General features: G+C 45.1%; 1 protein-coding gene across 1 annotated transcript; it reads left to right on the forward strand.

The window, feature by feature from the left end:
- The first annotated feature begins 20,021 nt into the window (after window positions 1–20,021).
- HS3ST3A1 (heparan sulfate-glucosamine 3-sulfotransferase 3A1) lies at window positions 20,022–119,477 on the forward strand. The gene is made up of 2 exons (XM_047089989.1): window positions 20,022–20,620; window positions 118,856–119,477. The coding sequence occupies exons 1-2, from the start codon at window positions 20,022–20,024 to the stop codon at window positions 119,475–119,477; spliced, it is 1,221 nt and encodes a 406-aa protein (XP_046945945.1).
- Window positions 119,478–144,179: the final 24,702 nt, after the last annotated feature.

Consider the following 144,179-nt stretch of genomic DNA (forward strand, 5'->3'; position numbering starts at 1 on the left):
TAGGCTCTTTCCATAATTTGGCTATTGTTGAGAGTGCTGCTCTGAACATTGGGGTACAAGTGCCCCTATGCATCAGTACTCCTGTATCCCTTGGGTAGATTCCTAGCAGTGCTATTGCTGGGTCATAGGGTAGGTCTATTTTTAATTTTCTGAGGAACCTCCACACTGCTTTCCAGAGCGGCTGCACCAGTTTGCATTCCCACCAACAGTGCAAGAGGGTTCCCGTTTCTCCACATCCTCTCCAGCATCTATAGTCTCCTGATTTGTTCATTTTGGCCACTCTGACTGGCGTGAGGTGATACCTGAGTGTGGTTTTGATTTGTATTTCCCTGATAAGGAGCGACGCTGAACATCTTTTCATGTGCCTGTTGGCCATCTGGATGTCTTCTTTAGAGAAGTGTCTATTCATGTTTTCTGCCCATTTCTTCACTGGGTTATTTGTTTTTCGGGTGTGGAGTTTGGTGAGCTCTTTATAGATTTTAGATACTAGACCTTTGTCCGATATGTCATTTGCAAATATCTTTTCCCATTCCGTTGACATTTCAGTTTTAAATTTATTCCCTGGGGGAGAAAATACTATTTGGCATTGGTTAGTGTCAATTCAGTGACAGTTTGTTTCATTGATCCTTTTTTGGTCTTATTATGCCCCAAATTTCTATAATCTCATATTAAGTTTGATTAACAGCCCAATTTGAACTGGTTGACCCAATTGATCCTCCTTTTATTTTCTAAATGTTTTAAAGTTTATTTATTTACTTTTAGAGAGAGAGAGTGCAATGGAGGGGTAGGGAGAGAGAGAGAGATTCCCAAGCATGCTCCGCACTGTAGCTCAGAGCCTGATGTGAGGCTTGAATTCACAAACCATGAGATCATGACCTGAGACGAAATCAAGACTCAGCTGCTTAACTGACTGAGCCACCCAGCTCCGCCCGCCCCCCCACCCCAATGATCCTTCTTAAAACAAGTTCTTCCTCCACATTATCATTTTCCTCCAACCCTACTGGTTGTTTGTTCTCACATTTCTTTTCTGACCACCTCCCCCCCTTTTCCAGTCTTTATTGGGATGCACTATATGGAACGTCTAGCGTCTCAGAGCTTGGGTTTCTTCATTTTTTAATTTATGTTCTTCCCTTGGGCCATGATTGAACATACTTCCGTGGTTTTAAGTACATTCAACGAGCTGGTGGCTTCCATATTTATATGTTTGGTTCCAACTTCTCCATTGAGCTCCAGATTTGTATCTGTTTGACATCTCCATGTGGATGTCCAATGAGCGTCTCAAACTTCGCGAGACCGAAACTCTACTCTTGATTCCTGCTTCTAAGCCATTATCTAATCTGTGTTTCCCCATTTATGTAAGTGTAATAATCATTCTCTGAGTTGCTTGGGCCAAAGACCTAGAAGCCAGTCTTGATTCTTCTCTTTCCCTTATGCTCCACATCTAATCCATCAGCGGATCTCATTGACTCTACCTCCAAAGTGCATTTCAATATCTTATTAGTACCTTCACCAGTAACACCCAACTCCACAGAACATGATTTCTGTACTGGAAAACTGTGATCGTCTCCTCTTCGGTATTCTCGTGCTTTCTCTTGTCCCCTTAGACCTTGCTCACCATGCATCACTAGAGTAATCTTTTTTTTTTTTTCAACGTTTATTTATTTTTGGGACAGAGAGAGACAGAGCATGAACGGGGGAGAGGCAGAGAGAGAGGGAGACACAGAATCGGAAACAGGCTCCAGGCTCTGAGCCATCAGCCCAGAGCCTGCCGCGGGGCTCGAACTCACGGACCGCGAGATCGTGACCTGGCTGAAGTCGGACGCTTAACCGACTGCGCCACCCAGGCGCCCCTAGAGTAATCTTTCAGATATGAAAATAGTACTGTATTACTTTTACTGAAACTCCGTCAATGGTTTTCCTACCGCAACTAGAATGACCTCCATACTCTTTTTCCCTGTCTTGAGAGACGCTAAATGATCTAACCCATACCTCTTCGGTGTCGTAAGTGTTCAATGAATAAGTGGTTAGATAAATAAATAAATGAACAAATAAAGGCAACAGAATTTATGGTTCTAAGTGTGGGCTCTGGTATTAGATTACCTGTGGTCATATTTCAGATCCACTAACTAATAGTTATGGGATCTGTCAGATTTAACTCTCTAAGGACTGTTTTGATTTTAAGAGATAGAAAATCACCTCGGGGCACCTGGGTGGTTCAGTTGGCTAAGTGTCCGACTCTTGATTTCAGCTCAGGTCACGATCTCACGGTTCGTGAGTTTGAGTCCCGGGTTGGGCTCTGCGCTGGTAGTGTGGAGCCCGCTTGGGATTATCTGTCTCCCTCTCCCTCTGCCTCTGCCTCTCCCTCTCCCTCTCTCAAAAATAAATAAACATTAAAAAAAAAAGACAAAGAAAATCACCTCACCTAGCTGAAATCCAAAAAGAGAATGTATCAGCTTATTAAATCAGGAAATTCTAGGAGTTCTTTTGGCCTCAGGTATATTTGGTTATAGGTGCTCAGACTCTATCACTAAGAATTTGCCTCTTATTCTCCGTAAACCACCACAGGCACCTCGTGATTGTGTTCAAACTGAGGCAAACTCTATCCACAATGGGGCAAAGATATCTCTGTTTTCATTTCGTTATGTAGCTGAAGATCCCACAGGAAAGAACATTTATTATTTTCTGAGCGTTTTAGCAAAAGTCCCAAGAAAAGCTCTAATTGGGTCTGGGTCATTTGCTTAGTCCTCAATCAATGACTCTGGCCACGGAATGACTCATACCAGCTCATGTGCCCGCCCCCCCCCTCAAAGTCAGGGTGCACCCATGCTTCCTAAACCACGTGGGCTAAGGATAAGGGAGTACCAGTTCCCCAGAGACACGTTTTGGGTCCTTCACACCTAAAACAAAGCAAGAGTTCCTACCACATATGTGACACGTGGTAGGACTTAGGTAGGACACCTAACACAATGCCCAGCATATAGCCAGGAACCCATCAGATGCAAATAGCACACAGAAATGCTTTGGGATGTGGGCAAAGATCTACTGAGATAAGAAGTCATAACCCCCAAAACTTGTACCACTGAGCAAGAAAGAAGGAAAATGAATAAAATACGATCGTTGCCTGCTCAGGATTCTAGAACGCCACGACAAACACGCATCTGAGGAAAGAAGAAAGGAAATAATAAAGTTAGGAGCAAAAATCAATGAATCAGGTATGTGCAGCACAAGGGCCTTACATAAGAATTAGAATTATAAAGAGATGTCCTGTTTTTAAAAAATATCTTTAAAAAAAAATTTTTTTTTAACGTTTATTTATTTTTTGAGACAGAGAGAGATAGAGCATGAATGGGGGAGGGTCAGAGAGAGGGAGACACAGAATCTGAAACAGGCTCCAGGCTCCGAGCTGTCAGCACAGAGCCTGACGCGGGGCTCGAACTCACAGACCGCGAGATCGTGACCTGAGCCGAAGTCGGCCGCTTAACCGACTGAGCCACCCAGGCGCCCCAAAAAATATCTTTGAATACATACGCAATCTGAATGACTTGACAAACAGAATCGCTTTTAGCATGCTTATGTTTATTGCACAAATAGTATACAAATGAAGCATGAATAGATTATCACAAAAAGAAATCAAGCAATTAAAGATAGCAAGAAAAAGAATGCCTCTTTTTCACATTTCTTTGCTTGCGTTGTTTTTAAAAATAACCACTCAAGACTTGGGGATTCATTCTTTCCCCCCCATTGGTGCCTTTACATATGTATGTATTTGTGCCTTCTGTGTTATATGGAAAAATCCACATGTGAGTTAATATTATCCATACTGCTCCGAAACGTACTTTTTCGCTTAAGCAAATGAGTTGATGATAAATCTGGTGTTGACATATGGGTCTATCTCATCCAATTTTACAGCCTCAGAGTGCCCCTCAGGAAGGCTTGCCTTTTAAATTACTTAACCACTTCTCTGTTGATGGACATTTAGGATGTTAACAATTTTGTTATTACAAACAACATGGAAACTGAGCATCTCTGTGTATGCAGCTTTGGATACAAGTGCAAGTATTTATTTAGCATAAATTCCTGGAAGGATTTATCATTTCTATTTTGATAGATGGTGGCAACTTGCCTTCATAAAAGTCAACACCAATAAACTTTCCCTATAGCTGTTTTAGATTTTCTCTGTTCTGCTCATCTCGACAACATTTTCTATCACCGATGTTTTTACTCTGCTAATTGGATGAGGCCACCCCGTAATTCATTCCATGCATTTCCTCATTGATCAGAAGAGTCAAAAAGATAAATCTGCCCCCACAGTTTTATTCCCTCCTGATTTGGGAATATTAGTAAAAGTTCTCAGGATTATGTCCGTTCACTAGAACGGTCTCTGGGGGTTGAAAGGCAGCTATAGGGCAGAATCACGCCTTATCCCCCTGCCCTGCTCTGATTGAATCAGGATTCCTCTATCTTTCTTTCTTTTTTTAAAATTTAATTGATGAATTTTGAAATGCGGAAGAGGCATGTTGTTTCTTCATTTTTACTCATCTCTTTAGGTATTGGGAAAGAGACTTTCTGTGAAGACGTTTCCATTTTAAGGAAGAAATTGAGTTGCTTTTTTTCTATGAATGCAATATTCTCTTGATCCTTACCGGTGATCTTCATTTTGCTTTTCGAAAAGGGTTTTTAGAGTTGTCTCCTGTGTTAACCATTTTTCCTCCAATATTGTTTCTTCTTTTCTTTAAGTTTATTGATTTCTTTTGAGAGAGAGAGAGAGAGAGAGAGCGCGCGTGCGCGACCGAGCAGGAATGGGGGAGGAGCAGAGAGAGAGGGAGAGAGAGAATCCCAAGCAGGCTCTACACCATCAGCACAGAACCCAGCGCGGGGCTTCCAAAGACCAAACCGTAAGATCGTGACCTGAGCAGAAATCAAGAGTGGGACGCTTAACTGACTGAGCCATCCAGGCGCCCCTGTTTCTCCTTTGAGTGCAACTAGGTATCGATCTGTCTTGATGGCTCAAATCAGGTTAAACCAAATGTCATTACTGATACTTGCTGTGGTGTAACCTACAAAAAGGGCAGTTTCGTATCTGGCAAAGCTTTAAGAATCTCTTGTTTTTCCACCTCCGCTTTTCTCTGTAGTGTGGCCACTGACGGGGGGTTAGGCGCTGTCGCCAGGTGAGGTGGGCTGACCCCTGTGTGAACCGGAGCCTCTGAGGGTTTCCCACTGCTGGGCCACACAGCAAATGGCTGTGGGTGGGAGGGGAGGAGGGAGAGCTTTGAGCGTCATTTCTCATTTCATCATCCTCAGGAGTTGCCCTTCGCTTTTTGAGCCCACGTGTCGACCGTGACATTGGGACCACATGGGACCACTCTCATCTCTGAATCAGTGTCTCCTACAGTATTTTGGACAGCACTCGGCTCCATATAACTAATCTGTTTTTCTATTCTGCTTGCCTGCATTCTGCAACATTTCTGGTCTCCTTGTTACATTATCCCCCCCCCCCAACCCTTAAGGTAATTGATTCACTTGAGTGGGTGAAAACACGGATGGGTGTCCTCTTTGCCATCTGGACCTCATTTCTTGCGAATGACTTTAAGGAATCATTACTGATTCCAAAAAAGGCTAGAAGTTCTTAATATAACAACAGCGAAAAAATTTTTCATTGTCTCTATTAGGGCCCCAGATCTGAATTGCTGCGTGGATAATTTTGATATTACTCTCAAGAAATTGTTAACCCATCGGTTATGTTTATTCTTGGAGAGCCCTCAAAAGTACAGAAAGTTTTCATGTCATTTTAGAAAGCCAGCTTAATCATACTAAAACACCTGACAAAAATTGAACACAGCAAAAGGTGGCCTTTTAAATGACTGTAGATGTAAGCAAATAAAACCTTAGCAGAAAACATACAATAACAAAATAACATAATAACAATACCACATTACCAAAGAAGTGAATGTGAATGCATTAAAGTGCGTTAACGTGATTACCATAAAATAATGCATAAAGCATTAAAGTGATGCACTGTAAAATGTTACTAGATCACAAAAAAAAAACACCACAAATAAACAAAACCCCCCAAACCTCAAGTATCTAAGCATCTGTAAAAGGTCCTACACAAAATCCAAACCATTTAGGGGTGCCTGGGTGGCTCAGTCAGTTAAGGGGTTCATGATCTCAGGGTTTGTGAGTTTAAGCCCCACATCAGGCTCTCTGCTGTCAGCCTCTCTGTCCCCCTCTCTCTCAGCCCCTCCCCTGCTTGTGCACGTGCCTCTCCCTCTCTCTCTCTCTCCCTCTCAAAAACAAACATTAAAAAAACTAAAAAAAAATTTTTATCAACGAGAAATTAGGTAATTGTCTACTGAAACATTAAAAGTAATAGGTGTGGCCAGTAAAGGTGCCAGTTACTAAATATATATGGAAAAGTTCATAACCTGCTTAGATTCAGGGGGAAAAACCATGAAGATATCACGGGGGAAAGATTCATTCACAGAGCAATCATTTATCTAAATTGTTTAGGAACAACCACAGCAAAAAAAAAAAAAAAAAAAAGCAGGAATTGTACAAAGGCAATGAAAAATTTTCCCACGTCATACAATATAATAAGGCATTCCATGTTCTTTGAAGGGGTGATAATGTATTACATTATAAATATGTGAATTCCCTCCCCCGCAACAATCCATAAGAGTAATGAAAGTCCAATAAAAATGTACACAGCATGTTTTGAGGGTGACTGACCTAATAAGCCTAAAATCTGGGGGAGAATAACCATGTGAGAATAACCAAGACGTTTTGAAATGATAGCATTTGGAGTCTTTGAGTGAAAGCATGTAATAAATACTATGACGACAACGTGAGGTTCTCATGACAATGACAGATCGATGGACCAAAATAAGACGTCCCAAGAGAGATTCAAGTATGTATCAATTTAAATGCAAGATAAATGTGTGGATTCACATCAGCGAGAAAAGAATAGGTATTAAGAAAACTAGTTCATCATTTGGAAAGAAAAAAAGTTAGATGGTTCCTTCATTACAAACAGAGAAATGGATCAGGTAAGAAGCTCACTGGGAGGATCTCTTTCTTGGTCACTCTCCCTAGTCGTACTCTTGCTCCCTGTTTATAAAGGAGAACAAAGAGACCTAATCATATCCAAGCAAAGAAGGGGCCGTTCTTAAACTCACTAGATAACCGTGTTGAAAAACATTATTTTGTCCTGTGTAATGGGTCTTGAAAAGTCACATTCGTACGTAGCGATGTGAGTTATTCTAAGTCCTTTACAAGACTGCACCTGTGTCAGAGGTCAAGCTGTAAAAAGCATAGACGTGACCTTGGGCGTCCAGTGTTTCGTTAGTAAAAATAAGCAGTTTCTTTGCAGCCTCAGCTAATATTATTTCAACAGTTAAAGGGCAGAATGCTAAAGAGAAGAGACGATCAGATGGATAAAATGGTCCTCTACCCGCAGAGAAGTGACATTTGCAAAATCGGTCTGTTTCTCTCTCTCTCTCTCTCTTCCTCTCTCCACTGCCTCTCTTTCTTTCTCCTTCTCTCTCTTTTTCTCTATCTCTCCCCTTTCTTTTCTGGAAAGCCTGCAAGAATTATGGAGGCAATGGGGGATGTAAGAGAATCAAGTTTCGGTCTTTTCCAGGAAATGAGAATGATGAGAAGGAGCAGAAGCTTCCAGAGCAGAAATCTCCTGGGAGTTCTACCACCTGAGGACATTTCTGGGACACCTACAGGTATCAACAAGATACAGCAATGTGCTTCTGAGCTGCACAACTCAGGGCACGCTGCCTAGTCTTTGGGCCTCAACTTCTCCATCTGTCAAATAGGGGTTATAAAACCTACTCTCAGGGGTCCACGTGAGGATTGAGTGAAAGCCTGGTTGAAAGGCACTTAACGCTGGGTGGGAGCTCATCAGTGTTAGCTGTTATTATTAAACTAACCGCATTGACACATTTGTTGTGCTTTGAATTGTGTTCTCCCAAAAGGTATATGTTCGATTCCTAGTCCTTAATACCTGTGAATGTGAGCTCATTTAAAAATACGGTCTTCACGGCTGCAATGAACATTTACGTTAAAACGAAGTCATGCTGGATTAAGGTGGGCTCCCAGACTAATCACTGGCCTCCTGATAAGAAGAAACAGAGATGGACACACTGAGGGGATATGACCTTGGGATATGATAGAGACAGAAACTGGAGCTAAGCATCTACGCGCCAAGAAGCTCCAAGAATTAGTGCAACCACCAGAAGCCGGAAAGAGGCAAGGAAGGATCGATCCTTCCCTAGGGCTGACGGAGGGAGTATGGCTCTGCAGACACCTTGTTTCAGACTTTCAGTCTCCAGAACTACGAGAAAGTAATTTTCTGTTGTCTAAAACCACCCCGTTGGTGGTAAATCGTTATGGCGGCCTTGGAAAAATAATACAGCGTGGACTAACGAATCTTGCACTTTTAGGTGCTTAATGATATGACCGAGAAAACTATATTATTACGCAGAACATAATAGGCGGAACTAAAAAGAAAAATAAAAACCATCTACAGAAAGATGTGCCATCCATGGGTGTTTGAAGGCACGCCTTCTAGGTTCTCATGAGAAAACCAAGCCTAAGCGTCTATGCCTACGTCAGTCAGTGCCACAGACACAAAAATGTCTGGCTGCGAGATCGGGTGGGCAAAAAAGAACTCTCTTGCTTGCGCCTTTGAAAACTGAACTGCGTTTCCATTCAAATGCCCATCTTCCTAAGTGGTAGAGATGTGATCTCAGAACATTCTGGGTCATCTCAGGGGCACTCCCTGATCCTCTCCCCCCTGTACCCTTATCTAATCCCTCTGCTCCCACCCAATATCTCCCGGTTGGTCTTAGAGAGTGCCAAGACATAATAGGGAATCTGGGCTTTGGCCATTGTTACCCAGCCACGGGGCAAATGATGAGCTGCCCTTTTGCCCTACCCATCTTCCGTCACTAGTCCGTGCCTGTCACAGTTGTGTGTGTGTGTGTGTGTTTGTTTTTAAATTTATTTATTTATTTTTGAGAGAGACAGAGACAGCGTGAGCAGGGGAGGGACAGAGAGAGAATCCCAAGCGGGCTCTGAGCCATCAGCACAGAGCCCGATGTGGGGCTCGAACTCACAAAACCGTGAGATTGTGACCTGAGCTGAGATCGAGAGTCAGTCACTTATGGCCACCTGGGAGGCTCCATCACTTAAGCGTGGACTTCAGCTCAGGTCATGATCTCACGGGTCATGAGCTCGAGCCCCACGTTGGGCTCTGCGCTGACAGCTCGGAGCCTGGGGCCTGCTTCAGAATCTGTGTCTCCCTCTCTCTCTGCCCCTCCCCCACTCATGCTCTGTATCTCTCTATCTCTCAAGAACAAATAAACATTAAAAAAAAATTAAAACCAAAAGAAGAGTCAGATTCTGAACCCACTGAGCCACCCAGGCGCCCGTTTTTCTTTTTTTTTAAACAGTTGTGTTTTATGCCTTGTTCCAGATTGCCAGGCTTCTCCGGATGTCACTCCCTTATCTCGCCCCTGCTCCCTCTCCGTTATGTTCAGACCCTTCTCCATGCCTCCAGAGCTTTGAGGGGCCCCTAAAGAGGTGTTGTGGGTCCTTTGTGCTAAGGAGCACCACAGCCCTTCTTTTCTGCTCTCGGAGACTTGCCCCTTCCCTGAACCCTCCTTGGGGACTGAGGTACAAGCCTCCTTTGCTCTGAGATTCCCTCAGGCTTAGTCTACGTCTCTCCTCCAGCTCCTGACGAACACATGCCTTGGAGTAGAAGTGACAGGACATTGGCTTCTGCTCAGAAAGCATCAGCATATCACTCTTTCCCTTTCCCTCTGATTTATCCCCCTCTCTTACAACACAAAGAAAAAAAATTTAATCTCTCATAGAGGTGGGGACCCAAGGAAACTCCCCCAGAGTCCCCTTACGTTTCAGATTTATTATTTACATCCTACATCCTTTAAAGTTCACTTAAAAGATTAACGTAATTTTTATCTACTATGAAAAGTGTAGGATATATTTAAAATAAAAGAAAGTAGCTAAAGTACATTAAAACAAACAAACCAACCAACCAACCAACCTGTGGACTGTCTTCTATGTTCAGAAAAGAAGCAGAACAGGGGCACCTGGGTGGCTCAGTCGGTTGAGCGTCCGACTTTAGCTCAGGTCATGATCTCACGGCTCTTGAGTTCGAGCCCTGCGTCAGGCTCTGTGTTGACAGCTCAGAGCCTGGAGCCTGCTTCTGCGTCTCCCTTTCTCTCTGCCTCTCCCCCACTCAACACTCTGTCTCTCTCTCTCTCTCTCTCAAAAATAAATAAACATTAAAAAAAATTTAAAAAAAGCAGAACATGACCCTCGATGAATCGACTTTTCTCTCTCCTTTACTTATCTAAACAGGACCCGTTTTTCAACGAACAGTTGTTTCTTCTGATGTTCTTTTATTATCATTATTATTGTACCCAAGAGATTTTGAAAGCCGGGATGGTTAGTCTCCTGAAAAAAAAAAAAAAAGGTCTCCACACTTTTGCATGCTAATTCAGTTTTTGATAGGGTGTCTTTCAAAACCTGCACCCCTTCCTTTCATATGTGAAATAACTGACCCAGACCAGAGGCGGGAAGCATGAGGAAATCTTTATGCAATTATCAATCCTTCCAATGATTTTTGGCCAAATCAATAATTCATGAAAATTGCCATTTGTCAAGTCCTTAGTTAAAACCCTATCCCTTGGGGGCGGTGGGCCTCTGGGGAAATAACAGAACAAAGAAAACCCCAGATACTTGGTGACTTGTCCTCCACCTGGTCTCAGAGTAAACCAACCCCTTGCTGTATGCAGCTGAGGCCCCGGGACGTCCACAAAACACGTGTCCTCTGGGGTTCCTGACAATAACAAGTCCTGTACAGTTTAGGATTATGTTTCTTGACCCGTGTTCCTCAAAACAGTGACCGTTACTAGCTAGGGCACGGGTAAAGAGAGCCCGTGGTCCAAAAGGCTTGAAAACATCAGATCGAGCAAATTTCCTTTCTGTCTTCTTTACTGAAAAGTCGTCTCAGAGACTAGACTATGCTACTACTGAACAGGAATGCTCGAGACTTCTTACTATTGCCTTGCCCTAATTTTTATTTGTTTCCCAATCTGGAACAACCACCCCTCGCTCATCCCCATCTGCAAAAAATCGTACTCCTTCTTCAACAAGGTCTTTCTAAATTCCACTTACTTCGGAAATTCCTGGTCACCTCTCCATTGGATCTGAATTCTCAGTAACTCACAGCTCGATAATAATAAATTGTTCGCCATCAAGTCACTTGCGATCGAGGAAGCAATTTTTACCCTGGCGTGAGATTAGCGAGAACCATAGAGGATTTGGATCCTCTGCGGCCTCGTTTCAAGCCTGCCTCCACGTCTGGGGGGAACTGACTCGACACCAAGATGCTACCTTCAGTTCTGAATGGCACTTGACCCTCCTTCCATGTGGAGTGGGTCCCGACTTCTGCTATTCCTTCCTCTGTTGTATCGACTCTATCTAGTTCCTTGCTCTGGGAGATATTTTAGATTTTCTCTTCCTGTTTGTACCCTCTACTGACATTGCAGTTTGGGATTCTATGATTCTATGGCTGGCATCTAACTATAGCCTCTTTACCAGGTTGTCGGCTGCAAGCTTTTCTCACTTGTCCCGAATTCGGTTCTCAGCGTCTTCTTCTAAAATGCTACCTTTATTATGCCTGGGGCTGAGGACCAGAAATTGGGCATTTGCATTTGGGGTCTGAAGATCCTGGACCTCCTTGTTGCCTCTTTGTTTTTGTCTGTGTGGATTTATAAATAAGTCCAAGTCTGTGGGACCAGGTAGGTCTATACCCCAAGCAAGGATGTACCAACCTTCTATTCTCTTCATGTTGTGATTGAAGGAAGTTCTGAGAAGCAAAAGGTTTCCATTCATGAATGATAAAGCTTTTACAAACTGTATGGGAATGTTGCACATGTAGAATTCAAAGCAGCAGGTATATCTGTTGTGTAAGAGTCGTCAGTTGGATTTCAGGGGCTAACATTCTTATATGATGGTAAAAAAAATTAGCAATGTGTTAAACCTCTCATCAGGTAAATACAATTTATTTTATGTTTAAAAATTTTTTTAATGTTTATTTTTGAAAGAGAGAGAGAGAGAGAGCACAAGCAGGGGAGGGTCAGAGAGCGAGGGAGACACAGAATCTGAAACAGGCTCCAGGCTCCGAGCTGTCAGCACAGAGCCCGACACGGAGCTCAAACCCACGAACTGTGAGATCATGACCTGAGCCGAAGTCGGACGCTTAACTGATGAACCACCCAGGTGCCTCAATACAGAGATAACTTAAAATGTCAAAATGAGGGGCACCCCAGTGGCTCAGTCGGTTAAGCATCTGACTCTCGGTTTTGGCTCAGGTCATGATCTCACGGTTTCGTGAGTTCGAGCTCTGTGCCGGGCATCATGGAGCCTGCTTGGGATTCTCTCTCTCCCTCTTTCTCTGCTCCCACCCCGCTCACGCCATCTCCGTCTCTCTCAAAATAAATAAATAGACCTTAAAAATAAAATGTCGGAGTTAGTTTACTGTGTTTGGGCTACACTTTCTGGAGTCAGGCTAGGTAGGTGGTGAGCGGTTCAGGCCTGGCTGGTGGATGCGGGCAAAAGGGCAGGTACGATCAGTCAGGTGCATGGGGTAACACCTGGTCGGTCTCAATGGTGAGCACACCCCGTACAGGCTGGGGTCATTAATAACATCACTGGTGGGACGGTCTGGTCGGCTGGCAAGAGAGTCTGTGTGATGGGATACGAAACCGGATCTGATGACACAGAGACAGGCATGCTTTCCTAAAATCTCAAAGAACGTTGGAAAGAGCAGATTTTACTCCGCGGTGGAGATGAATCAGGGTCTCAGAGCAAGTTTTCTGGAATCGCTCTCTCTCCCTGGCTCACCTTCGTATTCCTGTGTTGACTTCAACCTCAGGCATGTTCCCCCTCAGTGAGGAAATGTAACCGCCTGGAAACCTAGGGCAAGGGCACGGATCGTCCAGCAGTCACCCCGCCCGGCAAAGCCCTGTCGTTGAAGGATTCTGCGTCTTGCTTATTTCCCCGAAGTCTGGAAAAGCAGATGCTACAGACTGGCAGATAGATTACTCTGACATCGAAAGCCAAAGGTGAGTTTAGCTGTACTGAGATTTCACGGCATGAGCGTAAGAAGGAGTTTTTGCCTAGAGGAAGCCTTGGGAGCTGTTTTTTGAAAAAAGGGCAGACAGACATTATAGACATCCATTGCAACAGCCACCCGTCTCTGGTCTGAATTGTCAACACTTGGGGCAGAAAGCACCTCTTCCCAGGACCCCACACAGGTCATAAGCACACTTCATCCTGGAGGCATTCAGCGCCGGTATGAGTGCCGTTGACAATGATCAAGGTGTTTCATCCCCAAAACGCTGTGCTGCCATCGGGCAGGAAGCTGTCACAAGGAATTGTACCCCTGCAGTGATTACCATGTGGACGTGTCTCCTAGCATTCATGAAGGAAGGGACAGCCTGTACGTCGAAAGTCTGGCCCACGGTAGATATTCCTTTGGTCCTTGCCTCCCGCCTTCTGATGAACAAGGGCTTTTTCGAGGCTGTTTCTGACCGAAGTTGATCTTTTTGGGTCTTCAGGAAAATTCCTAGATGCAAAATGTCTGATGCAGGTCTTGAGAGGGAGAGAGCTGATGGTAACAGAAGCGTTAGGTGAGAACATGAAGAAAAAAAGGAGAATGGCATCTTATCTGGTAACTTCGTTCTCAGGAACAGTGAGTCCCCTAAAGAAAAGACAGGGGTACGTGATTAAATAGAGACTAAAGCAATACAGGAGCCTAAGGCAAGTTCTGAGGCTACCAAAATCACACTCCGGCTTCTAGGAAACTTCCTTAAGTTCATCCATTAGGGGCGCCTGGGTGGCTCAGTCGGTTAAGCGGTTCAGTGTCTGACTTCGGCTCAGGTCATCATCTCACAGTTTGTGAGTTCGAGCCCCGCGCCGGGCTCTGTGCTGACAGCTTGGAGCCTGGAGCCTGCTTCCGGTTCTGTGCTCTGTGTCTCCCTCTCTTTCTCTGCCCCTCCCCTTCTCATGCTGTCTCTCAAAAAAGAAATAAACATTAAAAATAAGTTAGTTGATTAAGAGAAACACTTTCTTGGGGGCTAAAACAAGTATATAAATAAAGATTTGGTCACAGTTATGTACTCAACATTTATTGGCTGCCCGTTGTGACCGCCACACTGGGAATTTCCCCTGTGATCCAACCTATCAGGCTCCTGCCCCCATTCAATTCCTCAGGACCCATTTCAAAATCCACCCTCCCCGTAATTTCTAGCTGATTATTTATTGCCACAATGGTTCTGTGCTAACAGGAATCGGTCACTGAGCTGGAATCCCGCCCTCCAGTCTCGACGCTGCTGAGAAATCCTTCTCTTGGAGAAATCTTCCTTAAAAAGCCAAGCATTTGCCTGTTGATCTCCACAGATGTCCGATAAAAGTACAAACTCTCAAGAAAAATCACACGAGGCCCTCGGGATCTGGCTCCTGGCTTTCATCTCTGTCGTCATTTCTTGTGTTCCTTCTAGCTCCCCTCCAGTGACTTCCCCAGGCCAAGCCCATGCTTCATTCAGGCTGAAACACGAGCAGTTTACAACACACAGTGCCCTCTCTTGACTCGGCCTTTTTGTGAGGTGCTCTCTGACGGGAATGCCCAGGTCCCTTCTTCCCTGGGTCCCTTAGCTCGTCAACACGTCTTTACTGGACATCTCCTTGCACCAAGTGATATGCTAGATGTCCACGGGCACTACTGAGCGATGGCCTTGGGCTCTTTGGAGTGCTTATAGTCTAAGGGGGGGGGGCATAGCGTAAGCTCATACCTTTAGTGTTACAAACCCTCATAGAGTCTGTAAGGAAGATAGCTGGGGACTCCAGAGAATCTGTGCCAGGAGACTTGATCAAAATAGGGGTGGGGGAGGGACACAGAAGGCATCCTTAAGATGTGTTCCAGCTGATAGCTGAAGGGTGAAGGGGATGCGTATTATAGGTAGAGACACCAGGGATGCTGAGACAGGAAGGGGAACGCATAGCCAAGAACCGAAAATGAACCTGGTGAACGTGTAGCAAAATATCTGCTACTTCAGTAGAACACAATGCAAATTTGCATGCTAAAGAGTGTGTGCGGGTCTCGTCTCATTAAGATGATAAGCTCCTAAGGCTCATGTTTCCCCATTTGCAGGACAGACTCTGCTCTGCCAGATCCATTTTACCCTCTGTTCCAGCCCCAGGAGGAGGTGACTTTCATCTGTTGTATCAATGGGCTCCTGAACTCTCTGGCTTCCATGTTGGTGTGGCCAGTGGGGTTGGAAAGACCTGGAAGGAGGGCCGGGAGTGTAGGACGGACGGTAAAGGAATGGGGCAATGGAGCGCTATACGCATGTTCTCTGGGGTAAGGGAGGTAACACAGGTCCAGTGAAGCATGCAGGTTCTTTGAGCAGGACCATTTGTGGGTTCATACACATCAACTAGGCTCATTATTACAGATGTCCAAAGGATGCTCTCTGTATTCTCCACACTGCTAGAAAGTCTTAGTATTTTTAAAGAATTATCTAGCTCTATCATCTATCTGTCATCTATATTTACCTACCATCTATCTATTACCTATATATATATATATATATATATATATATATCTTTATCATCTATCTCATCTTTTTATCTGTCTCATATATACCTACGTCCACCTGTCTATATGTATTTATGTATACTTATGTATATAACATTATATATAGCTTATATATACTTATGTATATATATAGTACATATATACAAGTTATATATATATATAAGTTATATATATATATACTATGATTAGTATATATAAGCATATAGAACTATAAGCTATATATATACTACTATAAGTAGTATATATATACTATAAGTTATATATATATATACTACTTATATATATAACTTACATACACTTATGTATATAACATTATACAGAAATATATATAAATAATGTATAATATATATAAATAACTGGCCAGTATATTAATCATGGTCATTTCTGGGCCAAAAAAATTTGAAATTTTGGGTATGATTTGTTTTATTCTTTATGCTTTGTGTTTTTGCATTTTTTAAAGTTTCTTTTTTTTTTTTTAAATTTTTTTTTTAAATGTTTTTTATTTATTTTTGGGACAGAGAGAGACAGAGCATGAATGGGGGAGGGGCAGAGAGAGAGGGAGACACAGAATCGGAAACAGGCTCCAGGCTCCGAGCCATCAGCCCAGAGCCCGACGCGGGGCTCGACTCACGGACCGCGAGATCGTGACCCGGCTGAAGTCGGACGCTTAACCGACTGCGCCACCCAGGCGCCCCTTAAAGTTTCTTTTTATGTATTTTGAGAGAAAGAGAGAGGGAGAGAGCACATGCGGGGCAGGGGCAGAGAGAGAGGGAGAGAGAGAGAGAATCCCAAGTAGGCCCCGCACTGTCAGCACAGAGTCCCATGCCGGGCTCAAACTCATGAACTATGAGATCATGAGCCGAAATCAAGAATCGGACGCTTAACTGACCGGGCCACCCAGGCACCCCTGGGTGCTGCATTTTTAAAAATAGCTTAAATGATTGCTTTTGGGGCAGGTGGGAGAAAGTCATTCTTAAAGGGATTCCTCACCCTAAAATGTAAATCCACTGTGGGTGCCACGTGAGAGAAGGTAAGCAAGTGCCTGTACAGCAGAGTGAACGGGTTTTTGAGATCCAGGGCTGGGAAAGGTCTGAGGGTAAGACACCACACAAGGACGCCAGAGGAGGAGTGAGTGCCCACTAGGGAAAATGGAAGAAGCTGGAAGTCGCCAAACATCAACCTCATCTATGTCACTCCCCCTCCCCCACCAGTAGGAGACCAGATTCTATGACAGCAAACGCTTTTCCTGGCACAACCTGATCATTTTCAAGGAGTGGCTATGTGCTCTGCCATGGAAGGACAGGGGAAAGGGAGAAATAAGAAGAAATTGCAACTAAGTCCATTGTACTTGTTTTCATGGCCATTTTTTCTCTCTCAAAGAGTCCCGATAATGATTAGCTGCAATTGCTTTCCATTCTAACAAATGCATCTGAGTGGATCAAAGAAAAAGCATTTTCTAAGGAGTTGTGGAGTGGGACTCTCACAAATGTTATCCAGAAACTTTAATCAGGTTTCTGCATGTTTTTTCCTGATAAGACAAAATGCCACAGTCTTCCCTCCTGCTGTTTTGTCAAAGATCTTTCTTTCCCCGACTGTTTCCCTGAGCTATTCATTGCCTTAGGTGGTCTGGGTCCCAGCAATGAAGCTTGCTTCCTCTGTGAAGGGTTTCCTCCAAAGGACTTTTCCCTTCTAGATTTTTTAATTTCTAATGTACAGAGCCGCTGTAGGTATTGTGAATGATCCTGAAACTAGGTCTCCTAAGTAGGGGAGGTCTTCAATATCCACATAAAGAAAATACCTAACCTGTTGGAGCCAGAAGGGAATTTGGAGACCATCATTTCCCCAAGGAGGAAACCAAGGCCTGTTTGTCAGCATTTGTGAGACAGCATATGCTTTCAGACTAACTTTAAAATGGTGTTTGATTTTTTTAAATCCTCCCCCCGCCCCCCCCCCCCCCGCAAATCGGACTGAAACGTCTAGAGAAAAAGTTCAAAATATATTACAGCTCAAAATAGTATTAAAACTGAACTGGTTTGTCGATATCCAATTTTAGGACACAACGAGACCTCAGACCTTGGTGTTCATCCTTGTAAAAGTTCATTGCTTTAAGGCATCAGAAGCTAATAAGCTCTTGGCTCGTTTGTAGAATAGGTTGGGATTGGTACTTCTCAACACAAAAACGTGTCTCGCAAGCCACAAGTACCCCCCAAGCTCCACCCAAGCATAGAGTTAGAATCACTAGCTCTTCTTTGGAAGGTCGAGGCGGTCTTCGCTGACTTGCACTTCCAGGGTCAAATAGAGCACGCAGCGCAGGAAGGCAGGCAAGAGGAAGGCTGGAAAGTCCCAGCAGTGGGCAGCAGAATTCCCTGGAAGGCACAGGACGCCGAGCCTGCTGCGGGGCCAGGTTAGCGGGCCCAGAGAGCTGCCTCTGTAATTTACACGGGCTGGTGCCCAGCTGCCAGGCTACCGCCCACACTGCCGGGCGTCCCGCTGAGACCAGGAAGCTAGGAAATCAGCAACAAATCAGAATGGAATAAAAAAAAAAAAAACCCTACCTCATGCAGGTTCCACGGGCCACCTCCCTCCATTACACAGCAAGGTGATTTGTATCCCTTCCTGACCTACTCTCAGCGGAACGCGCGAAGAGGATATAGGGTCAGGGGAGGCAAGAGAAAGAGGAAACCGCTGTTTATGGAAGGCAATTGAACTCCTTTACCGAGACGCGTGCGCACACGCGAGCGCGCGCGCGCGCACACACACACACACGCACACGCAGCAATACAAACAACATAAAAAAAAATTCCTTCGTCAAAAGCTGGGCATATGGATTTGGAATCGGAGCTGTTTTTTTTTTTTGTTTTTTTTTTTATAAACCTCTTCATTTCTCTCCTTGATTCTACTGGCTCATTTCCCAAGAGGTGGTTCCTTTCTCGGTCCTGGGGAACTCTCGATCATCCTAGACGAACTCTCGATCATCCTAGACGAACACAAGCCAAAAACAACCAAAAGCAAAGCGAAATACCGCCCTCGGGAGAAAAGGCTTCGCTCGCCCTTGGCCCGCAGCGGACCAACTCCGTAGGTGCAAGTCAAGTAGGAGCTGCTGGGAGGAATTCGGGTCGCCCGAGACAAACGGGGGCGTGGCGAGCAGCGCGGTACGCGCAACTGAAGCCAACAAAACTTCCAGAGGGCCGGGGAGGTGGCAGGGGGCGGGGCGGGGTAGGGGAGAATGTAGGGACACAGGCGGGAGCGGGGACTCGGAGGAGGTCAGTGCTGCGTTGGGCTGAGCCGAGTCCGAGAGGTGGCTCGCCGGGTGGAAGTCAGGCCCCCGGGGATCCGGCCGGTCCTAGCTGTCAGTCAGACTCCCCCGGAGCCCCCAGCTCGCCGGAAAGGGGGCGAGGCTGCGGCGGTGCGGGGAGGGGAGGGAGGGCGGAGTGGGGAAGGGGCGTCGCCCCGATCGCCCCCGCCCTCTCCGATGTCATTGGGCCGACGCTGCGGGGTCCGCGCCACCTTTTCTCCATCCCACCCGGTCCGCCCGGCTGCGCTCGTCAGGCGGCTGGTGCGGCCCGGGACGTTGACGTCACCGCCAAGTTTGCTGCCCTCGGCGCCCCACGTGTGGCGGCGGCGGCGACCGCCCGGAGGCGGCGGGGGAGCGTCTGCGAGCGCTGTGGCCGCGGCCGCTGACAGGTCCTGCGCCGCCGGGCTCCGGCACGCCGCACCCAGGTGGGGACCGAGAGCAGTTTGGAGCAGCCGGGAGCGCACAGAAAGAGGCGCACGGCTTGGCGCGGGCCTCGGGCTCCCGCTCGGGCAGCGGGACTCGGCGGGACCTCGCAGCGGGGCGCTGAGGGCGCGCCCCGGCGGCCACGGTCACGAAGGAAGAGGCACTGTCGCACGCTGTCGTCTGCAGCGCACGGAGCCCTGCGGCCCTGGGGCCTGGAGTCTCTTCCCCGCGACCGAGCGAGGGATGCGCGATCGCTGAGCAGGGATCCAGGCCGGGAGGCCGCTCGGGGCCGGGGCTGAGACGCGCGCCTTCGCCGCCGCCAGGACTCCCCATTCCGGTCACTGTCGCAGAGCGCGTCCCCAAGGCTCAGGACTCGGGGGAGTCTGAGACGATGGTTTCTTAAGCACCGCACCACGTCCCCCTCCCGCCCCCTCGACCGGAGGCAGGGATCCCGCGCCGGGCGCCCGCGGCTACGTCTCCGCGGGGCAGCGCGCACGGCCGCAGAGACGCACGGGCGATGCGGGCCCCCCCGCACGAGGTCGCGGCCCCCGGCGGAGTCCCGGCCTAGCATGGCCCGCGCGCGGCCCGACGTCGCCTCCGGCTAGGATGGCCCCTCCGGGCCCGGCCGGCGCCCACCCCACCCCGGCCGAGCCGCTGTCCCGCAGCATCTTCCGGAAGTTCTTGCTGATGCTCTGCTCCCTGCTCACGTCCCTTTACGTCTTCTACTGTCTGGCCGAGCGCTGCCAGACCCTGGCGGGCCCCGTGGTGCGGCCGTCGGGCGGCGGCGAGGAGGCGGGGGCCCCGGGGCGCGGCGCCCTGGCCGGAGGCCCGAGGGAGCTGGCGGTGTGGCCCGCGGCGGCGCAGCGGAAGCGGCTCCTGCAGCGGCAGCAGCGGCGGAGGCGCCGGCCGCCCGCGCCACGCGACGACGGCGAGGAGGCGGCCTGGGAAGAGGAGCCCCCCGGCCTGGCCGGAGGTCCCGGCGGCTCCGGGGCCGGGAGCAGCGCGGCCGAGGCCCCGCCGGGGACCCTGGCCCTGCTCCTGGACGAGGGCAGCAAGCAGCTGCCGCAGGCCATCATCATCGGCGTGAAGAAGGGCGGCACGCGGGCGCTGCTCGAGTTCCTGCGCGTGCACCCCGACGTGCGCGCCGTGGGCGCCGAGCCCCACTTCTTCGACCGCAGCTACGACAAGGGCCTCGCCTGGTACCGGTGAGCTGGCTCCGGGTGCCGCCGGGGTGGGGGGTGGGGGGCAGCCTGGGCTTCGGGTGGGCGAGGTGGGGGGGACCCCCCTACTCACCTCCCTCCCCATTTTCTGCAGAAGGCAGAGGGTCATCAGTAATTCTTGGGTTCGGGGGTCTCGTTCCCCACCGTGCCTTCTGTTTGCAGGGAGGTAGGTGTTGAGGGGGGCGGTGGGAGGGACATTTTGGCCTTGATGACTTTTTCTTTAGTTTTTGGGATTTCCTTTCCCTCAAACAGCCAATCTTCCTCCTCTTTTTCTTCTGCTCTGCGAAAGTATCCCTGTTGTGGGCTAAAGGGGGGGGGTACTTCAGTTAGAAACCTGTTCATCAATTATTAGGCAACGTCGTTTACTCCATGCCTTTCCCAAGAAAGCGTGTTTTTATTTCTTCTCTGTCTGCCGAACAAACCCCCGTGGCTCACGCTTGGTCTTTGCCATCAGGCATTCATTTCCCTTGACCCTTTGCCAGATCACTGTCCTAGGTGGTAAGTAATCTGGAGACTTAGTAGAAGTGTCAAGAACCAGAAGCTAAGGCAGTCGGGAAATCTAGGTCTGTGTCCGGGCAGGAAAGGCTTCCTGGATAATAACTTTTGTTTGGAGTGAGGGATGAGTTTTGGAAAGTGTTTTCTGTATTTAAAGGGGAAAAAAAGTACCTTGTGTCTTGGGCCTGGCTGAAACTTTTCTAGAGATCTTCAAGCACTTCTCTTTACAAATGAGGTAGCCAATTTTTTTTTTTTTTTTTTAAGAAGAAAGACGGGTGGGGGGGTGGGGGGGGTGGGAATGACACTGGTCACATTGTGAACAACTCTCCTAATAAAGTTTAGGAAACAGGTCTGATTCAGATCTTAATCTTAAATTTGCCAGTCTTCTCAAATTTAGACCACCTTTAAACAGAATCAGCCAAACTCCAGTAAATCCAAGTGTCACCTGGATTTTGTTTGCCATAAAATATTGGCGTGTTCTTTTTTCTCGGAGAACAAGGAAAAATCGTGTGGCCAGAATTTTCATTTTTTAAAGTGTAATCTATTTCATTAAGTATGCATTCTTTTTGTTATTTTAAGTGAAACAACATTACAAAAGTTATGACACAATTCAGATATATTTCAAAAGTCCACTAAGTAAATAATTCATCTCCAAAACAAAAATGAACATGATGTGACAAGTTTATTTACTTGAGGGGTCATGCATACCCCTTGGATTGATTTCGGGAGCCGAATTTACAGTAATCCAACTCATGAGAAAACATTTGGTCTTAAAAGTCAAGTTCAAACATTAAACACTTTTAAAACAGTAACTTTCCATTTGTTGGAAAGAAAAACAAACAACCTTCCCTTAATATAGAATATATATCATTTAAAATCATCAGCCACTTAAAAAATCCCCTTGTGTTTCTGACATTTATGTTGTATCCTCTGGGAAGTTCTTATAAAAATGACCTGTTGAATCTGGAAACAACAGGTCCTTCTTTTTAGCACAAAGACTTCTCTGTTTTTTCCATCAAGGACACAAGAAAGAAGTGATTAAAGACCCCTAAAACTCTTATCTGTAGCAGTTTGCATTGAATCGGGCCTTGCACGGTGCTGTAAGTGAACACGTTTCAAGCCAACTTCGCAGAACGCCTAAGACAACTTTTGACTCTGAGGTGCCATTAAATATGGTGAAATATGTAGTCCTAAAAACTCTTTATTTTCGTATTGCCGTGTGGCCTTTGTTTCCACAAAGTAGGATGGTTTCTTCTTCCAGAAGTGAGTCAGTCCTTGAGGGCACAGTGTCTCTACAGACGCGGATCTTACTTTACGTGAATCTTTCTAAGCTCATGTAAGAGAAGGAAGGTTTCAAGGTAACTAGAAACACAAGTATTAACAAAAGAAAGAGCTGTAAGCTTTTAGGTCATTCTGTCTTTTGGAAACTAGATGCACGCTGTAAAGTAAATCTCTCCTTGGATTGTTTATTTCAGCAGAAGAGTGCTGTAAAGCAATTTACGGTGGTTACAAAAATACAGTAGACTTCATGGTTTGGTGAATTTAATTTTCTAAGTGTTGGAGTAATGTCTTTGTTTTACCATTCGCAATGGTGTTTTATTGGATGCATAAATTTAAGTTTAACTCAATTACGTATAAAAATCTTATTAAAAAAAAAAACCCCTCCACCTATGGAGCCAGGATCGTGCGATTAGTTAATGAAATTTTGCCACAGTTCTCTTTGATCTTGTCTCTGAACTTGCGAGTCTGATGTTCATGAGAAAGATTGAAGACAAATATATGTGTGTGTATATATATATATATATATATATATATATACATTCTCTTACGCAGAATGCTACTTACCTATATTAAGTGCATGTTACGGCTTTGTGTTTAGCTCATATTTACAGTTAGGGATTCGGTGAGACCTTCCGGAGTCAGCCCCAAATTTGTAATATGGGATTTCTATCACATACTTCTGTCTCCCCCCACCTCCCCACCTCTCTTCCTCCCCACACATGAACAGAAGGAAAACTCCAGTGTTTGCGCCCTGAAGTGAATTATGGAAGAAAAAAAAAAAAAACCCTGTCAGATATTTTTTAGATGCTCGTTGACATGGGACAATCTTGTAAACCCAGCCTTGTTTTTTTTGCCTGGTGAAATCTCTCAGTAGGCCATAATAGTTCGTTGTGGCAGCGCCCCCTACCGTCGTGACAGAAGGAGAAGTGTGTTCCTGTTAGGAAGTTGGAAAAAAACACCATGGACAATGAGTTTGAGAATTAAAACCACCCCAGCCAGGATATCTCGGTAAATTTCTCTCACTGAGAGAAAACATAAAGTACTTTGTAAATTGCATCCCGAGAATAGTATAATCTGTTTCTTCGTGGGAACAGATTTGTAGTGATGGCAAGAAAATGAAATTTTACTGCAAATCTCTAAAAAAAAGGCTTCAGTGGAGTGTTCTGGGGATGAAACTCCACCCTGATGGGGTTTAAAACAACATTCCGCATTACTTAATTTAGCAGACATGATATCAGGACAACAAATGTCTGTGGCTTACGTGTCATGGGAAAGCAATCCTTTGCAACGAACAGTCTGCGTTTCCATTATAGGGGTGGCGGGTTCGTAAATGAAAGTAGGGAACTGTTTTATTAGCTTTAAAACTTTGGGAGTTTAAGAGCAGGTGAGCTTGGAATGGAATAAAGAGGCCCCCCTCTCTCCCTGTGTATTTCTGCACCAACAAGATGCAGTGTGTGTGTGTGTGTGTGTGTGTGTGTGTGTGTGTAAGATAAGAGATACGTATTTATAAAGTATTTAAAGGATGTAGCGTTTAAAGGACTGCGAACGTACGTATACGTAACACTTCAGTTTCTGTTTGGACGTACCTAATCTCTTATAGCATAGTTCTTTCCTACGCTGTGATGTGTTTTTTTAGTAATACTGGATAATTTGAGTGAAGAAGAATATCACTAAAATATTGTACTCTTACAGGATCCAGGAAGATCAAAGATCACTCAGCTTGTAGTTTAGTAGAAATGAGTTCTTCCCCCCTCCCGTCCCCCACTCCCCACCACAGCTTCGTCAAAATTTCAAGTGTTCGGGCCTCTAATGATCAGTGCCTTGTTTTTCACGTCCCCTGAAGAGGCAGACAGAACAGAGGAACTTTCGGTTCCTATCAGGGGAAACCGGCATTTCTCAGCAGCTGGGAGCAGCTGCAGAGTACCTCCCTGTGCCATTTTCCCCCCTCCCGAGCCACACACCCCTTCTGCATGAAGGGGTGGAAATGAAATTCGAGCCAAGGGAGCTGCGAAGTCTGTGGCCACCCATGCAAGGTCATGTGGACTGAAGTCCAGAGAGGCTCTTCTGTCCTTAGATCGGAGTGAAGAGCGTCTTGATGATTGAGTCCAGGCATGAAAAACAACAGCAACAAAAAACACTTAGGTGGGGTAGCCCAGAACTGGAATACTTTGCAGGCGCGAATACTCGTTTAGAACAATGAGATTTATCACGTACGGATGCGTTTTGTGGATACATTCGATGTGGGATGCATAACTCCTCTTGGGTTGAAAACTCCTCCTTGATATGATCTGCTCTCCACTTAAAAAGAAAGCCCTGGGGCCAAAATATTTGTCTCTTCTACGTAAGTCTGTTGATCGGCCCGGGAAAGAATAGATGCCAGGTCTGTATTTTGGAGGGGTCATGGGAATAAAACAATAAGCCTGTGCAATTAACGACATCAGGGGCCGACCTTCCACAGACCAGATGCTCACATTGTGAGGAGACTGTCACAGAGTTGCTACAATATTAACAACGAAGGGCCTCACATCTCTAAGGGATGCATTCGAACAACTGTAAATCGCAGTTACCATCGGTCACATTGCCGGGCCCCGTTGGGAACTTCACACACATAACGCTTTCCCTTGGGGGAGGGGACATCCTCTTCCACCCAAGTAATGGTAACTTGGCTGATAGGGAGCGTCCTCTCTTGGTACGTTTCCCGGTGATGTCCGCCTCCACGCTTTTGGAAAATTGGTTTCTGCCGAGGGGATGAGTTAACAGTGGTGAAAACGAGGTTTATCATTAAATCTGTGCCTTTAATACGTAATGGGAGTCATATTGTAACTACGGGCATGTAGAAGGAACATCTTAAAATGTTTGATAGCATATTCGCTAACTGGACACAGTTGAACCCTCTCTGGGGGGGTGGGGGATAGTGATCCAGTTGGTAGATAAACTGATGTGAAACCAGAGCTTAGAAATTGAGGAAGTGCTGCATTCAGTGCCCTCTGAAAGCTCTTCCCAGTTGCTCGCCTCTGCTCCTGCGGTCGTGAGTACCATGGCCGTGACCGTTAACACGCGCCCTGTGATCACTTGAGGACCGCATTCCAAAAGTTCAGATTTGACCTGTTTCAGAACCCGTCAGATGACCGTGCGTGTCAGAAAAGAGGAAGCGTTCATTACGAGTGAAATTTAGTGCTTGCCGTTAGGCGCGGGACCCTCTTGCACAGCCGAAAAAGAAAATCAGTGGAGAGCAGCCCACGTTGAAGGTGACATCTGGTGCCACCTAGTGGGAGGGAGAGTCTGCAAGGGACCCAAGCCGCTGAACTTGGGGAGAAAAACCTCCCTTACCAGAGAGTAAAGTGCAGTCTTAATTAGGCAAAGGGGGGCGGGTCGCCTTTAGGTAGCATCTTACAGCAAGGATGGTCTGTTGGGCGTGGCTGAACAGTGTTTTTTTGCCTGTCTGCCTGAGCTCGCTCCTTTCAGGCAGGAGGTTGATCCTTTGGAGAGAAATCAAAGAGACTTGCCTTCACAATAAACCTGAGAAACAAGATATAAGTGATTAGGAGATTTATATTGGAAACGTGCATGAGTGAAACGGGATGCCTGGTGCCCCAGATTAGTTTGGTTAGTGTGTTTTTTTCCCCCTCCCTTTCTGTAAGCCAGCTTCAAATGAAAATACTTCCAGATGATTTTAGTTCAACAGCAGTGATGCAGGAGTATTATTCCTTCCCCTGAGCCGTCCAGGAACAGGCACCGCACAGAAGCCTGTTTCACCCCGATTCCACAGACACACCGTGAAGATCCTGCCCATGAGGGACAGTTGCACGGGAAGATGATTTCAGAGTCCCAACGGGAGAGCCCTTCCTGTGACTGCAGCCCAGTGCCTGGGGAGGATGGAAGCCGGGGGAGAGGGGTGGCGGTCAGGTGAAAGTAAGGCAGGGGGGAGGGGAAAAATAGGAACATTAGAGCAGAGAGATCGGCAGACCCCAAGTGTAGCCAGGTGATAATGTTAACACTGCCTTGTATCACGTGGAGATCACACACCCCCGGTATGTGGCAGCAAGGGGGGCACCTCACCTATGGGGGTATTCTTCCCCCATATCCCTAATCCCAGTCTAATGAGAAAACATTGGACCAACCCAAATGGCAGGGTAGCTACAAAGTAAATCCCTGACCACTGGTATTTTTTTAAAAATTTTTTTAACGTTTATTTATTATTGAGAGACAGAGAGACACAGACCGTGGGCAGAGGAGGGGCAGAGAGAGAGGGAGACACAGAATCCGAAGCAGGCTCCAGGCTCTGAGCTGTCAGCACAGAGCCCGACCTGGGACTCGAACTCGCGAACCGCGAGATCATGACCTGAGCCGCGAAGTTGGACACTTAAGTGGCTGAGCCACCCGGGTGCCCCAAAGGTATTCTTAAAAAAATAATCAAGATCATGGGGTGCCTGGAAGGCTCAGGCAGTTAAGCATGATGACTCTTGATTTCGGCTCAGGTCACGATCTCACGGTTTGTGGGTTCGAGCCCCATGTCGGGCTCTGTGCTGACCGTGCGGAGCCCGCTTGTGATTCTCTGTCTCCTTCTCTCTGCCCCTGCCCTGATCATGCTCTCTCTCTCTCTCTTTCTCAAAACAAATAAAGTCAAGATGGTGAAAACCAAAGACCGGTAAACTGTCACAGATCAGAGACTAATCACCAGTGAGTAAAAACAGTGCGGGACCTGATTAGATCCTGTTGGAGGAAGGACGTTGGTGGAAAAGCTGGTGAAATGGGTATTGCGCGTGTTTAGGTTTCATTCATGGAATTAGACGAAGATTAATTTCTAGTTTTGATCACCGTTGTAGAGTCATGTAAGATGATCACCTTGGGATCTGGGTGGAGGGGTATCTGAGGATTTGCGGTGCTATTATTTGGGAGCAGTTTTAACATCCCGAATTACTCTAAAACCAAAGGATGCCTGACAGCATCCAGGGATAAAGGCTTCTACTCCTTCGCACGCCAGCTCCCTTTTGTGCCTTCCTCCTTCTTTCCTTCCGAAGGCCCCCGGCACAGCCCTGCCAGCTTCTCCCCTGCACTGCCAGCACCTGTTGCTTCCAGACATGCTGATCTTTCTCTCGGCTTATTCCGTAGTAAAATTGGCTCACGGCTCCCCTCCTACTCTCTTGTCCCTGAAACAGACACAGAGACGGTTTTGTTTCTCTCTCTCTCTCTCTCTCTCTTTTTCTCTAATGGCTGGCACATGTAAAGTGAAGAAGGCGTGAAAAGTCACCCACCCTGACCGGATCCTCGTGCCGGAGAGCAGAAACTTTGATGTAAAGGACAAGGTTTTTGAGAACACAAAGAACTGAAGGAGGGGTCAGAGGAAAATCAGTCTGGGGCATCTGGGTTTCTTTTTTTTTTTTGCTACAATGTAGGAGGAGCGGTTGTGGCGGGTTAGAAAGCTGGTTGTGGGGTGGACCCATGGCACTGTGGCTCGTGGCTTGAGGTGACAGCACAGCCCCCATTTTCTTGACCAGCTTCCCTGTTCTATCTGCTTGCTTGACCTGGTGCTTTCTGCCTTTGATTTAGATAGTGGCTTTGGTTAGTGGCTTATGAGACCAGCCACTGGGAGCAAAACAGACGTGGAATGACCACAGAGTTCACGGACGAGGAAGGATCGGAGAAAATCCAACTTCTAGAGTGCTGGAGAACCCGGACCAGGGTGTCCTGGGTGGTTCTTCCTGCCGGGGCTGCTGAGTCTGGTGCCACTGTCCGTTTGGACTCCCGTGTCCAGCCCAGGTGACAGGCTGGCATCTTCCGCTTCTGTTTTTATTTTTTATTTTTTAAAAAAATTTTTTTTTTTCAACGTTTATTTTTATTTTTGGGACAGAGAGAGACAGAGCATGAACGGGGGAGGGGCAGAGAGAGAGGGAGACACAGAATCGGAAACAGGCTCCAGGTTCCGAGCCATCAGCCCAGAGCCTGATGCGGGGCTCGAACTCACGGACCGCGAGATCGTGACCTGGCTGAAGTCGGACGCTTAACCGACTGTGCCACCCAGGCGCCCTCCGCTTCTGTTTTTAAACACACAGTTGTGCGTCTGAGATTCTGGTTTGACACAGTAATGAAAATCTCCTTCGAAACGTTTCCTTTGATATTTTTAACGACTGTAAAAATAGTTTTATCCACGTTACGTTTTGACTTAAGCAAAACAAAACAGCCTCGACTGCATCTCAAGAACTTAGTGTTTCCTTTTAATCATCCCTCACTTATCTTTATTGGATCAGTTTTACGAGCCTGTTTTGTGCAAAGGACAGGCTACTCCTGCTGATGTAGATAAAATAATTGTTGTGGTTTAATTCCTTACTTGTTTGGCTTTTTTCCATCTCAGTTGCATATGCTTTTCTTTATGCATCTTGAACTTTGAAAAAAAATTTTTTAACGTGTATTCATTTTTTTTGAGAGACGGAAGCAGAGTGTGAGTCGGGGAGGGGCAGAGAGAGACAGACAGAGGCAGAGACAGAATCTGAAGCAGGCTCCGGGCTCTAAGCTGTCAGCACAGAGCCTGACGAGGGGCTCAAACTCACAAACTGAGAGATCATGACCTGAGCCGAAGTCGACTGCTTAACCGACTGAGCCACCCAGGTGCCCCATCTTGAAACTTTTTTTAAATTTTTTAAATAGCAAAATATTTGAACCCTGATGAAATATATCATTTTAGTCTCTCTGTCATTTATTTCTGCTCTGATCTTTGTTACTCTCTTTCTTCTACTAACTTTGGGCTTAGGTGGGTTTTTTCTAGTTCCTTGAGATGTCAAGTTAGGTTGCTCGTTTGAGAGCTTTCTTTTTTTTCCAGGGTAGTTAGGCGTTTGTGGCTATAAACGTCCCTCTTAAATCTGTTTCAGGAGCACGTTGTTCAATCTCCACATATTTGTGAGGTTACCAGTTTGCCTCTTGTTATTACCTGCTGGTTTCATGTGATTTGGTCGGTAAAGATACTTGATAGGGTTTCAGTCTTCCTAAATTTGTTGATACTTGTTCTGTGGAGCGGCAGGTGATCTGTCCTGGAGAATGTTCTACGTGTCCTAGAGATGAAATGTGTGTTTCTGGTGCTGTTGGGTAGAATGGTCTGCGTGTATCTGTGAGGTCCATCTGGTCTAAAGTGTCGCTCAAGTCAGTGTTTGTTCCCTCTGTGATTTTCTGTCTGGATGATTTATTGCTAAAAAAAATTTTCAAATATTTATTCACTTGTTGAGAGACAGTGTGAGAGGGGGGTAGGACAGAGAGAGAGAGGGAGACACAGAATCTGAAGCAGGCTCCAGGCTCCGAGCTCTCAGCACAGAGCCCGATGGGGGCTCCAGCTCACAAACCTCAAGATCATGACCTGAGCCGAGGTCGGACGCTTAACCGACCGAGCCACCCAGGCGCCCCATGGATGATCTATCATTTTAGACGAAAGGTAACCATAGCCACTTGGGGTGCGGCTTCACCCTGTTGCTGAATGGTCTGCTGTGTGTAGTCTGAATATTTTATTAATGTGGTGACTAATATTGGGGAGATCATGTCACTGTTTGCTTTTTAGAGATCAGGAAACAGAGACCGAGGAAAGGTGAAGTAACTTGCCCAAGGTCTTTTAGCCAAGTGAATGGTAGACCGGTGCTGGATCCGGGTCTGTCTTCCTCCCGCGTGTCACTGCTTTGCCACTGGGGTAATCTGTCACGTTCTCAAGATTGCTCTGTGTGGTTCCTGCTCAGACAGCAAGCCATCAGTGGCTCACAGCTTGTGGGTCAAGGCTGCTCCAAACTGGACGATGTAGGGGCACCTGGGTGGCTCGGGTGGTGAAGGGTCCGACTCTATTTCAGCTCAGGTCATGATCTCACGGTTCGTGAGTTTGAGCCCTGCATCGGGCTCTGTGCTGACGGTGCAGAGTCTGCGTGGGATACTCTCTCTCCCTCTCTCTCTGCCCCTACCTTTCTCTCTCTCTCTTTCAAAAAAATTAAAAAAAAAAAAAAAAAAGACTGGGCAATGTATCAGCATAGTTGAAAAAGTAAAATTTTAAGGGTAATTATATATCCTTGTGAGTGTTAGCCTGTATGGAATAACTTAAAACCACTTGTGTTTTTTCTCGGCTTCTCTTTCTCCCTCTCTCTTTTTAAAAAGTAATTTGATCACAGAACTCATCTTATTGAGCATATATGAAGTCCTGGGGGCGCCGGGGTGTTTCATTCGGTTAAGCATCCAACTCTTGATTTTGGCTCAGGTCACGATCTCACGGTTCACGAGTTCCAGCCCCGTGTTGGGTTCTGCGTTGACAGCTCAGAGCCTGGCACCTGCTTTGGATTCTGTGTCTCCTCTCTCTCTCTCTCGCTCTCTCTCTCAAAAGTAAACGTTAAAACAAAACAAAACAAAAAACGTCCTGGGCCATTCAGTGGATTTTTCTCCCCATCCACTAAAAACGACCAGTATCCTTGAAAACAACTCTTAACTATTACGTGGCCCCAATGAGCCAGTTTCCTCCTACGCTGCTGTGTGGGAAAGCCAAAATACTGTCGGAAACACAGTCAGAAGGCTTCTCCCTGCTCCTAGAAATTGGGGCCAGCCGAGCTGGTGGCTGTGCCCAGTTGCTGGCGTTACCAAGCGGTGCCTTGCTCTGTTTCCCTGCAGGCACCCCCCTCCCCCGGACGTGGCTGTGTCACTGCCGAAGCCCAGCTCTCTCACTCTTCTGTGCGTGCGTCTTTTGATTGACATTCCTTTTTTAATTCATTGAGGTATGCTCGTCCTCCCAGTCAGGGCACAGCCCAGTTGTTACCCCACATCACTGCCCTGTCCGTCTTCGTTATCATTGTTATCAATAACCGTCATCTAATTGCTTTCTTGGCAGCTGGTCGTTATCAGTCCCCAAGCCCTTTGCTGTAGTGGTCAGGTCATTCATTGCTGCGGAAGACATGGTTGCTGATTCACATTTCCATTGGTTCGAGCCAGATAGGATCATAAACTCTGAAGGATGCTGGCGTTCGATGGTATCCGAGAGATTAAGATGGTCTTTGGTTTATGGAGAAAGCGAGGTGCCTCGCTCAAGGTTCAGCTAAATAGGAACCCAGGGGTTCTAATTCCCAGGGTAGAATTCTGCAGAATAAAATTACAGACTCCAAATGATAAAAACTCCACTTGGGAAGTTTTGCAACAATGACAGAACATATTAAAAATACTCCAGAGAATGGAACAAGTCACAGATTTTTTTTTTTTTTTCCTCCTCCCAGAATGGGTGAATTAAAGCATCGAATTCACCTGAGTCAGCGGTCAGGACATCTTTAAATGTCTGCTTTTCATCTCAGATGTCTTCCCCCATATTTTGATGCATATGGATTAGGGGACCCAGCTAGCACGACTGGCCTATGGGTTCTCATCAGTAACTTGTGTTTCATGGACGTTGCCTGCTTGTAAAAGATTAGTGGGGGAAATCCAAGTACAGACAGGTAAAAGTTTGCTTTCTTTCTTTTCTTTTTTCTCTTCTCTTCTCTTCTCTTCTCTTCTCTTCTCTTCTCTAGTTTGCTTTTTCTCTCCAGAGTGCTCAGAGTAGGAAGTAATCAGTCAGATTATGGGAATAAAATTCCTTTTCCCTGTTTCAGCGTTTTTACTTGGAGTAGATCTTTCCTTTCAATAAGAAGTAACAGGGGCGCCTGGGTGGCGCAGTCGGTTAAGCGTCCGACTTCAGCCAGGTCACGATCTCGCGGTCCGTGAGTTCGAGCCCCGCGTCGGGCTCTGGGCTGATGGCTCAGAGCCTGGAGCCTGTTTCCGATCCTGTGTCTCCCTCTCTCTCTGCCCCTCCCCCGTTCATGCTCTGTCTCTCTCTGTCCCAAAAATAAATAAACGTTGAAAAAAAAAAATTTAAAAAGAAGTAACAAAAGTACCAAGCTGGGTAGAAGGACAGAGTCAAAAACGGTGTGTTTGGTGCTGTCATAAATCTGTATAGATTCTCACAAAGTTCAGGTGTTTATAAAGAGAGAACTGGATTAAGCCGTTAACTGAAGTGACGTCCATGGAGCTAAACATTGGGCTTCCTCACCTTTCCAGACCGAGGCCACGTTTGCTGTATTGATGGTTTGGAAAGCTCTGGCTGTAGGATGATGCTGCAGAGATGAAGTTACTTCGTTTCCCCAGCAAAGCTTTTCAGTAAACAAAATCTGGCGTCTGTTTTTTTGATTTTTTTTTTTTAATTTTTTTTTCAACGTTTATTTATTTTTGGGACAGAGAGAGACAGAGCATGAACGGGCGAGGGGCAGAGAGAGAGGGAGACACAGAACCGGAAACAGGCTCCAGGCTCCGAGCCATCAGCCCAGAGCCTGACGCGGGGCTCGAACTCCCGGACCGCGAGATCGTGACCTGGCTGAAGTCGGACGCTTAACCGACTGCGCCACCCAGGCGCCCCGATTTTTTTTTTTTTTTTTAATTTCCTGGCGGACTCTAATTATTCCTGTAGTTTCTTTCATCAAATGCTGTGGTTGCTTTTTTTTTTTTTTTTAAAGAAATAAAAGCTACTTGTTTTTCTTTCTAATGAGCTCTCACTCTTTCTTCTTAGTGTGGGAGGATTTGGGATTACAAAAGTATCTGTTAAAAAAGCCCTACCCCCAACCCAGCGGGTCTACTAGAATGCCCTGGGAGGGTTTAATGATGGAAACAAAACAAATTGGATCTGTTTTATATTTATCTTGGGGGGGAAGTCATGGGGAGCTAATGCCTGTGATGGGGTGGTGGAAATTCTTGGGATTTTCAGGTGCATTTGCCCTGTGGCAAAGGGTGGTGAGTTGGCGTTGAACTAAGCATTGAAGAAATTACTTCTCAGCTCTAGCTCATTGTTATTACCAAGTAAGAAAGTAGACTCATTATGGCCATGCCCTCGGATGTTTCAAAAGAATCTTGGACTCTTGATTAAAAAAAAAAAAAAAATACTGGGAAATAATTTAATCATAATGAAAAACCCGAAGCAATGCTAAAAACAAAATTCTGCGTGGGTGAAGCAACTCCGTCTCATCTGAAGGTGAAATGTAGCCTCTGGTCTGTGGTGAAGGCCAGAGTATATGTTAACAGTGGCCCCGACGTAAAAAAATAATTGAAAAATCCTGACGAGTGTGAACTGAAGTCCTGTTTGAAAAGTCCAAAAAGAATGTGTTTTTGGGGTTCCTCGAGAAACTAAATGGGAGTGTTCCAGGCTGCGGATTTATCATCTCTGTGTTTTTCAACCTTGTATCTCCAGGGCCAGAAGCTCTCCTTCTGCCTAAGACATTCTTTATTGGTTTATTTTATTTTTTTAAAATTTTTTTTTATTTTAATGTTTATTTATTTTTGACAGAGAGAGAGAGAGAGAGAGAGAGACACGGAGCATGAGCGGGGGAGGGGCAGAGAGAGAGGGAGACCCAGAATCGGAAGCAGGCTCCAGGCTCCAAGCTGTCAGCACAGAGCCCGACGCGGGGCTCGAACTCACAGACTGCGAGATCATGACCTGAGCTGAAGTTGGACGCTCAACCGACTGAGCCACCCAGGCGCCCCTCTTTATTGGTGTAAAGAAAAACTGACCCTTAGGCCAGAGGTCAGCCTTTCTGCCCCCCCCCCCCCCCGGAAAAGGCCAGGTAGTAAATATTTTAGGCTTTCTAGGCTCTCAGGTCTCAACTATTCAGTGCTGCTTCTCTAACAGAAAAGCAGCTTTAGCCAATATGTAAATGAATGGGCAGGGCCGTGTGCCAATAAAACTTTATTTAGCAAAATAGGCTTTTGGCCCCCTGGCTATGGATTGAAGACTTCTAGGGGAAGCTGAGGGCTTCAAACATGCCGATTTCCCTTTCTTTACTTATCTTGCTCTCAGGTGAGTACCCCCACCCAACATTCATTGCAGGCGTCTTCAACACATGATGTAGAAGTAACCTTGCACTTGAGATACGACTCAGATAGAGGACCTCCTTGTGGTTGTGTAACAGCAGAATAGTTCACCCCAGAACAGCATGGCAGCGACCTATGGGAACTTTTTGAAATCTGCGGATTTGTTCGGGATGGTGGCATTTCATGTCAAGGGGATTATACGCTCAACTACACGCATTCTATTTTGGAAGAGATTCCCTATGAAAACAAATCAGAGCAGCCTTTGGGCATCTTAATAATCCATTTTGAGGTTTCCTTGACTTTGTACTTGAGTGCGTGATTCGTTTATAGATTTTCCCTTGCACCTCCATTTTCTCTTTTGTGTTATGCCTGGGCATTCTATGAAGCATTTGAAAGGAGTCACGGGGGACACAGGAGGTCATACTTATCCCCTGATGGATCACCATTATGAGGAACAATCCCACTATGTGGTTTAATTCAACGTTGCCTTTGTAGAAGGGGGGTGAGACATCATGTTGGGAAGCAAGCACGGGGAAAGAGTTTTGAGGGCTGGTAAGTGGCATGTTTGAGGGGTTTTCTTCTAGATCAGCACTGTCCAATAGAAATATAATGGAAACCACATATGTCATTTTAAATTTCCTAGTGGCCACCTTATAAAAAGTAAGACCGAAGGGGCGAAATTAATTCCAATAACTATTTAGACTGAAAGCGGTACGTCTGCAATACAGTGATTTCAACAGATAATCAAAAACACATTCTTGAGGAGACGTTTTGCATTTTTCATGCAGCATCTTCCAAATCTACACGTTTTATGCTTGCAATGCATCTCCATTCTGACTAGCCACATGTCATACAGTTTGAATGGCCCCGTGAGGCCAGTGGCCACCATATTGGACGGCACAGCTCTGGAAGCCGGGCCGGGGTGGGGGGAGAGGGCAGTGAAGGCTTTCAGCAGAGGACTGATCCTACAGACCGCCTTTGGTTCTGCTGTGGACATCTAATCCCAGGTGGCATAAGAGGACTAGAACAGGTAGACCGAGCTGCGTGGCTGTCTCAGAGTCTAGAAGATGGATGAAGGAGGCTTGAACTGGAGCACAGCAGTGGGCGTGAGTAAGTGGGAGAAAGATTTGCTAGAAGTTTTGGTAGTAGGAATTACAAAACTTCCCGTGGTATTCTAGGCATGAGGGAGGCAGGAGAAATTGGAGAATCTTTGAAGATTGCTAGCTCAGGTTTATTTATCAATAACTGTGACTGTGGTAGGGAGCACGGAAACAACAGGTACCATCGAGAACAAACAACTTAGACGTGTTTTAGGCGTGAAATGGAAAGGGCTTTTGGGGTAAGCTGGAGCTCGTGAGTGAGGTCAGGCTTGGGAGCGCGTAAGGCATGATTGTTGAGATTTTGCCAGCTGTCACAAAGCTGAGACGTGACAATGTGTAGCAGGCACAAGGAAGGGGGAGAAGAGAGTGGGACCAGGAAAACACGTTTATATTTTTGCCCCAAAGGAATATAGTTTCTATAGTTTATGTCATGCATGTAGAAGTGTTTAGAGGGAACAGGACTCATGTTTATAATTTATTTTGGAACACGGTAAAAAAGAGAGGATGAATTGGATGGAGGGATGGATAGGTAATGTGGTAATACAAATATAGATTCTTTAAAAAATTTTTTTTTTAATCTTTATTTACTTTTGAGAGAGAGAGAGAGAGAGAGAGACAGAGCACAATCGGAGGAGGGGCAGAGAGAGAGGGAGACACAGAATCCAAAGAAGGCTCCAGGCTCTGAGCTGTCAGCACAGAGCCCCATGTAGGTAGAGCTTGAACTCGTGAACCGATCGTGACCTCAGTGGAAGTCAGACACTTAACCAACTGAACCATCCAGGCGCCCCTAGGTTCTTTTTTTAATTTAAATTCAATTTAGTTAACATACAGTGCAGTATTGGTTTCAGGAGTAGAATTTGGTGATTCATCATTTACAAGTAACACCCAAAGCTCATCCCAGCAGGTGCCCTCCTTAACGCCCATCACCCATTTAGCCCATCCCTCCCCCCAATACCCTGCCAGTACGCCTCAGTCTGTTCTCCATACTTAAGAGTCTCTTATGACTTTTAAGGAAAATACAGATTGAGCATTTAGCTCGTGGGCAAAGGGTGTTTTGTACAATTCCTTCCAGTTTTTGCTGTGTTGACAATTTTTATACTAAAATGTTGGCGGCACGGGGCGCCTGGGTGGCGCAGTCGGTTAAGCGTCCGACTTCAGCCAGGTCACGATCTCGCGGTCCGGGAGTTCGAGCCCCGCGTCAGGCTCTGGGCTGATGGCTCAGAGCCTGGAGCCTGTTTCCGATTCTGTGTCTCCCTCTCTCTCTGCCCCTCCCCCGTTCATGCTCTGTCTCTCTCTGTCCCAAAAATAAATAAACGTTGAAAAAAAAAATTAAAAAAAAAAATAAAATGTTGGCGGCAGAGGGGAAGAGTTTTAAGGTCAGTGTTATCAAATGTTGTATAAAAAAAGCAGGGGGCACCTGGGTGCCTCAGTCCATTAAATGTCCGACTTCGGCTCAGGTCATGATCTCACAGTTCGTGAGTTTGAGCCCCGCGTCGGGCTCTGTGCTGACAGCTCGGAGCCTGGAGCCTGTTTCGGATTCTGTGTCTCCCTCTCTGTCTCTCTGACCCTCCCCCGTTCATGCTCTGTCTCTCTCTATCAAAAATAAATAAAAACGTTAAAAAAAAATTAGAAAGACACAGGATTGTAAATGAACGTCCCCCGTGTGTCTGTCTCCTGCTTCTTGCCTGGACCGGGGTCAACCAGTGGGGTCTTCAAACATGCTTTATGACCGTTATAGTGGGTCATCCATGGAGATAAAACTGCCCCGTGTGAAAGGAGGGCTTAAAACGTGTTTAGTGGGCTTTTATCTGGGTTATTGCATTTGTACAACCTGCTTTCTGCACCGATGTGATTACTAATGTGCAGTGACTTGATGGAGAGTTTTTTTGTTGTTTTTTTTTTTTTTTTTTTTAATCAGAGGGCTTTAGCTAGGACTTTTTTTTTTTTTACTGGATGCTTAAGGCTTTCAGCATTAATTATCGAACACAAGTAGTGTCTGCTATGCCTATTTTCTTGAAAACTTTAACCAGTTTTCAAGGCAACGCTGCACCAGCCTATCCTAAATTCCCCTGCAAGTGTGCAAAGGAAAATTAACTTGCCTTAAGAGCGTTTATCTTTTGGGGCACTTGGAGGGGCTCAGTCGGTTGAGCATCCAACTTCACCTCGGGTCATGGATCTCTCGCGGTGCATGAGTTCAAGCCCCCCATCGGGCTCACTGCTGTCAGCTCAGAGCCCATCAGAGCCCACTTCAGATCCTCTGCCTCTCTCTCTCTCTCTCTCTCTGCCCCTCCCTGGTTGCACTCTCTCGATAATAAATAAACCTTAAAAAAAGAAGAGCATTTATCTTTTGAACACTCGCTTGGAAGTTCCATGAGAGAAGGCAGAAATTTAACTGCATTGTGTTTTCTTCTTCTGTCATCAGCACTGAATTTTTTTTTTTTTAAGTTTCAACCATAAAATATTCTTTCATCAGTGACCTCTCATTTCTTCACTATGAGCACCAAGGATCAGACATTCCTTATTCTGCTACTGATCCTTTCCTCTCTCCCTAGAGGGGAGAGGGTACAGAGCCCAGAGGAGAAAACGATGAAAAGAGCTAGGGGGCTCGAGTCGAAACAAAGACCTGCATGAAATCTTTACACGTCTAATATGCTGACTGAGATAAAGCCAGGCACCATATGTGGCCTCTGCATGTATGTGACAGAACATGACAGCGTTTCTTTGGATGTCCAGACACCCTGCATAATGACAGCAGAGGAGAACGTAGAGACCCAGAAGGGAAAATGAAAGAAAAAGCAGCACTGGACAGATGCTTCGGAGGGCCACCAGCCACCGGGCGAAGGGACCGCCACCAAGGGGAGCGGGATGTAAAAGCAGACACAGGCCTTGTGCATGGCCAACCTTGGCATTTCCAGCAGAAGCCTCTGGAGACGCTTTGGCGTCCTGAAGTTCTCAGCTGCAGAAATGTCGTTCCTGCCCCTCTGGGTCTGTGTCCCCGATCACACGCTTTTTCCTTGCAGCCATGGATTTCCAGTAAATTTCCCGAGACCTTCAATGTACTGCCTTTTCAGTTTCCACCATAATTTTTTCCCCTCGCTCTTTTTTGAAAAGAAACGTGTCCCCCTGTTTCTGGATGCCGAATGGCTGTGCTGTCTTTCGTAGGAATTTAAATCATCCGCTTCTACAAAAATTAGCAAATGGCAGAATCTCACGAACTGTGCGGTCTCTTTACACATTATCAGAGCGCGTGCCCGGGGTCACTCTATGTTGAGATGCTAGTTTAAAAAAGTAAGGCGTTCAGAAACATGGCTGGTATCTCAGATACTGTTTCTGATAATAGATGATTGATTTCTCAGGGGGAGGAAGCATGAAAATTGTTAATCAAATGATATATTGTGGGAGCAGTGCTCTGTAAGTGTAAAAGATGACTGTTAGAAAATGCTTAGAAATCCATGGGACGTTGAAGCTTCCGCGTGTAACCCCTTGATTGTGTAGCAAACTACGTCAAATGGGTAAATTATTGTTTGGCTCTGTTTTCACAAGCATGTTTCACCTGCATGTGTAAGAAAATCAAATAGGAAGGCCTGGCTGGCTCAGTCGCTTAAGCGTCTGACTTTTGAGTTCGGCTCAGGTCCCGATCGCACAGTTTGTGGGTTCGAGCCCCGCGTCTGGCTCTGCTCTGGAAGCACAGAGCCTGCTTGGGATTCTTTCACTCCCTCTGCCTCTCTCTCTCTGCCCCTCCCCTGCTCAAGCTCTTTCTCTCTCTCTCAAAATGAATAAACATTAAAAAGTTAAAAAAAAAAAATCAAATAAGTAATAGTTCATTTAGCCAACTCTATTAGTATATTGGCTTGAACATGTGAATTATGTATACCCGTTATCATAATATGCCAGCATCATTTGAAAGGTTTGGGTGAAATCATTGCCCTTCAAAACAGGAAGTTCTTAAAAATTGGAAAGTAATCAGATGTGTAAGCAATTTCAGTATATTGATCTGGACATCCGACTTCTATATGCTTATCAGAATTTTGTAGAATATGTTAGCTTAGTGGTGAAGGCTTGGGCAACATCATTTTCCTTGAAAACAGAAAGTTCTTTTTCTTCCTCCCCAAGGCCTCTAAAAATCTGAACTGTTGAACTCAGATCTGAGTAATGATGTACTATACTTTGCCAAATGAGTCGCTTCCCCTTTTATAACATCCATCAGAAAAAAAGGAAGTGTCCAGTCAGACAAACTGTTTCCCAGGAAAGGCCTTTTTGTGTATTTGCTGAAGTCAAGGTAATTTTAAAATCAGAGGAAAACTTGATATTGTTCTCCGGTGACATTCAGGAAGTGAGAAGGATTGAGTCTGTGGATTCTGTTCTGTCGGCACAGAGATGGTAAGACAGCAGTCGAAGGAAAGAAGTGTCTTCCATAATCAGAGGAAAGTAATTTGGACTATTTCACGGCATATGTTCATATAAAAATGACAGAGATAAGACATGTTTCACATGTTTGCGGTTGTTTAAGATGCTGCCCCAACAAAACACAAAATGTATTCTAAATGTTATTTTGGGGGCTTTTTTTTTGTTTGCAAAATGTGAAATATTTAGGCTCAGAATGGCGTGATTGGATTTACTGTTATTATATTCAGTTCCTGTTTGGAATTTATGGAGCCTGTACTAAATAGCCCTTTGGGACATGAACTCCTTTACTCTTCATCCAAAAATAAATACCTTGTTACATTAAGAGAAAAACAGCACCCTCTCATAAAATCTCATCATTAGCATTGGGAATGACCTCCGGGTCATCTAGTCCAATTCTTATCTGATAGACGGAAGTTTCTCAAAACAGCTTCATAGCTATTCTAATCATCAAGTAATGCTTTTGAGAGATGTCTCCAAAACACTGATCTAACACAACTTCTTTGCAGAGCGAACTATTAAGTCATCTGTTGCTGCTTTTGCCTGCTGGGTGCCAGGCAGACTCACATCTATTTATTCTTCGTTCGTGGGACTCGGTGTTCTGAGACCCTGCAGAGTGTGTAGACGAATGTGTTACAAATGTTTCATTAGCTCCTATTAAAGCTTATTTACTTGTTAGAAAGAGAATACAGTCAGTTCTGCGGTCAGGCTTGTTTTGAAAGCACGAATGTGTCCCAACGGAATTAATGCATTAAGACGCCGGTCAGTTAAGCATCTGACCATTTACAAAACAGGGGCACCTGGATGGCTTAGTAAACTAAGCGTCACTTCCCTGGGTGGCTCAGTCTGTAAAGCATCCTACTTTAGCTCAGGTCACAATCTCACGGGTTCGTGAGTGGAGCCCCACATCGGGCTCTCTGCCGTCAGCATGGAGCCTGCTTCAGGTCCTCTGTCCCCCTGTCCCTCTGCCCTTCCCGTGCTTGCGCGCTCTCTCTCAAAAATAAACATTAAAAAAAAACAAAACAAAAACCCAAAACCAACCACTGTGGAGTTGAGAAGCCCAGGATCTAGTCCTGGCTTTGACATTGATGAGTGAACTTAAACTTGACTTCCCTGTGGCCGAATTCCTTCTTCTGCAGAATTACATCAAACGAAGGGATTTCTGTTCCCTTGGCCTAAAACTGTGCTGTTCCGCATGCATTCTGTACTGTGCTGTATGAATATAGGCTGAGGAAAGCTTCTGGGCTTTTCTACCATGACCCATATTCTCAAGGTCCCATTCTTCCTTTCTTTTAGGAGGGGGCAGTGGGCTTTGTTCCCTAAAGGCTCTTCAGGGTGAAAGGCTGGGGGGGAAGACAGGCTTCCCTATGGAAGCAGCTGGGAAGCAAGCCCATGGACCCATGTTGGAGACAGAGCCCGTAATAGCTCAGAGGATCGCGTCTAATCCAGACTAGGCAGGATGGGGATGAAGATCCCTCAACTCCACTAAATGACAGCATGCTGGGTAGGCCATCCTACCAACCCCCCATGCCTGTTCTTGGAGGAATGGAATTTGGGAGGAGTGACACTCATCAGCTTAATGGCAAAGAAAAGAAGTAGAGTAGTTGCTTATTCTCAGAATAACCGATGGTGACCACGTCCCTTGATCTCACAGGCTGCAGAGGTCTTCATTAAAATGGGTGCTGTGCGCTCTTAATGGTTTTTGGACGCCCCCAACACTACTGTGGTGGTTTTGAAGACCGGGCCACAGATTCTTTGATGGTCCTTCCCTCAAGAGGTGGAGCTTAATCCTTCTCCTTTGAGTGTGGGCTGAGCCCAGTGACTGGCTTATGACAGCAAATTCAATATGGCCGAAGCGCTAGAATGCTGTTTCTCAGGGTTCATTTATTAAGAGATTGTGCTTTCCAGGTTGGGTGTGCCCTTTTTCTGGGATTACTTGACATGAGGAAGTCGGCTGCCATGTTTGGTAGAGAGGCCCGTAAGGTGAGGAACTGAAGCCTCCTGCCACAGCCACATTAGTGGCTTGAAAGTGGGTCCTTCACCATGGTCAAGCCTCCATGTGACTGCAGCCCCTGCTGACAACTCGACTGCAATCTTAAGAGATAACCCTGAGCCTGACAAGCTGTCTTGGACCTGTGAGAGGTAATCAATGTCTGCTGTTTTCAGTCACTAAGTTCTAGAGTTATCTGCTCCATGGCCGTTCCTAACACAACGTAGCACCATTTGTGAAGCTCTTCCTTCCCAAATCTAAGTGGGTGTTAGAATTTCCTAGAGACAGCCATGAAGGCACAGGTTCTTTTGATGAAAGACGTTGAAGAAGACACAAATAAGTGGGAAGATGGTCTATGTTCATGGATCAGAAGAACTGATATCGTTAAAATGTCTCTATTGCCCCAAGCAATCTACAGATTCAGTCCAACTCCTATCAGATATCAATGGCAATTTCCACAGAAATAGAAGAAAGTTCTAAAATGTGTATATAGCCATAAAAGGCCCTGTACCGTGGAAGCAATGTTGAGAAAGAAAAACAAAGCTGGAGGCATCATGCTGTCGGACTTCAAATGATATTACAAAGCTATAGGAATCAAAACAGTATGGTACTGGCATAAAAACAGACACCTCGATCAATGGCAGCATAGAGAGCCCAGAAATAAACCCATGCATAGATGGTCAATTAATTTATGACAGAGGAGCCAAGAAATCACAGTGTCCTCAATAAATGGTGATGGGAAAACTGGACCTCTCTCTTCTGCATTATACTAAAAGTAACTCACGATGGATTAAAGGCTCGAACGTAAGACCTGAAATCCTAAAATGCCTAGAAGAAGACATAGACAGTAGGCTCCTTGACATCAGTCTTAGAGATAATTTTGACAACCAAAAGCAAAGGCAATAAAACAAAAATAAATAATTGGGACTACACCAAACTAAAAAGCTTTTGCACAGCCGAGGAAACCATCAACAAAATGAACAGACCCACTGAATAAGGGAAGATATTTGGAAATCCTATGTGTGAGAAGTGGCTAGTATCCAAGATACATAAAGATCTCATAACAGCTCAGTAGCAAGAAAAACACACAATTTGATTAAAAAATGGGCAGAGGATCTGAATAAACATTCTTTGTAAAGAAGACCTATAGACGGCCATCAGGTATGTGGAAAATTGCCCAACATCACTCGTTGTCAGGGAAGTTATAAACTGAAACCACAATGAGCTGTCACCCCACACCTGTTAGAATGGTTGTTGTCAAAAACACAAGACATAACAAGTATTGGTGAGGATGTGGAAAAAAGAGAACCCTTGTGCATGGTTGGTAGGAATGTAATTTTGTGCAACCACCCTGGGAAACCATATGGAGGCTCTTTAAAGAGTTAAAGATAGAACCACCCTTATAATCCAGAGATCCCACTTCTGGGTATTTATCCAAAGAAAACAGAAACACCAATTTCAAGAGCTATATGTATCAGCCATTAAAAAAAAAAAAGTGACATCTCGTCATTTGTGACAACATCATGGATCTTGAGAGCAGAATGCTGAGTTGATGGAAGTCAGAAAACGATAAATACCGTATGGTCTCACCTCTGTGTAGAATCTACAAACAGAAAAAGAACCAAGATGATAAGATACAGAGAGCACACTGGTGGTGGCCAGAGGGCGGGGGTGGGCAGAATGGGTGAAGTTACAAACCTTAATTTATAGTAAGTCAGTCATGAGAACGTAGTATATACGGGGGGGAAGGGCTGAGAGAGAGGGAGAGAGAGAGCATCTCAAGCAGGCTCTGCACTGTCAGCACAGAACACGATGTCAGGCTTGAACTCACACGCTGTGAGATCATGACCTGAGCCGAAACCAAGAGTCGGACGGTCAACCGGGTGAGCTACCCAGGCGCCCCAGCTAAGAAAGAGAGTAAATCTTAACAGTTCTCATCGAGAGATAATTCTGTAACTCTGCTCGATGAAGGACGTTAACTAGATTTACAGCGGTGATCGTTTTGCCATACGTACAAATATCGAATCATCATGGAGTACAGCGGAAGCTAACACAATGTTGGATGTCAAATATATCTCCATAACCACAACCCCCCCCCGCCCCCACCCCAACACACACATACGGACTCCTGGCCCCAGCTCCTGAGAATCTGATTGAGGAGGCTTAGTGTGGGGCCTCAGACTTTGCATTTCTAACAAGTTCTTGTTTAAATGATGGTCAGGGACCGTCTGTTAAGCGCAAAGGCCTTTATCTCCTTCCTGGAAAACATTGCTGTGATCATTTCATTCACAGCAGAGCTTCTCCATGGCACCGTTCTGGGGAATTTTTCCAGCCTTCCTAATCTACCTGAGGCTTGCTATTCGGCATTGAAGCTGTGAATGAAGGTTAATACTCACAGTGAAGCCTTCTGCGGCTTCTCAACCTGCTGGTGTGTTGGTAGCCATTCCAATAATGAGTCAGCTTTCCCACTCACTCTTTACCAGTACAGTTTCTCTCTTATCTTGGCAGACTCTTTGCCAACCCTTGGCATGGTCTTGCGCTGTCTGGGAATCGCTTAGACAAATGCAAAAGGACTAAAATCTCGGAACACCCATAGAATAAGCCGTAAGCTACATGGAAGGGAGTTGAAGGGTGGGAATGGTTTTCCTACTTTTTGTCCTCCCAACACGAGTCACCTAATTAGGGGAGGGAGGGAGAGAGAGTGAGAGCGAGAGCGAGTGCAAGAACTCCCCAATTGGAGCTAGGAGTCCACTGGATCCGGACTCCTTTGTGCGCCTCTGTGGTTCCGTCTTTATCTAAGCAATGCGGTTCTGTTTACATTGTCTCATGAATTTGGCAAAGGGTGAAACCAGGATGAAGGCTGGGAATTGCATTCCTTTCTGACCTCAAGCCTCATTACCCGACTTTTTTGATACTTTCTACCCCTTCGTGCAGGAGTTTGCAGTTTGGTGGAGAAATCGGGAAAGCATCGCGGTAGAGGGTGGGAGGCGCAATGCCCCGTGAGGGGGAACAGGTGGCAAATATCAGAGAATTTCGAGCTAAGAGAGCAGGAGAGATCTTTGTGTGGCGGGGCATTGGAGTAAAGCCTCCTGGATCATTAAACATGGGTAGGGGGCACCTGGGTGGCTCAGTCGGTTGAGCATCTGACTTTGGCTCAGGTCACCATCTCACGGTTCATGAGTTCAAGCCCTGCGTCAGGCTCTCTCATGTCAGGTGCAGATCCCACTTCGAATCCAAATCTCCCTCTATCTCTGCCCCTCCCCAGTCATGCTCTTTCTCCCTCAAAAATAAATAAACTTTAACAAACGGATAGAAATTAAATACACAAGGAAACATCGGGGAAAATTCCAGGTAGGGGCAATGGCAAAGTGGGAAGGGGGATTATACTTGGGGGCTGTCGTAGTGGGGAAGGAAGAGAATTCATTTAACTGGGCGCGATGTTTTGGCGACAAAGGGGATTATGAGACAAGATGAGAAAGAAAAGTTAGAACCTCGTGGTGGGGGATCTTGAAAGTCCCTTGAAAAGTTTGGAATGGAAATTCTTTCCCACGGAAGTAGGGAAAGTTTCAGAGCAGGGTGATGACGGGTGCCCTTCAGTGTTTTCAGAAGACTGTTACGGCACTGAAGATAGATTGAATTAACTGAGGGGGTGCTGGGTGTGGGCTGGAGCATAGTGGGGGGTGAGAACTCCCACCAGGCCACCATTTCTGTCATTTGAGCGAGAGGCGGTGAAGAGACAGTCTCGTATCAGGAAGGCACCTTCAGGGGCCGAATCATCACATATGTCGGTGTCTGATTGGTTTGGGAGAATAACAAGGAATTAAAAGTGACCCTTGTTGGGGCTCCTGGGTGGCGTGGTCGGTTAAGCATCCGACTCTTGATCTCAGCTCAGGGCCCGATCTCCCAGTTCGTGGGTTCAAGCCTACATCGGGCTCCACGCTGATGGCGCGGAACCTGCTTGGGATTCTGTCTCTCCCTCTCTCTGCCCCTTCCCCGCTTGGGTTTTGTCTCTTAAAATAAGTAAATAAGCTTAAAGTGAGCGTTCTTAGATGTTCATCCTGATTGTATGGCAACAGGGGAAGGTAAGCGAGCATGGGTAAAAGGTTGTGGTTCTGGATTCTCAGAGAGGTCAGGAGGTGAGTTCCAGGCGGAACCGTCATCAGCCGGAGGAGTGACACTGCAAGGCCGACTTGGAGTGATGTTTTGGAGCACAGCACAGGGGACAAACCGGGGATGGATTGCACTTACAAGAGATGGGGAGCAGGAGGACTTGGAAGAAGCCTTCGTCGGGGCCATTGGGCCACAGAAGGGTATTTGAAATGCGACCAAGAGGGGTCAGATGAAATGAAGGGTCACTGCCATGCCGCGGAGGCCAGGACGGTGTTCATCTTCCGTGCAGACAGGCAGGAGGCTTGGAGAACCCAGAACGGTGAGAATCGAGTACGTTTGGCAGTTAGGAGGTCAGGGTGAGCAATCTGATGGGCATTCGATATCTTGGCTGAAATCCAGATGAAAGCGGGAAAACGCCAATGGAATGGGTTGTTCTGCTTCTCCAGGATCTCCTGAACTCCAGGCCCACACGTAAAAATCGCTTCCTGCCCACTGGGATTGAGCTATTAAATAAGCATGATCATAGGGTTGGAAAACGGGTCATCACTTTCCTGCAATTCAATACATAACCTTTTAACTTACTCTTTTCGTGTCTCCTGTATCCTTAATAGGATGGTTAGTTCCTTGAGTGTGCGTTTTGCTGAATTTTTAAAAAAAAAAAATTCCTGTGGTTTCTGGCCCAGTGCCCCACACCTGGTAGAAACTCAGACACTTAGCTCTTGAATTCCCCATCTCCTTGTTCTTGCAAAATAAGAGAGTGGGTCTGAATGTCAGGCAGGTGGAATGACCTTAGGCAGATGAGTGTCACCTCAATCGCCTCTGGGTAGCCCAGACTTTCCCCTCTAGGGAGCCCAGCCTTTATGGACAGAAGTTCAAGAACAACCACTTTAGCTGTGCACCCGGTGTCAACCACGGAATCAAATCAAATCCCTCCCGTCCCCTTGGCTGGCTCGTAGGTTGCGCTCAGCATCCCAGCTTCTTTAAAACCTCCACTTAAAGTTTCTAAACGTAGTGTTCTAGTCCCTCCCGATTAAGGTCCCACAAGAAGGAAGTCCAACTGTTCATCCCCTAGGAAGGAAAGTATACAGCAATGCTGCATGTTCTAGATCACAGAAGATTTGTCTTATGCTCCTGAACTTGCCGTGTGACGGCTTGATTTGGGACAAGTCGGTTCCCCTTTTTAGGACTCACTTTTGTCCTCCCCAAAATGGGTTCGGCTCAATGCTTTTTGATCATTTGGTCATCTCTAGAGAAGTGTTCCCAAGCAATTCGTGGAGGTAAGAAGGACGCGGTGAGGGGGCGAGGTGAACAAAGACGAGGAGACGTGGAAAAAAAGTCTAACCAGCAGCATTTTGTTACTTAGGAAAGCATTTTCTGGGGAGGCGGTCTCCCTTTAGTTTTCTTCTTTAAAATAGCATTTTCTTACAAAGAAAAATTTGATATGTAGCAAAGCGGAAAGAATTGTACAGGGCACGTGCATCCACTCACCTCCTACATTCTACTTAACATTTGACTGCACTTGTGTTGTCGCATACCTTTCCATCTCTTTATCCTCTGTCCAGTGTGAATTCTCTTCCATTTTCATAGCCCTCAGGGCATGAGGAATCTCCCGAGGCACCACAGGGCCATGGGAAGGGTAGGAAAAGTTGCCAGTTAACCTCTGAGACAAATTGGAGTTGGCCAATTGGTTACCAGCGCCATCTTGGATGTCCTGTGCGGGAGATTGTCATCCTTCAGTCTACAGAGGCCAGCATTTACTAAAGTAATGTGTCAACTGTATAACATAAAACACGAACATAAGGACACGGAGGCCTTTTTTTATGAAACACAAGATTTGTTGTTTTAAATGACTGAAGTTCATCAAAGCAGCCTTGCTATCACACAGAGTATGGGGGGGGCGGGGGCGGGGGGGAGAGGGATTTTTTTCTTCTCACAACTGTCCAGCTCACAAGAAAACTGGCTCAATTGCCTCTTGGTAGGCACATGCTGATTAGACTCGTCATCGGCACTTCTCAAGTCACCACCTGTCCTCCTCTCTCCCTGTAGTTCTGGCGGTGGCTCACCATTCACCACCCAGGAGTTTGTGTGGGCTGAAGTAGCAAATGTGAGCTCCCTGGGTCTGCAGTCAGCGAAGAAAAGCTTTAATAACCACAGACGCCTCCTGTGTCTCTGATACTGAGCAACGGACTGTCAAATGCCTGGATCTCAGTTTCCTTCTCTGTAAAATATGGCCAGGAATTTTTACCTTGCTCTAGTTTGAGGGTTGTTGTGATTGAAGAGAGAGAGAATGAGAGAAAGGGAAAGGAAGGAAGGAAGGAAGGAAAAAGGAAGAAAGAAAGGAGAAGAGATAGAAAGGGAGGAAGGAAGAAAAGGAGGGAGAAGGGAAGAAAGAAAGGAAGAGGAACTTTAGGAACCTAAAACTCCTATAAATACATGAAAAATTTCAACTATTGAAATAAAAATCATAAGGCAAAAAAAAGGACTAGAAGGAAATACATTAAGAGGCTAGCATGCTAGAATTATCGATGAGGGATTATTTCCTCTTCTTATTTCCAGAGTTATTTATCAGGTGATACTATCTTTATTATTTTTTTTTTTTTAAAATGCAGGGGCACCTGGGTGGCTCGGTCTGTTGAGTGTCCAACTTTGGCTCAGGTCATGATCTCAGTTTGTGAGTTCGAGCCCCACGTCGGGCTCTGTGCTGACAGCTCAGAGCCTGGAGCCTGCTTCGGATTCTGTGTCTGCCTCTCTCTCTGCCCCTCCCTGCTCATGCTGTGTCTTTCTCTGTCCCAGAAATAAAGAAAACATTTAAAAAAATGCATTAGGACTAAGCATCTTTTCTTACCATTTGGGGACAAAAGGCAAGACATGATCTCTGTAGTAGATAGCCAAAGAAGAAAATGACCAGTCATTTGGGAGAGAAATTGAAATATTATAGAGATGACCTTTCTTTGCCTAATACGAACACTGACTCCTGATTTATGCTTTCCATATCCTAAGAACATTCCTTTACTTGCACCCCTGCAAAGGGGAGAGGCCTGGGAACTCTCAAATGTGTTGAGAATATTTGAAAGTCAAAACTTCTAGCAGATTTTACCACTTTTGAGCTAGAAGACGACTTTGTGAGGTGGGGTTAGCTGTTGGTTAACCTGCTAACTGCTGTCTGTGCTACTTTCCAAGCTGGATTAGTGGTGACTCCCAGAATAGAATTTCCAGTCTACCCATCTAGGACACAGTTTATGTGAGCAGGAAGGTGGGAGGAGTGTGGAACGGCTACAGATCCATTTGAGATTTGTAGAGCACAGAATGTGAACCCCAGGAAGGTCACAGGGGAGGCATCATTGAGATTCTTCGGGTGTGCGATTCAGAAGTTCCCATTTTTACCCTTTTCCCCCTGCTCTCGTTTCCAAGGGATTGAATTTACATCAGAATTTGACTTCCAGTCTGGTCTTCCGCACTAAAGTTTTCAGAAGCCGATAGTTGTGAAAAATGAGAGCCTTAAAAACCGTTAATGGTTACATAGAGAGGTAGAGATTGCAGGAGCTGGCAAGGCACAGCTTGGGAACGCTAGCAGTGAATCATCTGATTCATTCTGGTATCATCTCGGGGCATCGGGCTTTGTGCCCCCGACGGCATTCCATAGCGGTCTCCACCGGAGGGCTCGTGTTGTCGCGGACGTCTGCTGTGTGAGGGCCCTGCATGTAGGTGCTGGGTGCTCGTTAGCCTCTCGGCTCCTGAGATGCTGTACAAATATAACCTCGTTATTAAAGCCTTTCATTATCTCAGAAACACTTCCAGCGAGGAGATGGATGGAGCTGGGGAGAGATGAGATCTCCTTCCTGCCTCCCTCCAACGATGAACAATAAACACATAGGAATGTTGCATAAAAATCTAACAACCACCACAGTAAAAACAAGTACACCCAGTCAAAGTTTAAAGAAAGGAAATCCTGCCAAAACAGTAAGGAGAGCCCGAGGCCGCAGGAACCCACAGAGGCAAAGCAGGAAAAAGGACCCGCAGGTGGAAAGGCTGGGGTTCTGGGATTTGGCCTGGGTTTGCCGGGAGATCCAGATTTTGCCCCCGACATAAAACCAAAATGCTTTGACAAACTCCGCGCTCTTTGACCTCATGGCTCGCCTCCCAGCTCAGAACAAAAAGTGCTGAGGAAGCTTTCCCTCTCTCTAGGATTTTGGACACAAGAAGAAATTTGCCCCCAGGGAATTCAAACCACGGCTATAGGAGTTGTATGTTTGCATGTGGTCTGAATTTATATTTCCTGTGAAGTGTGAGAAGTCCAAGCTGAGAAATGAACATAAGAACCTGCCTTGAACACCCCGTATCTTAGGCAGAAGAAAACCTGAAACTACCCTGGGTGATTTTCTTTGTTGTTCTTCTTCTTTTTCTTCTTCTTTTTTTTTTAATTTTTATTTATTTATTTTGAAAGAGAGAGAGAGCGGGGGAGGGGCAGAGAGAAAGGGAGAGAGAGAATCCCAAGCAGTTTCTGGGGCTGTCAGCACAGAGCCCGATGTGGGACTCAAAGCCGTGAAGCATGAGGTCACGATCGGAGCCAAAATCAAGAGGTGGATGCTCAACCGAGTCACCCGGGTGCCCCTGGGTGAATTTCGTAACTTGGTTCCCTTGCTTTTCACCACTTCCCCAGAATGAACAACCACGACTGAGGACAAGTGCACCATTACCAATGTCAGTTACTTCAGGACAGGCATCAACCACGAGGGAGGGGCTATTGGCCTTGTAAACCTCAAGAGAGACTTCATATAATACATCCCAAAGATACAGAAATGCTTATCTCAAATGAGTAAAGAAGTCAAATGAAATGTAAAATCCAGGATGAAGACTCATGCCCGCACAAAGAAGATTTGAAAAAGAACCAGAGAGAATGTGAAATAAAAAGTAGATTTGAGATTAGCAACTCTGTGGATGAGATAACCCTCGGAGTGAAACGGGAAAACGCAGTCATAAATAAAGGATCACCCTGATAAGTTTTCCAAACAGCAGAGCAAGAGAGCTGAAAAATAGGAATAACTAAAAGATTTGATAAAATTATCGAAGAGGTAATGAGATAGAAACTGAGATCAGGCAGTTTAGAGGCACAGAGAATAGACCACATAGGTCTAAGATCTGTTTAGTAAGACTTCCCTAGGACGGAGCAGGGAGAATGTGGACAGTGAACTAACTACACACAGGCTTTGAATGAAACCACTACTCGATGACGTGCTTTAGCAAGAAAGACTGACTCAGTGAAGAAAGCGTGGTGTAATTAAAGCAGTGTTGAGGCAAGGAATTGTTAAACTAGGAGGTCTAAATGAGCAATGAATATAAAATGAACAGAAGGAATAAAGAAGTGAAGTGGGGCGGGGAAGAGGGGACAGTGTCAAGGCATTTTAAAGTCTTTGGATGGCAAGAAGGATAGCGACATTAACTTTCAATGTTCTTAAGTCCTTTGTCATGCACAACATTTCACCTCAGCCGCTAAAAGAATAAAATGCAAGCTGGAGAGACTATAGAACAAAATACAAATAAATTTGTTCGATCCAAAAGAAGTTAAGGAAGGAGCAAAGAAACAGACCTAGCAGGCGGAAAGCACCCAATAAGGTGGTAGAAAACAAGTTCAGATGCGTAACTTATCAAAATAAACGTAAATGGATTAAACTCAAATATGGAAAGATTCTTGGATTGAGTGATTTCCTCAGAAAAATAAATCTCTGTCAAAAAGCACCTGGGTCTTTAGAGAAGATCCTTACGCCCTGCAAACTTTCTCAGTGCATTCCACTTCTGGTGTTTTCTACAGCAAGGGATAAAAATACATGTTGCAGTGCACGGGCGAATAAAATCAGCGTATAGAAAAAAAAAAAAAACAAACCAAAAACACATGAACACATGTCCTGAGGTGTTGCTGATGGAAGAACTGACTGCTTTTCTTGGATTAACATTAAAAACTTTCTAAAACCAATTCTAAACTCTTAAACTTCCTACAGAGCAGTGGTAAGGCAGCTTTTCGGTCAGTGGGACGGGTCCAAATGTTTCTTTGTGTAAAAGAAGATTGGATCATTCATTCGACAATAATTAATTAAGAAAAACCATAACCCTGGCCCCAGTGCTAACAGTTGCAATTTCGTGATTTTTACGTTGCCCTCCAACAGTTCATGAAAAAGCATTTAAAAAGTTCGGAAACGTAGACTCAGGAAAGGAAGGAGTGCCAGCCATGTTCTCTAGGGAGAAATGTCCACCGCCAGAAGGGGGGAGAATAACAGCCTTCAGTTCAGCATCATGGACATATGTCTTGAGGGAAGGACATTTCCTCATGTTCTGCTAGGCTAAAAACCCTCTGGACTCCATCCACTTACTGATTCCTTAGAGGCAGAGAGTGTCAGAGCTGGAAAGAACCTTCTGAATTTCCAACCCGTCAAGCCACTATCAAGGTGAAGAAAACTTTACACCTCCACCCCCCCCCCCCCAGCCCCCGCATGGGATCAGGGGAATGGCTGGACATCTGATACTTTCATAGTTTGCCCAAATTCCTATTACAAGATGAGGTACAAGGGGCTCCTGGGTGGCTCAGTCGGTTAAGCGTCTGACTTTGGCTCAGATCATGATCTCACAGTTCGCGGGTTCGAGCCCCGCGTTGGGCTCTGTACTGACAGCTCAGAGCCTGGACCCTGCTTCGGATTCTGTGTCTCCCTCTCTCTCTGCCCCTCCCTGGCTCACACTGTTGTCTCTCTCTCTCTGTCTGTCTCAAAAATAAAGAAACATTTAAAAATAAATGACGTACGAAAATCCTACTCGGGTTTCGCTGGCTCCAAGCCGACGCCAGGTCCTGTAACGAGGCTTAATGATTTAGTGAATCATGACATTGGTCTAACCAACACACAGATCCTTCAGTTTCCTGAAACAGCAGAGAACTCGCTGCCCTTTTCTGTGGCAGGCGCTGCCCTTGTCACCCCCCTGCTCAGAACACCCCTTGTAGTTTAATTTTACTCCCTTTTGGTACCACGGCCCCCCATGAAATGATGACCAATGACTCTGACCTGCCCCGGGATTCTGGTGGCATTGTTGGAGAGGTTCCTAACTGACTTTCTTCCTTTCCCAATGGGATCCATCCCTGGAGGAGGTAGGGTCTGGAAGGTTGAGGAAATCGGTTCTCTTCCTCCCACCTTGCATCTGGAGCGCGCTCAGAGCAGGTAACTATTTCCCACTTCTGAGCGCACCCCCGTTCACTGGGATCTTGCTTAGGGCCCCTTTACCTCTGATGCTGACCCCTTTTCTCCAACAAAATGAGCCCACAACAGCTGGCTGACTTAGCTTTTCAGGCTCTGTATCTGCGCCTGATACACAGTCTCCTTGCAGGCACCCGAAGTTAGACAAAAATCATCTTTTTATGAACTCAAATACTGTCCTGTCATAGTAAATATAAGATGGTTTACGGTCGCAGGGCACATCGATTGGCTTCATAAACCCTGACTCCGGGAGCTCAGCTGGGTGCCTTGATATTTGACTCTTTGGATGGAGTTTGGCCCAGTGGAAATGTTTGCCAGCCGTTTCCATCAATGTAGAAAAACAGGACTTACAGCCCATAAATTCTCTTGCCTGGCTGGGGGTGGGTGGGGGGGAGGGTTGGGGGAAGGGCCTGAAGACAGAGGATGTTAAAAGACTGCCATCAGGATAATGTTTCTTCGGTTTTTGAATCTGTCTTTCACGCTGGACATTTTTATAGGGCCATTCAATCCCAGGATGTAAGGGAGATCAGAGGGGGCGGGAGGGGGCCGCAATGTCAGGAATCGGATAGGGTTACCGGCCCGGCCCGCTGTTTGTCCGTGTGTGCCCCGGCTGCCTCCCTGGTGACAGGATGTGAGGTGTCCACAGAAGGGTCTGGGTGTCCCCACGTCTTGCGGAGTTGGCTGTCTCAGACTCCTCTCCTGGCCTGTCGCGGGAGCCCAGGAAACGGCACGTCGCAGGGCTTGCCTTCCCTGGAGCCGGGGCCCAGGTTCTAGAGAAGACAGTGTGGCAGTTGTGATGGGCAGAAGGGAAAGAAGGGACAGAGTCGCACTGCCCTGTGTTCTCATTTTTCGGTATTTTAGCACCAACGCCCGGCTTTGCTTGAGGATTGAACGGTCCTTAAGGGACATTTCGGTGCCTACCGATTTCTCCTGTCGCTGAGCATCCTGGCCCAGTGACCACCCTTCACTGCCAAGGGCTTAGCTGAGAAAGCCCCGCACGGACCAGCACACACCTCGTCCTGCCTTTGCTTTTGGTTCCTCCCTTCCCCACCCCTGCGATGTGGGACCTTCCCGCTGGCAGAATGCACAGCTCTTTTTTGGTGGGACCCAAAGACCTGCCGTGTCCACCCTGCTAAGAGAATTCCCCGGTGTCTCCAGCCTGGTGGGAGGTCTGCGGTCAGCGCCTTTAGGAACGGTTCTGGCCCGGCAGCATCTCGGGGCGAATGCTTGCGAGGAGATCAGCAGCAGGGGAGAGAAAAATGCAGGGTAGCATGATGTGCTGAGACCAGAGACGGTTGGAGGCGGACAGAAATGAACAGCTGCAGCCAGTGCCTGGGCTTCTGTTCCTTCAGGACGTTGGGTCCCCGAGCAGGCTACTTCTCAGAATCCCCTGGGGAGCTTGTAAATACTGATGCCTTGGCCCAGGGTAGTCTCCCAGGCATCTATGTGTCCTTTCAAAGGTCCCGGTTCTTTTTTTTTTTTTTTTTTTTTTAATTTTTTACTGTTTATTTATTTTTGAGAGAGACAGAGCGTGAGCAGGGGAGGGGCAGAGCGAGAGGGAGACACAGAATCCGAAGCAGGTTCTACGCTCTGAGCTGTTGGCACAGACCCTGACCCGGGGCCCGAACCCACAAACCGTGAGATCATGACCTGAACCGACATCGGACGCCTAACTGACGGAGCCCCCCAGGCGCCCCTCGAGATGGGTTCTAAAGGGCATGATGGATGGGCACCTCTGTGTAGACGGGTTATGAACAGAAATATGGGACATGGAGCAGTTTGCGCCTGGCCTGGGGTGACACTCCCGCACCCCCATCCCCAAAGGCTGTGCGTTTTAGGGTTTTGGGCTTTGCTGGACAAGACTGCTGGAATTTTAAGTCTGAATTTTACTGATGTTTCCTCAGCCAGTAAACTTGAGGCGTGCCTCTTTAATTTCTCAAACGTTGGTGACTTTGTCTTTAAAAACAAAAATTTTTTTTAAAAGTTTCCAAAGTACCAAGTATTGTAGTTCAACGTGAAGTTCTTCCCCGGGACTTGTACTGCAGGTGTACTTTGAGCAAAATAGAATTCGAGCATTTAATTACTTAGAGATATTCATCTATGGTATTGAGTTATGGAGCTGTCTCGTTTTGTCCTGAAAGAGGTCAGCTCACTAGCGTGGGCAGAAGACAGTGTCCAGACTAACGAAAACCCTATATTCTAAACCAAACATCCAGACACGTGTTATGACGAAAAAGCAGAAGTCTCTCCGGGTTAAGTATGCAGAGTGTGATCATGGTTTGGTTACCTAGGAGAATGTTTTCGTTCTGTTTTTTTTTTTTTTTTTAAGTTTATTTTTGCAAGCGAGAGAGGGAGACAGAGAATCCCAAGCTGTGTTGACAGCGCAGAGCCCGACGCGGGGCTTGAACTCGCAAACTGGGAGATCACGACTCCGCTGAATGAGCCACCTAGGCGCCCCAGAGAATGTTTCTGTTCTTTTTTTTTTTTATTTTTTTTTAAATTTTTTTTTTCAACGTTTATTTATTTTTGGGACAGAGAGAGACAGAGCATGAACGGGGGAGAGGCAGAGAGAGAAGGAGACACAGAATCAGAAACAGGCTCCAGGCTCTGAGCCATCAGCCCAGAGCCTGACGCGGGGCTCGAACTCACGGACCGCGAGATCGTGACCTGGCTGAAGTCGGACGCTCAACCGACTGCGCCACCCAGGCGCCCCTGAATGTTTCTGTTCTTAAGAGGTGTCCTCAGAAGTCTTTAGGGGGGAGATGTCACCAGGCTTCCAACCATCTCTGCTATGCCTCCGCGAAAAGAACAGATATTCCCACGCACGCCGAGGCCAGTGTGGCAGAACCAAAAAAAAAAAAAAATCAACAACAGTTGGTGATTCTGGGCGAGGAGTATTACAGACACTCGCTCTGACGACTCTCCTACAACTTTGAAAGTTTTCAAAATGAACATTTGGGGTCGATTCAAAAAGTTGGCATTCCAGTTCTAAAGCGACTCTTTGAAAAATGAATAGTGCTGATTGCACAGTCCCAGCAAAAATCTGTCCCGTCGATCAGTCAATCAGTATCTTGTCATATTGTTCAGGAGTCTCCTCTGTTACTTTAAGGATAGTACGTTCCTACGTTCCGGGCCGAGAATTCGAGGAAGACCGTGCTAGCCGCTGTCAGCTCTTCACTGAGGCTGTCTGTTCATGGTTGGCTAATTTTTGTGATTCTATAAGAGGAAGAATGCTGGAAAGATGATAAATCACTTAAACCTATATATATATACATACACATATATAATATAAATAATACATATATTGTGTGTGTGTATATATTGTGTGTATATATGTACGTGTATACACACACACATATATATGTGTGTACATATATACACATATACACATATATATACATATATGTGTATATATATATATATATATATATATATACAGCCTGGGGGGTGCTTTTTTAGGTTTGCATCAAGGTACTATAGGGGTGACAGGTTTTAACTCTTTATTTTTTAATTCTTAAAAAGTTTTTAAAATTTTTATTCGTTTTTGAGAGGCAGAGAGAGAGACAGAGTGCAAGCAGGGGTGGGACGGAGGGAGGAGACACAGAATCCGAATCAGGCTCCGGGCTCCGAGCTGTCGGCACAGAGCCCGACGCGGGGCTCGAACCCACAAACCGTGAGATCGTGACCTGAGCTGAGGTCAAATGCTTAACCGACTGAGCCACCCAGGAGACCCTAGAGGTTTTAACTCGTAACCATTCCTTAGGGCATCTTCCCTTTAACTCTTCCTTTTCCGCTTCAGTAATTTATTCATTTTTGCTTGGTCAGCTTTGCCTTGAGTTATACTTTTAAAAGCCGTTTGGTGCCACTTTGTTTTAATATATCTTTTCAGAGAAATGTATTCGTGCATTTTTTTAAAAATACATCTGCCAGTCTGATAGGATTACCTCACTTTCTTTCACTGATGTCACTGTAAGTGGTGCATTTAGCCGAGCGATCATCATTTTCTTATATGGACTATGATTTTTGCTAACTCTGTAAACGTAATCTGAATGGTATTCATTTTTCTTATCTGCTAATTATATTTAATATTTTTTGAAATGGAAAATGCATTTCTTTTATCATCAGAGCACAGAGAGAAGGTATCTATTTACTCTCCCTCTATAAAATGAACTAATATTCCTGGGGCGCCTGGGTGGCTCAGTCGGTTGAGCGTCCGACTTCGGCTCAGGTCACGATCTCACGGTCCGTGAGTTCGAGCCCCGCGTCGGGCTCTGTGCTGACCGCTCAGAGCCTGGAGCCTGTTTCAGATTCTGTGTCTCCCTCTCTCTCTGACCCTCCCCCATTCATGCTCTGTCTCTCTCTGTCTCAAAAATAAATAAACGTTAAAAAAAAAAATTAAAAAAAAATAAAATGAACTAATATTCCTGCTTTTACCTCTTAGCACATTTTTTTCTACCTGGTCCCATTTCTTTTGTTGTGGTGATGATAATATCCATAACTAATACTAATTGAGAGTTCGTATTTCCGGACTGTGGGATAAGAGATTTGTAGTCTTTGTTTTACAGATCTGTTATAATTACCCTATGAGGTGGCATTATTCACCTTTACAGAAAGGGAGAAAGAGGCATTGCAACTTCTTCTAGTCACACAGCCATTAAGGGCTCAAGTCAGGCTGTGAACCCTGTTCCGTATTATTCCTGAGCTCAAATCTTTAACTGTATTATACCACCTGGCATTTTATTGTTACTTTTCAATGCCGTTGCCATTTTTTCAAGAGCTGTTCCTGACACTGGCATTCTGTGTAAACATTTTTATGACAATGATATGGACTTTTGGGTTTCGCTTGTTTGATAAGCCTTTTATTCTCTGCTCTCTCCGTTATGCTTTTATTTAAAAAGACACATGTATTTCTTCAAGCATACACACGATACAGATAATCTTTTGGGTATTAGACTTGATACTTTGCTTCAGACTTAGATGGAGATGGACAGAGACATTTTTAAGAGACATAAACTTTGTAGTTAAATGTAGGCCTCTTGTACCTTCTCCCCTCCCTCCTTTCTTGAGGAAACCACACTCCTCAATCTGTTTTTGAGTCCTTTGCTTGCATATTTTGATACTTTTATTACTTACGTATACTGTAAATAACAGCTATTTTTTTATTTTAAAATTCGTATCACATATTTGGCATTTTGATTTTGATTAAAGGGCTGATTTCTGTCTTCGTTGTAGTGCTAGTTTTAAGTAATATTTTCAGCATTTCGCTATGAATCTTTGCACTTCAATTTTGTTCCTGTTTCTTTATTTTTGAGAGAGAAAGAAAGTGCAAGTGGGGGAGGGGCAGAGAGAGAGGAGAGAGTGAGAATCCCCAGGGGGCTCGGAGCTGTCAGCACAGAGCCCGATGCGGGGCTCAAACTCGCAAACTGTGAGATCATGACCTGAGCTGAAGTCGGACACTTACCCGACTGAGCCACCCAGACGCCCCTGAACATCAGTTTTTAAAAAAGTCTTCTCATAGTGAAGTCTTGGTGGAGTATAGCTTTCCTGAGTCACAGATCCTTCCTCCAGAAATTCTGCCTGATCGGAAGCCTGGTCTCCCGGCACTTTAATGTTGGGACACCAGTGCCTTGGACAACTTCTTTGTGTCTTGCTGTCTGGTAACTTACGGGATTCTGTCTTTGTTCTTAAAATTCAAAACATTTGCCGGGCCACATCCCACGATGGTCCCTTTTCGGTAAGTTTGCCTCGTCAGTGGTAAATCCCTTCTGCCTGCAGATTCCAGATTATGAGAGATTTTTCTGGAACATCGAGTCACCTGCATCCTCAGACTCTGTTCCCTTAGCTCTAATCTCTGTTCTCCTCCCTTCCTGTTCTGGTCTCCTGATAGCGTTTCTGAGCAGCCCAAAAGGACTTCAAGTTTGGCCTCCAGCGGTTAACTTGTCAGCGGGTTCGGTTTCTTTTACTGATGTCTTTGACCTGTCTGCTTTTCATTTCTGTCTCTCTATCCAGCAACTCCTTCTTTTTTCTTAAAAAAAAAGAGTTTATTCCTTTATTTTGAGAGAGGGAGAGAGAGCATGAGTGGGAGAGGGGCAGAGAGAGGGAGACACAGAATCCGAAGGAGGCTCCAAGCTCTGAGCTGTCAGCACGGAGCCCGACGCGGCGCTCGAACTCACGAACCTTGAGATCATGACCTGAGCTGAAGTCAGATATTCAACCCCCTCCAGCACCTCCTTCTTAGCCTGTTTTTAGTCTTCATGCTTCATGTCTGCTCTATTTTTAGAGTCCTTATTTCACTTTTGTGAGCATATGGGGTTTAATTCGGGTTTTGTTGTTCTGTGCTTTTTTTTTTTTTTTCCCTCTCCAAAACATACCTTTGTTGTCTCTTTCTATTTAGGGCTCTGTTCCTTTCCTTTAATTCTGTGGCTTCCCTTTCTAGAACTGATGTTGGTTGTTATCTGTTGACTCATACTTGAATGCTCAAGGTTTTATTCAGCCCTTTAATTTGCTCAAAAGGACAGGGTGGGCGAGTCACCTCCGATAAACAGGATGTCCAGTTAATGAAACACATTCTGATGAAGTGCTTTGGCAGCATCCGGGAGGGAAAAGAGGCCACAGGGCAGAGCACCCACCAAGAGAGCCTTTCTGGGCTGCCCCTCGGACCCCTGTTCACTCTTGCGGATCTGCTGGACAAGATGGCTTCCTTCTCCATGGGCGTCCCTTGCGAGTCTGTACATTTCGTCCGATTCACTGGGCTGAGCCCTGGCTTCGGGTAGATGATGTGACTGTGTCTGATACTCCTGTGTGGCTGCCTTTTCTTCCAGGGAGAATTTCTGCTGCCCTGAGGATTTTCTGCGGGGTGCAAGCACCAATGGGTTTCTGAGTGGTTCTTTGTGGATCCTAGGACTTCTCCCTGCTCTCTGACCTCTCCCCAAATCGAGGGGGATTCCAGATGTTTCCAGATGTTCTTCTAGGATATTCCCTGCTTACCGCTCGTCACAGCACACTGCTGTTTAGGAAAGATACCGGGTACCATAGCCCTATGACCATCCCTTGGCTTGATTCTGTCTGTGTCCCCTCCGCAGAAGGACCTGGGCACTGAACGCGACTTTCAGTGCTGGAGGGAGGTTTCCCACACTTTGATGTTCCTTTGGTCATTTTGCCTAAAATGGATGAAGGGTGTGAGAAGGAGGGGTGGTAACGAAGCCAGAGATATCTTTGACCTTCGTGATTTGTTCCTGTCATTTATACTTCAGACAAAAACCTCTCCAGGGATGCCTGGGCATTCATCTCTGGGTTCAAGGTCTTCTGCCGTAATATAATACAGTCATATACACATTTCACTCTTCACGCATCTGGAACGAACTTCTGTGTGTGGCCAGAGGTACAGATGGAACTTTATTTCTTACTTCAAATAGTTACGTGATCGTCCCACCTTTACTTTGTGTGTGTGTGTGGGGGGGGGGAGGTCGGGGGGGTGGGTCATGTCTTGTTTGGGTGTTAGGTCTTCTTTTTTTTTTTAAGTTTATTTATTGATTTTGAGAGAGACAGAGACAGTGTGAGTCGGGGAGGGGCAGAGACAGAGGGAGAGAGAGAATCCCAGGCAGGCTCTGCACCACCAGTACAGAACCCTATGCGGGGCTCAAACCCACGAACCATGAAATCATGGAGTGTCAGCCCCTTCCCAACCTTCTAGGTCATGAGCTCCCAGCTGACCATCGGTTTGAATCCCCTGCTCTGTTTCACTTGTGTTCTTTCTCTGCCACCAAGTTGAAATCTACCTAAGGGATTTGGGTTTAGTATGACACCTTTTTTTTTTTAATGTTTAATTTATTTTTGAGAGAGAGAGAGAGACAGTGCAAGCAGGGGAGGGGCAGAGAGAGAGGGAGACACAGAATCCGAAGCAGGTTCCAGGCTCTGAGCCATCAGCACAGAGCCCGATACGGGACTTGAACCCATGGACTGTGAGAATCACGTCCTGAGCCGAAGTCAGACGCTTCACCGACTAAACAAGGGTAGGGCTGGTGATGCTTTTCCATCCACTTCTTCTCATTCCCACACTGCAGGTAGCCCGTGGTCGGGTTTAGAAGGACAAGGATCTGGGGAAGGGGAGTGGCCGGACGGTGAGCTTCAGGCAGACAGAGGGCTCCACAGAGAGGCATGATGGTTCAGGCTGTACTCGGGGAGCCCTAGGTGTTCCAGATCAGCAGAAACGTGGGTCTCAAGCTGGGGAGGGGTGCGCGATCACGCCAGAGAGGCAGGTGGTCTGGGGCTCTACTGGGGGACAACTGTGAATTCCAGACTGAAAGGTTCCATCACGATTTGCTAAGCAGCCGGGTGCCACTGAATGGCTTCAAGTGACACCATCCTTGGGGGACTTAGGGAGGACAAAGTTGACAGCACCTGGACGTAGGATGGAACAGAAAGGGGGCCGTGTGCCTGCAGGGAGATAACTTAGGAGGATACTGCCATCGTTGCGTTTCGAGATTATAAGGCAGTAAGGAAGTTGGATGGATGGCCAGGGAGGTGGGATCTGTTTTAATCTCAGGGGTGGCACTTTTATCCCACGCTGGTGGGGTTGGAAAATCTGGATGCGCTTCTCCTCTTCTCGCTTGGAAAACGCAACTCTGGCTCCTCTTGCGAAGGAAGGCTGGACGTGCTTCTCGCTAGGTTGGCCTCATAGGTCTGGGACTTGACAGTTCCTAAGCCACCAGCGCTTAGCAAGGAGTGCGGGTCAAGGCTGAGAGCAAGTGTCCATCAGGGACCGCATCGCGGTGACATCAGCACCACACGGGACCTCGTGCTGTGCACTAGTCCGGGAGCGGTGATGTCTGGGACAACTTTGTGGATTTGCCATTTCCCCTGGTAAGCACTTGGATTTCCCACTTTTATTTTTAATAAGCTGGATACATTATACAGTGCTCATTCGCTACTAAAATTGCAACCAGTAGAGCAGCGACCCGGCAGTTTACTCTTTTGAGCGTTGTGGATTTCTCTGCTACTCGTCTGCCTTCGGCGGAAGGTTCTGAGCTCCCCAAACAGCTGGCTGGACAGTGCTGAGCCCCGTCCTGCCTGGAGCACAGGCTGGCCACTCAGCAGAAGCGCTCGGAAACCAGGCGAAACAAAGCAAAGCAAACTAACAAACAACCCCCCCCCCCCAAATAAACCTACAGTCAAATGGATATGATGTCTTGTTTACGAAGCAGGAAATCGCCAACTCTGGTTAATTCTCCAAGGGTGTGGTTTTTCCTTTTGAACCCTGATGTTTTCTCACAGTGCCCAGGGCCCATCCTTGGGGGTGATCATGTCAATGGCCTCATTCCTGTATCTTGCTGTCTACTTTTCCTTGAGATTCTTGCCTAGACTTTTCAAAGGAAACTAATCAGATTGTCCGTTGCTCTAAAGTACCTATCCGTAGGGGCGCCTGGGCGGTCAGTCAGTTGAGTGTATTACTCTTGGTTTCGGCTCAAGTCATGATCTTGTGGCTCAGGTCATGGGATTGAGCTCTGCATCGGGCTCTGCACGGGCAGCTTGGAGCCTGCTTGGGATTCTCTCCCTCTCTCTCTCTCTCTGCCCCTCCCTGCTCTCTTTCTCTCTGTCTCTCCCAAAATAAATATATAAAAACATTTAAAAAATCAAGTATCTATCTGTAAAGGGCATCAGCATCAGAGAAAGAAAATTCCCTCTGGATATCATTTTAAGGGAAGTTTGATAAAGATGTGGGTAGGTAGGCTATGAGCCTACAAACAGTTTTCAAAGACAGTACTTGAAAGAAGAAGGGTAGAAAGTTAGGGATCAAGAGCTTATTTTATTTTATTTTATTTTATTTTATTTTTGAGGAATCCATCCTATTTCATATGTTTAGAACTCTAGGAGCACTAAGAATGGAGTAATTTAACTGGCCAAGGCACCTCAGAAGAAAAGTCTTTATTTTTCTTTTAAGTTTATTTATTTATTTGGAGAGAGACCGAGAGCAAGTGGGGGAGGGGCAGAGAGAGGGAGGACAGAGGATCTGAAGCAGGCTCTGTGCTGACAGCAGAGAGAGCCTGATGTGGGACTCGGAACTCCCCAACTGGGAGATCATGACCTGAGCCAAAGTCGGATGCTCAACCGACTGAGCCACCCAGGCGCCCCAGAAGAAACGTCTTTAAGGCAGAGATTGCTCTGAATTGGAGCTTGATCTTGATTGGTGAGGCATCCTCATCTCAGAGATTTTTAGGGAGATGTGAACTACTGCTTAGAATTTTGGCCCACGGTGGGGGAGGTGGTTCAGAAAGTAGTCTGATCCGGACAGGACCCTGCACCAAGCACAGTAGACAGGTTATCAGTGGCGTCCACTTAGAGAGCACGGTATCGTTCTCACAGGGGGGTCTTCACTGGTGCTGGTGTAAAGCCGCCGGCCCGGTGATGGCTTCTGGTAGCTTCCGCATTAGCAGGTGCAGCGGCGGAGAACTGCTCCTTCCCGCAAGCAGGGGCTCTGCACGCACCGGGTCTGCGCAGGGGCTCTCGGCCATCCTGGCTGCACCTGTTGTAGGTGGGGAGCAGCGTGTGTCCTGTCCTGGGACTCGAAGGGCCCCCTCCTCACTCTCCTGTCCCACCTGTACTCTCCCTAACAGCAAGAAGCCGGAGGAATGGGCCCCCGCTGTATGACTCTGCGTTAAAAACAGTCTAATCGCTCCTTAACAGGGCTCTGGATTTGGTATGTGCCTTTGGGCCTCTAGAAAAATCTAGGCTTATTCTGTAGACTCTGCTCCATGGGAATTTAAAAAAACAACAACAACAAAAACACGAATTTAAGTTAAACGTGATTACGGAAAGGGCAGGAACCCTTAGACCCTGGGAACCGGAAGTCCAAATGACACTGAAAGGCCACTTTCTGTGGCAGTCGATTGCAGTTCTCCTCCCTGCTCAAGGGGAAGGATTATGTGTGAGTCAGGAACCACCACGGAGAGAAGTAGTTGACTGGGTTTACTCAAGGTTCAAATGATTTGCTTGCTGTGGAAAAGGTAAGCCGTGGGAAGCCCTTCACCCCCCCTCTGCTGTTGGAATAACCTCAAGTACAATGACTGGTGACGAGGCTGGATGAGGAAAAGTTTTCTCTGTACCTTTCTTAGTCTTCAAAAGTCGCCCAGACCCGCCTCGAATGTTCCTAACCGATGCGCCACTGAAAAATCAACAAAGGTAGATTTTAACACTCTCCCTCGAGCCCCTCGGCAGGGAGACGTAGTTCTGGAGAAACATACATTTCAGTACAGATGGGAACTTCTTCCATATTTACAAACAGAGGTGACAGGGCTGAAGCCAGACACCTAAGAGGAGGCAGAAGGAGCCCCCTCCCGCAGGGCACGCACAGATCCACGTTTGACGTTGCCCTTGAGAACGCTTTCTTGGGGAAGCTATATTGATCAGTGCTGCAGTCGTTATTTCGCCCTGTCATACCTGGCACTTAGGTTATAAGCACTGTGGTCAGCCGAGGGAAAATTAAAGTGTTCGAGAAGCAAATACAGCAATTGCCAGTCAGACAGCCATAAACTCAGGTCTAAATCAAATCAGTAAGTGCCCATCAATTGAGATCTTTTTGCTTGGGGATTAGAAGGAGAAGGCAGACAGGATTCTTGACTTTTCACAAAGCATGTCGCTGAGTTGGACAGAGTAGACTCAGACCCGGAATGTTCAGTAGTAATTCTTGGGTTACATAAGGTACGGAAGCCATAAAAGAGAACAAGGAAATGACACAAGACAAGTAGATCGTTATGATGAAGTCTCGTGGAGGAGACGCTTGGACCTTCACCGAGGGGGGTTTGGTCGGATGAAGACGGTAAAGAAAAAAGAGCTAAGGAATGGAAGCCGTTCAAGTACCACGTAAAGATGGAAGAAAATGCAATTTATTCAAAAGAATGTTTTAGAAAATTCCTTTTTTCTCCCCCCAGAGAACGAGAGATCTATTTAAGCAGGAAGAACGGTTTGGACCTTAGAGGGAAGGACTCTGGCTTAGTAGTTTAGCATTATCTGGTGCCCTTAGAACAGGACAGTTTAACCTGCTGCTGTGTGTCCGGTCGAAACTTCTGTCAGTTTGGGAAACATGGCGACTGGAGCAAATAAATGACGATCCTGACTTTCTTTAAAATGTTGATAGTTTGTGCATGGTGGATATTTTTAGCACCGGTTTTGATTTTTTTTTTTTTAAATATCGCATTAGGGGGCACCTGGCTAGCTCAGTTGCTGGAGGAGGGTTGTGAATTCAAGCCCCACATTGGGTGTGAAGTCCCTCTCTCTCCCTCCCTCTCTTTCTCTCTCTCTCTCTCCTCTCTCAAAAATAAATAAACATTAAAACAATTTTTAAATGTAGTATACCTGGTAGGTTACTAATAAATAGGTTCAAGTATCAAATAAACTTCTAAATGTTTGTTGTACCCTTTAGCAGATTCATAATGCATGATAACATTTTAAAGCTCTGACAATAAATGAAACAAGCTTGTTTTCATTTAACCTTATGTTCCCCCAAATATATAGGACCGTGGACATTCTCATAGAATGTCTGTCAATATCCTGTGGGCATTTTGGGAAATGGTGTGTCTAGAGGAAAGGAAAGTTTTCAGATAATCAATAGGAAATGAATAAAAGGTCCTCCGAGAATCATTGACCATTAACAGCCCAGTTATATTTATGGGCAAGAATTTATGTTCAAGCATGTGGCTGGTTCGGTCGGTAGAGCGTATTGATTCTTGATCCTGAGGTCACGGGTTTGAGCCCCACGTTGGATGGAGATTATGTAAAAAAATAAAAATAAAATCTTTTTTTTTAAAGGATTTGTTGGGACTTAACGGTAGGCAGATTTTGTGACTTTTTGCAGTAAGTTTCCTAGAGGCTAGAATGGAAAAAGACCTGGCAAGAGAGTTCCAGCTATGACAACTGTAAATAGTGAAGTCTTTGTGGTGGTTGAGGGGATTTGTGTATGGTAGTGTTGATGAGTTCAACTACAGGGTCCCAATAGAGTGAGGAACGGTGCAGTTGGTTCATGGGGGAGGGATCAGTGTCAGGTCAATTTCCCTGAGGTCAGGGGATTGTCGAGTGGTGGTGAGCAAACAGAATATGGCAAGAGAAAATATCCCCATAAGAGGCATCTGAGAGCTCAGAGACTGATTGGTGCTGTACCATTAACTAAGCTTGTGCCTTTGTTGATGGGTGGCAGGTGTGGAATGGAAGCTATCAGCGAAGTCTTAGAAGATGGTAGAACCAATGTCAAGGTGATGAATGGTTCCATTAACCTGAATACTATCTAGGATGTTAAGAAACATGGTGGTTATAGGCTACGGATTGAAAATATGCATCCCCCTCAAGTTCATATGTGATGATATTTGGAGGTGGGGCCTTTGGAACGTGATTAGGTTTAGACGAGGCCATGATGGGCGAACACCCAGGTTGGCATTAGTGTCCTTATGAGAAGAGGAAGACGGAACCCTCTCTCCCTGTGCCACATGAGGACCTGGTAAGAAGGTGGATATCTGCAAATCAGGAAGAAGAGCTCTCACTCAGCACGAGGCCTGCCAGCGCCTTGATTTTGGACCTTCCAGCCTCCAGCACTGTGAGAAATAAAAGTCTGTTGCCTAGGCCGCCTAGTCTGTAGACTTTTGTTAACAGCAGCCCGACACTGGATGATACATAAAAGCAGTACAGCTGCGAAGTCATTTAAAGACCGTGGAAATGACTGTCGGAAAGCATCAGAGTATGAACATGAGACGTGGACTTGTTAGTGTAATCAAATAATGGGGACTTGAAAAGGCACGACATATAGTGTTAGATGCTGAGGGGAGAAATGGAGATTTTTCATGGTACGTGTATTTTCATCCACTTAACACCTATTTACTGAACATCTACTGGATGGCAGGGTGCTGTGAAAGGTTGGTCTCGTAGAGAATCGGTCTAAAAGGATTGGTAGAAGTTAAGTAGAGAAATACATATGCATAATCCCACCCTCAGGCAGCCTCCGAAATGGCAAGAGATTGGAGTTAAGGATTCAGCTGATACTTTCTGAGTTACTGTGTTAGATGCCCTGGGTGACGCAGACACGAGGAGGACAGCGTATCCCTTCCGTGGAAGAGAGGACTTCTCCATGATCTCGCGGGAGATGCAATTCCGCCTCAGATCCGGGATCAACCGTATTCCGTGTCCCAAGCCCACTTGGGTCATTTCAGAGATCACAGGACTACCTCCTCCAGGGCCAGTGGACTGTTCTGGAAACTATAAAACCTCCTCCCTGCAGAGAGGTGCTTAGTTCCCAAGCATAGGTAGGGAGAAGGGAGAAAAGGTTTCTCAGATGGTGAAGGCAAACCAATGGAAGAGAAAATTCGAGACGTGAAAGCTCCGCCATGAGGACAAGCAGAGCCTAGGACGAGTTATTCGGGGCGGCGCTCTCTGTGGAGCGCGCGGAGCAATCGATGTCTCCATTCGTTGTGCACGGTCCCCTCGCACGCTGCTTTCATTATTTGAACACTATCTGCTGTCATTAAGATATAAACGCTATTTAGGTGTATCTGCATTGGCAGTTTCATTCTGTCTGGGTAAGGCTCGGTGTTTATTCATGGGGATCTTGGGGAATTGTCAGGCACCAGCCCGGAGATAAAGGCGAGGCGCCTGAAGAATGCTAATCCTCTTCAGCTCGCCACTTGACAAACCCACACGCCACTTATTACCCAACTGATCGTTTCGATCATTAACAACACATACATCAGCCTCCTTCGCCCGAGAGTGCCGCACGCATCCGTCTTCCCGTAAGCAGTCTTGTGACAAGGGTGCCGAGAATTGATGTTCCGGGGGCATCGCCCAGTGTGGGTCAGCCATGGGATGCGGCAGGCCGGCCACCCCGTCAGCGTCACCGCGTCATTAATCAGATGGGGACAATAACCCACGGAATGGGCACCACGTTCGTAAACAATAGCCAATCAGGGTGCCTTTGTGTTGCCCTGGGCAGCGGCTGCCTGGCTGTTTTGGAGGAGGCCGCTCTCCAGATCCCCGTGGAAAACGTGACTCTGCTCGTCCCATCACTGCCCGTTGGTAATAATTAACTCTTCTTCCAAGGAGTGGGGGCCCGGGGAGAGGACCCAGGGCTGTGGAGGGTGCCATCTGCCCCTCATGGGTCACCTGAGTCAGAGCCTCCCAGCATCACTTCACAGCAGCACGAGCCAAACAGAGCAAATAAAGAGGAGGGGGCCAGGCCAGATGTTGCAAAGGATGAGCGGGAGCAGGGGGACACAGAAGTGCTCCCAGGCAGAGAGCCACTGCCCTGGAAAGGAGAGGCAGGACAGACGGCGTTGCCCACGATTGAGAGGTCGTCCTAGTCTGGTTCTAGACCCTTCTGATGAAGGACGGGTGGTTTCTGCATCCACAGCTGGTTTGGGGTGATCTCTCACCCATTTCGGGGAAGAAGCCCCCGTCCGATTTCACCGAGGCTTTTTGTTGTTCTGAAGGACCAATGATTTTCAGAGTTTGGCTTTTAAGGAGTCTCGGCGATTACCTTTTTCTTTATTTCTTCATTTTGGATAATTTTCTTAAAGTTTTAGTTTTATTTTGAGAGGGAGAGAGAGAGAGAGAGAGAGAGAGCAGGGGAGGGGCAGAGAGAGGGGAGAGACAGAAGACCCACGTGGGGCTCAGACGCACGGACTGTGAGATCATGGCCTGAGCCAAAATCGAGTCAGACGCGTAACCGACAGCCACTGGGGGCCCCGAAATCCTCTTTTTAATAATTGAGCCAAAATCTTTTTTTTAAGTTTATTTGTTTATTTTTTTGAGAGAGAACGAGCTGAGGAGGGGCAGAGAGAGAGGAGGGGTCACAGGATCCAAAGCGGGCTCTGTGCTGACAGCAGAGAACCTGACTCGGGGCTTGAACTCACGAACCATGAGATCATGACCTGAGCTGAAGCCAGATGCTTAATTGACTGAGCCACCCAGGTGCCCTGAGCCAAAAATCTTTATCTTTGTCGTTTCCCGCCTATTCTAGATTTCCTCCTAGGTACACGTGGAAAAAATCTGATTCTGGTAGCCCGCCAGAGGTTTAAAGACAGACATAGGAGTCTGGAATTTTCTTTCCTTCAGGCTAATTTCAGGTATGGAGGTATGTGGTGGTGTCTCTGTCTTCTACGGCTGCCATAACAAAGTACCAGAGACTGGGTGATTTAAACCACAGAGATTTGTTGTCTCACAGTCTGGAGGCTAGAAGTCCAAGGTCAAGATGTTAGCCGGGCTGGTTTCTCCTGACGCCTCTCTCCTTGCCTTCTTGTGTCCTCACATGGCCTTGCCTTTGTGCACATGCGCCCTGGTGTCTCTCTCTCTCTCTCTCTCTTTTTTTAATATATATATTTTTAATGTTTATTTATTTTTGAGAGACAGAGAAAGACAGAGTGAGCAGGGGAGTGGCAGAGAGAGACCCAGACACAAAATCCGAAGCGGGCCCCAGGCTCTGAGCCGTCAGGACAGAGCCCTACGTGGGGCTTGAACCCACAAACCATGAGATCATGAACGGAGCCAAGGTTGGACGCTTAACCGACTGAGCCACCGAGGCACCCCTCTCTCTCTCTTCTTATTAGAAGAGTCTCTAAGTCTTATTAGATGAAAGCTCACCCCTAGGACCTCACTTAGCTGTAAACACGTCCTTAAAGGCCCTATCTCTGAATATAGTCGCGTTGGGGGTTGAGGGTTCAACACATGAATTTGGGTGGGGGGGGGGGCATGACTCAGTCCATAAAGGTACAGTTAAGTCAAGGCATCCGTTTCTTCAGTCTGTGTTGTCACCTGTACAGGAAACGGAAAGCCAGCACCATTCACAGGTGGAGAAGGCCCCGAGGTGCATCTCTGTTATTTGAGTAGATTTGACTGGCCTTCAGGGGCTGTGTCCACTGTGTGCATTCTGTGTCGGTAGCCAACAGATGGCTATCTGGCCATGGCACTCAAAAACTCAAGCTAGATCAGCATTGAGGATGATCAAACCCATCGCAAGGTCACACCCAAGGCAAGGGGTACGATTCCACGAAGGAGAGAGAGCTCTCCAGGAACCCGAGTCTCTCAGAGCAGCACAGGATGTAAAATTGGAAGGCTCCCCCCGCCCCTCTCAAATCTCAAAGACCCTGGACTCAGATCTTGTTTTCTTACAGTCTGTTTTTGGGAAGGTGGTGAGGGTAATTACAGAAACTGACCCTTCCATTCCCAACGTGTATCCCAAGAGTGAGTGAGACAGTGATGAATTACCCGCGATGAGGTTAGAATAATTTAATAAGAAAAAAGGTGGAAATGGGGCCTTTAATTCCTAACCTTTTGAGCTGTGGCTAAAATCCATTAATAGAACATGCATTAGGAAGCCCAAAGTCAGATTACTCAGCATCACCGACCAGTGAATCACTCTGGCACTGGGGTCAAAATTAACATCCGAAAATTCTTTAAAACTTTAGGGCTGAGATTTCTTTTTTTCCTGGCTTGACTTCTTCTGTAGTCTTTTTAGCCAGGGAGATAGAAATGTTTGGCATCCATTCAAAGCTCATTCAAACCACAGGGTAGAACTATAAAGGTGGCCTTTGGGATATGTAGGGTCAGTCTGAATAGTTTCTATCATAGTTTTCAGGAAAAAAAAATTCTTTTACAACATCAGTAGGGAGAATTCTATCGCAGTATATAAGTAGACTTAGCAGGACTTACAAATCCACATGTGTTCCCTTAAGCAGTAGTTTTCAGATATTTGATGACCTTGGAAGTCTTGGTTCAAATGAAATTTTACACTGAAGTGAAATGAAACATAATTGATAGATACAAGGAAAGTGGATTTGTTTAGATCGGGATATGGGGTCTCAGAGACCCCAGTGTTCCTGTTTCACCCTTTTGGGTAACCCTTAAATGCCAGATCTTCGAAGACGATAGATTGAATTCTTGTTCTCTTAGAGATTATTACTCTACAGTGAATGTCTCCCAGTGAACCACAGAACATGTGTGAACGACAGTCGATCATTAAATAGTAAGTCACACCTCTCCTTAAGTTTTGCAAAAATATTTAGAAAGCGATGCGGTCTTCCAACATAAACGCAGAAACGAAAGGAGGTGAATTTTCCTCACAGCGGGAACATTTAAAACTCGGACTGTTTAAAACAAACTGCTCAAAAAAAAGGGGGGGTTTGAACATGGAGGAGACCTTGTATATTGACATCAAATGAGATCATTACATAAAACTATTTTTTGTAACATCTAGAACGTTTTGCAAGAGTAAGTGTTGATGGCGATGTTTCCCTCCTTTCCTTTAACTGGAACTTTAATATTCCTTTGATGTTTAGCCCCTGACCCCCTTAAATGGAGCTCAGAAAAGGGGGAAATATCTTGCCCAGGGTCAAGCAGCTAGTCAGTGACGCAGGGGACGCTAGAACATAGATTGTTGCTTGAGGACGTTTTGATCAAGTCACAAAAGCCTACTGGTCAGAGGCCAGTCAGAAAGGACAATACTTTCTCTCATATAAAAAGTGTGTTTCATCTCTACCTGAGATGAATCCCAAGGAACTGTTTGTTGTTGGTACACAAAAGACAAGGCCATCAGACTGGACCTGTAAGTCTGAAGCCTGTTCATGGAGGGCACGGAAGCTGACTGACCTAAGCCCAAACTGGGGAGCACAGGGGCACCCTCGTTCTCTTTATAGCTCTTTAGTGATACATGTTGGAAAATGTAGAGTGGACTTTCATCTTATGTGGTTGCTGGTGAGTTTCTAAAATCAGCATAAAAGGCAAAGATCCTACAAAATCAAAATTATCTCTGAGAATCCTTTGGACTCATTTTTTAAAAACATTTTGTTCATCGTCAGGAGACAGAAAGAGACGGAGTGTGAGCGGGGTGGGGGCAGAGAGAGAGAGAGGGAGACACGGAATCCGAAGCAGGCTCTAGGCTCTGAGCTGTCAGCACAGAGCCTGACGCGGGGCTCGGACTTACGAACTGTGAGATCGTGACCTGAGCTGAAGTCGGACACCTAACCGACTGAGCCACCCAGGCATCACCCCACCCTTTTTAAACGTCCTTTCGACTCTTAGGAGCTCGAAGACCTATCATCTGTTATTTGTGTCTCTGAAAATTTGGCTGAGATGTTCCTTTTCCTGTGATGTTGGAAGCCAGGGTCTCTTTTGGACGGAACAAGGTGGCATAAATATATTATGCGTTTTGTTCTCTGTGACCTTGATTGGTTGAGTATGTGGATGGGTTTGCACATGATCTGATTCCACCATACAGATGTCCTACTTTAGCCACAGGTTGACTCCTGGTGATGGAACTACCTTGTGACTTAAATAAATTTGAAACTAGGACATAATAACAAATACAAGGAGAAAAGTGTTCTTGGGCGGTGTTTCTAACCTGTGGAGTGAAATTATGGAGAATCACCATGACCCCACCCCCACCCCCAAACCTGGCCGTTAGTATCCTCCTGTGAAGTAGGGTCTGGATTTAGAAGAACACTGACAATAGTTGTGGGATTAGTCCAACAATGGCAATCCACATTTGGGCATTCCACGTCTCCCATCAAGAGGTAGAATCCGGTTATTTCCTCCCCCTTGGATCTGGGTTGGTCTGTGACTTGCAGAGGCTGGTAGAATGAGGCAGAAGCAATGCTGGGTCAGTTCTAGGCTTGACCATGTGGAGGCATGACGGCTTCTGTTGAGCCTTGGAGTGCTGAGCCACCATCTCAGAGGCCGGCCACCCCACGGGGGAGAGAGGTCAGCCAGCCCCCAGGTCTTTTGGCCTCCCAGCTGAGCACCTAGATACATGAGGGTAGCCATCTTGGTCATTCTGGCCCCCGCTGAGCTCCGGGACGAGTGAAGGTGAGTGGGTACGACTGACATCACACGGAATGGAAGAACCACTTAGTCGAGCCCTTCCTAAAATACGGAAGCATGAACACATGAATGCTTTGTATAGTTTTAAGCATTAAGTTTTGAGTATGTTGCAAAACAGCAGTAGGTGATGGAGAGGGTTGGCCGGGAGATTTCTAATGGGTTTTGTTTCGTAGCCGCTTCGCTCCTCTCTCTCTTTCTTCCAAATAGACTCTTCTTCCAATTCCTGTTGCAAAGGGACCCGGTGACAGGTGGCACACAGTTACTTTCTAAAGGATTCAAATCCTCAGGGAGAAGGAGTCAGCGATAAGGGTCCGAAATGGGAAAACTAGACACTTGCAGGGTAAGGAAGGGTAAATGAATTTCTAGGAAAACAAAGGGCCACCATGAAAATGTCAAGAAACAACCTCAGCGGCTTGCAGGATGGTAAATCCAGCTCTCCTGGGTGACTCAGTGGGCCTTCTGAATGGCTGGGAGTAAGTCCATCATAGAGTCATTTCAGTCAACTAGAAAAGAAGTTTTTCCGGGGGGGGGGGGGGAAGGTGGAAACACCATCTGTAAACACAAAAGGATGATTTTCGCAGGCAGTACCCACAGGGAGCTTGGTTCCGTGAAACACAGTTGCTAGATGTCTGAAGATTAAGTAGCGAGACATGTCATTTCTGTGGGATAGAGAAACACTATAAAATCACCGTGTCACTTAAAATACACAAACGTAGCACTTTATAGGCCAAATAGATAATTCTTGACAGAAAACGCCTTTTAAGACCTTGGCAGGGAGAAGCAGTGTCTCAAGAATGTTTATCGTGTTAGTCGAAAACCTCCGTTACATTCAGCCCTGTTGTCACCTAAGGAAACACCAAAGCCCAGACTTTCGCTTTCCTGGAATATCGATGGCATGAAGTGGAGGCTGATGAAATAAATAATTGTCATCACGTTTGGTACCTTGGAATGACCTTCTACCTGTACAGTATAGGAAAATGCTTTCCCCCTGCCTGCCCTTTTCATCCCTATCCTGTGCATGAGGTATGTCTCCCCTCAGTTGATAAGCATCTGGTGGAAATTTTCGAAGATTTTTTCGAGGGGCACGAGTTTGTCTTTAAGACTTGAAAGAAAATGGAAGAGAAGGATTCAATTACTCCTATGAGAAATGAACGTCCTACCCAAGGTTTGGCCACTGCTCGAATGCTTGTTTTAAAACTGAATTATAGGCGTAATACATTTGCCAGAGACACGGGCATTAATTTTTCCCAACCCATTCAAGACTGGGAGGACAGAACAGGAGGGCGCAGAGAGAAAATAAGATAATCAGAGTTTCACGTTGATTTATTCATCCTTGTGCAAAGTTAAGGGGCACGTGAGGGATACTGTTCCAGACCCCGCAGAAGGAAGGACGCTGGGGCAGCCTGCCAAACAGAAAGTCTCATTGTTGTTCTTAGATGATCTGAGATTGCTTTGTTTCTCTAGCTGCTTTATAAAAATACATATGCATAAAATACGTCCCCATGACACAGAAGGAGTGAGCGGGGGCCGGGCTGTTTATCCGGGAAACGACTGTGTTCCTAACCTGCCTGTCTGTCGGCTCATTCCTTTCATAAAGATAAAGTGGGTCGGTGCAGCGCCGAGCTGAGGCTGTCATTCCTGTGTGTTTGAATCGGGCCTTGCAAGAGAGATCGGCGCACGGCCCGCCCTGGGCCAGACGGATGGGCTGTGGGCGAAAAGTCGATGCCGCACGGAAGTCTGTGTATGCGACCCGTCTGTCTCGCGGACCTGACGTCGATCGCTCAGTATGGGTGGGAGAGAAGCACTCCTCCAGGAATCCGTGGATTCTTCCATCCATCAGCGATCAGGCTTATCGTGTGGGAGGCAGAGCTCACAGTGCAAGTGTAGGGCTCCTGGTTACAGGGCTGAATATCGTGGCTTTGACAGTGGGACACAGAACACGGGCTGAAGCTCTCCGAAGCGTGGCTCCTGGGAGATCACATTGGTGTCATGCCTCGAAAGCCCATCCTGGCTCTAGGACTTTGTGACCAGAAGCTTCTCGTCTGGAGTCGTCAGTTTCCATTGTATGAAAAGAAACCGATCGGGGCTGGGGACGGTATTGGAACATTGGTGAAGGCGGTCGGCCGTATTGTTAAGTTGGATCTTCTCTCCGTCAGAGAATCCAGATCTTCATTCCAAAGAACCTCCCTGGCATGCCGTTCTTCAAACCATGTATCTGATGTATCTGTGCAAAGAGACGTATCTGTGGACCCTCTTGGGTCCCCAGGAGGTGGGGAACAGAGAGTGCGTGGCTATTGTCTCGTGAGGCAAAGGAGAACTTAGTTGAAAAACAAAAGAGCCAGGGGTGCCCGAGTGGCTCGGTTGGTTAAGCGCCCTGCTTTTGATTTCGGTTCAGGTCATGATCTCACGGTTGGTGAGATCGAGCCCCGCATCAGGCTCTGCGCTGACAGCACGGAGCCTTCTTGGGATTCTCTCTCTCTCTCTTTTTCTCCCTCTGTCCCTCCCCCACTCTCGCTTGCTCTGTCTCTCTTTCAAAAATAAATAAGTAAACATTTAAAATTAAAAAAAATTTTTTTAATGTTAATTTCTGAGACAGAGAGAGAGCACGAGTCGGGGAGGGTCAGAGAGAGAGGGAGACACAGAATCCGAAGCAGGCGCCAGGCTCTTGAGCTGTCAGCACAGAGCCCGACGGGCTCGAACTCACAAACCTCGAGATCATGACCTGAGCCCAAGTCGGTCGCTCAACCGACTGAGCCACCCAGGTGCCCCTAAAAAAATTTTTTTTAAAGAACATGTCTTCTCATATCCATAAAATAAAATCAAGTCTATTCAGTTACCTTAAAAACTACTCCTCGCCTTTCTTCTAAGGCAACGTAAACCACTTTTTGCCCCCCAAAAAATTAAAAAAATAATAACATAAGCTCATTTATCTTAGAATTGGCTTTGCAGGCAATGTTGGCAGGTCTATCTGTTTGAAAAGAGACCTTGAAACCCTAGTGCCTTCTTTAAAGCTTAGGTCTTGAGGCTGACCCTCGGGGAGATGATAGATGAGATTCGGATGGAGCGTCACGTTTTTCTTGCTCTTGCCATAAAAGGATCATGAAACGTGAACGTAGAGACTTGGCCTGTGACTTCTGAGAAACATCACTCTCTGTCCAGCAGCTGCAAAGTGAGTGACTTTCTGTGGTCCTCCGGGTCACTTAGGAAAGGTTCTGGAGTCGCCACAAAAGACATGCTGATTTTCCAGTTTCTGGTCTTGAAGAGAGAATCTAATACAATTCTGCAGATCTGTTTTCTCTCCCCCCTCACCCCTCTCTTGCCCCAGAGAACAGTGGGTCACTAGATCCCCCTCATTAGCATAAAGATAGCAATTTGACATCAGCTGGCTGTTTTGTAGGAACACATGTGTTTCCGACCTATGGATGTTTTCCTTCTTTTGGAAGAGAGGAAGCCCCAGTTGGGAGGAGCCCGAGTCCTGCAGTACCTGGGGTCCACTTTTACAGGGTTTTAATTTCTTTTTTTCTCTTCAACCGCCTAATAAATAAAGTTGACCTCTGTTACTCCCCGGTTTCTATTTGTGAATTCGCCCACTTGTTACAATTTGTTTGCAGCCCCCTGATTAACACCTGCGGTGCTTTGGTGGCCATTTTTGGACATGCTCAGAGCAACAAGATACTTCAGTCACCCTGGACGTGTGTTCCGAGTTGAAGTCAAACAGAGCAGTGCTTTCTTTGCCTTCTTGTTTTACGTCTCAGATTGTCAAGAAGTGTCCTTTTCGTGGTCTGTAGGATGCCATGTTTTTTTATATTCTTTGTGTTTCTTTAGTGCCCCCCCCCAAGATACTGCCAAAGTGCTGCCTTGTGTTTCTAAGTAAAGGAAGGCTGTGATGTTCCCCGTGGAGAAAATACGTGTGTTAGATAAGCCTTGTTCAGGCAAGAGTTACAGTGCAGTTGGCTGTGAGCTCGAGGTTAATGCATCAGTAGTCTCTATTAAATAAGGAGGTTTTAAACAGAAACACATAGAAAAACAAGATTTTGTATTAATTTGTTGACAGCAGTGTCACCAGAGGCTCATGGGAAGCTAACCCTACATTTCCCCTGAGATTCATCGGTTCGGTATTCACTAATTCAGCATTCCCGGGACTTTATGGACCGTAACGACCTCAGATAATGAGAACAGACTTTAGAGGTGTGGAGAGCCCACCCTGTTCAAGAGCCCTGAAGTGAAATAGAATGTATCCTGTTCTCAAGAAGTGTGTTTAAAGGCAGTAGTAACCATTTTGAGCATTACTCACTCCAAGCACCTGAATACAGTACCTGCCTTAACTTATCTCAGTGATAACGTTAAGTTGGGCATTAAACTATTTATAGGAACAAAGACTCAAGTTGGCACAGCTACTAATGGAATAGCTAGGATTTGGACCTGATTCGATTCATGGGCTCTCCCAATTCATTGTCCCATGCTCTTCTGTCTAGCTAGCAAAGGAAAAGGCCACTCACCTGCTGTCACTCTTGGACCTAGAAAAAGAAGGGACCAAAATGGGTATTTCTGGTTGGTTTTCGTAAAAAACACCCCCAAGTTCGTCCTAATTTCTCTCTCCGGGCTGCTTTGGGATACCTGTAAAGCTGTTCTGAGAGAAGCTTTTCTAGAATTTACCACCCTTCATTTGTCCCTTTTCTTCTGATTGGTTGCAATACATATAAGACAAGAATTTTAAACAAGAAAAGAACTTTATACGCTAGTCTGTGATCCTTGATCATAGTAAATAGCATTTAATGTTTTTTGTTCATTTGTTTTGGTTATTGCTGTCTCATCTGATCAATTTACAGGTCACATCTAAAGCATTAGGGAGTTGTTTTTATGAAAGTAACATCTGTTTATTGGGATACAGATTCTTCCTATTATTTATTATTTTGAATTAACCGATTTGCAATGGATGTCACCAACCTCAAAGGACAGATACAGGGGGATTTCCTGTGGACTTAATAAAAAGTTTAGTAGTTTTTCAGATTATGACTTTTTTTTTTTTCTTGTTCTTACTGTTGTCGTCTTTCCTTGAAAAGTCAGGGGACTCTCTTTAAAGTAGGGTCTGTGTTTCAGACCTTTCCCCTCCAAACAGGACTTAGGACAGTGACAACTTCTCAATGTTCCTCAAAGGTTGCTGTAAGGACAGAGTGGAATCATTTATAAAAATCACCTTCAGTGGGTCCTAGAGCTGGACTCCTTAAATGCTTGTTCCTTTTCTATTCCCCTTAGTTAAAAAAAAATGTTTATTTATTTATTTTGAGAGAGAGCTTGCGAGCACAGGGGAAGGGCAGAGAGACCTTAGTCAGCAGTTTATTTCTCTTTAGCATTTATAAAGTCATTTACAAGGCTAGTGTATAAATCAGAAAGCCTAACTTGTACAGCTATTACCACACATAATAACTTTGTACGTGTAGATTTCTCTATAGTTTACAGAGCCCCCTTCTCACTCTCAGACATATTTCATTCAATTTAATCCTTACAGCATCCCTGAGAAAAGGACAGAACAGATGCCATTGTCTTTTTTAAGGTAAGATGGTGAGGCCGGGGTCTACAGAGGATGAGGTTATTCGGGATAAGAGCGAAGATATCACTGAAAATAACTTGATAGAATTCTTCCATTTTCAAGAATTCTTCCATTTTCGTTATGAGTCCAAGTACATATGTCACCAAATTGTTTACCAGCTGCAGATGCTTCTTGGAAATCACCAGAACCGGACTGCAGAATGCTACTGTTCGATGTTCTTATCTTGCACCGCCCAGATGTCCCACATTTCACACTTTTATTGGAGGATGCGAGAGAAAATGGTTGCCTTTTTGCATCTTGGGTATCCTTTCTCCGGATACCGGAGAATTTCTTAACCCTCTTCTAAACTCTGAACATCCAGATCCCTTTTCTTTGTGGGTCTCTCCTTCACTTTCCTTCTCAATCTTTTTTTAACGCTTATGTAGTTTCTGAGAGAGACAGAGTGTGAACAGGGGAGGGGCAGAGAGAGAGGGAGACACAGAATCCGAAGCAGGCTCCAGGCCCCGAGCTGTCGGCACGGAGCCCGACGCGGGGCTCGAACCCACAAACCGCGAGATCATGACCTGAGCTGAAGTCGGATCCTCAAGTGACTGAGCCACCCGGGCGCCCCATACTTTTCCACGTTCTTTCTGACACCTCGGGCTTTGGGTTCTCCTGGAAAGCTCAGTTTGCCCATCTCCTGGTCTCCATTTCTTTGGTCCCAGGTGTTCAGCTTCCTTCTTCTGGAACTTCCTTCTGGCCCCTGACAGCCTGAGGACCATTCATTGGCCCGCTTGAAATCTGAACTTCCCAGGGGCCCATTCCTGGTCTCGCCTGGTCCCTCTGCTGACTAGGAGAACCTGCCCATGGCCTTCTCCCGGTTCCGTGACAAGCAGGTCTTCTGTAAATGAACGCATGTGCAGGGATCGCTCGTGAGTGCAAGCGAGAGCCCTCTGCCTGCGTCTGCGGGAGACCACGTTCCCTACCCCGGGCTTCACAGTGGTCGCCGGAGAAGTCGCTCACTGGTGAACTGCGTCCATGGCGTCTCCACTTGGGCGGGGGCCGTTTCGGCTGGTCTGCCTCCCTGTGCCTGCAAAGAGGCTTGATTCGGAACTCTTAATTACAGCCGCTCATTCAGGCCTGGCCTTCTGATCATTCGTCTTTTAAGTGTTCAGCTTCTGAATCCCATTTGGTTCCCTGTCCCCCCTCCTGGCCCTCCCCACCTCCCCTTGATGTGGCCAGAATAGTTAACTCAGACAATTAGTAAATGCTGAATCATTGAGTCAGTGAATAGAGCGAGGGTCTGTGTGAGATATACAACTTCCTGAGCGGGTTTAATGGAAGTCTAAAGAGATTTTTCACAGATTCATGGGTTTTCAAAGGAGAAATTTGCATATTAATAAGAAGCTGTTCAGACTGATTCGCTTAATGTGTTTGGAGTAAGTATAATTAAATGTCAAGGGAGATAGATCATGAAGTAATGAAGCTGAAGCCAATTTATCAAAAATAAGGTCTAGGGAGAGACATTTCAAATAATAAACAGTTCTCTAACCTTCCTTTTTAAGGTGATTTGCTTAGTCTGGGCCAAGATTTACATGTTTTCTGAGGCTCGTGCAAACAAAGATTCTGGGAACGGGGTGGGGGGTGGGGAAGGAGAATGGACATTTTTCCTATTCAAGTTCATAACATTCAAGGAGGTCTCTCCTGTCCGAAACACTTTTAAAAGGGACAAAACCTGTTTAGTTTTGCTCTCTCAGATATTGAGATGTGGTTAGGATCAGCACCCCCCGCCCCCATTCTACCCCCATGCACACAGCTGCCATTTGCAAAATCCTGCTCCTAGGACCAGAAACGACATTGGTGGAGGGTGGCTGGTCACTCAGGAATCGCACCTATAGCAAAAACTGATGGAGTGTTGAAAACCAACGCTGGGTTCTGGGTTTTGAATCCTGAGCTATTTACTCACGAGCTATTTACTAAGGAGCTGGCCATTCCTTGAACAAACTCAACCCAAGCTTTGCTTTGAATTCACTTAGGAAAGAAGTCATGATGCAGTTACACAGGCATCTTTGTATGCTTTACTCCCTAAGTGTTTGATTGAATTAATCAAGACATTCAGGCTCGTGAAGTAGACGGAGTCTCTTGAACTCTGCACGACACTAAAGTGACCTCAGGAGAAGTTGCTTAACAGGGCCAAATGGAAATAAATTCTAGTGTTTGATGCTGTTTCTCAGAGTGGGGAAGCCAGGGGATTCATTCCTGGGCAGACTGGGGTGAGCAGGACCCTCACTGAGGTCTCCAGGAAAGAGAGAGGAGGATTTGAGTCAATGCTGTAAAACCACTGTGTGGAAGGAAGAGAGGAAATGCCTCCCTCCTACCCTCTTGTTACAGTGACAACATGGAAAGCCACGTTTCAAAACAGAGATAGGAAAATTAATAAATAATAAAAATAAAAACAGAGATAGGGACGCCTGGGTGGCTCAGTGGGTTAAGCGTCCGGCTTCGGCTCAGGTCGTGATCTCACAGTTCATGGATTCAAGCCTAGTGTCGGGCTCCGTGCTGACAGCTCGGAGCCTGGAGCCTGCTTCGAATTCTGTGTCTGCCTCTCTCTGCCCCTCCCCCGCTGTGCGCTCTCTCTCTCTCTCTCTCTCTCTCTCTCTCTCTCTCTCTCAAAAATAAATAAACATTAAATAAAATAAAACCTCAGAGATTACAAAGTGTTTCCGCTTGCGATGACTGTGGGTTGTACTGACTGGGGCCAGTGGGAGGGTTAGGAAGATGCCCTGATACAGGGATCTAAGCTTTTTGAAGTATCGTTTAATTTTGGATGGTGACAGATTCCCCCATGTTCCACAGAGCGAACTGAGGATCTGTTTTGTCCTACATCTGAACAGATCGTGGCACATGGTGTTGTTTTTTAAAAGTTAGTGAATGTGACCCACTGCCTTTGGACTCTGCCCATCGTGGGTTTAAGTCCCAACACCCTTTGTGATCCCTTGGGTGACTTTGGACAAGTCGCTTAGCCTCTGGAAAAGTAGAAATCATAATGTCTGCCTTGTTTGGCTTTGGTCAGGAGTAGAGATGTGTATGTGAACTACCTTACTGTGATCATTGTGGTTGTATCCTTTCTCCCATGACCCCATGAAGCCATCATTTTTGGACCCATCCTTTGTGAGCATCCTTCACACTTTGAGTGACTAAACTTTGAGTGCCTAGTCCAATGACTAGAGACATTGGACCCTCTACTCTCTACTTATTTTCAAAGTTAAAATAAAAATAATAGTGTAGGTGGAATTGTGTATATGCAACCAAGAGAATTCCTTGGGAACTTTGTTTTCTATCTCTTCGGAGATTAAAAGAAAAGCATTTCTTTCCTGGCGATCTAGCCTCTCGTCGCGTCTCTTTTCCTAATGACTAATGTATGTTCCTCTGCGTGTGTGTGTATGTGTGTGTGTAGATGGATAGAGTACAGTTGTGGTTTTAAATGTTTGTGCCACTGGGACTCAGTCTTAAAATTAAGAACAAAAACAAACACCGTGTTGCCAACTCTTACTGTATAATAGAATACGTGCTAGTTGATTGAGGGAGGGGTGTGCCAGGAACCCACCGGCTTACCCTCTCGCTTGGTCAGGTCTCCCTAAACCCTTTCCAGGGGACCTCTAGGGCTGTATTCAGCCTGGTTTGAATGCATAACTCACCGGCTCACATTTTCTCTAGCATGTGTTGGTCATATTTGTCATCTTGGTTTTAGTAATGTGCAGTTTTTATCCCATCACTTCAACTTGAAACGAACACAAGAGTATCGTGCTGCCGTCATAAATGTTCCTTCATTTCACACAGCGGGAAATTCTTTCCGTAGATGGTTATTCGGCGACTCAGCAAAACGTAGGCCTGGAACTTCTCATTCATACCTTCCAAGTGTGCTTCCCGGCTGTTAAGCGTTTCTTTTTCGACCACAGGAACAGTACGTCGAATATTCCCCAGTCCCGCCATTCACTGGACCTTCCACGTCATGACCAGTTGGAAGGACTGTCCTCGTATCTCGCTGGAGACAAATCTCTTTAACTTCATCCTTGAGTCCAGAGGCAAGTTCAAGAAAATAAGTTCAGTTCTGGAGCACCTGGGTGGCTCAGTCAGTTAAGCGTCTGACTCTTGATTTCAGCTCAGGTCATGATCCCACGGTTCATGAGTTCAAGCCCCGCATCAGGCTCTGAGCTGACAGTGTGGGGCCTGCTTGGGATTCTCTCTCTCTCCTTCTCTGTCTGCCCCTCTCCAATTTGTGCTGTCTCCCCCCCCCTCTCAAAATAAACAAATAAACTTTAAGAAAAAGAATAAGTTCAGTTCTTTTATTTACTGCTAGCCCATTTTGATACGAAATGCTTTTGAAATCCTCAAAGTCAGCTTGCAAAATGTATTCCTTATAATGTTACTTCTATAGTGTTTTATGGTATCATGAAGGAAGGAGGATTTATGGTCAAATATGAATGGGAAATGAATTCTTTCTGGGGTAGATTTTTTTGATAGTGGACTTTTAATAGTTGTATGTGTAAGGTTCACTGTGACCAACCAAATGGGATTTGTCGTCGGCACTGTTTTCCAAGGACAGTGACGGCACAAGAGCATTTGTCACGAACATCTGTCGGGAGGGACGGTGTGTTCCTTGGAACACAGTTTGGGAAAGGCTACTTTTTTTTTTTTAATTAAAGCAAAAATTGTGATTGATAAAATGAAAACTTGTGAGGATAGACGAACTTCGTTGTTAGACTTTGATTGTGGCCTTTGGGAGGTTAACTGAGGACCCATATAGGCAGGTCCTTTTCTTCTCCTAAATAAGTAGACCGAGAGGAATGTTGACTGTCAGTTTCGTTCCTGAAAACATGGGCCTAGAGTCTGAATTTTACATGATAGGTTGGTGTTATGATATGATTGATTTTTTTTTTGTACCATGGGACAAGCAGTTTATTTTCTCCCTAACAAATAACAGGTGCTATTGGTTCAAGGAAACCACCTACATAGAGATAAAATATCTTTCTCTAGGGCTGTCAAAAGTACTATGCTATGGAATTTTCCATATTTTATTGCTTTGGGTGCCTCGTTATTCTCCCAGGGTTACCATTTCCCTATATCAGAAGTCTACAAACCAATAGGACTGTGTATATATATAAGGCATTTGTGACAGCTGTATATCTTGGACCCCATATTTTCCAGCTTTATCTCCCTGCCCGCCCCCACCACTGCATATACTTCATTCCCAGGCACTATCCATTGTCCCACATCCACAGCTATTACGTCCTTGTTCCTTTGTGCGCGTGTCCATCCCCGTGATCGAGATGCCTGTTTTCTTTATTCTGTCCATCCAACCCTCACTCATTCTTTTTATTTTCAAAAATTTTTTTTAAAAATTTTAATGTTTATTATTTTTGGAGAGAGACACAGAAGGGGGAGGGGCAGAGAGAGAGGAAGACACAGAATCGGAAGCGGGCTCCAGGCTCTGAGCTGTCAGCACAGAGCTGGACGTGGGGCTCCAGCTCACAGACCGTGAGATCATGACCTGAGTTGGATGCTTAACCGACCGAGCCACCCAGGCATCCCCCCTCCACCAACTCATCCTTCAAAGATACATTCACATGCCACTTTCTTCACGACTTGGCTGGCCCCAGTGTGGTTCCGGTGGCCGGACTTCCTTTCCGGAGCTGTAGGCCACTTCGTTTGTAATTCATGCTTTGTCACCATTTGAACTCTCCAGAAAGCAGATCCTTAGAAGGGGTTAGGAGTATAAATGATGTCTTGGAGATAGCCACCTGCACAGGAACAGGGAAGTAAGCTGGATTGGACAGAGCCAACGTAGAGTAAAGATTGCTCGTCGAAGAAGGTCCCAATTCCCGCAGACGGGGCTCAGCTCCTGTGCCACTGAGATTGACCCCATGGAAGGACTCCCAACAGCTGGAAGCTGTCAGCTGGTGGCACTTCCCACAGCTGGGCTACGATACGAGTCCTTTTCGTGAAGAAGGATCAGAGTAGCTCATCTCGTGTCTTCTCTCTTTTTGCTGCCTCTCGGACTTTTTATTCCATGACCCACATACCCAGCGTGTGAGAACTCGAAGGGGCTTTCGTTATCATGCAGGTGAGCCTCCACGTTTTACAGACAAGGACACGGCACCATTTTTCACCCGCACTGGATTATGACTTCCTTCCTTATATGGTCCATACTGACTTGAGTCCCAAATCAGAATCTAGTGGGTCAGTCTAGCTGTTTTCATTCCAATGACATCTGTGTATCCATTGATCTGTACCCAGCAAGCACTCTCTTCCTGGGGGCCAAAAGATACTGTATCCATCCTGTTGATGGGTTTTGGGTAGAAAATGAGGCAAATATTAGTGATATCTATAATAGGCTATAATAGTTCAATGACACATCAAAAAAACCCAGCCCTGACACTTTAAACAGTAGGCTTTTATGACTTGCAGTCCCCAAACAATTATGGATAATGAAGGGACCTGGAACCCAACAACAGCAGATCAGCTGCGGCCATAGTTGGGAATTGGAACAGATTTTTGTTTGTAGAAGGAGGAAAATCAATAAGCAGAATGGGTCTGAATCACAGCAGAGTGTCTGTTTTCCTTTCTGTTTATCCATCGCTCTTTCTAGAAACCGTAGCGGCTCCAAGGCTTAGATGCACTTTTTCAAAGCTCTGCTGTCTTTTCACTGGCTCTCGGTGCTCTTTGAGGGCGTGGTGCTGGGGCGGGGGGGGGGGGGGCTCCACTCTCCCACAGGGGTCTGCCCCCCTCTACTGGTGACCAGTAATGCCTTAATTACCCAACCCAAAGCAGGTGATGTCTGTCTTCTTGGTCCTGAGGGCTCTTGATGGCTCAACTCCCTAAAAGGGAACACTTTCCACATCAATAATTAAACAGAGCAATTAGGGGAATTTAAAAAGTATAATTAGACAGAATCAACTCTGGGTCCCTTGAGCATTCTATGTCTTTTTCTTTTTCATGCCCCATTCCCTCCCTCCCCTTCTCCTAAAGTGTCATTTTGTGGACATAGGACGCCTCTATTCTGTCTGTCTGTGTTTTTAAAGCCCAGGCAGAAGAGGGGGGGAAAAATCAACTGAAAGGGATAAACGTAAGGAGCGGGAGCTTGAGTGCAGACGCAGACTGCCGGGTTCCAGTTGTTGGGATTTGGTATTTTCTCCTGGCCGGCCGCAGCTCTTGGGGCTGAGGCGTGGAAAGGGGGCAGGGTGTTTCAGGCTGGCACATCCAGATGTGCAGGAAGTCTCTGGAAATGGGGCTCCTTATCCCCAGAATAGTGACGCGCTTGTCTCAATGGGGCCGCATTTACTACAGAAATTCCCTCAGGGGGCGCCTGGGTGGCTCAGTCGGTGAAGCATCCGACTTTGGCTCAGGTCATGATCTCATGGTTCGGAAGTTCGAGCCCCGTGTCGGGCTCTGTGCTGACAGCTCGGAGCCTGGAGCCTGCTTCCGATTCTGTGTCTCCCTGCCTCTCTGCTCCTCTCTCTCTTTCTCTCTCTCTCTCAAAAATAAACATTAAAAAAAAATCACAGGCCAAACCAGAGAATATGGTAGAATGGTGGTAATATGCTAGTATGAATGCAAGTTTCCCCTTCTCCCAAATCCCCAATGAAATGGCCAAAGAAATAATAGTAATGAGGAACAAACAGTATCCGTAATGAAACAAAAGCAAGGCGCCGTCAATCTACCAAAAAATTTGTAAACCTCTCTAAGATACAACGCAGGGGAATTTGGATTAGGGAAAGGGCAGGCAGGCCAGGAGCCAGGGAAGAGAACAGAACGACCCACTTGGAAGCCTGTACCCTCAGATACTGGGACCTTGGGGAGAGTAGGCTGTAGTGCAGTGACCCAAGGGCAGACACAAGTGTACCGTGGGGAGACCCCAAGGGCCCAGGTTGATGGGGCAGCGTTCACACCTGCAGACAATTAGGTGGGTCCTGCCACCCTGATCCCACCCCCTCCAGCGGCAGGTGGGGGCTCAGCACAGTTCATGCCTGGTGTCCCCTCCCTGGACCCAGCAGCTTCTGTGCTCACACCCCTCCTTCTCCATATATATATGTGACTTAAAAAAATTTTTTTCTAACGTTTATCTTTGAGAATCAGAGACAGAGCGTGAGCAGGGGAGGAACAGAGAAGAGAGGGAGACACAGAATTCGAAGCAGGTTCCAGGCTCTGAGCTGACAGCACAGAGCCCGATGCGGGGCTTGAACACACGGACCGCGAGATCATGACCTGAGCCAAAGTCGGATGCTCAACCGACTGAGCCACCCAGGCGCCCCATTTGACTTTTAATTAGACCAAGTAAAGCCCAGATCATAAGGTAACATTTCTCTTTCCCCTTCCTCTGGCCCTGGCAGATTTCAGCAGGAACTCAGAAAAACAAAAGCCATCCCTGTCCTAACTGTGAACAAATACGGATTCACCTCTGGCATCCTGTAAGGGCAACAGCAAGGGCACATGATCAAACATAAGGCTTAGTCCTTTCAGAGAATATAACTGACTGGAAGAATCCCCCAGGATCTAGAGTTTCAGTGTGAAATAAGAGAAAACTTGGAAAAATCTCTCATTCATTTCCCAACAAGATTTAAGTTTTCAGTTCAAAAGGCTAACCAAATACCATGCAGAAGTAATGAACACGGCCCTCCATGTATCCTGATTCCACAGAGAAAAGTTTCTCAAAGGATGAAGGGGGAAAAACAAAAAATCTTAATCATCTAGATGACAAGCACAGGTTCCCCTAAAAGAAGAAAAATGATGTTTCCCTGAGACGTCTTTCTCAAAATATCGTCTTTCAAAAAGCAGTAGCCTGATACTACAGACTTTTGAGGGAGAAAAAGACATGGTTAATGTAAAGACAGTTTACGATAAAAACGAGTTAACTGGATGGAGTTCTATAGTAGAAAAGGGAATTAGTAGGGGTGCCTGGGTGGCTCAGTCGGTTAAGCATCTCACTACAGCTCAGGTCATGATCTCATGGTTCATGAGTTCGAGCCCCATGTCGGGCTCTGAGCTGACAGCTCAGAGCCTGGAGCCTGCTTGGGATTCTGCGTGTCCCTCTCTCTCGGCCCCTCCCCTGCTCAATCGCGCTCTGTTTCTCAAAAATGAGTCAACGTTAACAATTTTAAAAAGAAAAGGGAGTTAGTAATCTGTGATCACTCTTGTTTTCAAGAGATTTAAAAAAACAATATGGAGTAGTGTTTACAAATAGAAGAAGGGCCAAAGCTGACTTAGGTGTGTGGGCATGTGCATGCCCACACACACGTGGACACACATACGCATGTGCACACACACACACACACACACACACTCAAAGGAAAAAAAGAAAGGAAATTAAGCTAGCTCGCATGACAGAATTGGCATCAATATGAAATTCAAAATCAGACACTTAAAATGAGATCTACTGTTAATAATCAAGATGGGGCACCCGGGTGGCTCAGTCTGTTAAGCGTCGGACTTCAGCTCAGGTCATGATCTCATGGTCTGTGAGTTCGAGCCCCGTGTCAGGCTCTGTGCCGACAGCTCAGAGCCTGGAGCCGGCTTCAGATTCCGTGTCTCCCTCTCTCTCTCCCCTCCCCCACTCGTGCTTTCCTTCTCTCTCTCTCTCTCAAAAATAAAGGTTAAAAAATTTTTTTAAACAATAATCAAGAGTACAACCTGTAGCTTAATTTTCGTGAACCTTTATGTACCAGATGGCTTAACCATGTAGCGCCAAGATATATGAAAGCTGTTAGAAATGCAAATACATTTTATGTTTTGTGGGTTTTTTTTTTACTTTTTATTTTGAAATAATTATAGATTTGCAGGATTGCAAATAAGTGGACAGAAAGTTCCTGTGTACCCTTCACCCACTTCCCTCAATAGAAACATCTTGTGTCACTATAGTACAATATCCTAACCAGGAAATTAGCACTGATATAATTCACAGAACAAGCAGAAATTGCATAAAATATCACAATAGCAGTAAAATATTCCAACACATCCATTTGAATCTTTGCCAGAGCAGTTGGGAAAGTATGCATAAAAAACATGGGAGTCTCCAAAATACACTTAAAAAAATAAGGATCAGAAGGCTACCTAATCCTACAAACAGAAAACAGGTGGTCTTTTCAAAAGTCTGTGAAACATTTACAGAAATGTTTATATACTCGGCCATAAAAAGCATAGTAAGTTCCCTGAAAGTTTAAATAATATGAAACTCACACTTTGACCACAAGTAAAAAATAATAATAACAAGGACGAATGAAAGTCATGACAAGATTAAAACCTCTTTTCTTTAAATCCTTGAATTCAAGAGGAAATCAAATCTTCGGTTACAGGTCAGTTCGAGAAAAGCCAGATGATCAACTAAATAGCTGTCATGCCTCTGTAGTCAGTGACGTAAGTGGAATGAATTCACGTTTGTATGTTTTAATATCACTCTAGAAAAGAATGGAAATGAGCCGGTCAATGTCGAAATCCAAAAACTAAGAAAGAAGAAAAATAGAGTAAAACGATGAGAATAGTTATGGCCAGAAATATCGAAGACCATGGAAAACACACACCGTATAACTTTAAGATCATGAACTTGAAACAGACTAGAAATACATTCTCTATCAGAAAGGTACCCATCACCAAAACTGTCTGCAGAAAGCAGAGAGGACATCAGCTGTTGAAAGAGAATCCAAATTAAATTGAAAACGACTGAAGAAGAGCAGGCAAAACTAAGGGAGAGAAAACTGTCAGGCGTTTCTCCCTATAAAACTAACCCACATCTCTTATCTGAAGCCTAAGAGACCCTGCCCCACCACAGGGGCAGGAGAGGAGCGAGAGAGAGAGAGAATCCCAAGGAGGCTCCACACTGTCAGCTCAGAGCCCAATGTGGGGCTTGAACCCATGAGCCATGAGATCATGACCTAAACCAAAACCAAGAGTCGGATGCTTGACGGTCGAGCCACCCAGGCTCTCCCAGGACCACTTTTTAAAGATCCACCCACTGGTTTTGTTCCCCACCAACACCACCCTCTTCCTTTGCTGTCTTTTCTTTCTGATTTTACCCCAAGTCCAGGCTTTGTCGTTACCAATTGTTAAATCGTTTGTCTCAAGGAACCCATCCTTTTCCTTCTCAAGAAAATAATGGGACTGGCCTCATTCTTGGCCTTTTTCTTATTATTTCACCCACTTTCTATACAACTACATGACCAGATCTTGAAATCACTTTTTTCCCCCAGAAAGGATCGCACGTAAGAAGAGAATGGACAAAACTTGGCTTGATCTTTTTGCTTGATCCCAGAGTCTTACATGCTGGACCCTTGAGATCGAGTTCCTCCGCTATCCTTTATGAACTTCCTGGCTGGTATAACTTCTCCCTTTTGATATTCCTTCTGCCTCTGATTCCTATCTTCCCCCATTTATTTCATTTCCAAACACTCAGCATTTATAGCTCATTCCAGATATCCATTTCAGCTTAAAAACTCGCTCTACCAATACCTACAAAATCGCACTTCAATGTTCTGTGGTAATATGGCACAAACCAGGAGCGTCCTCTTCTGAACTCACTTTGTGTGTGTGTGTGTGTGTGTGTGTGTGTGTGTGTGTGTACATGAGTGGCCTATGAAACTTGAAATAGCTTTGGTGTTGTTAAACATTATTTGACCATTATATTCTTGTTCTAATTTTTATGGATTTGTGTCGGATGGTCTTAACTGAGCAAATACCGTTTCTTGTACGACTCCAATATTCACCAACGAACTCTGTGTGATCTGTCCACAAAGTGAGATGTTCACAGACATTATTTAATAGATTATATCCTGAAATAGACGATAAATCTTCACATGGCAAGATCTGGCTTCACACATTGTCCTTCAGCACAGAGTAAAGACTCACTAATTTGCTAGATGACCCGTGATGTTCTGTTTTGGTAGTTTTGTGTATCTACGGTACAGATATATTACCATAATTGCCTTAACTTGATAGAAGACAAAATTTCATTAATTTTGGTAGAAAACTATATTAAATTAAAAACAACCCCAAAAAGCATGCCATAAATCGCTGAGAAAAAAATTAGACATTTCTAAGTGGGAAATTTAGCAGTAACACAGATAAATACTTTTTTGAAAGTTGATGTACTCTATCAGTATTATTCATACTTTTAAAATTCACATTATTTATATGCATAATCATACAAGTAAACAAGTGTGAAATATATGTTCATGAAAGAATACTTTCCTTTAGTTGATTCTGATAATTTCTATCCTATCTTATTTTATTCAATTCTTTTTAAAAATTTTCTTAATGTTTATTTTAGAGAGAAAGAAGGAGAGAACGAGCGGGGGAGGGGCAGAGAGGGAGAGAGAGAGAATCCCAAGCAGGCTCTGCATTGTCAGCACAGAGCCCGATGCGGGGCTCGAACTCATGAACTGCGAGGTTGTGACCTGAGCGGAAGTCTGACGCTCAACTGGCTGAGCCACCCAGTCGCCCCTATTTTATTCTATTTTTTTAATGTAGGTGACAATCTTGTAAAGCACTGACTCTGAATAAGGGGTGATTTTGCTTCCCAGGTGACGTTGGGCCATGTCTGGAGACATGTGTGGTTGTTGTCATGCTCTGGGGGCGGGGGGAGCGTGTTACTGGCATCTGGTGGGTGGGGATCGGGGACGCTGCTCAAACCCCACGTTCCACGGGACAGCTCCACAACAAAGAATTATCCATCCTAAAGTGTCAGTAGCGTTGAGGTTGAGAAACCCTGATCGAAAACCCACCAATCTAGAAACACCTCTATGCTCGCGTTTCCAAGAGAGGGGGAACGTCGCCTGTAATAATAATATGCCAGGGGTCTTTCCAGAGGGATAATAACAACTTTTGTCTTCATGGGGACCCCACAAAGCAGACCCGTTTTGCCTTATTCGAGCGCCCGGTGTATGCTCTTCTTTGAGTTTACGTCAACTTGTGAGACTTAGGTCTTCAAAGTACGGGGCACTTTGAGGTTAAAACGTTAATGAGTGTGTCTCCAAGTGTCCATGAAAGCTGATTCAGCGCTCAGGGCAATTAGCAGTGTTGGGTCAGAACTAATGAGCTCTGGGTGGAGTGGTTGGTATTTGAGCTTAGTGGGGCATGAACACCCAGCAGCGGTCCACTTTTTCCTGACCTGCTTGCGCCTCTGTTTCTTCAAAACCCAGTAGTGAGAAAATTGCTGACATGGCAGTTTACTCCCCATCAGGCTAATTACTTCTTTTCCCAAGATCAAGACTAGAGTTTGGAAAGGGCTGGAGACATCTGGAAGCAGAGAACATCCTGACTGCTGGGGCGGGGACGCTGAGGCGGTTTTGTACCCTTCGGAAGAAATGGGCGTTTAGCAAAGAATCGGAAGGCGAGACGCCATGCGAGGCGGAGGGACTTTTAACGTGATCTGGAGAACAACGTGGCCAAGAAGCAGGTTGTGGGTACAACTCAGTAATGTGGGTTTGGGGACTGTGCCACCACAGACAGCTGCTGCTGGGGAGGAGGAAGGGACGGCAGTGGCCCTGGGGACGTTCATCAGAGCTCGCGTGAGCCACTGAGAATCTGGGAGGAAGCATACGAAGTTGCTTTTATTTAAAAGGGTTGTGGGGCTACCCGGGTGGCTCAGTCGGTTGAGCATCCAACTTCAGCCTAAGTCATGATCTTGCCGTTCGGGAGTTCGAGCCCCGCGTCGGGCTCTGTGCTGGTGGCTCCGAGCCTGGAGTCTGCTTCGGAGTCTTGTGTCTTCCTCTCTCTCTGCCCCTTCCCCACTCATGCTCTGTCTCTGTCTCTCTCTCTCAAAAATAAATAAACATTAAAAATTTTTTTTTAGACTAGAAAATAAAAGGTTTGAGGCTGTCTCTGCAAGCTCTCAACAAACTCAACATGTAGGGATGTTATTCTAGTTTTTCTGGGAATAAGCGATTTATCTGAGTGGAAATGTTTTGCACATTATTTAGCATTTTTAGCTCTACAGATTGCTATGGGTTGCTTCTACAGACATGCACTGGTTGGGGAATGTTGGAGAGGCTGTTCTGACATGGAGGGCAGGGTCCTGGATTTTTGTCCCTATTTGATTCGTATGATGTTGAACAAATTATTTTATGTCTCTTAGGTAGGCACTTGTAAATAAACATTTATATTTACATTTAAATGTAAGTGTATGGTTGGTCTGGTATGATTCATAAAGGTGTGTTTTCCCTTGACTGTACGATGGATTTAAGAGGACTGGGTAATCATGGAACTTCCCTGACTCTAGCCGATCTTTTCTATCTCCCCAAGTGGACATTTGGAAAGTAAAGCATACCAGAAAGGGACATTAATAACGAGTCAAGGAGCGCCCGGGTGGCTCAGTCGGTTGAGCCTCCCACTCTTGATTTTGGCTCAGGTCATGATCCCAAGGATCCTGGGACTGAGCCCCATGTCGGGCTCCATGCTAAGTGTGGAGCCTGTCCCCCTTCCCCCCACTCTCTCTCTCTCTCTCTGCCCCTCCCCCCACTCATACTTCCTAATAATAATAATAATAAAGTGAAAATCTTTTGGTTATAAGAGATAGGGAGAGGGTCCATAGCAATAGTTCATCAGTTCATTATTGATCCTTTGCCAGACTTCTCACTATTTTTAATGTGGAAGTAGGGAGATGATGGCAAATGGTTGAATTTGATTTTCATAACAGGAGAATTTTGGCTATTTCCATTAAATGGATGAGGACACATAGACAAAGAGAAATTTTGATATTGTGGGTCATCCACCTATGAGGAAATGGGACCAAATACCTCCTACCTCTCAGTTCTGTGCTTCTCACCAAGGGATGCTTCCCTGATATTTTGGGTTTCTACAGTTATTTTAAATGCCCTGCAGGCTGTTAACAGCACTTGTTGAAGCTTAATGTGGGGAGGGCAGTCCAACCAAATCAATAGTACTTTGTAATTACTGTCTTTTTTCTAGACTTGGTGAAGGTTAAGCATTAACCGCATCTTCTCCTGGATGGTTGGTATGAATGAGTGAAATAACTGTACGCATCAGTATCCAGCCACCTGATCTCATTTTATTTTAATCACCTAGTCCACAAACTAGATCAACCTCAAGGGGTTTAAGAGATCAGGTGGCTGTCCCTGGGGCTAGAAATACACACACCACCGCCATCGTCGTCATCATCCTCATCATCGCCAATCTAAGTACTTTTCAGAGTATTTGCTCATTGGTACATCGTTTCAGGTAGCTTGAACAGTTTCCGTCATGGCTTCTATCATTCAGAGTAGACACCATGATTATCTCAGTGACCACCCCACCCCCCGCAGGAACCCCTTGCATCTTTACAGAAGAAAAATGGGCTAAAAAAAGAGCGGTTACGTGGCTCATTCACCGATGTTCTATTAGTGTCCAGACCAGAACAAAAGCTGGCTGTTCTAACACTTTTGCACATAGAGTCGGTGCTGTAACCATTTCGACTTACCCTTCAGGCGGCAGGCAGCTGCCAGAATCGGGATCTATTTTCTTATCTACTCTATTTTTGACATTTAAAGAACGGGGTAGAGAAGGACAACGAATCAAATCAGAAGCAGCAACCCCGTTTCTTAGAGAGTACAGCAATGCTTTCAGTGTTTGACCGCCCATTCCATTCCCTGGAGGTAACCACTATTAATAGTCGGGTGTGCATCTGTCCAGATATTTGGTAAGCCTGTGTTACATACAAATACAGCGTATTAGTTATCTATGGCTGAAATAATATTCCATGGCATTACCACAAAACCTCAGAGACATACAGTTCTTTATTTTACAAGGCTGCTGGGTTCCACGCTTGGTTTGCGATCTGAGCCAGCCTTGTTCATGTGTCTGTGGTCAGCCGTGATTCAGCCAGATGGCTCTCTGATCTTGTCTGGGTCTGCTCACATGTCTGGGAATCAGCTGGCTGAAGGCTGATCTAGGGTGGTCTTTGCTCAGATAACTTGGGTGACTCAACTCTGTCCTCCTTGTCTGTCATCCTCCAGAAGCCTGGTCCAGACATGTCCTCACAGTAGTGGCCATGTGCAAGAGCACGAGTGGGATAGACAAGAGGCTTTTCAAGCCTCTCCTTGAAATAACTATACCCTTGCTAATGTCCACCGGCCAGAGCAAGTCAGGTGACTGAACTCAGTACCAAGGAACAGGAAAAGAGATTCCACTCAGGATTCAAAAAAGCTGCAAAATCCATGGCAAAAGGCAAGGATGGAGACTGGTGCAAAAAATCCAGCCATCAGCACTATCCACCTAATGATCACTGAACGTCTCGTAACACACAAGCATTGTTTTTTTTTATATTGTAGGCTTTTAAAAATATGAGAGAACATCCTATCACTTCATGGCTTACGCTAGTTTGAAGACCTTACTTAACTTCAAACAGATTTGAAAAGATCTTAATTTGAAAAGATGTAATTCGATCTCTTTGACACTGAAAATATTCCATTATAGGAGCGTACCAGAAGTTTTTATCCGGTCTCTTCATGATGGACATTTAAGTCGTTTCCTGTTTTGGAGACCATTTTGACAGTGCTATAGTGTGCACCTGATTGCATAAATGCTTGTGTATTTATACTGGTATTTCTGGAAACTGAACCTGTATATTCAGGACTTAGGGATCCGTCGCACTTTATCCTCCCGAAAGACTGAGCCACTGTCTCTTTAACACTTCTGTGTTTTCAAACGCTATTTCTTCTGGAATGCTCATGCTTCTCTGATTTGACTTTGATAAACACTAGCAAAATCCACGGTAAAGAGAATGTACACAATTGAAGATGGGCTCCCAGCCTCCGTATCACGCTCACTCTGCAATAACCTCAAGTTCCCAGCGTGTGCCATTGACGTGTTCTGGAAGCTACTTAGAGCTCAGTTGTCATCAGCACTCTGGTCTCCACCCAAGCACCACTGTATTTGTGAAGCTTCTCCACAGTCCTTAAGCAGGTCAGGCGCTCCTTCTCCAAACATAATGAACACTCCCATCCTGGTACTTCTCCCACTGAAATACATTTGTTGTTACGCCTTTCTCTTTGAGAGGAGGATCATTGCCCTTTTGTCCGTGAAGTTCCATGTTCCAGTAGGGTCCTTGGCTAAAGGAGGCAGTCACTAAATGTTTGCTGAATAAAAATCATGGGGCGCTTGGGTGGCTCAGTCATTTGAGCCTCTGATTCTTGGTTTTGGCTCAAGTCATGATTTTACAGGTTCATGAGTTCGATTCCTGTGTCGGGCTCTATGCTGACGGCCTGGATCCCGCTTAGGATTCTCTCTGTCTCTCTCTCTCTCTCTCTCTGCCCCTCTTGCACACTCTCTGTCTCTCTCTCTCTCAAAATAAATGAATAAACAAGAAAAATCTTAATGCTTGTAAGATGCAGATGTAAGATACACTTGTAATGTTTTGACCATATAAGAGTAATTCAGTAAATATTTATTCGCTCATTCGTTCAAACATACTTGTTGAATTTGTACAGTGAGTTAGATATGTTTGAAATGAGAGAATGGGGAGAGAACAGGCATGTGCCTTCTTGAAATGGAATGGTGTTTTTTAGAGAGTGATGAAATTTCAGTCTTTTTGCCCAGAAAAATTCACATATGCTCACCCTCACATTTTTACATACACGCACATGGGCTCACTACCTCTCGATTCTTACTCTCAGAACTTAGGTTAAAAACTTACTGCCTTCAGTTCGTAGGAGCATGGCCCCATGTCAGACTTGACTACACCAGAGGCAGATCTGGGTACTTGAGGTTAGATCATCATTATGACCGACTTGCCCATCCGTCATAGTTCTTAATTCTTACCTCGTAACAAGTGTGCAAGTGGCCAGAGTATGGTCTGTCATATCCATATCTTAATCTATATTTTATTTTATTTTTCTTAATCTATATTTTAGATATCTAGTCTACCCCTAAAATATTTTTGACACTCATGTATTCTTGTAGGCTATTGATAATGAGATAGATGCAAATGGAAACATCTGTCACAAATATGCCGTGTGACCTGTTTGACATTACATAACCATAATTCTGTGTAAACAAAGGTATGTTCAATTTGTTGGAAGAAAGAGTTTCAACGAAAATTGCCACGTAGGACATAGGACTTCTGCATCTTAATAAACATTTTAAGGTATATTTAGATAAAATGAAAAGTCAATAACCCATTCAAAATAGTAGCAAAAATAAAAGCTATTTAGGAATAATGGCAACAAGAAATACACACAACCTGCCTATAAAAAACTTCACTGGTTGGGGCGCCTGGGTGGCGCAGTCGGTTAAGCGTCCGACTTCAGCCAGGTCACGATCTCGCGGTCCGGGAGTTCGAGCCCCGCGTCGGGCTCTGGGCTGATGGCTCGGAGCCTGGAGCCTGTTTCCGATTCTGTGTCTCCCTCTCTCTCTGCCCCTCCCCCGTTCATGCTCTGTCTCTCTCTGTCCCAAAAATAAATAAACGTTGAAAAAAAAATTAAAAAAAAAAAAAACTTCACTGGTTACTTGTGACCAAAGAGTTCATAAACATGGCACCAAAAGCATAATCCAGGAAGTAAATGGATAAATTGAACTTCATCAATATTAAAACTTTTGCTCAGCCAAAGACACTGCTAAAAGAAAGACAGGTACCATGTAGTATCACTTTTATGAGGACCTAAAAAGAAAAGTCAAAGTGAAACAGAGAACAGAAAAGTGGTTACCAGGGGTGCCTGGGTGGCTCAGTTGGTTAAGTGTCCAACTTTGGCTCAGGTCATGACCTTGCACTTCATGAGTTTGAGTCCCACACCGGGCTCTGTGCTGACAGCTCAGAGCCTGGAGCTTGCTTTGGATTCTAGGTCTCCCTCTCTCTCTGCCCCTTCTTCCCTAAAACTAAACATGAAGAACAAAAAAAACTGGGGTGCCTGGGTGGCTCAGTTGGTTAAGTGTCCAACTTCGGCTCAGGTCATGATCTCACAGCTCGTGAGTTCGAGCCCCACCTCGGGCTCTGGGCTGACAGCTCGGAGCCTGGAACCTGCTTCAGATTCTGTGTCTCCCTCTCTGTCTTCCCCTCCTCCTCTCATACTCTGTCTCTCCCTCTCTCTCAAAAATAAATAGACCATTAAAATCAGATTTAAAACAAAAAGAAACGTGGTTACTGAAGGCTTGGGGTTGGGGAGGTAGGGACAGGCTGGTAAAAGGGCACAAACTCTCATTTACAAGATGAGTAAACCCTGAGGATCTAACATAAAACATGACTGTAGTTGGGAACACAGTTGCATAATTGAAATTTGCTAAGGGAGTAGCATTTAAATGTTCTCCCCCCCAAATAAAAAAGAATGGAAAAAAAAAAGTTCAAAATTTAATCATCACAAAATAGTCAAGCAGTCATGAAAAAAAAAATGAGAAGACCAACCACAGACTGGGAAAACATTTCAGAATCCCGTATCTAAACAAGGACGTCTAGGTAGAATTTATAAAGAATTTTACAGGGCGCCTGGCCAGCACAGTCTGCAGAGTATGTGGTCCTTGATCTTGGGGTCCTGAGTTGGAGCCCCAAGTTGCCAGTAGAGTTTACTTAAAAAATAAATAAATGTACAGCTTAAAATTTTTTTAAAAGAATATGTAAAGAACTTTCAAAACTCAGAAGTAAAAAAACATAAATAAACAACCCAATTTAAAAAATGGGCCAAAAACTTCAACAGACATTTCCCCAAAGAGGCAGTTGAGCAAATGAAAAGATGTTCACTCTCATTAGCCGTTAGGAAAATGTAAATGAAAACCACGATGAGATACCACTGCATAACTGTTAGAAAGACCAAACACACACACACACACACACACACACACACACCAAAGAAACAAAACAAAAACAAAACACAACCTTCACAGAGTATCAAGTGTTGACAAGGGCTGAAACAATTGGAATTCTCATACATTGCTTTGGAAATGTGAATAGGATTGCTACTCTTTCAAATAATTTGGCAGGGCGCATGGGTGGCTCAGTAGGTTGAGTGGCTGTCTCCTGATTCTGGCTCAGGTCGTGATCCCAGGGCTGTGGGATCAAAGCCCCACATCGGGTTCCGCACTAAGCATGTAGCCTGCTTAGGATTCTCTCTCTCTCTCTCTCTCTCTCTCTGTCTCTGTTGCCCACACTCTCTCTTTCTCTCTCTCTCTATAAAATAAAAAAAATAATAATTTGGCAGTTTCTTGGGAAGTTAAATATATAACTTATTGAACGACCCGGAAACCAGACAACTTGCTAGTTATCTGAGAGAGAAAAAAAAATCGGTTCACACAAACCTACACCAGATGGTTTATAGCAGTTCTATTCATGATGGCTGAAAACTGGACCCGACGCGACTGTCCTCAACATGTGAATGAATAAGAAAAAAGCTGTGGTATGTCCATACAGTAGAATACTACTCAACATTGAAAAAGAACAAGCTCTTGATGCATGCAGCCGCTTGAATGGATCTCAGAGGCACTATGCTGACTGAAAGAAGCCAGGCTCAAAAGGTTATATGACAAAAATTTCCATTTATCTGATATTCTCAGAAAGTCAAAATTACAGTGATGGAAAGCAGATCAACATTTGCTGGGGGTTAGGGATGAAGGAGAGGGTAAGACTACCAAGCGAGAGCACAACATCAGAGTGATAGATGTGTTTTATACGCTGACTTGAGGTCGTGGTCACACGAATCTAGATACCTATCGAATTTCATAGAACCGTGCTCCCAAAAAAAGCCAGTTTTGCCGTGTGTTCATTTAAATACGAAATAAAAGAAAAGTTTTATTAGGAACATAAAAGAAAATCTGTATGAATGAAAGCCATCTCATCTCTGTAGATTGACGGATTCGATACAGCGAGCTGTCATTTCTTCCTAAATTGGTCCGTGCATGTAATGGTGTTGTTGGTGCCAGTGGAAGTGAAGAGGGGAAGAGGAGTTGATGCACATATTTTATAATTCCTTCTTTTGGAAGAAAACCCATTTAATACATAAAATAAAAAGAAAACATTTTCAAGAATAGAAGACAGAAGCCATGTATTTTAGATTTAAGACATATCCTGAAGTTATAATAATTTCAAAAGTGTCCTCCTAGTGCCAACATAAACATAGAATAGCAGAACTTAACGCACACGACAGTGACATGGGATTTCAAATATGGAGTGTCAGTCCTGGATGAAAAGTCAGTTATCTGTCATTTAAAAAAAATTAGAATTCAATCTCAGCAGTCACTGAAAATGAATTTCAGAATAAAGTTAAAATCAGGGATGAATGTCTATTTCATGTTAGCAGCAGCACAACCCTATGTAGAAAACATCATCAAAGAAAAACAAGGGTCATAAAGAAAAGACCTGGAAGATGTAAAGACGTTTAAAAGTTTTTGTAAATACCAGGGCTCCTGGGTGGCTCAGTCGGTTAAGGGTCCGACTTTGACTCAGGTCATGATCTCACAGTCTGTGAGTTCGAGCCCCGCGTCGGGCTCTGTGCTGACAGCTCGGAGCCTGGAGCCTGCTTCGGATTCTGTGTCTCCCTCCCTCTCTGTCCCTCCCCTGCTCCTGCTCTGTTCTCTCTATCTTAAAAATAAACAAACAGGGGCGCCTGGGTGGCGCAGTCGGTTAAGCGTCCGACTTCAGCCAGGTCACGATCTCGCGGTCCGTGAGTTCGAGCCCCGCGTCAGGCTCTGGGCTGATGGCTCAGAGCCTGGAGCCTGTTTCCGATTCTGTGTCTCCCTCTCTCTCTGCCCCTCCCCTGTTCATGCTCTGTCTCTCTCTGTCCCACAAATAAAATAAACGTTGGAAAAAAAAATTAAAAAAAAAATAAATAAATAAACATTTAAAAAAATTAAAAATTTCTGTAAATACCAGGGCGCCTGGGTGGCTCAGTGGGTTAAGCACCAACTCCTGATTTTGGCTCAAGTCATGATCTCCTGGTTGACAGGCTGTGTGCTGATGGCAAGGAGCCTGCTTGGGATTCTCTCTCTCTCTCTCTCTCTCTCTCTCTCTCTCTGTGCCCCTCCCCCCTCAAATTAAATAAATACTAAAAAATTGTAAATACCATAAACAAAGAGATTAAAAATGACAAATCAGAACATTTGCTACATATATACAAAAACATGTAAGTGTATATAAACATATACATAAAAATGTATAAGTATTGTCAATATAAGGAAAATGCTTAAAATCTAAGGAAGAAAGCATCCCAGCAAAAGAAATACATAACCAGGAAATGTCTTAAAAAAATCATATAACTAATAAACATCTGGGAAAATGCTCACTAGTTTAAAATGTAAGTATTAAAATATTGAAACATCATTTTCCTATGTTTATCAGCAGTAATTGTGCAATGCCAAAATGCATAGTATTAATTAGGCCATGAAAAACATGTACCTTAATCTACTGAAGTGGAAATAAGATATTCAAAAAATACATTAAAATTCAAGGACAAAGTGTAAATACCTTTATAGAAGACAAGTTTGCAACACGATTTAAAAACTTTCAAAACATACCTACCTTGGGCACCTGGGTGGCTCAGTCGGTTGAGTGTCCAACTCTTGACTTTGGCTCAGGTCATGATCCCAGGGTCATAGTATGGAGCCCTACATCGGGCTCCCGGGCTCCAAGCTGAGTGTGGAGTCTATTTGAGACTCTCTCTCTCTCTCTCTCTCTTTCTGCCCCTCTCCCTTGCTTGCACACTCGCTCGCTCTCTCAAAAAAAGAAATAAAAATAAATAACAAAGAAAATACACATGCTTTCTTTTCCAGGTCAAGAAAATAATAAAACATTAGAATCTTTACCTATGGAAACAACCTAAGTGTCCAACGATAAGGGATTCAGCAAACACTTCATGGTGATTCGTACAATGGGATACTGCACAGTCATTTAAAATGAAGTCGATGTGTAGTTCGACCCAGGAGTGATGTTTTCTGTTTATCTCTAGTGCTTTTAAAAGCAATGTAGAACGGCATATGCACAAAATAATTTCATTTTACAAATCAGTTATGAAGAAATGCATAGTCTAGACAGATATATTTTAAAATGCTGCATCTGAGTGATGGGTGGTGGGTACTTCTCCTTTTTAGGATTGTATGCTTCTCTGATTTTTCTCCTATTTCTATGGTGTAGCTTTTTGACATGTGCAACTTTTATTTCATTTTTTATATTAAAAATATACTCGTGGCTTTAAACGTAAAGCATCCTTCCTCCAACCTCCTGCCTATTGTGATCCTTCCCACCCCAGCCCGGTGTTTCCCTGTGGCCCCCTTCCCAAGGGTCTGTCTATGAATAGGGGTTCCAGATTTCTGTCAGTGTTGCCAGAATTCTATGCCCTAAGGTCTGTCACAGTTCTGTTGGTCGGAAGCCGGAAGATCTCCTTCTCTTTACTGGCATTTGTCTGGTGTAAGAGACCAAAGAAAACAAAACCCTCCACGTGTTCCAAAATTCCTTGAAAGAGTCCTATCACTCACTCATGGAAAGGTGTTTTGGACCCAGAACTCTGTAGAACATTCCTTGGAATATTAGTAGGTGGAAATCGCAATAATTATTAAAAATCTATAGGTCTGATCTGCCAATGTTCTGGAGACAAAAGACAACGTACCCCTTCCGTTGTCTTTGTTTCTTATTTGTTAAACTTCAGACTTCAATAGTTACTACTGTATTGTTCTCCCTTTTCCACTATTGACCTGCTATTCTAATTAGTAAAGATTTCAGAGTAGGGGCGCCTCGGTGGCTCAGTCGCTGAAGCACCTGAGTCTTGGTTTTGGCTCAGTTCGTGAGTTCAAGCCCCGCATCAGGCTCTGTGTTGACAGCAGGGGGACCTGCTTGGGATTCTCTCTCTCTCCCTCTCTCTCTGCCCCTCCCCTGCTTGTGCTCTCTCTCTCTCTCTCTCTCAAAATAAATAAATAAAACTTAAAAACGTTAAAACAATGTACATTTGGAATGCAGGTGTTTTCTGGATGGTCTCACCCTAGATCCTGTGACTTTTTCTTCCCCTGTGCAATCACTCAAATATTGTGAGAGCATGTCTGTGACATCTCTCATTTGGAAAGTCCAGCTCCTGAGGGCCCTTGGGCTTGATTGGAACCAGAGCCTCCTTTGTGTGCCTGCTTGTTTTTTAGGATGACATTTCTAAGCCCCGTGACTTCCCTCAGCCCCGACATCCACGCCGTCCGGTCCCTGAACACAAACGCAAGTGGAGGTCCCGTATCCCATTGGTCTGAATGGTTAAAAAGTCCTAAATCAAGCTAATAAACTGTTAAATGACATATATTCTCTTCTCCTCTATTTAGGGATATTCCTTCCTAACAATGGAACAGAAAAGTATGTTGAAATCTATTGTTTTTTGTTTTTTGTTTTTTACATGTCTGAAAGTATTGGTCAAATGCCAGAGATAACTAGATGTCATTCTGTTGCTTAGCTGGGTATTCTGTTGATGGGTCAGCAAAGCTTAGACGAGTCGTAAAATTAGGACACACACAAATCACGAGCTAGTCTATACTTCGGCAGTATCTTCCCGTTTTTTATGCTTAATTTCAGGCAGATGCTAATTCTGTTATAATTTTGTCCTATTGACAAAAACTATCCAAAGCAGGGATTGGAAAAGGTGTTTTTCTGAAAGGGCCAAGATAGTATTTTATTTTATTTTAAATGTTTTACATTTATTTATTTTGGAGAGACAGAGGCAGAGTGTGAGCAGGGGAGGGGCTGAGAGAGAGAGAGAGAGAGAGAGAGAGGGACACACAGAATCGGAAGCAGGCTCCAGGCTCTGAGCTGTCAGCGCAGAGCCCGACGCGGGGCTCAAACTCACAAGCCGTGAGATCGTGACCTGAGCCGAAGTCGGACGCTTAACCGACTGAGCCACCCAGGCGCCCCGATGTTTTGTTTTTAATTTACACCCAAGTTAGTTACCTTACAGTGCAATAATGATTTCAGGAGTTAGAATCCATTGGTTCATCCCCTATGCGTAACACCCAGTGCTCATCCCAACAAACGTCTTCCTTAACGCTTCATTTTTAAAAATGGGGATTGCACATTATGAAACATTTTCACAAAATTAGAACCGTTCCGAAGCCTGGCTTTCAGCATCCACCGGGCTGCCCAGGCAAAGACTTCCGTGTCCTGCTTTGCCTGTTTCCCCTGGACCCTACGTATTCACGAGGTTTTGAGTAGCACCATTCGCTTTGTGATGCGGAATGTCCCTCCACCTCCCAGTGCACCTGTTGTGAGCACAGGGCTGGCCTGTGAGCACCTCTGGGGCCGTGAATTGGAAGAAGAGGTGAAGCCAGGAAATGCACGCTCAGCATCACTAGCCGAGCTGGTGCAACTGCTACTTTCGCACCCAGTAGGTACTGCGTGCTCTCTGATCAGCACTATTCGATAAGCGACTTGTCTCTTCTCGCCGCGAACTGCTTCCCTCCCTCAGACCTTCCCGGAACCAGATCTGTGTCCATTTTCGTGTCCGCGTCAGCAGAAGCCCAGACCCGTGTCAGTTGTCGGCATTCAGCCGTTTGCTTTAAAGCCACGGGGGGAGACTTGTGGAAGCTACTTCTGGGACCTGAGTAGCGTTAGTCGTGAGAGTGGATGTCTATGGTAATAGGTTGTGTCAATAGGCTAATAAATGTGTGCAGCGAGGACTTTCTGAATTTGGGGCGAGGGGAGGGCTCTGAGCAGGGCTGTTTCTTGTCGAAGGGCACCGCTGATGCCGTTCCCTGGGGTCCCTGGAGGAGTGATGATGGCTTTCCCCTTCAGAATGGCATGTGGGACAGCCACATCGACCGACTGTGTCTAATGGACACTCGTTGATGGCTTTCCCAAAGTTTATTTTGTCTGCGTGCTTCGTTTCAAGATGATGTCATGACTTTGGAGGTTTTCTTTATAGCATATGGGTGGCATTCTGTGCGTGGGACAGACTGTGTATCCTTTTCTACTGTTCAAAACCAAAAGCTGGTGGCGGGGGTCACCTGCTGGCAATTTTAGTAAGAACCTCCAGGCAGTCCTAATCCCCCAGATCATGCAAAACCGCAGCGTCGCTTTTCCTGTTGGAAACTTAAAAGACACATTGAGAGGCGCCTGGGTGGCTCAGTTGGTTAAGTGTCCAACTTTGGCTCAGGTCATGATCTCGCGGTTCATGAGTTCGAGCCCCACGTCGGGCTCTGTGCTGACAGCTCGGAGCCTGCAGCCTGCTTCAGATTCTGTGTCTGGCTCTCCCTGCCCCTCCCCTGCTTGTGCTCTGTCTCTGTCCCTGAAATAAATAAACTTTAAAAAAAAAAATTGAAGAGAGACACATTGACTTAGCACCTACTCTGCATCCGGAAAGAAGCAAACATTGCACAAATGTAACAATGGACCTTCCTTCTGGTTTCTCTGCATCCTGCCCTCCGCACCTCTCTCTTACCTTTCCCACTGTCCTTAGATTGTCCATTTCCAGGCAAGGAAAACACGTTTCTTATCTCCAGCAGCACATATGCAAAGAGCTGATAATTCCAGGCTATGAGAGAGCTCTACATCGAAGCAGCTGTCCACAGTAGCACACAGCTGATAGCACAGCTCTCAAACGGATCATTTATAAAACTCCTGTCAAGGCCAAGACAAGCCTTGATGGGGCTTTGTGGGGGCAGCCGCCACAGAGCCGGGAGACGTGCCCACCCTCGGCCCCCACTTCGGTTAGCAACCCCATACTCCCCTTCTAGATGGTTGTTCTCCTAACACCGGGTAAACTACCAGATAGGACCAAGAAAAACCAATTCTTGTAATCAGGGCTCACGTTCAATGTCACTTTCTGCCTCAGAAGCACTGTAAGGGAATTTTCCCTCTACGGGGGGGATTTTATCTTCCAGGGACTTGAAACGTAAAGGTGGTCGAGCCCTGTGCGTAGGGTATTTCTAGGATTAGAGAAGAATGTCCTATTACAGAAAGAGAGGGAACCGGAGGGGCTCAGTGGACCAGAGTCTAAGCTAAGCTTTGTCTCCCTTCAGCTGACTTCTCAGACCTTTCTGCGCCTGAAATGACGGGGCTGGGTCAGCGGGAGTTCTGAGATCCTTCCTATTCTAATACTCAGCACTGGCCTTTTCTAGAACATTCTTGACTTCTTTGTTCTCACTTTCTCCATCTCTTCTTTGTCTCCCTATAAGCAGTCTCCTTCTCTTCCAACCTCCCTCTTTCTCTCTCTCTCTCTCTCTCTCTCTCTCACACACACATACACATACTTCTAAGGGTCTATAAATAACAACCTTGAGATCCTCACTAATTTAATTATACTTTACCTTTGCTATTTATAGTCCTTTATTGTAACTAAATGTAGAATCATTCTTTAAGACTTGTTTCTACTCTGATTTTATTTTATTTCATTTTATGTTTATTTTTGAGAGAGACAGAGACAGAGCACGAGCAGAGGAAGGGGAGAGAGGGAGGGAGACACAGAATCCAAAGCGGGCTCCAGGCCCCGAGCTGTCAGCACAGAGCCTGATGTGAGGCTCTCAGAGCCTGATGACCCAGGAACCGTGAGATCGTGACCTGAGCCGAAGTCGGATGCTCAATGGACTGATCCCCGCAGGTCACGTGACCCTGGATATTCTTCGATATCTTCATACAACATTGGGACAAGTGTGTCAGTTCCCAAGAGCCAGACGCCTTTTAAGAACAGAATTGGGGACCCATGGATACAGAGTTAAAAATGATATTTTAAATCTTACAAATGCCTAAATTCCCCAGTGAAGTAAACTTGGAAGGAGAAAATCAGGGGGTTGAGGCAACGAGCCTTGTAAAAAAACTGGTCTATTTCTGCATTTCCTAAGAGTCGATGAATAAGATAATTTGTGTCATTGCTTGGGAAACCCATGGTCCTACACAGACAGAAAGGATTAGTGCTTGAATTTATGATCTAGGATGACTCCGGCTCCTTCCCTTTCAGGATTATCCTCCTCTCTGACCTGGATACAGATGTATTTTCTGCCATTTCATGAAGCCTTCCCCCCCGCCCGCTCCAGTTATCAACCAAGAAGCATTGAATTTTCTCTCTTCCCCTGGAGTGCTAAGGAACATAATGTGTATTTTGTTTGCTTGGTTTTAATTTTTTTAATATTTATTTTTTTTTTTAGAGAGAGAGAGAGAGCAAGCATGAGCGGGGCAGGAGCGGAGAGAGAGGACAGAGGATCCCAAGCAGGCTCCCTGCTGACAGCACAGAACCTGGTGTGGGGCTTGAACTCACAAACCTGTGAGTTGACCTGTGTCAAACTCACTGAGCCACCCAGGTGCCCCTGTTTGGTCGTTTTTTTTTTTGTTTTGTTTTGTTTATTTATTTTTGAAGGAGAGAGAGAGACAGAGCATGAGTGGGGGAGGGGCAGAGAGAAAGAGAGAGAGAGAGACAGAATCAGAAGCAGGTTCCAGGCTCCGAGCTGTCAGCACAGAGCCCGACTCGGGGCTCGAACTCATGAGCTGTGAGATCACGACCTGAGCCGAAGTCGGACGCACAACCGACTGACTCACGCAGGTGCCCCAGTCGGTTCTTTTAAATGAGCTTTCTCCCTTTGTCATCAAGCCTGGGGAGAGGGAAGAACCCTTTCTCTTTTTTTACTTGGTCGTTCACAGTTTTAGAAGGAATCTGCTATCAGTGGCCCTAGGAAGTATGCCAGGTTTTTAGCATTGATGTTGACGTACCTTGACCACGGTTTGGTTACTAGAATCGCACATTTAGGGGCGCCTGGGGTGGCTCAGTCGGTTGAGCGTCCGACTTCGGCTCAGGTCATGATCTCACAGTCCGTGAGTTCAAGCCCCGCGTCGGGCTCTGTGCTGACAGCTCAGAGCCTGCAGCCTGCTTTCAGATTCTGTCTCTCTGTCTCTCTCTCTCTCTCCCTCCCCCTCCCCTGCTCATGGTCTGTCTCTCCCCAAAAATAAATAAACATTAAAAAAAAAAAAACAAGAATCCTATATCTTGATTCGGTCAGTGTGGGAGCCGCTTCAAAAACATAAGTCTTCCTCTCCCACAGAAGCCAACTCAAACAACAGCTAAAGGGAGTTTTATTTCCAGCCTTACAAGTCACGTTTGGAGGGGGGTCCGACATCACAGCAGCAGGAAAAGAAATACTGATGTGTTGGGACCTTGGCCCGAGGGATGGCGGGCTGACAGCGCTGGGAGCTTTCCTGCTCCAGGCTCACGGCATCGGGGACCCCTGGGAACCACCTTCACGCCAAGGCCATGCAAAGAGCATGTGTTTCCTAGAATTTTCTGCTACCAGAGGCTTCCAAAAGCAGACACACTGGTTGTACAGAGTAAGAAAATGCGTGGTGAGCGTGAGCGCCAGGGCCAGATTTATTGACTCCTCAAGGTAAATCACCTGTGTGTTACAGCTCAGGGACTTTCCTTTACGAAGAAAGCCTTTGGAAACCACGTTGTAGCTCTTCCTGCCTGTTTGCAAGATTCCAAGCAGAAACATTTTCGCGGTGTGATGAGTAGGGAAGAAACGTCAGGCATGCTGATACGTTTGCAAGATTCCAAGCAGAAACATTTTCGCGGTGTGATGAGTAGGGAAGAAACGTCAGGCATGCTGATACGTTTTGACAGAATATCGAAGGTGGCCAGTTACGGCAACCGTAAGAGTCCTGCTAAGGCTGCTGGCATGCCTGGGGAGGTTCAAAGGTTTTCGTGTTCTGTCTCTTTTCACTCATCACCGTGTGTCTTTGGACAAGTCCCATTCCCTCTCTGAACCGATCTCCAACTGGTAAATGATACCAACAATTCTAGCTTTTCGTTGCTGTCGTGAGATGCGAGAAATACACGTCAGATCGGGGTCTGCCTACGGTAAATGCTTAGTAAGTGTTCATTGGCTTCTGTCTTCAGATACCTCCTTCTGAATTTTTGGCTGCCCTGTGTCTGTTATTTTTCACAAAGCCCTATCCGTGAAACTTCGTCTCCTAGCCGGTCTAGCAGTGACCTCTTGTTTTGATGTCGAGGCCCAGAGAACTGATGTGATTCGCTCAAGGTCGCACATTTCAGGAACAGCAAAATCAAGATGGATTCGCTTTCCTAGTCCCAGTTTTGAGTTTCCTGTAAAACTGTGTTGTCCTCGTGGAGGTAGGTGATCCATCCGGGCCATATTTTATTGTAAAATCAATAATGCTTTGTCCTCATTAGAATTCTTAGGCAGAAATCCTAACCTTTAAAAATTAGCCTCAACTCTACTGAAAGAAAAACACATTCTTTTCCTTTTTGGGGGAAAAGGGAGCCCACTTCTTTTTTCAAAATAACTTTTTTTGGCGGGGGGGGGGGTGTTGATTTGTTTCAGTAAATTTCCTGGCATTTTCCATGTGTAAGCCTTTGGGATCTTCTTTGAAAACTGCTTTGTTCCCATCGTAATTCAGCTTTTCAGCCTCATCAAAAGACCTCTTCCTTTCCTGCATAAGCCTCCCCCCAACCCCACCCCCCTGCAGTCCAGGTCTTTAGCTCATGTTAGCAGAGCCTCCTACCCCAGCTAACCACCTACTTTGTTTCTTCGTCCATCTCAGCGTGCAGATACATTTCTTCATCTGCATTCAGTTCAGAGTTCGGGGCTCCCAGGGTCTTCACAGATACCCTCTGGGCAGGTGTCTCACGATCCCACGTTCTCCACCTGTCGGATTTGCCCATCCAAGCCATCTTCAGTGTATTCTCATCCCGTTCCTTCTGTCTGCTGACTTCCTCTTATTCGATGCAGTGGACATGACCTTGCACTAGGCATTGGGGCACCCATCCGTCACCTTCCGTACTGCCTATGGGAACTTGTGTCTGCCACTTAGGCTCTCTGAATCTCAGCCTGCTCGTCAGAAAAACTGGGGAGCACGATGCCTGTCTTATCCCTCCTGGATCCGGGTAAAGCTTAAAGCAATTGCTAAACTTTTTGCAAACATAATGCATTCTTTATCATCTCTGTACCCCTGTTGACGCTCTAGAGACACGTCCGCTGTGATGCCTGATGCTGTGAACACTGCTGTGCTTACAGAGTCATGAGAATCAGTGGCCCGGGTGTGGGACAGAGGTTAGGTGGCTCCTGTTCTGATCACTGATCTGGGCGAGGGCGGGGGGAGAGGTCATTGAGAGGACCACTGATTCCCGTGTATGGGAGCTGAGCTCCTTTTCCTTTATGGTCTGAATTTCCACCAGTTGGAGATGTGGTTGGTTTAGCAAATGCACTGTTTTGAATGGCATGTTTTTCTTGGAGAATTAGGGAGAATTGGTCCATTTATTTTTTTATAAGTGTTGGAAACGTTTTACCGCAATGTAACTGAATCCAGAAAAGGACACAAATCCTGCACTATGGAGGGGGGGTTACTTCCATCTCTCCAGAGGCACCTTGTGCCCCGTTCCAGTCTCTCACTCCCCCAAGGGCATCCACTGTCCTGACATCTAACACTGTACGTGGATTTTGCCTGTTTTTGAACTTTTTAGAAGAGAAATCATTCAGTATAGACAATTTTGTGTCTGGCTTGTGTTTGTTAATAACACTGTGTTTTGGGTATTCATTCACAATTTACATCATCAAAAATGATACACACACACACACACACACATATACACACATGTATATGCATATGCATACATGAATTTACATATATGTATACATACATATATACATATATATGCTTCTATTTTTGATGGATATTTGGGGAGCTTGTCTTTGGGGCTCTTATGATTAACTGTGAATGTTCATGACCATGTCTTTTCTTTTTGTTTTTTTTTTATTTTATTTTTTTAACATTTTTAATTTATTTTTGGGGGGACAGAGAGAGACAGAGCATGAACGGGGGAGGGGCAGAGAGAGAGGGAGACACAGAATCGGAAACAGGCTCCAGGCTCTGAGCCATCAGCCCAGAGCCCGACGCGGGGCTCGAACCCATGGACCGCGAGATCGTGACCTGGCTGAAGTCGGACGCTTAACCGACTGCGCCACCCAGGCGCCCCCTTTCTTTTTTTTTAACATTTTTTTTTAATGACCATGTCTTTTGATGAACATATGTATGATTTCTAATTTTTGTTTTAATGTTTATTCACCTTTGAGAGAGCTAGAGACAGAGCATGAGTAGGGGAGGGGCAGAGAGAGAGGGAGGCACAGAATCTGAGGCAGGCTCCGGGCTCTGACCTGGCAGCACAGAACCCAATGCGGGGCTTGAACTCACCAACTGTGAGATCATGACCTGAGCCAAAGTCGGACACTCAACCGACTGAGCCACCCAGCCACCTATGCATACATAGGGTATTCTATGCATATGGTCCTGGGAGTACAATTGCTGGGCCATAGGGTATGCATATGTTCTGCTTTGGTGAATAGTTCCAAATAGTTTTCTAAAGTCTTCATGCCAGTTTATACTCAGACCAACAGGGAGCCAGTTGTTGCACATCTTTGCCCATATTTGGAATTCTCTGTGTTTTTTATTCTAGCCATCCACGTTGGGTGTGTGTTACTGTGTTTTAATATGCATTTCCTTGATAACTAATGAGGTGCAGTACCTTTTCATATGTTTATTGACGATTTGGGTACTTTAATTTGTGTATGCAGTGCCTGTTCAAGACATTTGCCCATTTTTCTTTTATGATGTCTAGTTTTTTTTTAACTCGTTGATGTGTAGGAACTCTTCGTGTATTACGGGTATGAATCTTTTGTCAGGTAAATGTATTTTAAATATCTTCTTTTAACACCTGTCTCCTTACTCTCTTAATGGAACCGTTTGATGAACAGGAGTTCCTATTTTTAATATAGTCCAATTCATCATTCTTTGTGGTTATTCTTTTAAGACACTTCAGAAATACTTGCCCCCCTCAATCATTAAGATGCTCTCCTAGGTTTCCTTACAAAAGTTTTTATTATTTTGTCATTCGTGTTTATGTGTACCAGCCATCTGGAGTTGACTTCTCTCTGTGGGGAGAGACCAAGATTTATTTTTCCATGTGAATAACTGGTTAACCAAACTAAAAATACAATGAGGGAGGGTAATTTTTTAAGGAAGAAGTGCCTCTGGAGAGGGCCAGCAGCAGTTCCAGCAGGAAGGCAATATGAGGTCAGTGTGAATTCAGAGGAAATGACCCAAATGAATACAAAGGGTGAAGCACACGATGAGGTCGGTTCTCTTTTATACTTTCTGGACTGTATTACACGCGCGATGAATATGTGTTGTTGAGTGCCATCAAGGGCTACCTCTTGGTGGTGCCCTTGCCCGTGCCAGGTGATGGTGGTGCACACAGCACTAGAGTGGCGGGTGGCCTTGTCTCTGGGACTGTCACTGGACATGGAGGCAGATCTATCTGGTCAGCAGTGTGGCAGAAGGAAAAGTCTTCTGGGTCACCTGAGTACTCCTGTCACAAAGTACTCAGTTGACTTAGGGCTTAGGTAAAAAAACAGACTATTTAGCAGGTGTATTATGGTTCCTACTTGGCCATTTCCTGTACCACAGACATCTGGAAAACGGCTCAAATATAACTGGAGGCCCATAGAGATTGATCCCAGTGAGACTGATCAGATCCAAAGTGAAATCCTAGGGCATCTGGGTAGCACAACATCCCGAGGCACATGGAAGTGTTCCCAGTTTCCTTCTGGGGACAGGTGTGCCACATGGCATGGGAAGGAGTTGAAAAACTGAGCTCACCTCTCTTCACCGGAACAGGCCAGTCCTTCCAAATAACTTGGCTTTGCCAGGCTGTGGCTTTCAAACCAGGCACTGTCCTTGTCTGAACATCATACATACAGGGCCTCTAGCGGACAGGTGTGCAGATGTCCCGGGAACATGTCAGAGGGTCTCTGATCTTCTCTGGACTGGATGGGGTTTTCCTGGAAGCTGGAAATTCTAAACACCAGGCATCCCCTTCTTGAGAACAATTATTGGTATGTCCCTTGCTATAATGGTCGTGTCAATACTGCTTATGGTCCAGATTTCTGAGCCCTTTGGCTTGATTTTTTCGGGTGAGGTGAGTAAGCGGAGATTAGAGAGGTTGAATGACTCACTCACAGTCACCCAGCCAGCAGTGGGCAAGAAGCAGGCCAAAAACCTCATTTCTTAACCAGACAGCTCCAGATACGACATAAATTCTTCTATTCCCCTTTGGTCTAGCAAGAGGAGAGCGAAAACCACAGCCTCTCTCAGTACCTTGTGCTGAATGCTTCATGATCTGCAAAACCAGAAAGGCTCTTCTGTCTGATTAAATTCTGTGGATGCAATTGGAGCCCTTGTCTTCTTGGTGCGTTGTGTTTTTTTCTTTAATGAATGACAACATGATACAATCGACAGAACGTAGTATTTGCCATCTTAACCGCTCTTAAGTGACCAGTTCGGTAGGGTTGAGTGCATTTACATCGTGGAGCAATCATTCCCCAGAACTCTTTCCATCTCACAAAATTACAACTGTGTATGGTTAAACAGCCCTCCCCTCCGCCCCCACAGCCCGTGGGAACAACCATTCGACTTTCTGTTCCTATGAACGTGATGGCTCTAGAGACCTCACATACATAGAGTCACAGTCCTTCTGTGACTGGCTTATTTTTCAGACCATAATGTCATCAAGGTTCGTCCTTTGTTGGAGCACATGTCAGACTCCCCTTGCTTTTTAAGGCTGAAGCATATTCCATTGTGCGCATGGAGCCTGTTTTGTGTATCCATTCATCCGCCGATGGTCACTTGGTTGCTTTCGCTTTTTGGCCGCTGTGATTCCTGTTGTGTCCCTGTTGGTGCCATCCACTTTGTAATAATCCTTCATTTGCTTATGAGATCCCCTCTTACCCTTGGCTTCCTCAGGGTGGGGGGGAACAAGCTTATCTAATGTTTCCTCAAAATTCTAAAAAATTTTTTGAATGTTTTTTATTTGAGACCGGGAGAGACAGAGCATGAGCAGGGAGGGGGAGGCAGCGAGAGAGAGGGAGACACAGAATCGGAAGCAGGCTCCAGGCTCTGAGCTGTTGGCACAGAGCCCAATGCGGGGTCGAACCCACAAGCTGTGAGATCACGACCTCAACGGACTGAGCCACCCAGGCGCCCCTCGAAATTCTGGTTTTACCCATTTCCCTATCTCCATACCTGCTACCACTGTCTCTAAATCTGTGTCACTGTTGAGAGGTGAAGTTGGGATAGGGTACATAGCTGGGAATTGAGGCCTCGTAGGACATACCCTTCCTATCTACCAATTGAATTTCTCACTCCCCACCCCTACTCGTTCTGTTTTTAGGGAACCTTCACGCGTCTTACTGCACACACCTTTCTTCTCCTTTAGCCTGTCTGGTGTTTCTTCAAAACTTTCATGATACCGGGATGGCTTTCTCCCTGCCCATTCGGGGCCCAAGTCCTGGCACGGCGTAGGGTCCCGGTCTATGCCTCACTCAATAAGGAAGGTTGGTTTGCAGGTTGTCCTCAACAGTTTGAAATAAGATATTCCAAATTACACGTGCCTTTTTGTGATAGATGAGCTCGAGTTTGAACGCGACAATTCAAATTGCAGTGTGGGAAGGAATAAAGAAATTAAAAAGGAGATTCCTCTTCAGCGAATCCTGTCGCGAGTCCTTTTACGGCGTCAGCTTGGTTAAGGATTTGCGTAGACGATGATTACTTGGTTTCTGAAGAAAGTAGCCTGCAGGCAGCTTCCAGTTAACTCGGACTCCCCATCCCCACCCGCCCTGTTAAAACCAGTCCGTTTCTTCATCCTGTGGATGACAGTAACGAATGTGTTTTTCTTCTGAAATCCCATTTGAGCTGTTTCCTCTTTTAAACGCCTATCTTGGATAGCTCTTTCCCCTTCTGTGTTGAGATCATTTGAAATACGGTTTCTTTTTTCAGGGACGTTAGCCGGGTTTCCTCTGGTGCAGCACAATCTGTAGCCATAATCTCTGCTGAAAGGCTGCTGGGGAATCTGTTCTCCAGAGACCCGAGGGGGCGCGGATTGAGATCACCAACCAGTAGCTTCTGAGCGAACTCTGTTTTCTCTATTTTACTGGCCAAAAAAGGAGGCAGAGTAGTTTGAAAGTCCGAGATCCTAGGAAAGGAGGCAAGGATGTGTACTTTTTTTTCCATCAGCCAATCCTTTTTCTTATCACGTCACTGACATTGAACGTTTGCTTTTGCTACCCCAGACCTTTTCACACAGGTGATCAAATTTCCGTCACTGATTTATGCCAACAGTATCTGGATGGATCTTCTGGCTCATCTTGGAAAAGCGTAACCTAAGCTTCCAAAGGGGATTGGCCTAGCCAGTTTGCCAGATCTCTGTGGGGAGCGTCACCGTGACGAGTCCGTGAATGGAGGTCACACAAAGACACCAGTGCTGCATAAGGCAGTGACCGCAATCTGTGTCTTCCTCGTGGCAACACTGAACTCTGGTCTCTGCTGAATCTTAACCCCGACCGGAAGGCGTATTTAAGGAGTGGGAGAGGATGGGTAACGTGAAAGGTTCTTTTGCAGAAAGAATTGCAGATTTCTTAAAACAACAAAAAGCAACAGAAATCAGATATCTACTTATCAAGTCCTTCTCCAAGGAAGAAAGTGAAGATAACCTGACTGAAGTAGCCAAGACCGCAAGAATCTGAGAATACCCAGCATTACTAAACTAACCCAACGTCAGTGGCTTATTGCCACAAATATTGAGGAATCTGCCACGAGGAAGCAGAATTGTTGTTGTTTTTTTTAAGTTTTCATGTAAACTCCAGTTAGTTAACATACAGTGTGATAATGCTAGTTTCAGGTGTACAATATAGCGATTCAGGAATTCCATACATCACCGGGTGCTCATCGTAAGTGCCCTCCTTAATCCTCATCGCCCATTTTACCCATCCCCCCTCTCATAACCATCAATTTGTTTTCCACAGTTAAGAAGAGTCTGTTTCTTGGTTTGCTTCTCTCTCTCTCTCTCTCTTTTTTTTCCTTTTTTTCTCATTTGTTTTAGTTCTTAAATTCCACATATGAGTGAAATCATATGGTATTTGTCTTTCTCTGACTGGCTTATTTCACTTAGCATAATACTCTCCAGCTCCATCCATGTCATTGCAAATGGCAAGATTTTATTCTTTTTTGATGGCTGAGTAATATTCTGTTGTATATATACTACATCTTCTTTATCCATTCATCCATCGATGGACATTTGGGCTGTTTCCATAGTTTGCCTATTGTAGGTAATGTTGCTATAAACATTGGGGTGCATGTATCCCTTTGAATTAGTATTCTTCTATTCTTTGGATAAATACCTAGTAGTGCAATTGCTGGGTCATGGGTAGCTCTATTTTTTGAGGAGCCTCCCTATTGTTTTCCAAAGTGGCTGCACCAGTTTGCGTGCCCACCAATAGTGTGTGAGGATCCCCCTTTCTCCACATCCTTGCCAACAGCTGTTGGGGAACCAGAATGTTTATGAACCAGTTGATACGACATCTGAGACAGACTTTCGGGTAATTCATTTGTGGAGGGAGGGAGTAGAAATGGAGGGTGTTATGAATGATGTGAAATTAGCCACTAGTTTTTATTTTTTTTTTGACGTTGGATGTAAGGTACGTGAGATTTGCATTACCTTTCTCTCTACTTCAGGGTGTGTTTGAAATTTTTCTTAATACAATGTTAGCATTATTTTACTCCAGAGGCAAACTAGAAACGCATAACCAAATTAAGGGGAAAATACAGTAAACCCACCTTTAGAAATAAAAGTAAAAAGCAATCCCAGATAATACCTGGATTAAAAAGGAAATAAAAAGTATAAAACGCAATTAACATATTTATGAAAATGACAACAGTGTGTGAAAACGTGAAACTTGACCAAATTTCTACGTCAAGGGGAAATAATGGTCTCAGAATGATTTTATTACTGGAGAAGAGAGATCGAAAATAAATGAAGCATCCTGCGAAATGAATTTGAAGAACAGAGCAGAAAAAGAAAAAGACAAAAGGGAGCATTAAAAAAGCTAAAATGCAAATAAATGAATTTAAAAAGATAAACGAATCTAGAAAGCAGAAAGAAGGGCAGAAAACACAAAATTACGGGAGACTGTAAAATTACGGTCAAGACTGGGATGTAAGGCTGGGTGACTTAGAAACATCTTAATTGCCAAAATTGACACAAGACAGAGTATTTACAAAAAATAAGTAAGTAAAAGTGAAAAGGTTTTTGAAAATTCTAGTTTCTGGGGCGCCTGGGTGGCTCAGTCGGTAAGTGTCCGACTTTGGCTCAGGTCATGATCTCGCGGTCCGTGGGTTCGAGCCCCGCGTCGGGCTCTGTGCTGACAGCTCAGAGCCTGGAGCCTGTTTCAGATTCTGTGTATCCCTCTTTCTCTGACCCTCCCCTGTTCATGCTCTCTCTCTCTCTGTCTCAAAAATAAATAAACGTTAAAAAAAAAAGAAAATTCTAGTTTCTTTCTTATCCTGCCTCCCACAAGAACCAGTATTAGATGGCTTTGTAGGTAATGCCCCCCAAATTTAAAGAACAGAAAATTATTTTCTACTTAAACTTCTCTAGGATATGGAAAAATACAAAACATTGCTCAACTCATTTGTGTAATATTTCATATTCTAACAATTGATTAAGCTATTGATCAAGAGAAAAATGACCGGAACAGCTCATAATGAATATGAATGAAAATCCAAAAGAAAATAACGATGAGCCAAATCCAGGTCTATATAAAAAGAAAAATAGATCAGAAACAGTCTGTATTCCAGGAATAAAAGTGAAACCAGTGTAAGAACATTTAGAAGTTCGATTCTTCTTAATGACGGATCAAAGAACAAATGTAGTCATTGAAATAAATCTCCAAAATACATTTGTTCTAGTAATGATTTGTGCAACAGCTATTTCTTACAAAACTTGTAATTAGGGAGACAGTGCTTTTATATCAGATGGGGGGTTTAATGGTAAGTAGTACGTTTAAAATGGAAGAATAAATAGGTTAACTCTCCTCCTCACACTTTAAAAACATGTTTATTTGTTTATTTTTAATTTTTTTTAACTTTTATTTATTTTCGAGAGACAGAGAGCAAGGAGGGGAGGGACAGAGAGAGAGAGAGAGAGAGAGAGGGAGACACAGAATCCGAAGTAGGTTCCAGGCTCCGAGCTGTCAGCACAGAGCCCAACACAGGGCTCAAACTCATGAACTGTGAGATCATGACCTGAGTCAGACACGTATCTGACTGAGCCACCAAGGCACCCCTGTTTATTTATTTATTTTGAGAGAAAGAGAGAGAAAGAATGAGTGGGGGAGGTGCAGAGAGAGGGAGAGAGAGAGAGAGAGAGAGAGAGAATCCCAAGCAGGCTCTGCACTGTCAGCTCGACCTGGGGCTCGATCCCACAACCTGTGACACCATGACTTGAGTTGAAGTCAACAGTAGGATGCTTAATCGACTGAGCCACCAGGTGCCCCTCTCGTACTCACACTTTTTGACTGGTCCTGAAACCCATCAGTTCCCGGTAAGACCACGTGCTTGAACTGGATAGCAGTGTCTGCTCCATCAAGACTCCAGTGGCATATTTTTCTTTCAGCGTGGCCAAGTGATGCCAACGTTCATCAGGAAAAGTGAGCAGACAAGAATCAAGAATGTTCCGAACGGAGAGCCAGAATTCACTTTGTTGTCCTGAAAATATAACATGATAATAATGCCATAATCGAGCCAATGGATGTAGACTGTTGGAGTGACACCTTTTCAAATTATTAGATTAAGTTTAATAAGTCTTGTCTGTTACAGGAACATTCAGAAATTCTAAAGGGAAGTATGCTGTGTACTATGCAGGGGCATTAGGTTAAATCTAATTGCTTTGTTTATAAGAAAACTACAGAAAGTGTTCAGGGTATTTTAATACCATCTCATAGTAGTCGTGTGTTTATTATGTCTAATTTGCCTGAAGAATTTGATCAGGGTTATTTTCTTACAGCATTGTGGGCTGACAATAATAATAATAATAATGATAGTAATAATAAGGGACATCTAGGTGGCTCAGTCCGTCAAGCGTCTGACTTTGGCACAGGTCATTGTCTCCCAGTTCTGAGTTCAAGCCCCAAGTCGGGCTCTGTGCTGACAGCTCAGAGCCTGGAGCCTGCTTTGGACTCTGTGTCTCCCTCTCTCTCTCTCTCTGCCCCTCCCCTGCTCATGCTCCCTCTCTCTCCCTCTCAATCTCTCTCTCAAAAATAAATAAACGTTAACTTTTTTTAATAATAATAATAATAATAAATTGCATAGCTCTTATTCTGTGCCACTCTTCTAAGGTATTGAGGTATATTAACTCCCTTAAGCATCACTAACGCTGTATGAGATCCATAATGTTGTTGTTTCCCTCGAGGCACAGTATTCGATCAACCTCTCCATCTAGGAAGTGGGAGAGTCAGCCCTGAGCTCCGGCGCCCTGGCTCCCGAGTCTACAGGACGCGTCCCTCCTCGGAATGCGCTCTCTCTGTACAGCTGGGGAGGTCGCTCCTTTTTTAGGCTCTCACGTGACCTTTTGCTTTCCCCAGGGACCTGATGCCGAGGACCCTGGACGGGCAGATCACCATGGAGAAGACGCCCAGCTACTTCGTGACCCGCGAGGCGCCCGCGCGCATCTCGGCCATGTCCAAGGACACCAAGCTCATCGTGGTGGTGCGCGACCCGGTGACCCGGGCCATCTCGGACTACACGCAGACGCTGTCCAAGCGGCCCGACATCCCCACCTTCGAGAGCCTGACGTTCAAGAACCGCACGACGGGCCTCATCGACACGTCGTGGAGCGCCATCTGGATCGGCATCTACGCCAAGCACCTGGAGCACTGGCTGCGCCGCTTTCCCATCGGCCAGATGCTCTTCGTGAGCGGGGAGCGGCTCATCAGCGACCCGGCCGGCGAGCTGGGCCGCGTGCAGGACTTCCTGGGCCTCAAGAGGATCATCACCGACAAGCACTTCTACTTCAACGAGACCAAGGGCTTCCCCTGCCTCAAGAAGGCCGAGGGCAGCAGCAAGCCCCACTGCCTGGGCAAGACCAAGGGCAGGACCCACCCGGAGATCGACCGCGAGGTGGTGCGCCTGCTGCGCGACTTCTACCGGCCGTTCAACTTGAAGTTCTACCAGATGACCGGCCAGGACTTCGGCTGGGATGGATAACAGTATAATTTAAAAAGGAAAAGAAAAATATCAAAATATAATATATTTTTTTACCACTCGGTAGGGAAAAGGCAGTTTAATATTTGTGCTCAAAATATTTGTTTCCGAATTTTTTTTCCCCCCAGTGAATGTTAAAGAGAGTGTTCTGGCCTCTGCCCGCGTCTTGCCTTCCACATGCCAACATTTGGACGAGCAAAAAAGGAAAACCTCACTGGTCTAAATACTTTCAGTTTTCTACTTTTATTTTATGTGTTCTATACACAGTTATAAACCATGAGCGTTGGTGGCCATTGAGGGAAATCCTGAGGGTAAATCGATCGATCTCGGTGTCTGTCTCTGCCTCTCTGTCTCTTGTCTGTCTTTCCACAGGTCCCAGATAAAATGATCTCTGCTTCTATTTCCTCCCTTGTCACTTTTTTTTTTTCTTGCACCACTTTTCAAAAAGCGTTTCCCAGTTAATAATACTCCCATGTTTGTACACCGCTTCCCAGTTACCATAGAACTTTTGAATAAAGCACCTTTTCCCGTCCTTATCTGAAGGTGGGGTAAGCGCGTAGCACATAAAGATTATGATTCCCTTTTTACAGAGAAGGCGACTGAGTCTCAGGGACGTTTAAATGACTTCTCATAAGGCCAGATGGTGGACCTTGGGCAAAACCCCATCTTTTACCTGTTCCCTATATCTTGCCACTTGTTCCAGAGAGAATTGGAAGTGAGGCATGTATCCTTTTAGAGACGGTTAGCTAGTCTGAGGACGATCGGAGATGGGACAGCGAGGGTTTCCTGTCGCCTTCTGAAGTTCCAGGCTAGCTTTGTGACACGCTAAGTCACAAGGAGTCACCCGTGTTCGAGGACACCGCTCAGACGTGGACATAACGTCTTTTAAGGGCCAGTCTTAGCTTGTTGAAGTACCCTGAGATCTAGAAATCTTGGTTTTGTTGAGGTTGAGAGAAATTACTGGATCTGTGTCTGGAGAACCAGACGGACACTCACACTAGGAACAGGAAAAGAGTGGTAGGAGCATAAGTTACCTATGTGTGGTGTTCACTGTCCTTTTTTTTTTTTTTTTTTTTTAAAGAAAAACCCACTTCAGCAAGAGCTTATGAGTATGAACCTCCTTTTTTGTTACCTCTTTTTTTTAACAAAGAAAACCTGCTTCTCTTTGTAATGTGTCATTTCTAATCTTGGAGCTAATACTAAGAAAAAAAAATAAATGTCATTATTTTTCACGGGTCGAAGACTGTCACCGTCACTTTCTTTCTCCCCCTGCTTCCTGTTCATACCAGGGATAACCGAATATTCGTTAATGTTTGGGAAATATTCTAAGAAACACAGATGTGGGTAAAATGGCAGTTTTTTTCTTCTCCCCATCTATTTCTCTCCTCCCCCTCCCTTTAAATAGCTCAAATAAATCAATAGTTTATTAAGAGTATTCCTTTCCTCTCTGAGTGGGCATTAACAAGATTAGCATTAATGGGAATTAAATTGGTTTAGAGAGAAGCACATATGCACGAAATATATAAAACATTTATAATTAGTCTGTCAGCAACCTTTTATTACAGTTGTAAACCCAAGAGGAAAATGTCTCCCATCTCATGGAAGTTTTCCGTACCTGCCAAAAATTTAAAGGACCAGACCCTACAGTCTCCTAAAATAATAATTCTTTTTCTTCTCCGGCGCGGTCAATCAAAAGAAACTAGAGTTGTCTGCAAATGTGCAGCCAAATGTGCCTCAACCATAGACGCTGCCTCAAGGGAAGTAAATCTTTCCGGAGAGACCTAACACGGGATTCAAATGAAGGGGAAAAAATTATTTAAGTTTCAAGGTGTTCCAACATTGCTCCAGACCCTTGAATTTTCTGTACGAATATACCACTTAGGAGAGTTAAGAAAACCCCAATTCCCCATCTCCTTTGCCCAGTTGATTGTCTTGCCTTCCGTGCCCTTAATTTTACAATGCAGCACCCCTGGTTTTGTTATTCTTAAATCCTCACTTTGAGAAACGAGATACTCATCTGAAACTCTTTGCATCTTTTCTCTTAACTCATTTTGTTCATGCCTCTGATTCCTTGGTAAGCATTTGCCTGGCATTGCGCAGATGTGCCTTGTGCAGGGAAATAGCGCATCTGACAGTTGTATTCCGCCATTTTCCTCTTGTTGTGTTAAGAAATAATAAAAGAACGGAATTGAGTTCAAAGCACCTCTTCTTGCATGTAGATTTTTTTTGAAATTCATATTATTTAAAAAAAAAAATGAATGACTCTAGAGCCCGCCAGGAGAGCTTTCTAACTTCTCAAGTTTCATAAGAGGGTCAGAAGTTACAGATCCCAGCCAAACAGATCTAGAGTCAGTGTACTGGAAGTTTCCTCCAGAGCAGAAATTGCACTTAACTCCTGCTGTGTGTGGACTTGGCTTCACATTTCTTTTGTCCATTTAGCTATATCAAATAGTAGGGGGGTTTGGGGCGCCTGGGTGGCGCAGTCGGTTAAGCGTCCGACTTCAGCCAGGTCACAATCTCACGGTCTGCGAGTTCGAGCCCCGCGTCGGGCTCTGGGCTGATGGCTCAGAGCCTGGAGCCTGTTTCCGATGCTGTGTCTCCCTCTCTGCCCCTCCCCCGTTCATGCTCTGTATCTCTCTGTCCCAAAAATAAATAAACGTTGAAAAAAAAAAAAAAGCCAAATAGTAGGGGGGTTTTAAGATTTTTTTAGAGAGAGAGTAAGTGGGGGAGGGGCAAAGGGAGAGGGAGGGAAAGAATCCCAAACAGGCTACACTCTCCGTGCAGAGCTTGACACAGAGCTCCATCCCATGACCTTGAGATCATGACCGGAGCCAAAATCAAGACTCAGACACTCAACCTACTGAGCCACCTAAGCGCCCCAGGTTTTGTCCTTGCTGTGAACATCTTAGCCAAGCTTTCTCTTCAGTTGTCTGTTCCATAGCCACGCTGACCTCCTACACGCTTCTTAGAGGTGGAGAATTCTGTCTCCAGAAGAGCATATAATTCTCTAGGTAACTTGGTAACTTTCAAGGGGAACTCATTTATTCTAACCACTGGACATTAATAAGCTCCTTCATTATTGCAGAGTATCAATCCCACTGTGATTTTATCTTCAAAGAGCTCCAAAGTCGGAACAAACCTCACGGATCCGGTCCCCATTTGGCACTTAAATCCTTTCTATAACTGGTTACGTGGGGGTTTAAACCATTCCTGGGTCTGGACATTCTTCACTCTTGATTTTGCTGTTGTTGCAAAGAGGAATAATTTCTCCTAAACCCCTTCATCCGGCTCTGTCGGCCGAGACCTGCTCAATCTGTTCCACATGGAGATGTCTCCAATTCAATGTGTGAATACCTAAACACGTGTATTAGATAATAGCACGTTCCATTCACGTGGCGGATTACCCTGTCAGAGGCATCCCCTTAAACCAACAGCAGCTCTCCGCTCTGTTGAATTGCACCTTACAGATAAGGAAAGGAACACTTAAGAGAACAAAAGACGCCTTTGCTTCCCAGGAAGGGTGTCTGGAGATACTTCTGTTGACTCAAAGGTGATGGAGTGTAGGGTGCTTCTAGTGGGCAGATCCCAGGGATGCTGCTCAAGACCGATGATGCACAGGTGAGCTCCTGCAACAACGAATCATCCTACCCCAAATCTCGGCAGTGCTGAGATTCCTGGTTTAAGAAGAAGTAAAGCCTATCCAGCGAGTGCGGGTCTAAAGCGGGTGTAAAAACCAGATTCTACTGAATGCTTGCCCAGTAATTCTTTCCCTTGTCACTCTAGGTTTTGCTCTTGAAAACCCTTCTTTCTCCCAAGTCCGAGAGTGATCCCATCGTAGTAAGCAGATCTGTTTCGTGCCACACTTTTGTCAGGAGGAGTGCAAAAGAGAAACATCACTGAACTGAGTTTTTCCAGCCGAGGTCCAGGAGCTCCTAACAACAAACGGACAATGGCATTTCTGTGAAGTGGAATCCATCAACTTCGAGGGGAAAAACAGCTTCCCAATAAAACGTGTCTGAAGCCTTTTTCACGTTCAAGTCTTGCGGTGTCTTGTGTCTCCACGACAGCGCCGTGACCATGTTTCTTGTTACCTGACGTAACCAACGTGTCCAGAGACAGAAGTAAATGGCCCCACTTCTGGTAAACAGCTGAAATCAGACGGGGGTGCTAGGGTTTACAAAGGGCTCCAAACTGCTGAGCGATGGCAAAGGAAGGCAGATTCTTAACTGCCATGCTTTCCAGAAAGCCCAGAACTTTGTGTGTGATTTCCACAGAATCAGGGAAGAGAAGAGCTTAGGACTGTCACACATGGGGAAGTGTGGCCTATTTTCCTGTCCCATCCTACAATTCCTGAAGAATGGGCCACTTCAAACCCAAACCTCAAGCCAGTGCAGAGCCCGACGTGGGGCTCTATCCCACTGGGAGATCATGTCCTGAGCCGAAACGAAGAGTCAGACACTTCACCAACTGAGCCACCCCGGCGCCCGATGATGTATTTTAGTTTGAACTGATAGGACCAGATAAAACTGACCAGCATAGGCCTGAACCCACAGTGATACCAGGGACACTAGATACGTTAATATAACAACAAAAAATCACCTTGCACCCTTCTTAGACCCTTCTGAAAGGGCCTGATTTTTCCGCCATACGTCTTTATTCCTGAGAGTTAGTGGGGATTATTAAGAGGGTGGGCATTTGATTTGGATTCTAAATTTGTCAATGTCGAGCTGTGTGACTCTGGGAAGCACACCTAATCTCTCTGCTCCCCAGCGTTCTATCCTGTAAAGAAAGAACGATAATAGTAACACCCCATACAGTTGTTAAGAGGATTGAAATATTATGTGAAAAAAGTGCTTATCTCAATGCCTGGGACATAGCCAAGAGAACATGAGTTTCAGCTTTTGTTTAGAAGATTTGTGGACGATTCTGGATTCTGGAAAAGGACTGTAGTTCGCACGAACATGCCCACATACATCCACATCCTATCTTTCCACACACTTTCGGGCCTCTTTGCGCAGAGATAATGCAACTTGGGATCACTGGATTACACTTTAATAGCATTGTCCCTTGAAACTAAAAGATTGTTCAGAAACGCACCACAAGTTTCCAAACCTTAAATCTGTCTAATTAACTAAGTAGAAATCATTTCAACTCACTGACAGAGAGGAGTCATTTCAACTCACTGACAGAGTTCATGTTCGTCACTCCATAGTTACATCCCCACATTTTCCCGAAACAAGTCGTGGGCAGGAGGGACACCAGCTAGGCTTCCCCACCATCAGTCATCCAACAGAAGGCAAATCCCTGAGCTCCCTGGCTGGCTCAGTCAGGAAAGCAGGCGACTCTTGACCTCAGCGTCGTGAGTTTGAGCCCCACTTTAGGGGTAAGACTTACTTAAAAACATTTTTTTTTTCAATAAAAAGAAGGTAAACACTTGGGGTTGCTTGATAGAGTAGGTCATCCCACTACACAGTTGTGAGGCTCTGTAAGGAGCAACCCCAAGCAGGTCCTAGAGTTTTGCTCTGCCTGGAACTATCCTGTGGTTTTACATCAATCCTTCAGGGCTCTTAGAGTCTCCATTTTCTCATCAAGGAGTAGGTTGAATGGTTTTGAAGGTCCCTACCAGCTGTGAGCAAATATATAAATGCAGGCTTCATCAAACTGTCTGCTGGGGGAATCCTAGTGATGTCACATTTCACTTGTAGACCACATTAGAGTTTGCACAAGTCTTGACGACACAGACTACAGGTTTTCTTTGGTTAGAGGTCAGTCTCCCTAAAGGTGAGATATTTTCATTTTCATTACTGTATACTCCTAAAACACCTAAGTTCAATGACACTTCCTCAGTAACACCTTGGCAGCAACGTGGCAGAGTATTTTCTTTATTTAAAGAATCATTTCAGGGGCACTTGGGTGGCTAAGTGCCAAACTCTCGATGGCATCTCGGGTCATGATCTCATGGTTGGTAGGGTTGAGCCCTGCGTTGGGATCTGTGCTGGTGGCTCAGATCCTGCTTGGTATTCTCTTTTTCCTTCCCTCTCTGCCCTCCCCCATGAGCGTGCGCGAGCTCTCTCTCTCTCTCTCTCTCAAAATAAATAAATGTTTTTATTTTATTTTTATTTTTTAAAATTTGAGAGACAGAGAGAGCACAAGCAGGGGAGGGGCAGAGAGAGAAGGAGACACAGAGTCTGAAGCAGGCTCCAGGCTCCAAGCTGTCAGCACAGAGCCCCACGCAGGGCTTGAACTCACAAACCATGAGATCGTGACCTGAGCCGAACTCAGATGCTTACCCGACTGAGCCACCCAGGTGCCCCAATAAATAAACATTTTTTAAAAAGAATCATTTCATGGCACAGCAATCGGGTAGATTAAGTAGTCTATGCCACACCCTGCAATCATCTAGTATAGAATCATCTAGGATAGAAACATATATTTTCATTAGAAGAGGAAAATGATGGTGATACAGAAGTTAAAAATTGATTGGTTTTTCAAGTAATAAGCTTTAGAGAAAAAGGCTTGATCGGAGATGATTCATACCCTGGCAAGGTTGCTGTTCAACCCAACAACTCTAAAAACTAGGTTAATCAAACGGGGATGCTCTGTTTATCAGAATGCTTTGAGGTCATGGAATTAATTCATGCTTACAGTTGCAAAACTTCCACATGATGAAATGGTCTTAGCAGTGGTTTCACAAGATGAAGATATTTACCATGAAATAGGACTTCTATGCTATGAAATAAAACTTTACAAGGCTCCCAGCTTTATAGACTAGGGCGATTAGCATTTTATATATCTATCAAGTTGGCTCAACAGTTTTAGCTTCCCTGCCTTTTCTTAAATTATAAGTTGTAGCTTTTCAAGGGTAAACGTGGGCTTCCCAGGGATTTTTGCAAATATATCAAGGTTCATAAAAAACAAGAAAATTAATAGTTTCCCTTATTAGTTTGGTCCTGTGAAGCCGATTGTATATTTCTGTTTATTTTCTTCCCCCTGTAGTGGAAAGGGAACTGAAAGATCATTTGTGGTGGTGGGTGGTGATTTGATGCAATTTGTTTTCTCATATTCGTTGAAGTAGTAATTATATTTATGCATATGCTATATTAAGGAGGTGCTCTATTTGAAGTTCCAAGATTTTTGACCATATTTGATGATCATTAACATTTAAAAAAAGCTCCTCTCAAAGGTCTTTTAAAATATTTTTCTATGACTAAGTCGTCAAAAAGGTAGCTTTTATATGCTTCAAGTCTTTGAATTTTTTTAGTATTGCAAAATTTTAGCCCATCTGAGAGAACTCATCAGGTTCTTTCTCTGAGGAAATACAATTTCTTCTGTTTTATGTCCATCCTCATTGATAATTTCTTACGATGTTGTGAAGGTCTCTTATTCAAAATGCTTCTCTGAGAATTTTCTTAATTCTGTACCTTTTCTACTTCAGTAATTTAAACTGGGAACTATTTCATGTATTACATGTAAATTCACTATGGCAAAACTATCAGGAAAATTATAGACAATGACAACAGATTACAAATTTAAACTTAAAGTTGGAAAATCTCATTTTATATGTATTTATCAAATTGTATCATGACACCAGGTTTTCTGTCTCCTTTTATGTAACCAGAAATACGTATGTTTTCTGTGATAAAGGTTTAAAGAGTTTAAAACATTCGTCTTCACAGGTTTTGTTGAACATTTTCCCTTCAGTGTTATTTCTGTTTAAAAAAATAATTTTGCTTCTGTTTTTATTTTATTTAATAAAAGGCACCCATTTCATACAATAGGTTAGTTGCTCTCATTTATTGATGCTTATTTATAGAACATAATGCTTACACATCCCAATATTACTGATGAGGTAAACATTATTTCAACATTAAAGTTAGTCTTATGTTTTTGACAATGAAAATGACCAAAACTTTAGACTTGTATATGTTCTTTTCCTTCCTTAAAATCAACTATGTCTAACTTCCTTTTGGTCCAAAAGCAAAACATGGGAGGGTTTGGGTTTTTTGATAAAGCAAAAATTAATGTTAATTTATTTATTATTTGTTCATTTTACTCTTTTGGATTTCAAAAATACTTTTTAACAGCTCTATTGAAATACAGTTGAACATAATAAACTATACATATTTAAAGCTTATGGCTTGAGAAGTTTTGAGATACATAAAAACTATGGAACCATCACTATACTCAAAATAACAAATACATCCAACAGTCCAAAAAGTTTTCTATTTCTTCTTACAGTTTTATTGGATTTTATTTTATACATCTTGAAGTTCTCTTATTAGGTACATATATACATTTAGGATTGCTATGTACCTTTGATGAATTGACCTCTTTACCATTATGAAGTAGTTTTCTTTACCCCTGGTTATATTCTTTTCTTAGAAATATACTTTGTCTAGAATTAATAGTCACTCAAGCTTTATTTTGATTAGTGTTAGCATGGCAAGTCTTATTTTTCCATTCTTTTTCTTTTAATCACTTTGTGTCATTATATTTGAAGTACTTGTCTTGTGAGCAGCATATAGTTGGGTCTTCCTTTTTTTTCCATTATGACAGTCTCTGCAACTTAATTGAGGTAATTAGAACATTCACATTTAATGTGATTATTGATATAATTAGGTTTAAATCTATCACCTTGATATGTGTTTTCTAGCTGACTCATCTGTGCTTTTTTCTTTATGTATTGATGTCTTCCTTTGGATTAACTGGCTATTTTTATGATTCCAACTTATCTTTTTTGCTCATGGAAGTGGATTATTTAACATAATGAGTTTTATTCTTATGTGATATGTGTAAGAAAAGTGGGCTTGTCACATTGCCTCGTCTTTATAGTTTCGTGACAAAAACAAAAGAACTATGTTTCTTCTACTTAACATCTAACATTAAATCCTACCTACCATCTGCTTGTTATGGTTGATCACATGTGGTTTAAATAAGTGTGTGCACACACCTCATTTCTGCACTGCTCTCATTTGGTCTTTCACCTCTCTAACTCTGTCCTGGGATCTTATCACTTTAAAAAAGCACTCAGATTTGGGAACATTGAGAATTTGCATCAATAAGCTTACTTCCAAGGCATGGTTTTTGGTTTCTTTGGGCTGCCCTAACAAATCCCCACAAACTGAGCAGCTTAAAACAACAGAAATTTATTCTCTTATGGGTAAAGCGTCCAGAAGTCTGACATCAAGGTGTTGGCAGGATTGGTTCCTTCTGTAGACTCTGAAGGAGAATCTGTTCCATGCCTCTTCTAGTTTCTGGTGGTTTCCAGAATCCTTGTCTTTCCTTGGTGTATCACTGGAATTTATCTTTCTGTCTTCGTATAGCCATCTTCCTTCTCTATGTATCTGTGAGCCCTCTCTGTCCAAATGCACTGTCCTTATAAAAACATTGTAAGTCATTAGATTCAGGGCCCACCATCTAGTGTAGTATGCTCTAAGCTCTTTGGGTTTTTTTCCTTATTGGAGTATAATTGACATATAGCATTGTATTAGTTTCAGGCATACAGCATAATTATTTGATAATTGTATACATTGTGAAATGATCACCAGAATGAGTCTAGTTAACATCCATCACCATACATAGTTATTAATTTTTTCTTATGGTAAGAACTTCTAAGATCTACTCTCTTAGAAAACTTTTAAGTCTATAATACAGTATTATTAGTATAGTCATCATGCTGTATGCTACATCCTCATAACTTACCTATTTTATAACTAGAAGTTTGTACCTTTTGACCACCTTCACCCATTTCATTAACTCCCCACACCTTGTCCTTGGCAACCACCCGTCTGGTCTCTGTAACTATGAGCTTATTTTTTATTTGTTTGTTTGTTTAGATTCCACATATAAGTGAAATTATATAGTATTTGTGTTTCTCTATCCGACTTATTTCTTAATGCCCTCTAGGTCCCTCTGTATCGTCAGAAATGGCAAGATTTCATTCTTTTTTATGGCTGAATAGCATTCCATTGTGTATGTATTCCACGTTTTCTTTATCCATTCATTTATCGATGGGCATTTAGGTTGTTTCCTTATCTTGGCTATTGTAAATAATGTTGCAGTGAACATGGTGGTACATGTATTATTTTGAGTTTTCATTTTCTTCAGATAAATACCAAGAAGTGCAATTGCTGGGTCATATGATAGTTCTATTTCAAACTTTCCTGTTTTTAAATAGTATGACCTCATCTTAACTTGTTTAGATTCTCAAAGACCAAGCAGAGCCAATTTCACAGGTAACTGGGATTAGGATTTTAACAGATCTCTTTGGGGGAACACAATTCAATCTTGAGAAGTACCATACATTCAGAGGGCTTAAAATAAATATTTACTGAGGTACACTAAATTCACCATAGAATAATTATCTATTTCCCCTGGGGTGTGTGTGTGTGTGTGTGTGTGTGTGTGTGTGTGTGTGTGTGTTATCTATTGCTACAGAACAAATTGCCACAAGCTTCTTAGCTCACAGTTTCTGTGGGTCAGTAGTCCAGGCACAGCTTGGTTGAATCTTCTGATCGGGGTCTCACAAAGCTGCAGTCAGTCAGGCTGCCATCTTATCTGGAGGTTAATCTGAGGAAGAATTTGCTTCCAAGCTCATACAACTTGTTGGTGGAATTTTGGTTTTTTTTTTTGAGGTTATAGAACCAAGGACCCAGTTAGTTCTTGCTGACTGTCAGCTGGAAGCCACTCAGCTCTTAGAGGCCACCACAGTTCCTCTCCATGTAGATTTCCTCAACATGCCTGCCTGCTTCATCAAGTCAGCAAGGAGAGTCTCCTGAGTGAGTCAGCTAGCAAGATGAAATCTTGTGTCACATAACCTGATCACAGGAATGAGATTCATAAATTTTGCCATATTCTGTTGGCCAGAAGGAAGTCCTGACCACACGCCATGGGGAGGGGATTATTCAGAGGCATGTACACCAGGATGTGGGGGATGTTGGGGGGCACTTTAGAGTCTGTCTGCCACATGTTCCCTTGTCTGATGAATGAAGGGAATAAAGTTGATGCTACGGTTTCCTTCAGCTCTAGTATCTAAATGTCTAGGGAGATCCTTCACCCCTAAGTTTACATCTGCTGGCAATCTCTTCCCCCACCCATTACATCCCACTTCTGACTTGTAAGCACAGAGCCATTCATAACTGTATCCATGTTTTTGTCAATAAAAGACCCAGACTTACCAACTACGTTTGCTAAGATTGGTAACCACTCATAGAAAGGCTTCTATAACCAACGTAAGGTGGCTTTTAATTCCTGTGTACAACAAGGCTTTCAAATTCCTCTGAGTAGAATAATTTGAATTTATAGCACTCTTGTCTTTTTTTTTCTTGATACATTCTCATGTGGAGTCCCTTGAAGAATAAGAGTACTTCCTTTGCTGATCTGAAGTTATCGTCAAATCCCTTGCTTCTCAAAAGGTGAATTCCAGAACTATGACTTTTTGATATAACCTACTAGTTGCTAAGAAGGTCCCATCATATTGCTTTTCCCTTCCCTGGGTTGCTTTTATCATATCTGGTCTCCATGTTACTCTTGCCCGGATGCAGCTAGCTTTACTATATTATTCATGATTCAAAATGATGTCCTCCGGGAGCGAAGAGCTCAGAACTTACATGCTCCTACTTCCAGTTTCCTGCTGAGCTGCCACTCTGGTCACTGTCCATACACTTGGGAAGACCTTCTCCCTCCCCTTCCTCCCCCTCTCCACCTCCACCTGGGACACTAGGTTCTTTAACTCCTGGGCTAAGTTCCCAGAACCGTTCCTGAAGCCCTAATGCCCTCTTCTCTCCTCCTCAGTCTGTTCTACTCTCCACGCTCACCCCCAACTCCACCTCTTGCCTCCCTGGTGAGAGAAAAACATTCTCAAACCTGAGATACAATGCAGAGCTAGGTCAGTTTTACTCTGAGATTCCAGTTAAATAATTCGGATTGCTGGCCAGCCTCTGTTGAGATTTCTCTTTGAATCTCCAGCCTTAGGACAGTGAACCCATTCTTCAGTGTAGTCGTCTTTGACTGTGCTCTCAGAGGATAGGTGGGATTATGTTTGGTGGCGTGAGGGCAGGAAACAGCACAGTGCCACCACAGAGAAGCTCTTCAGGAAACCTAAGTTAATACATGAGTTTATTGTTTTGGGTCATTAGTGGAGCATCAGCAGAGGTACAATGGCACCACTGTGGGTATGTACGTTACCTGGGTCACATGCCTTGTATGCTCCCTTCGTACCCACAGAAGACATCGCCAGCTGATCATCGTACTTTGACATACCAAACCCCGATTTGCCCCAAGAATCTTCCCCAACCATAGGCTTTGGGGAGCCACTACCAATTGATTGAAGCTGGTGCATGTGATGACAACTTCTTTGCTACCCCTGCTCTAGAGCTCAGGGAATACAAAGGAATAAAACGAGGAAAAGAGGTTTATAAAGGAAAATGGACAGGATTCCTGGCATCTCAAATGACAGCTTACTCTTGTTATAGCCTGATTAACTTCACCACACTTCAGCCTCCCACCCTATACCTCAAATATGGGTACCCGGAAGATATCTGGGTCCACTAAGATCACAGAAGCGGATGATCGTGGTTTTAATTTGCTTCCTTCGCATTGGTAGATCAAGAGCAACAATGGCTTCAAGTCTGTAGAATTGTTGTAAACGTTCGATAAAGTTAGGTACATCAGGTGCTTAGAGTAGTGCTTCGTATGGGATAGGTCCTTGATAAATATTAGCTATCACCGACAGTAATATTGGTTAGGATTTCCAAGAAGTTACCCTTCCGATGAGGCTTGGGAAATACCTTTTCCCACTAACACAGCCTTCCTTGTGTGGGCTGGGAGGGATTCTGTCTCTGCTGCAGGGACAAGTCAGGGAAAGGGACTGTCAAACTTGCTTGCCTCTACATTTACGATGCCACAGAGGAGTGGATATGTCTGCCGGGTCCACAGCATTGTGTGAATCATAATAAACTTCTCAAGTGCAACCTGACCCTGGCCCCTCACTGTGCTTCCCGTTAGCTTTTACCTCACCTCAGAAAGACCTTCATGGGAAATGTGGTTTTAAAAGTGTGGGAGGAATTCGTCATGAGGGACCTCTTTAGTTACAGAGCCCAAGTGAAGGAACCAGGGCAGGAAATGCATCTGTCCCGCAGCACCAGGCTGCCCGGGTGGGTGCACAGCTCTCCAACTCCAAGGGAATTTTCCAGAGCGGCATCTCACGTCATAGCCATCCGCCCCAATAAATCCTGCACCTAGTGCTAGTTAAAACCCATGGTATCCAGGGACGGAATGCTTGATTCATTAGCTACTGATGAGGCTAAGAATCGAAAGGCCTGCCTTCCGTTTTCTGCTTCATTACATTTAAGAGCAATTAAGAAAAGCAATTTTGTCATCATACTCTTAGCAATACACGGCAGCTTCAGTGGGCTTAGCTGGAGCCTTGAAGCACAAAAGGGTCACAGGTTTCTACTATATTTTGGGGGTTGAAGCTAATGGCGGTCAGGGTTTCAACCTCTTTGCCTATCTTTGTCTCCATTTTGCTTCCTAAAAATAAAAAGAATGGATGAACACTCTGACTTCCTTTCAGTAGAACAATGAAAGGTGGAGCCAGCTGGCCCTCAGGGACCTTCTTGTGGCACCTCGGGGTCACGCTCCAGGTCTGAGAGGCTGGAAGGAAAGGCGCTATTCAGCCCGGCCCTGGGATTGGAGGCTCAGTGTTGGCAACAGGCGTAAGGGACCCCCTCCCACCCCCCAGATTTATGAAGTGTTCTGAGATTTCAACTTCCATTCTGGACCTGGAAGGTACTTCATGTCCTCTTCCTTGTTCCTTTGGGCCACTCACTGTAACACTCCGAAGGGCTGTAATAGGGAAGGTGGGTTGATATTAAAGAATTTGGCGAGAGAGCCAAAGCATAAGAGACTATTAAAAACTGAGAACAAACTGAGGGTTGATGGGGGGTGGGAGGGAGGGGAGGGTGGGTGATGGGCATTGAGGAGGGCACCTTTTGGGATGAGCACTGGGTGTTGTATGGAAACCAATCTGACAATCAATTTCATATATTGAAAAAAAAAAGAATTTGGCAAATCACAGTGTCTTTTTCTCTTTTGCCCATGCTCTAAAACACAAACAAACAAACAAACAAACAAAAAACAGTATTTGAAGGCAATGAAAAAACAAACCAAAAAAACCCTCCAAGAACTCAGTGATTCCAACTATTGACAGTAAACAATGTTCTCTGCTTCAATCCTCATTATATCCTCAACCTACACTACCTTCTTCAGGAATAACAAAAGACACATTAATTTTTAAAGTTTTCTAACAACTCAGAATTTGAAAGACAGCAAAGCAATCTGATCTTTGTCCCAACCCCCTGGACCCAAATCCAAGGATTCAATATGACTGGCCGGGGGCATAAGCAAATGCCCAGAACTGTCGATAAAATGTCAACCGCGGTGCAGAAAATCTCAGTTAACTTTGAACTCAATTTTTTCTTGGAGTTCAAGGGGATCTTTGTTTGGGGTTAACCGTTCCAGCACTGTCAAGACCTACCCCAAGCCCCCAAGGGTCTACCTTAGCACTTCTTTCCAGGGGTCACATCCAGATTTTCTCGACCTTCTAAGAGGACAGAGGAGAAGACCCTTTCAGCCGCTCTTACTCCATTAACAGTTCAGAATTAAAGAGACATCCTAGAAGGGCCCTCCATGACACAACGGGAGCTTTTAACTGTATTTCTGCAACTTCAAGTTGCATCCAGCAGCACTGCGGAAGCACTTTTTTTTAGATTAGGAGGGGAGAATCCAGTACTTCCTCTAGAAGTTGCCGGTTACCACTGACAATTCCATAGTTCAGGCACCCTTGCTTTGGCCTTTTGGATATCCACCCAGACCTGCCTTTGTGGACTCTATATAATTTGCCAGAGCAATGTCATTTGGTCCGCCTGTCTCACTCATCACACCTTTAGCTCATTCTTTTCCTGGCATACTACACTCCTAGTCACAATGTCTGCAGCCTGTGGGTTATTCGAGCTGTCTGCTGAGTTCTAGGTTCCTTCTGACTTACCTTTGGACTCAATACAGAGAGCATCAGGGCATTTACCTGCAATGACTAGAGAGCTTCAGAGTGGGAGGGAAGAAATGGATACCATTGCATTGTATGGCACACTGGGCTCAGCTCAAGGGTTGGCATGAGACATTCTTCCTGATGTTAATGCAAACCACATGTGGTGTGGGGACAGAGAGAGGTTTGCTCCAACTCATACAGCCAGAGTCTAGCACAAATAAAGCTGTAGTTATAGAGTCAGAAAGCTTAAAGATGGAAGGAGTTTACTGCATGCTAAACTCACTCTGATGCAGGGATGGCATGAGTTGGGTGAGAGAAAGCAAAGAAAAAATCAAGATAAGACAGTGTGAAAACAGCCTTGGCCAAAGGGACTTGGGAAAAGATGAGAAGGTCAGGGTTGTGAGACGTGCGTTGATTTCATCAGTAAGGCTCTACTCCTCAACTCCTGGTTTATTCCAGAAGGAAATCCTTGCCAGCCAAAGGATGTCACCCCATTAATCCCAGAAGCTCCTGGCAGAGGGAATGACTAAGGTCTCTCTGCCAAGAGTCATCTACGGAAGAATTGAGGACATCCTGCCCAACGGAGCAAATCAGGAAATTGCCTTGTTTTTCCCCCAATCTGTCTACACAAGTATTTCAAGTGGTTGTAGTAGGAATCCCTGGTGGATGGGCTGTTGCCCTTATTTTTAACACTTTACTGATCTCCCTAATTATCATTAATACCCTGCAGCTCTGACCCTAGTGGCTGCGTGCTGGGTTCTTCTGTGAGTTCTCTGTGGTTTATTTCTGGCTTCAGTCTACACTCTACTCATGACACCCTCATGGATGCCTATTCTAAAGGATATCACTCTTCGGTGGTGGCTGCCATCATCACAGGCACAATCCCCGGAGGCTGTGCCCCAATTCCAGGAAATGTGCCCACCCACAGTGCCTTCTGTAAATCTTTAATGCTAAGCTATCGTGCCGCAGAAGACTGACTACCGACCACTAGGGAGTATTTTCACACATGACACAATACCCGATTTCTGCATTTGCTTTTTTCCCCCACGTCGAAACCTACATCCCTCTGGTGCGGTAACTCGAGCTACGTTCTGATTATTCTCTCAGCTTGAAGATTTCCTTGATATTGAACGAGAAGTTCTCACTTCAATTAATCCAATCACAGTGTCTCTGAAGGGAGAAACTTAACTGATTCTTTTATATCGTCAGTGAAAGGGAAGTGTTATTCATCACGGCTCATGGGTTTCTGGAACCATTCAGGTCAGTGCTGTTTGCCACCAAAGGACACGCGAGAGAGGTTTCCCCAACTCCTGGTACCTTCTGTCCCCTCCAGCACCCCAGGTTCCTTTTCACCTGGGCTGGTGGTTGTTCTGGGACCTCGCACCAGCAAGGAGGAGACCGGGACTGGGCGAAGATCTTAGAGCCTAGATAAATGTCCCTCGTGGTCAGCAGTCCCGAGATGTGAAAACGGGAGTCTCATCAGTGACCGTGGATGCCATATTTCGTGCAAAGATGCTTTCTTGGAAAACCCGCCTATTTTAAAAGTGTACTTAAGGCAGGAGAAATACACTCCTGGACTCCGCAGGTCTGCCATCACTGGCAACAGTTCTGTTGTTATGCTTTCTGTCTTCCCCCAACACGATCTAATATTCTCTAGAATTTTCTTGGTGTCTAACAGCACGGTGCATCACAGGGCCTCTTTGGCCTTTATCATAGCGATGTATGCCATTTAAATTCCACACGGACACCTGCTGATTTTCATGTGTGATTTTTGGCGTGGCATTACCATTGCCACCTAGTGACCATTCAGATGACGTGGTCAGGCGATTTAAAGGGCTTTCAGATTATACTTACGACGCACGCTGAAACGGAGGCACGCCAGACACACGGACCGCTCTGACCTTTGACAGTGAGAAACAGGTACACTTGGATTTAGTGGTCAGTGAGAGGAACATCTTAGAAGAGAATTCAAAACTCCTCTCTCTCTCTCTCTCTCTCTCATTCCTGTCCGTCTCTCAGTCCATGAAAACTTCAACCTAGTTTGGTGAAAATCCTTCTCCTTTTTCTCCCCTCCACCCCCTCACCTAGTTGTTTGGATTATACCCATGGATCCCATTCATCTGAATATCATCCTGTGCCTGCTCGCATGTCAGAGGGCGATGGAACTCAGAAAGGCCTTCTAACCTCCGGGGAAGGACGGTGGGAAAGACAACGACCAGAGTCATTTTCCAGCGGGGTCCTGACAACTGGTGAGACCCGGCCAGGTACAGCAGCCCACATCAACATGCCTTGCCGGGGAAAACTGCCAAAGGAAGTCAGAGAAAATATTAGGAGGGTCTGCAAAGTCTGCATGCTTCAGAAATGCTGTGCTTGTGGGGCAAGTGTGGGAGGGAGAAGAGAACCTTAGAAACCATTGTGTCTGCTCCACTCCCCACATGCAAGCCTGCCTCCCACCCTGTGAATTAACCATGGCACGCCTATTGATTTGGTCTTTTTGAAAATCGTATTTGAGAATACATGGCTGGGTGGCTCAGTCGGTTGAGCGTCTGCCTTTGGCTCAGGTCATGATCTTGCAGTTCATGAGTTCGAGCCCCGAGTCTGTTCTGTCAGCACAGAGCCTGGAGCCTGCTTCAGATCCTCTGTCCCCCTCTCTCTCCACCCCTCCCCCACTCGCGCTCTCTCTCTCAAAAATAAATAATACATTAAAAATTTTTAAAAAGAAACTGTATGAGAAAGGGATTAGTTATTTTCAAAATACTCACTTTGGACAATGAGGAATTGCTGGAAGAAATTCTCCCCGTAACTGGAGAAAGGCACTGAATTTTTTACCCCCCAGTTTTAGTGAGATACAATGGGCACATAACTTTGTATGAGTTTAAGGTACACAACAGCAGGATTTGATATATGTGTATATTGTGAAGTAATCGCCATACAAAGTCTATTCAACACCCATCACCACACATAGTTACAATTTGTTTTCTTGTGATGTGAGATCTTCCAAGATCTATACACTATTGTTAACTACAGTCACTGTGTTGTGTGTTACATCCTTACGGCTTATTTATCTTCAGATCGGGAGACTGGCAGGCATTTACGAAGAAAGCTGGACTGAGATGGGAAGTTTGGGGGGAAAGTAAGAAAGAGCAAATTTTGAGGGAGGAACAAGTAGAAAAAATGAAGTCTTCTCATGAATTGCATACGCACATTGGTTTAAAAAAAAAAACAAAAGAGGCAAGGTGCCTGGGTGCTTCAGTTGGTTGAGGGTCCAGCTTCGGTTCAGGTCATGATCTCATGGTTTGTGAGTTCCAGTCCTGCGTCAGGCTCTGTGCTGTCAGCATAGAGCCTCCTTGGGATCGTCGGTCCCCTTCTCTCTCTGTCCCCTTCCCCCCCCACCCCGCTTCTCTTAAAAATAAACATTAAAAATAATAAAATAAAATAAATGAAACGAAATAAAATAAAATGAAACAAAATAACAAGAGGGGAGGGCAAATATATTATCCTGAAGTAAAATTAGCTCCAGAATAGAAAGTACTATGAATTGGGGTTGGGAAAAGAGGCCCAAATTTCCAGAGTCATGTTGTTGGGTCAGCAAATAGCAATGGAGTCAGGGACACAGATCTCCGCAGATCTCTGTAAACCAGCACGAAATGAAGCAGCCTTAAAGTTTTGTTTAAAACCCTGTTACAGGGAACCTGGGTGGGTGGGTCGATTAAGCATCCGACTCTTGGTTTCAGCTCAGGTCATAGTCTCACAGTCCGTGAGTTCGAGCCCCACATTGGGCTCTGCACTGACAGTGCAGAGCCTGCTTGGGATTTTCTCTCTCCCTCCCTCTGTCTGTCTTGTGCTGTCTCTGTCTTTCTCAAAACAAATAAATAAACTTAAAAAAAGAGAACAAAATAGAACCCTGTTATAAATGTTGGAGGTGACCTAAAAATTTAAGAGGAGGAGGAAGAGGAGGTGAAGAAAGAAAGAAAGAAAGAAAGAAAGAAGAGAGGAGAAAAGAAAAGAAAAGAAAAGAAAAGAGAAGAGAAGAAAAGAGAAGAAAAGAAACCTGGCCGCATTAAGAAGCCCACTTAGACAATAAAGGAGACATGTTCTCAGAGGAAAGAGGCAAAGACTCAGGAATTCTTACGCTCCTATTAAATAATGCACTTCCAAATGCATTCCCATTCCATTTTCCCATCCCCCTGGGGGAGGAATTTGGCCTTGCACAGGATAGGGGAAGAAAGAGCAAGGTCAGTGATCTGGACCAATTCAGAAGACCTGATCGGAGCCTAAAGGCTCCAGAAAAACATCCAAGGATGACTTTGACAGAGAGCAACTAAAAGCCCTTATTGTCCACAGACTAAAACAATTTATCATGAAGACAATGTCTCTTATAAGCATCAGGGGATGTACTGCAACAGGTGAAATCGGGAGGTCTGAACATGGCCCGCCTCCATTCTGGATATTACAGAACTTCAACAAACGCCCACCTGCTATGAACAAAGATAAACATTCCATAAAGAAAAATTGATAGGTATCCCAGGTTAATATTTATTGAGTGCTTATTATGTGTTAGGTTGTATTCTAAGTTCACATGTGGATTTGCTTAGTGTTCCCAGCACCTCAGCATTAGTTTATGGAAGAGGAAACTGAGTCACGGAGTCGCTCAGTGCTCGTTTACGTTTCCAAAGGATGCAAGCGATAGAGCCAGACTACGAACTAGACAGTCAGCCTCCAGGGCCTTCACCCGTAGCCCACCATCCCACTACCTCTGGTCCATGACAGGCACCTCATCACAGAGGACTTTGTTCTTGAGAGGTTCAAAGTCAAATGAGTCATACTAGAAAGCATTTCTAAGCAGTTCCTACAGTTACGGTGTTAGATGGTGTTATGTTACTTTTTGCAACGACCCTGTGATGAATCTATTGAGTTTCTTCCAAGTCATGTTCTCCGGAGAGTAGGTCTATAATCGAAGTGCTATTGTTTCCTCTGGAGACAGCACTTTTATAAAGAAAACCCCAAAGAACAGTTTAAATGAGTGAATCCTATTATCTCCACTTCCTTTGATTATCCATACCTCATTCCTGTTGTAGGAACCAGCTCTCCCCCGTGGCAGTTACCCAAGTCCTGGCAAGATGTCCAAGCTGGGTTCACTTACCTCCAGAGATGGCATTCCACATTTCTCCTTTGCTTTTCATCGATGCCAGATATCATATCTGTGGTCATCTTTTAATTCAACTGGCATCCTGACCAGAAAAAAAAAAGTTTCAGTGTCAGATTGTTTCGGGGCGAAATAGGATCTTGTTTCTTTTATGTTCCTGGCTTCACACTGTCTGCACAGTCATCTTCCAGACGTTCTTAGAGAGACTCCCTCCTGCTCAGAAGTTCTCATTAACTCATTATTTGTCTTCCCATACTTCAGTCTGGATTATTTAGTTTTGATGTTACTTTCTGTGGTTTCCTTTCTTCCTTTCCTGCGCCCCATCTTACTGTCCATGCCTGCCTGCCTCTCAGACACTGGCTCATGCTTTCTAGAATGTTCTTCTGTTCTCCCCAACCCCCTAATTTCTCTGCAGGTCTTTGTGCTGTGAATCCTTCCAGGCCAGGTTGTGATGCTGTTTCTTCCATAATCTCCCCAACCACTCCATAATGTAAGCTCTCCCCGTCTTTCCACAGCCTTCAGTGAACCCGTTGGTGATCAATTCAATGCTGTTATTTGTATGCTAATTATATACAAAACTCATTTTTCTAGACTGCAGTGTCCTTACGCATAGGACTGGCTTCACTCTGGGGTAGAGGCGGACACAGGTTGTTGTGATGAAGGGAACGAGAGCCTGGGTGCGGTCATTACTGCACTGGGCATGCCTCACATTCTACAAAGACCCGGGACAGCTTCTCAGCACTTCACAGAGAAATGGCTGAGGGGAAATGACTCAAATCTTCTGTGTTTACTTTACATTTATATGTTTTCCCAAAGAGGACCAATGGGGTCATTTTGCCACCAGGCTGTATAAGTGCCCCCCACTGGGACATGTTTGTCCCAGATCACCCCAGAGGCCATTGACTTACTTCCACTGGCCCCACCCTACCTACAGTGGCTTGGAATCAAGCACTAATCCTTGAACTAATCTGTGATGAGCAGGGAAGGCCAGGTGCCTCATGCAAGTTCACTTTAGCCATAGCAGCTTATACAGAAAACTCACCATGTTTCTTCAAAGGCAGTTAGATTCATTTTCCTGCCCACCCAACACAGTACAGCACTACAAATCTGGTGATTTGTTTTCAAGGCTGGATGAAAAAAGGTTGAGTCCGAATTCTGTGTTTCTTCACGGGATGGCCAAACCGAAGCAGGAGTTTGAGGACCAAGACAGGAGAGCTTGACCTGTCCCCATTACCTGATTCAACATCTTGAATGGCCAATGAATGGTTCTTACTGGTCTGGTCTCAGGCTGGAGTAAAACCCATTGTATCAGCTAGCTTGGGCTATAGCCAGTCATGCTCCACTTCTCCCCATTCCTACCCCCTCCATCACTTGGATTCAGAGCTTTTATTATCTGTGCTGGCTTGAAGAATACAGGCCAATAAGAAGTTCCTATGTGTACCCATCACACAGCTTTGTATAACCAACCAACATGCTCATGAGCTGGCCTAGAGCTGACTCCTGTTGGCTCACCGGAGGCAAATCTTTGCCATCTCTTCCCAACTTCATGGGCTCTGAATTCAGTGATGGTATGCTAGTAGCTTGAAATTGACCATGGCGGGAGTATTTACACTGTGGAAATTGGCAAACGCTACAAATATGGCCAGCCCGCCTTTTCCTTCCTTCTTCCTTCCTTCCTTCCTTCTTTTTCTTTCTTCCTTCCTTTCTTTCTTTCCTTTCTTTCTTTCTTTTTTCTTTCTTTCTTTCCTTCCTTCCTCTCTTTCCCTTTCTTTCTTTCTTTCTTTCTTTCTTTCTTTCTTTCTTTCTTTCTTCTCTTTGTCTTTCTTTCCTTCCTTCTTCTTTCTTTCTTTCCTTCCTTTTTCTTTCCTTCTTTCCTCTCTTTCCTTCCTTCCTCTTTTTCTTTTTCTTTCTTTCTTTCTTTCTTTCTTTCTTTCTTTCTTTCTTTCTTTATCTTTTCTTTCTTTCCTCTCCTTCCTCTTTCTTTCTTTCTTTCTTTCCTTTCTTTTCTTTTCCTTCCTTCCTCTTTTTCTTTCTTTCTTTTTCTCTTTCTTTTCTTTCTTCTCTTTGTCTTTCTTTCCTTCCTTCTTCTTTCTTTCTTTCCTTCTTCTTTCCTTCTTTCCTCTCTTTCCTTCCTTCCTCTTTTTCTTTTTCTTTCTTTCTTTTTCTTTCTTTCTTTCTTTTTTCTTTCTTTCTTTCTTTCTTTCTTTCTTTCTTTCCTTTCTTTTCTTTTCCTTCCTTCCTCTTTTTCTTTCTTTCTTTTTCTCTTTCTTTCTTTCCTCTCTTTCCTCTCTTTCCTTCCTTCCTCTTTCTTTTCTTTTCTTTTCTTTTCTTTTCTTTTCTTTTCTTTTCTTTTCCTTCCTTCCTCTTTTTCTTTCTTTCTTTTTCTCTTTCTTTCTTTTCTTTCTTTCTTTCTTTCTTTCTTTCTTTCTTTTTCTTTTTTTCCTTCTCTTTTTTTTTAGAGAGCCGTTTTACCAAATGCCATTGAATTGAGCCCAAACGACCACTCCCAACAACAAATATAAGACAGAATACATGCCACAAAAGCATTATCCCATTTCTCCAAATACACAGAAGGCATCCTGTTTCTTGAGGTCAAGCCCGTATGAGGAAGGTGGAGCACAGCTGACGGCTCCTGGGGAAAGAACATGCAGTGGAGCTCCGGAAATCATCTGGACTGGCTGGATCGGCATCTCAATTCCACGCAGAGTCAGCCTAAGCTACCCAGTCTTTCTGCCCTGAAGAGACAGAAGAGCCTAAGGAGCGGGGAAGCAAAAGCAGACTAATTAACTTTTTTTAAAGGATAAATGAAGTCAATCAATGTTTGGAACAGAAAGAGCTGCTCCCGCTCCAGGCCTCCAGCAGTCTCTAGTACATTTCCATGTCATGCTGGCCGTAATGGGAAGTGACAGCTGATGAAAGCTGCTATTCACGGTCATCTGAAACAGCTTTTCCTCCCAGATGAAATTCGGTGTGGCATGAGTCTAAACACAGACCAAAGGCCGGGCGAATGTATTCCCCAGGTCCCCCAGGGCTGGCAGAGGCGACTGTTTGTGAAGGGGGCTTCCTGACTGGGCATCAGAGAGGCCCAGTGTAAACAATAGGAGTCTTTATGGCCTCCTATGCTCACACCCGAGATGGTGGTCCCGACCCTAGACTCTGCCCATCTCAGGCCCTCCTCTTTGTTTATAATCAACCATAGGCACTCGGGGGGACTTGGGAGTTTGATGACTAGTATTTTCCGCCACCCTAATGAACAAAGCCCAGATTTATCCTCACTGCCTTCCAGGTAAACCGTCTCCCTGTAGGGAGCAACGTTGGGGTGGGTGACACAATGCATGAACAACTTCAGTTTTGAGCTGACTGTTCTGACTCCTTGTCTGGAAGGACCAAGAGCAAAGGCGAGTCTAGCAAAAGGGTTTTTGTATGCAGTTGGGAATGCTGAGTTACCCCAGCAGCCTGTAGGATGGATCTTTCTGAGCCTGAGGCAAGCAAACACTCCTTGGAACCAGAAACCATAGCTCCTACTCCACGTCTTGCCATCTGACACGGACATGAAGTTACAAACATATGGTTTCCATCAAAACAGAGTTGGCAGGAGTCCATAAGCCTCAGGGAGCTAGAGACTTATTAGCTAGGGTAGCTGGTAGCTGAGCAGCTAGAGGCTGGGCATTTGGAATAACAGCATCTGGGCCAAAAGACAAGTCCTTCTGGAAGAGCCAATACGCAAGCTACTCGAAGGTGAACATTGGGCAAAGTGGTGATATCAAAAGTGTAAGACTGAGAAATCTAGAGTCCCATGGGTTCTGCTCCTATTCTGAGCCACCTATCAAGATAGCTCTTCTTTCTTGCTCTGAGGTTAAACTACCAGAATGTTGCTGTGAATGTCCTCCCAGGAGAGCTGAAGAATACTGTAGATCAGGCTGGTGGCACAAGAAAGTTCTCAAGGTGTGGAAACCAGAGCAAAAGGTCAATGTCCCTCCCATCGTGCCTCCTGATTCCTGCCACACCTGTGAGATTCCCCTGGAACAAATACTCATCTCAGGCCACAAACTCACATTTGCAAGACATGTGACTCTTTTCTGTAGCTTATCCTATTTTCTCTTTTAGGATGCTATGCCACTGGGTGTGGAAACTAAATTTTTTTATGCACTCTGTATCCCCAGAATCCTAAAATGATGTGTAGAATGCAAGAAGCAATTCTCGAACGTGGGAGTTTCAGGATGCTCCTAGCTCGTGTGTGTCTGTGACTCAGTTTCTTGCCAAGTGGCAGGGCAGGTGTGTGGGCACACTAGCGAGTGTGCGTGGCAGTGTGGGCGTGAACAGGGGGCAGTGTGTGCATGAACATACGTTGTTGCCCATCACTGCCAGCATTCAATGAGTGGACTCTGCGCTCATCACTTGTGCAGTTATTTGACTATTTGGCCTGTTGCTTCATCATTCTTATCTCAGCCAAGAGGCTTCTTCTCACAGACCCGTCTCATTCCCCTTCAGAATTTGCTGTCCTACCTTTCGT

This window comes from Lynx rufus, unplaced genomic scaffold (genome assembly GCF_022079265.1).
Source record: "Lynx rufus isolate CCGP_SWC_20201006 ecotype Redwood Valley unplaced genomic scaffold, mLynRuf1.p SCAF_28, whole genome shotgun sequence".
Taxonomy (NCBI): domain Eukaryota; kingdom Metazoa; phylum Chordata; class Mammalia; order Carnivora; family Felidae; genus Lynx; species Lynx rufus.

Coding starts and splice junctions, on each gene's coding strand:
- HS3ST3A1 (XM_047089989.1), top strand. CDS start 20,022: ATGGCCCCTCCGGGCCCGGCCGGCGCCCACCCCACCCCGGCCGAGCCG. Junction 20,621..118,855: donor AAGGGCCTCGCCTGGTACCG/GTGAGCTGGCTC, acceptor TGCTTTCCCCAG/GGACCTGATGCCGAGGACCC.